Genomic DNA, 144,179 nt, shown 5'->3' with positions numbered 1-144,179 from the left:
GTTGTTTTGAGAATTCGAGTTTTCAAACTCAATTCTCATTTCATTTTCTTATGTTTGAAAACCGGGTTACGACTCGGATTTTCCTTTTTGTATATTCTTATTTTTTTGAAGTCTCAAGTTCCGACTTGAACTTTCTTTTGAATCCAATGCTCGTGTTGGACAAATCATTGTTTTGAGAATTCGAGTTTTTTCAAACTCAATTCTCACTCATTTAAAAACCGGGTTCCGACTCGGATTTTCCTTTTTTTATATTCTTATTTTTTGAAGTCTCAAGTTCCGACTTGAATTTCCTTTTGAATCCAATGCTCGTGTTGGACAAATCATTGTTTTGAGAATTCGAGTTTTTTCAAACTCAATTCTCACTCATTTAAAAACTGGGTTCCGACTCAGATTTTCCTTTTTGTATATTCTTATTTTTGAAGTCTCAAGTTCCGACTTGAACTTCCTTTTGAATCCAATGCTCGTGTTGGACAAATCGTTGTTTTGAGAATTCGAGTTTTCAAACTCAATTCTCATTTCATTTTCTTATGTTTGAAAACCGGGTTCCGACTCGGATTTTCCTTTTTGTATATTCTTATTTTTTTGAAGTCTCAAGTTTCGACTTGAACTTCCGTTTGAATTCATTGCTCGTGTTGGACAAATCATTGTTTTGAGAATTCGAGATTTTCCAAACTCAATTCTCACTCATTGAAAAAACGGGTTCCGATTCGGATTTTCCTTTTTGTATATTCTTATTTTTTGAAGTCTCAAGTTCCGACTTGAACTTCCTTTTGAGTCCAATGCTCGTGTTGGACAAATCATTGTTTTGAGAATTTGAGTTTTTCCAAACTCAATTCTCACTCATTTAAAAACCGGGTTCCGACTCGGATTTTCCTTTTTGTATATTCTTATTTTTTGAAGTCTCAAGTTCCGACTTGAACTTCCTTTTGAATCCAATGCTCGTATTGGACAAATCATTATTTTGAGAATTCAATTTTTTCCAAACTCAATTCTCACTCATTTAAAAACAGGGTTCCGACTCGGATTTTCCTTTTTGTATATTCTTATTTTTTGAAGTCTCCAGTTCCGACTTGAACTTCCTTTTGAATCCAATGCTCGTGTTGGACAAATCATTGTTTTGAGAATTCGAATTTTTTCAAACTCAATTGTCACTCATTTAAAAACCAGGTTCCGACTCGGATTTTCCTTTTTGTATATTCTTATTTTTGAAGTCTCAACTTCTGACTTGAACTTCCTTTTGAATCCAATGCTCGTGTTGGACAAATCGTTGTTTTGAGAATTCGAGTTTTCAAACTCAATTCTCATTTCATTTTCTTATGTTTGAAAACCGGGTTCCGACTCGGATTTTCCTTTTTGTATATTCTTATTTTTTTGAAGTCTCAAGTTCCGACTTGAACTTCCTTTTGAATCCAATGCTCGTGTTGGACAAATCATTGTTTTGAGAATTCGAGTTTTTCCAAACTCAATTCTCACTCATTTAAAAACCGGGTTCCGACTAGGATTTTCCTTTTTGTATATTCTTATTTTTTGAAGTCTCAAGTTCTGACTTGAACTTCCTTTTGAGTCTAATGCTTGTGTTGGACAAATCATTGTTTTGAGAATTCGAGTTTTTCCAAACTCAATTCTCACTCTTTTAAAAACCGGGTTCCGACTCGGATTTTCCTTTTTGTATATTCTTATTTTTTGAAGTCTCAAGTTCCGACTTGAACTTCCTTTTGAATCCAATGCTCGTGTTGGAAAAATCATTATTTTGAGAATTCAATTTTTTCCAAACTCAATTCTCACTCATTTAAAAACCGGGGTCCGACTCGGATTTTCCTTTTTGTATATTCTTATTTTTTGAAGTCTCAAGTTCCGACTTGAACTTCCTTTTGAATCCAATTCTCGTGTTGGACAAATCATTGTTTTGAGAATTCAAGTTTTTCCAAACTCAATTCTCACTCATTTAAATACCGGGTTCCGACTCGGATTTTCCTTTTTGTATATTCTTGTTTTTGAAGTCTCAAGTTCCGACTTGAACTTCCTTTTGAATCCAATGCTCGTGTTGGACAAATCGTTGTTTTGAGAATTCGAGTTTTCAAACTCAATTCTCATTTCATTTTCTTAAGTTTGAAAACTGGGTTCCGACTCGGATTTTCTATTTTGTATATTCTTATTTTTTTAAAGTCTCAAGTTCCGACTTGAACTTCCTTTTGAATCCAATGCTCGTGTTGGACAAATCATTGTTTTGAGAATTCGAGTTTTTCAAAACTCAATTCTCACTCATTTAAAAACCGGGTTCAGACTCGGATTTTCCTTTTTGTATATTCTTATTTTTTGAAGTCTCAAGTTCCGACTTGAACTTCCTTTTGAATCCAATGCTCGTGTTGGACAAATCATTGTTTTGAGAATTCGAGTTTTTCCAAACTCAATTCTCACTTATTTAAAAACCGGGTTCCGACTCGGATTTTCCTTTTTGTATATTCTTATTTTTTGAAGTCTCAAGTTCCGACTTGAACTTCCTTTTGAATCCAATGCTCGTGTTGGACAAATCATTGTTTTGAGAATTCGAGTTTTTCCAAACTCAATTCTCACTCATTTAAAAACCGGGTTCCGACTCGGATTTTCCTTTTTGTATATTCTTATTTTTTGAAGTCTCAAGTTCCGACTTGAACTTCCTTTTGAATCCAATGCTCGTGTTGGACAAATCATTGTTTTGAGAATTCGAGTTTTTTCAAACTCAATTCTCACTCATTTAAAAACTGGGTTCCGACTCGGATTTTCCTTTTTATATATTCTTATTTTTGAAGTCTCAAGTTCCGACTTGAACTTCCTTTTGAATCCAATGCTCGTGTTGGACAAATCGTTGTTTTGAGAATTCGAGTTTTCAAACTCAATTCTCATTTCATTTTCATATGTTTGAAAACCGGGTTCCGACTCGGATTTTCCTTTTTGTATATTCTTATTTTTTTGAAGTCTCAAGTTTCGACTTGAACTTCCTTTTGAATTCATTGCTCGTGTTGGACAAATCATTGTTTTGAGAATTCGAGTTTTTCCAAACTCAATTCTCACTCATTTAAAAACCGGGTTCCGATTCGGATTTTCCTTTTTGTATATTCTTATTTTTTGAAGTCTCAAGTTCCGACTTGAACTTCCTTTTGAGTCCAATGCTCGTGTTGGACAAATCATTGTTTTGAGAATTCGAGTTTTTCCAAACTCAATTCTCACTCATTTAAAAACCAGGTTCCGACTCGGATTTTCCTTTTTGTATATTTTTATTTTTTGAAGTCTCAAGTTCCGACTTGAACTTCCTTTTGAATCCAATGCTCGTGTTGGACAAATCATTATTTTGAGAATTCGAGTTTTTCCAAACTCAATTCTCACTCATTTAAAAACCGGGTTCCGACTCGGATTTTCCTTTTTGTATATTCTTATTTTTTGAAGTCTCAAGTTCCGACTTGAACTTCCTTTTGAATCCAATGCTCGTGTTGGACAAATCGTTGTTTTGAGAATTCGAGTTTTCAAACTCAATTCTCATTTCATTTTCATATGTTTGAAAACCGGGTTCCGACTCGGATTTTCCTTTTTGTATATTCTTATTTTTTTGAAGTCTCAAGTTTCGACTTGAACTTCCTTTTGAATTCATTGCTCGTGTTGGACAAATCATTGTTTTGAGAATTCGAGTTTTTCCAAACTCAATTCTCACTCATTTAAAAACCGGGTTCCGATTCGGATTTTCCTTTTTGTATATTCTTATTTTTTGAAGTCTCAAGTTCCGACTTGAACTTCCTTTTGAGTCCAATGCTCGTGTTGGACAAATCATTGTTTTGAGAATTCGAGTTTTTCCAAACTCAATTCTCACTCATTTAAAAACCAGGTTCCGACTCGGATTTTCCTTTTTGTATATTTTTATTTTTTGAAGTCTCAAGTTCCGACTTGAACTTCCTTTTGAATCCAATGCTCGTGTTGGACAAATCATTATTTTGAGAATTCGAGTTTTTCCAAACTCAATTCTCACTCATTTAAAAACCGGGTTCCGACTCGGATTTTCCTTTTTGTATATTCTTATTTTTGAAGTCTCAAGTTCCGTCTTGAACTTCCTTTTGAATCCAATGCTCGTGTTGGACAAATCGTTGTTTTGAGAATTCGAGTTTTCAAACTCAATTCTCATTTCATTTTCTTATGTTTGAAAACCGGGTTACGACTCGGATTTTCCTTTTTGTATATTCTTATTTTTTTGAAGTCTCAAGTTCCGACTTGAACTTTCTTTTGAATCCAATGCTCGTGTTGGACAAATCATTGTTTTGAGAATTCGAGTTTTTTTAAACTCAATTCTCACTCATTTAAAAACCGGGTTCCGACTCGGATTTTCCTTTTTGTATATTCTTATTTTTGAAGTCTCAAGTTCTGACTTGAACTTCCTTTTGAATCTAATGCTCGTGTTGGACAAATCATTGTTTTGAGAATTCGAGTTTTTCCAAACTCAATTCTCACTCATTTAAAAACCGGCTTCCGACTCGGATTTTCCTTTTTGTATATTCTTATTTTTTTGAAGTCTCAAATTCCGACTTGAACTTCCTTTTGAATCCAATGCTCGTGTTGGACAAATCATTGTTTTGAGAATTCGAGTTTTTCCAAACTCAATTCTCACTCATTTAAAAACCGGGTTCCGACTCGGATTTTCCTTTTTGTATATTCTTATTTTTTGAAGTCTCAAGTTCCGACTTGAACTTCCTTTTGAGTCCAATGCTCGTGTTGGACAAATCATTGTTTTGAGAATTCGAGTTTTTCCAAACTCAATTCTCACTCATTTAAAAACCGGGTTCCGACTCGGATTTTCCTTTTTGTATATTCTTATTTTTTGAAGTCTCAAGTTCCGACTTGAACTTCCTTTTGAATCCAATGCTCGTATTGGACAAATCATTATTTTGAGAATTCGATTTTTTCCAAACTCAATTCTCACTCATTTAAAAATCGGGTTCCGACTCGGATTTTCCTTTTTGTATATTCTAATTTTTTGAAGTCTCCAGTTCCGACTTGAACTTCCTTTTGAATCCAATGCTCGTGTTGGACAAATCATTGTTTTGAGAATTCAAGTTTTTCCAAACTCAATTCTCACTCATTTAAAAACCGGGTTCCGACTCATATTTTCCTTTTTGTATATTCTTATTTTTGAAGTCTCAAGTTCCGACTTGAACTTCCTTTTGAATCCAATGCACGTGTTGGACAAATCGTTGTTTTGAGAATTCGAGTTTTCAAACTCAATTCTCATTTCATTTTCTTAAGTTTGAAAATTGGGTTCCGACTCGGATTTTCCTTTTTGTATATTCTTATTTTTTTGAAGTCTCAAGTTCCGACTTGAACTTCCTTTTGAATCCAATTCTCGTGTTGGACAAATCATTGTTTTGAGAATTCAAGTTTTTCCAAACTCAATTCTCACTCATTTAAATACCGGGTTCCGACTCGGATTTTCCTTTTTGTATATTCTTATTTTTGAAGTCTCAAGTTCCGACTTGAACTTCCTTTTGAATCCAATGCTCGTGTTGGACAAATCGTTGTTTTGAGAATTCGAGTTTTCAAACTCAATTCTCATTTCATTTTCTTAAGTTTGAAAACTGGGTTCCGACTCGGATTTTCTATTTTGTATATTCTTATTTTTTTAAAGTCTCAAGTTCCGACTTGAACTTCCTTTTGAATCCAATGCTCGTGTTGGACAAGTCATTGTTTTGAGAATTCGAGTTTTTCAAAACTCAATTCTCACTCATTTAAAAACCGGGTTCAGACTCGGATTTTCCTTTTTGTATATTCTTATTTTTTGAAGTCTCAAGTTCCGACTTGAACTTCCTTTTGAATCCAATGCTCGTGTTGGACAAATCATTGTTTTGAGAATTCGAGTTTTTCCAAACTCAATTCTCACTTATTTAAAAACCGGGTTCCGACTCGGATTTTCCTTTTTGTATATTCTTATTTTTTGAAGTCTCAAGTTCCGACTTGAACTTCCTTTTGAATCCAATGCTCGTGTTGGACAAATCATTGTTTTGAGAATTCGAGTTTTTCCAAACTCAATTCTCACTCATTTAAAAACCGGGTTCCGACTCGGATTTTCCTTTTTGTATATTCTTATTTTTTGAAGTCTCAAGTTCCGACTTGAACTTCCTTTTGAATCCAATGCTCGTGTTGGACAAATCATTGTTTTGAGAATTCGAGTTTTTTCAAACTCAATTCTCACTCATTTAAAAACTGGGTTCCGACTCGGATTTTCCTTTTTATATATTCTTATTTTTGAAGTCTCAAGTTCCGACTTGAACTTCCTTTTGAATCCAATGCTCGTGTTGGACAAATCGTTGTTTTGAGAATTCGAGTTTTCAAACTCAATTCTCATTTCATTTTCATATGTTTGAAAACCGGGTTCCGACTCGGATTTTCCTTTTTGTATATTCTTATTTTTTTGAAGTCTCAAGTTTCGACTTGAACTTCCTTTTGAATTCATTGCTCGTGTTGGACAAATCATTGTTTTGAGAATTCGAGTTTTTCCAAACTCAATTCTCACTCATTTAAAAACCGGGTTCCGATTCGGATTTTCCTTTTTGTATATTCTTATTTTTTGAAGTCTCAAGTTCCGACTTGAACTTCCTTTTGAGTCCAATGCTCGTGTTGGACAAATCATTGTTTTGAGAATTCGAGTTTTTCCAAACTCAATTCTCACTCATTTAAAAACCAGGTTCCGACTCGGATTTTCCTTTTTGTATATTTTTATTTTTTGAAGTCTCAAGTTCCGACTTGAACTTCCTTTTGAATCCAATGCTCGTGTTGGACAAATCATTATTTTGAGAATTCGAGTTTTTCCAAACTCAATTCTCACTCATTTAAAAACCGGGTTCCGACTCGGATTTTCCTTTTTGTATATTCTTATTTTTTGAAGTCTCAAGTTCCGACTTGAACTTCCTTTAAAATCCAATGCTCGTGTTGGACAAATCGTTGTTTTGAGAATTCGAGTTTTCAAACTCAATTCTCATTTCATTTTCTTAAGTTTGAAAACTGGGTTTCGACTCGGATTTTCCTTTTTGTATATTCTTATTTTTTTGAAGTCTCAAGTTCCGACTTGAACTTCCTTTTGAATCCAATGCTTGTGTTGGACAAATCATTGTTTTGAGAATTCGAGTTTTTCCAAACTCAATTCTCACTCATTTAAAAACCGGGTTCCGACTCGGATTTTCCTTTTTGTATATTCTTATTTCTTTGAAGTCTCAAGTTTCGACTTGAACTTCCTTTTGAATTCATTGCTCGTGTTGGACAAATCATTGTTTTGAGAATTCGAGTTTTTCCAAACTCAATTCTCACTCATTTAAAAACCAGGTTCCGACTCGGATTTTCCTTTTTGTATATTCTTATTTTTTGAAGTCTCAAGTTCCGACTTGAACTTCCTTTTGAGTCCAATGCTCGTGTTGGATAAATCATTGTTTTGAGAATTCGAGTTTTTCCAAACTCAATTCTCACTCATTTAAAAACCAAGTTCCTACTCGGATTTTCCTTTTTGTATATTCTTATTTTTTGAAGTCTCAAGTTCCGACTTGAACTTCCTTTTGAATCCAATGCTCGTGTTGGACAAATCATTATTTTGAGAATTCGAGTTTTTCCAAACTCAATTCTCACTCATTTAAAAACCGGGTTCCGACTCGGATTTTCCTTTTTGTATATTCTTATTTTTTGAAGTCTCAAGTTCCGACTTGAACTTCCTTTAGAATCCAATGCTCGTGTTGGACAAATCATAGTTTTGAGAATTCAAGTTTTCAAACTCAATTCTCATTTCATTTTCTTAAGTTTGAAAACTGGGTTCCGACTCGGATTTTCTTTTTTGTATATTCTTATTTTTTTAAAGTCTCAAGTTCCGACTTGAACTTCCTTTTGAATCCAATGCTCGTGTTGGACAAATCATTGTTTTGAGAATTCAAGTTTTTCCAAACTCAATTCTCACTCATTTAAAAACCGGGTTCCGACTCAGATTTTCCTTTTTGTATATTCTTATTTTTTGAAGTCTCAAGTTCCGACTTGAACTTCCTTTTGAATCCAATGCTCGTGTTGGACAAATCATTGTTTTGAGAATTCAAGTTTTTCCAAACTCAATTCTCACTCATTTAAAAACCGGGTTCTGACTCGGATTTTCCTTTTTGTATATTCTTATTTTTTGAAGTCTCAAGTTCCGACTTGAACTTCCTTTTGAATCCAATGCTCGTGTTGCACAAATCATTGTTTTGAGAATTCGAGTTTTTTCAAACTCGATTCTCACTCATTTAAAAACCGGGTTCCGACTCGGATTTTCCTTTTTGTATATTCTTATTTTTTGAAGTCTCAAGTTCCGACTTGAAGTTTTTTTTGAATCCAATGCTCGTGTTGGACAAATCATTGTTTTGAGAATTCGAGTTTTTCCAAACTCAATTCTCACTCATTTAAAAACCGGGTTCCGACTCGGATTTTCCTTTTTGTATATTCTTATTTTTGAAGTCTCAAGTTCCGTCTTGAACTTCCTTTTGAATCCAATGCTCGTGTTGGACAAATCGTTGTTTTGAGAATTCGAGTTTTCAAACTCAATTCTCATTTCATTTTCTTATGTTTGAAAACCGGGTTACGACTCGGATTTTCCTTTTTGTATATTCTTATTTTTTTGAAGTCTCAAGTTCCGACTTGAACTTTCTTTTGAATCCAATGCTCGTGTTGGACAAATCATTGTTTTGAGAATTCGAGTTTTTTTAAACTCAATTCTCACTCATTTAAAAACCGGGTTCCGACTCGGATTTTCCTTTTTGTATATTCTTATTTTTGAAGTCTCAAGTTCTGACTTGAACTTCCTTTTGAATCTAATGCTCGTGTTGGACAAATCATTGTTTTGAGAATTCGAGTTTTTCCAAACTCAATTCTCACTCATTTAAAAACCGGCTTCCGACTCGGATTTTCCTTTTTGTATATTCTTATTTTTTTGAAGTCTCAAATTCCGACTTGAACTTCCTTTTGAATCCAATGCTCGTGTTGGACAAATCATTGTTTTGAGAATTCGAGTTTTTCCAAACTCAATTCTCACTCATTTAAAAACCGGGTTCCGACTCGGATTTTCCTTTTTGTATATTCTTATTTTTTGAAGTCTCAAGTTCCGACTTGAACTTCCTTTTGAGTCCAATGCTCGTGTTGGACAAATCATTGTTTTGAGAATTCGAGTTTTTCCAAACTCAATTCTCACTCATTTAAAAACCGGGTTCCGACTCGGATTTTCCTTTTTGTATATTCTTATTTTTTGAAGTCTCAAGTTCCGACTTGAACTTCCTTTTGAATCCAATGCTCGTATTGGACAAATCATTATTTTGAGAATTCGATTTTTTCCAAACTCAATTCTCACTCATTTAAAAATCGGGTTCCGACTCGGATTTTCCTTTTTGTATATTCTTATTTTTTGAAGTCTCCAGTTCCGACTTGAACTTCCTTTTGAATCCAATGCTCGTGTTGGACAAATCATTGTTTTGAGAATTCAAGTTTTTCCAAACTCAATTCTCACTCATTTAAAAACCGGGTTCCGACTCATATTTTCCTTTTTGTATATTCTTATTTTTGAAGTCTCAAGTTCCGACTTGAACTTCCTTTTGAATCCAATGCACGTGTTGGACAAATCGTTGTTTTGAGAATTCGAGTTTTCAAACTCAATTCTCATTTCATTTTCTTAAGTTTGAAAATTGGGTTCCGACTCGGATTTTCCTTTTTGTATATTCTTATTTTTTTGAAGTCTCAAGTTCCGACTTGAACTTCCTTTTGAATCCAATTCTCGTGTTGGACAAATCATTGTTTTGAGAATTCAAGTTTTTCCAAACTCAATTCTCACTCATTTAAATACCGGGTTCCGACTCGGATTTTCCTTTTTGTATATTCTTATTTTTGAAGTCTCAAGTTCCGACTTGAACTTCCTTTTGAATCCAATGCTCGTGTTGGACAAATCGTTGTTTTGAGAATTCGAGTTTTCAAACTCAATTCTCATTTCATTTTCTTAAGTTTGAAAACTGGGTTCCGACTCGGATTTTCTATTTTGTATATTCTTATTTTTTTAAAGTCTCAAGTTCCGACTTGAACTTCCTTTTGAATCCAATGCTCGTGTTGGACAAGTCATTGTTTTGAGAATTCGAGTTTTTCAAAACTCAATTCTCACTCATTTAAAAACCGGGTTCAGACTCGGATTTTCCTTTTTGTATATTCTTATTTTTTGAAGTCTCAAGTTCCGACTTGAACTTCCTTTTGAATCCAATGCTCGTGTTGGACAAATCATTGTTTTGAGAATTCGAGTTTTTCCAAACTCAATTCTCACTTATTTAAAAACCGGGTTCCGACTCGGATTTTCCTTTTTGTATATTCTTATTTTTTGAAGTCTCAAGTTCCGACTTGAACTTCCTTTTGAATCCAATGCTCGTGTTGGACAAATCATTGTTTTGAGAATTCGAGTTTTTCCAAACTCAATTCTCACTCATTTAAAAACCGGGTTCCGACTCGGATTTTCCTTTTTGTATATTCTTATTTTTTGAAGTCTCAAGTTCCGACTTGAACTTCCTTTTGAATCCAATGCTCGTGTTGGACAAATCATTGTTTTGAGAATTCGAGTTTTTTCAAACTCAATTCTCACTCATTTAAAAACTGGGTTCCGACTCGGATTTTCCTTTTTATATATTCTTATTTTTGAAGTCTCAAGTTCCGACTTGAACTTCCTTTTGAATCCAATGCTCGTGTTGGACAAATCGTTGTTTTGAGAATTCGAGTTTTCAAACTCAATTCTCATTTCATTTTCATATGTTTGAAAACCGGGTTCCGACTCGGATTTTCCTTTTTGTATATTCTTATTTTTTTGAAGTCTCAAGTTTCGACTTGAACTTCCTTTTGAATTCATTGCTCGTGTTGGACAAATCATTGTTTTGAGAATTCGAGTTTTTCCAAACTCAATTCTCACTCATTTAAAAACCGGGTTCCGATTCGGATTTTCCTTTTTGTATATTCTTATTTTTTGAAGTCTCAAGTTCCGACTTGAACTTCCTTTTGAGTCCAATGCTCGTGTTGGACAAATCATTGTTTTGAGAATTCGAGTTTTTCCAAACTCAATTCTCACTCATTTAAAAACCAGGTTCCGACTCGGATTTTCCTTTTTGTATATTTTTTTTTTTTGAAGTCTCAAGTTCCGACTTGAACTTCCTTTTGAATCCAATGCTCGTGTTGGACAAATCATTATTTTGAGAATTCGAGTTTTTCCAAACTCAATTCTCACTCATTTAAAAACCGGGTTCCGACTCGGATTTTCCTTTTTGTATATTCTTATTTTTTGAAGTCTCAAGTTCCGACTTGAACTTCCTTTAGAATCCAATGCTCGTGTTGGACAAATCGTTGTTTTGAGAATTCGAGTTTTCAAACTCAATTCTCATTTCATTTTCTTAAGTTTGAAAACTGGGTTTCGACTCGGATTTTCCTTTTTGTATATTCTTATTTTTTTGAAGTCTCAAGTTCCGACTTGAACTTCCTTTTGAATCCAATGCTTGTGTTGGACAAATCATTGTTTTGAGAATTCGAGTTTTTCCAAACTCAATTCTCACTCATTTAAAAACCGGGTTCCGACTCGGATTTTCCTTTTTGTATATTCTTATTTCTTTGAAGTCTCAAGTTTCGACTTGAACTTCCTTTTGAATTCATTGCTCGTGTTGGACAAATCATTGTTTTGAGAATTCGAGTTTTTCCAAACTCAATTCTCACTCATTTAAAAACCAGGTTCCGACTCGGATTTTCCTTTTTGTATATTCTTATTTTTTGAAGTCTCAAGTTCCGACTTGAACTTCCTTTTGAGTCCAATGCTCGTGTTGGATAAATCATTGTTTTGAGAATTCGAGTTTTTCCAAACTCAATTCTCACTCATTTAAAAACCAAGTTCCTACTCGGATTTTCCTTTTTGTATATTCTTATTTTTTGAAGTCTCAAGTTCCGACTTGAACTTCCTTTTGAATCCAATGCTCGTGTTGGACAAATCATTATTTTGAGAATTCGAGTTTTTCCAAACTCAATTCTCACTCATTTAAAAACCGGGTTCCGACTCGGATTTTCCTTTTTGTATATTCTTATTTTTTGAAGTCTCAAGTTCCGACTTGAACTTCCTTTAGAATCCAATGCTCGTGTTGGACAAATCATAGTTTTGAGAATTCAAGTTTTCAAACTCAATTCTCATTTCATTTTCTTAAGTTTGAAAACTGGGTTCCGACTCGAATTTTCTTTTTTGTATATTCTTATTTTTTTAAAGTCTCAAGTTCCGACTTGAACTTCCTTTTGAATCCAATGCTCGTGTTGGACAAATCATTGTTTTGAGAATTCAAGTTTTTCCAAACTCAATTCTCACTCATTTAAAAACCGGGTTCCGACTCAGATTTTCCTTTTTGTATATTCTTATTTTTTGAAGTCTCAAGTTCCGACTTGAACTTCCTTTTGAATCCAATGCTCGTGTTGGACAAATCATTGTTTTGAGAATTCAAGTTTTTCCAAACTCAATTCTCACTCATTTAAAAACCGGGTTCTGACTCGGATTTTCCTTTTTGTATATTCTTATTTTTTGAAGTCTCAAGTTCCGACTTGAACTTCCTTTTGAATCCAATGCTCGTGTTGCACAAATCATTGTTTTGAGAATTCGAGTTTTTTCAAACTCGATTCTCACTCATTTAAAAACCGGGTTCCGACTCGGATTTTCCTTTTTGTATATTCTTATTTTTGAAGTCTCAAGTTCCGACTTGAACTTCCTTTTGAATCCAATGCTCGTGTTGGACAAATCGTTGTTTTGAGAATTCGAGTTTTCAAACTCAATTCTCATTTCATTTTCATATGTTTGAAAACCGGGTTCCGACTCGGATTTTCCTTTTTGTATATTCTTATTTTTTTGAAGTCTCAAGTTTCGACTTGAACTTCCTTTTGAATTCATTGCTCGTGTTGGACAAATCATTGTTTTGAGAATTCGAGTTTTTCCAAACTCAATTCTCACTCATTTAAAAACCGGGTTCCGATTCGGATTTTCCTTTTTGTATATTCTTATTTTTTGAAGTCTCAAGTTCCGACTTGAACTTCCTTTTGAGTCCAATGCTCGTGTTGGACAAATCATTGTTTTGAGAATTCGAGTTTTTCCAAACTCAATTCTCACTCATTTAAAAACCAAGTTCCGACTCGGATTTTCCTTTTTGTATATTCTTATTTTTTGAAGTCTCAAGTTCCGACTTGAACTTCCTTTTGAATCCAATGCTCGTGTTGGATAAATCATTATTTTGAGAATTCGAGTTTTTCCAAACTCAATTCTCACTCATTTAAAAACCGGGTTCCGACTCGGATTTTCCTTTTTGTATATTCTTATTTTTTGAAGTCTCAAGTTCCGACTTGAACTTCCTTTAGAATCCAATGCTCGTGTTGGACAAATCATTGTTTTGAGAATTCAAGTTTTTCCAAACTCAATTCTCACTCATTTAAAAACCGGGTTCCGACTCGGATTTTCCTTTTTGTTTATTCTTATTTTTGAAGTCTCAAGTTCCGAATTGAATTTCCTTTTGAATCCAATGCTCGTGTTGGACAAATCGTTGTTTTGAGAATTCGAGTTTTCAAACTCAATTCTCATTTCATTTTCTTAAGTTTGAAAACTGGGTTCCGACTCGGATTTTCCTTTTTGTATATTCTTATTTTTTTGAAGTCTCAAGTTCCGACTTGAACTTCCTTTTGAATCCAATGCTTGTGTTGGACAAATCATTGTTTTGAGAATTCGAGTTTTTCCAAACTCAATTCTCACTCATTTAAAAACCGGGTTCCGACTTAGATTTTCCTTTTTGTATATTCTTATTTTTTGAAGTCTCAAGTTCCGACTTGAACTTCCTTTTGAATCCAATGCTCGTGTTGGACAAATCATTGTTTTGAGAATTCGAGTTTTTTTAAACTCAATTCTCACTCATTTAAAACCGGGTTCCGACTCGGATTTTCCTTTTTGTATATTCTTATTTTTTGAAGTCTCAAGTTCCGGCTTGAACTTTTTTTTGAATCTAATGCTCGTGTTGGACAAATCATTGTTTTGAGAATTCGAGTTTTTCCAAACTCAATTCTCACTCATTTAAAAACCGGGTTCCGACTCGGATTTTCCTTTTTGTATATTCTTATTTTTTGAAGTCTCAAGTTCCGACTTGAACTTCCTTTAGAATCCAATGCTCGTGTTGGACAAATCATAGTTTTGAGAATTCAAGTTTTCAAACTCAATTCTCATTTCATTTTCTTAAGTTTGAAAACTGGGTTCCGACTCGGATTTTCTTTTTTGTATATTCTTATTTTTTTAAAGTCTCAAGTTCCAACTTGAACTTCCTTTTGAATCCAATGCTCGTGTTGGACAAATCATTGTTTTGAGAATTCAAGTTTTTCCAAACTCAATTCTCACTCATTTAAAAACCGGGTTCCGACTCAGATTTTCCTTTTTGTATATTCTTATTTTTTGAAGTCTCAAGTTCCGACTTGAACTTCCTTTTGAATCCAATGCTCGTGTTGGACAAATCATTGTTTTGAGAATTCAAGTTTTTCCAAACTCAATTCTCACTCATTTAAAAACCGGGTTCTGACTCGGATTTTCCTTTTTGTATATTCTTATTTTTTGAAGTCTCAAGTTCCGACTTGAACTTCCTTTTGAATCCAATGCTCGTGTTGGACAAATCATTGTTTTGAGAATTCGAGTTTTTCCAAACTCAATTCTCACTCATTTAAAAACCGGGTTCTGACTCGGATTTTCCTTTTTCTATATTCTTATTTTTTGAAGTCTCAAGTTTCGACTTGAACTTCCTTTTGAGTCCAATGCTCGTGTTGGACAAATCATTGTTTTGAGAATTCGAGTTTTTCCAAACTCAATTCTCTCTCATTTAAAAACCGGGTTCCGACTCGGATTTTCCTTTTTGTATATTCTTATTTTTTGAAGTCTCAAGTTCCGACTTGAACTTCCTTTTGAATCCAATGCTCGTATTGGACAAATCATTATTTTGAGAATTCGATTTTTTCCAAACTCAATTCTCACTCATTTAAAAACTGGGTTCCGACTCGGATTTTCCTTTTTGTATATTCTTATTTTTTGAAGTCTCCAGTTCCGACTTGAACTTCCTTTTGAATCCAATGCTCGTGTTGGACAAATCATTGTTTTGAGAATTCAAGTTTTTCCAAACTCAATTCTCACTCATTTAAAAACCGGGTTCCGACTCGGATTTTCCTTTTTGTATATTCTTATTTTTGAAGTCTCAAGTTCCGACTTGAACATCCTTTTGAATCCAATGCACGTGTTGGACAAATCGTTGTTTTGAGAATTCGAGTTTTCAAACTCAATTCTCATTTCATTTTCTTAAGTTTGAAAATTGGGTTCCGACTCGGATTTTCCTTTTTGTATATTCTTATTTTTTTGAAGTCTCAAGTTCCGACTTGAACTTCCTTTTGAATCCAATGCTCGTGTTGGTCAAATCATTGTTTTGAGAATTCGAGTGTTTCCAAACTCAATTCTCACTCATTTAAAAACCGGGTTCCGATTCGGATTTTCCTTTTTGTATATTCTTATTTTTTGAAGTCTCAAGTTCCGACTTGAACTTCCTTTTGAGTCCAATGCTCGTGTTGGACAATTCAATGTTTTGAGAATTCGAGTTTTTCCAAACTCAATTCTCACTTATTTAAAAACCGGGTTCCGACTCGGATTTTCCTTTTTGTATATTCTTATTTTTTGAAGTCTCAAGTTCCGACTTGAACCTCCTTTTGAATCCAATGCTCGTGTTGGACAAATCATTGTTTTGAGAATTCGAGTTTTTTCAAACTCAATTCTCACTCATTTAAAAACCGGGTTCCGACTCGGATTTTCCTTTTTTTATATTCTTATTTTTTGAAGTCTCAAGTTCCGACTTGAATTTCCTTTTGAATCCAATGCTCGTGTTGGACAAATCATTGTTTTGAGAATTCGAGTTTTTTCAAACTCAATTCTCACTCATTTAAAAACTGGGTTCCGACTCAGATTTTCCTTTTTGTATATTCTTATTTTTGAAGTCTCAAGTTCCGACTTGAACTTCCTTTTGAATCCAATGCTCGTGTTGGACAAATCGTTGTTTTGAGAATTCGAGTTTTCAAACTCAATTCTCATTTCATTTTCTTATGTTTGAAAACCGGGTTCCGACTCGGATTTTCCTTTTTGTATATTCTTATTTTTTTGAAGTCTCAAGTTTCGACTTGAACTTCCGTTTGAATTCATTGCTCGTGTTGGACAAATCATTGTTTTGAGAATTCGAGATTTTCCAAACTCAATTCTCACTCATTGAAAAAACGGGTTCCGATTCGGATTTTCCTTTTTGTATATTCTTATTTTTTGAAGTCTCAAGTTCCGACTTGAACTTCCTTTTGAGTCCAATGCTCGTGTTGGACAAATCATTGTTTTGAGAATTTGAGTTTTTCCAAACTCAATTCTCACTCATTTAAAAACCGGGTTCCGACTCGGATTTTCCTTTTTGTATATTCTTATTTTTTGAAGTCTCAAGTTCCGACTTGAACTTCCTTTTGAATCCAATGCTCGTATTGGACAAATCATTATTTTGAGAATTCGATTTTTTCCAAACTCAATTCTCACTCATTTAAAAACAGGGTTCCGACTCGGATTTTCCTTTTTGTATATTCTTATTTTTTGAAGTCTCCAGTTCCGACTTGAACTTCCTTTTGAATCCAATGCTCGTGTTGGACAAATCATTGTTTTGAGAATTCGAGTTTTTTCAAACTCAATTGTCACTCATTTAAAAACCAGGTTCCGACTCGGATTTTCCTTTTTGTATATTCTTATTTTTGAAGTCTCAACTTCTGACTTGAACTTCCTTTTGAATCCAATGCTCGTGTTGGACAAATCGTTGTTTTGAGAATTCGAGTTTTCAAACTCAATTCTCATTTCATTTTCTTATGTTTGAAAACCGGGTTCCGACTCGGATTTTCCTTTTTGTATATTCTTATTTTTTTGAAGTCTCAAGTTCCGACTTGAACTTCCTTTTGAATCCAATGCTCGTGTTGGACAAATCATTGTTTTGAGAATTCGAGTTTTTCCAAACTCAATTCTCACTCATTTAAAAACCGGGTTCCGACTCGGATTTTCCTTTTTGTATATTCTTATTTTTTGAAGTCTCAAGTTCTGACTTGAACTTCCTTTTGAGTCTAATGCTTGTGTTGGACAAATCATTGTTTTGAGAATTCGAGTTTTTCCAAACTCAATTCTCACTCTTTTAAAAACCGGGTTCCGACTCGGATTTTCCTTTTTGTATATTCTTATTTTTTGAAGTCTCAAGTTCCGACTTGAACTTCCTTTTGAATCCAATGCTCGTGTTGGAAAAATCATTATTTTGAGAATTCAATTTTTTCCAAACTCAATTCTCACTCATTTAAAAACCGGGGTCCGACTCGGATTTTCCTTTTTGTATATTCTTATTTTTTGAAGTCTCAAGTTCCGACTTGAACTTCCTTTTGAATCCAATTCTCGTGTTGGACAAATCATTGTTTTGAGAATTCAAGTTTTTCCAAACTCAATTCTCACTCATTTAAATACCGGGTTTCGACTCGGATTTTCCTTTTTGTATATTCTTATTTTTGAAGTCTCAAGTTCCGACTTGAACTTCCTTTGGAATCCAATGCTCGTGTTGGACAAATCGTTGTTTTGAGAATTCGAGTTTTCAAACTCAATTCTCATTTCATTTTCTTAAGTTTGAAAACTGGGTTCCGACTCGGATTTTCTATTTTGTATATTCTTATTTTTTTAAAGTCTCAAGTTCCGACTTGAACTTCCTTTTGAATCCAATGCTCGTGTTGGACAAATCATTGTTTTGAGAATTCGAGTTTTTCAAAACTCAATTCTCACTCATTTAAAAACCGGGTTCAGACTCGGATTTTCCTTTTTGTATATTCTTATTTTTTGAAGTCTCAAGTTCCGACTTGAACTTCCTTTTGAATCCAATGCTCGTGTTGGACAAATCATTGTTTTGAGAATTCGAGTTTTTCCAAACTCAATTCTCACTTATTTAAAAACCGGGTTCCGACTCGGATTTTCCTTTTTGTATATTCTTATTTTTTGAAGTCTCAACTTCCGACTTGAACTTCCTTTTGAATCCAATGCTCGTGTTGGACAAATCATTGTTTTGAGAATTCGAGTTTTTTCAAACTCAATTCTCACTCATTTAAAAACCGAGTTCCGACTCGGATTTTCCTTTTTGTATATTCTTATTTTTGAAGTCTCAAGTTCCGACTTGAACTTCCTTTTGAATCCAATGCTCGTGTTGGACAAATCGTTGTTTTGAGAATTCGAGTTTTCAAACTCAATTCTCATTTCATTTTCATATGTTTGAAAACCGGGTTCCGACTCGGATTTTCCTTTTTGTATATTCTTATTTCTTTGAAGTCTCAAGTTTCGACTTGAACTTCCTTTTGAATTCATTGCTCGTGTTGGACAAATCATTGTTTTGAGAATTCGAGTTTTTCCAAACTCAATTCTCACTCATTTAAAAACCAGGTTCCGACTCGGATTTTCCTTTTTGTATATTCTTATTTTTTGAAGTCTCAAGTTCCGACTTGAACTTCCTTTTGAGTCCAATGCTCGTGTTGGATAAATCATTGTTTTGAGAATTCGAGTTTTTCCAAACTCAATTCTCACTCATTTAAAAACCAAGTTCCTACTCGGATTTTCCTTTTTGTATATTCTTATTTTTTGAAGTCTCAAGTTCCGACTTGAACTTCCTTTTGAATCCAATGCTCGTGTTGGACAAATCATTATTTTGAGAATTCGAGTTTTTCCAAACTCAATTCTCACTCATTTAAAAACCGGGTTCCGACTCGGATTTTCCTTTTTGTATATTCTTATTTTTTGAAGTCTCAAGTTCCGACTTGAACTTCCTTTAGAATCCAATGCTCGTGTTGGACAAATCATAGTTTTGAGAATTCAAGTTTTCAAACTCAATTCTCATTTCATTTTCTTAAGTTTGAAAACTGGGTTCCGACTCGGATTTTCTTTTTTGTATATTCTTATTTTTTTAAAGTCTCAAGTTCCGACTTGAACTTCCTTTTGAATCCAATGCTCGTGTTGGACAAATCATTGTTTTGAGAATTCAAGTTTTTCCAAACTCAATTCTCACTCATTTAAAAACCGGGTTCCGACTCAGATTTTCCTTTTTGTATATTCTTATTTTTTGAAGTCTCAAGTTCCGACTTGAACTTCCTTTTGAATCCAATGCTCGTGTTGGACAAATCATTGTTTTGAGAATTCAAGTTTTTCCAAACTCAATTCTCACTCATTTAAAAACCGGGTTCTGACTCGGATTTTCCTTTTTGTATATTCTTATTTTTTGAAGTCTCAAGTTCCGACTTGAACTTCCTTTTGAATCCAATGCTCGTGTTGCACAAATCATTGTTTTGAGAATTCGAGTTTTTTCAAACTCGATTCTCACTCATTTAAAAACCGGGTTCCGACTCGGATTTTCCTTTTTGTATATTCTTATTTTTGAAGTCTCAAGTTCCGACTTGAACTTCCTTTTGAATCCAATGCTCGTGTTGGACAAATCGTTGTTTTGAGAATTCGAGTTTTCAAACTCAATTCTCATTTCATTTTCATATGTTTGAAAACCGGGTTCCGACTCGGATTTTCCTTTTTGTATATTCTTATTTTTTTGAAGTCTCAAGTTTCGACTTGAACTTCCTTTTGAATTCATTGCTCGTGTTGGACAAATCATTGTTTTGAGAATTCGAGTTTTTCCAAACTCAATTCTCACTCATTTAAAAACCGGGTTCCGATTCGGATTTTCCTTTTTGTATATTCTTATTTTTTGAAGTCTCAAGTTCCGACTTGAACTTCCTTTTGAGTCCAATGCTCGTGTTGGACAAATCATTGTTTTGAGAATTTGAGTTTTTCCAAACTCAATTCTCACTCATTTAAAAACCGGGTTCCGACTCGGATTTTCCTTTTTGTATATTCTTATTTTTTGAAGTCTCAAGTTCCGACTTGAACTTCCTTTTGAATCCAATGCTCGTATTGGACAAATCATTATTTTGAGAATTCGATTTTTTCCAAACTCAATTCTCACTCATTTAAAAACAGGGTTCCGACTCGGATTTTCCTTTTTGTATATTCTTATTTTTTGAAGTCTCCAGTTCCGACTTGAACTTCCTTTTGAATCCAATGCTCGTGTTGGACAAATCATTGTTTTGAGAATTCGAGTTTTTTCAAACTCAATTGTCACTCATTTAAAAACCAGGTTCCGACTCGGATTTTCCTTTTTGTATATTCTTATTTTTGAAGTCTCAACTTCTGACTTGAACTTCCTTTTGAATCCAATGCTCGTGTTGGACAAATCGTTGTTTTGAGAATTCGAGTTTTCAAACTCAATTCTCATTTCATTTTCTTATGTTTGAAAACCGGGTTCCGACTCGGATTTTCCTTTTTGTATATTCTTATTTTTTTGAAGTCTCAAGTTCCGACTTGAACTTCCTTTTGAATCCAATGCTCGTGTTGGACAAATCATTGTTTTTGAGAATTCGAGTTTTTCCAAACTCAATTCTCACTCATTTAAAAACCGGGTTCCGACTCGGATTTTCCTTTTTGTATATTCTTATTTTTTGAAGTCTCAAGTTCTGACTTGAACTTCCTTTTGAGTCTAATGCTTGTGTTGGACAAATCATTGTTTTGAGAATTCGAGTTTTTCCAAACTCAATTCTCACTCTTTTAAAAACCGGGTTCCGACTCGGATTTTCCTTTTTGTATATTCTTATTTTTTGAAGTCTCAAGTTCCGACTTGAACTTCCTTTTGAATCCAATGCTCGTGTTGGAAAAATCATTATTTTGAGAATTCAATTTTTTCCAAACTCAATTCTCACTCATTTAAAAACCGGGGTCCGACTCGGATTTTCCTTTTTGTATATTCTTATTTTTTGAAGTCTCAAGTTCCGACTTGAACTTCCTTTTGAATCCAATTCTCGTGTTGGACAAATCATTGTTTTGAGAATTCAAGTTTTTCCAAACTCAATTCTCACTCATTTAAATACCGGGTTTCGACTCGGATTTTCCTTTTTGTATATTCTTATTTTTGAAGTCTCAAGTTCCGACTTGAACTTCCTTTGGAATCCAATGCTCGTGTTGGACAAATCGTTGTTTTGAGAATTCGAGTTTTCAAACTCAATTCTCATTTCATTTTCTTAAGTTTGAAAACTGGGTTCCGACTCGGATTTTCTATTTTGTATATTCTTATTTTTTTAAAGTCTCAAGTTCCGACTTGAACTTCCTTTTGAATCCAATGCTCGTGTTGGACAAATCATTGTTTTGAGAATTCGAGTTTTTCAAAACTCAATTCTCACTCATTTAAAAACCGGGTTCAGACTCGGATTTTCCTTTTTGTATATTCTTATTTTTTGAAGTCTCAAGTTCCGACTTGAACTTCCTTTTGAATCCAATGCTCGTGTTGGACAAATCATTGTTTTGAGAATTCGAGTTTTTCCAAACTCAATTCTCACTTATTTAAAAACCGGGTTCCGACTCGGATTTTCCTTTTTGTATATTCTTATTTTTTGAAGTCTCAACTTCCGACTTGAACTTCCTTTTGAATCCAATGCTCGTGTTGGACAAATCATTGTTTTGAGAATTCGAGTTTTTTCAAACTCAATTCTCACTCATTTAAAAACCGAGTTCCGACTCGGATTTTCCTTTTTGTATATTCTTATTTTTGAAGTCTCAAGTTCCGACTTGAACTTCCTTTTGAATCCAATGCTCGTGTTGGACAAATCGTTGTTTTGAGAATTCGAGTTTTCAAACTCAATTCTCATTTCATTTTCATATGTTTGAAAACCGGGTTCCGACTCGGATTTTCCTTTTTGTATATTCTTATTTCTTTGAAGTCTCAAGTTTCGACTTGAACTTCCTTTTGAATTCATTGCTCGTGTTGGACAAATCATTGTTTTGAGAATTCGAGTTTTTCCAAACTCAATTCTCACTCATTTAAAAACCAGGTTCCGACTCGGATTTTCCTTTTTGTATATTCTTATTTTTTGAAGTCTCAAGTTCCGACTTGAACTTCCTTTTGAGTCCAATGCTCGTGTTGGATAAATCATTGTTTTGAGAATTCGAGTTTTTCCAAACTCAATTCTCACTCATTTAAAAACCAAGTTCCTACTCGGATTTTCCTTTTTGTATATTCTTATTTTTTGAAGTCTCAAGTTCCGACTTGAACTTCCTTTTGAATCCAATGCTCGTGTTGGACAAATCATTATTTTGAGAATTCGAGTTTTTCCAAACTCAATTCTCACTCATTTAAAAACCGGGTTCCGACTCGGATTTTCCTTTTTGTATATTCTTATTTTTTGAAGTCTCAAGTTCCGACTTGAACTTCCTTTAGAATCCAATGCTCGTGTTGGACAAATCATAGTTTTGAGAATTCAAGTTTTCAAACTCAATTCTCATTTCATTTTCTTAAGTTTGAAAACTGGGTTCCGACTCGGATTTTCTTTTTTGTATATTCTTATTTTTTTAAAGTCTCAAGTTCCGACTTGAACTTCCTTTTGAATCCAATGCTCGTGTTGGACAAATCATTGTTTTGAGAATTCAAGTTTTTCCAAACTCAATTCTCACTCATTTAAAAACCGGGTTCCGACTCAGATTTTCCTTTTTGTATATTCTTATTTTTTGAAGTCTCAAGTTCCGACTTGAACTTCCTTTTGAATCCAATGCTCGTGTTGGACAAATCATTGTTTTGAGAATTCAAGTTTTTCCAAACTCAATTCTCACTCATTTAAAAACCGGGTTCTGACTCGGATTTTCCTTTTTGTATATTCTTATTTTTTGAAGTCTCAAGTTCCGACTTGAACTTCCTTTTGAATCCAATGCTCGTGTTGCACAAATCATTGTTTTGAGAATTCGAGTTTTTTCAAACTCGATTCTCACTCATTTAAAAACCGGGTTCCGACTCGGATTTTCCTTTTTGTATATTCTTATTTTTGAAGTCTCAAGTTCCGACTTGAACTTCCTTTTGAATCCAATGCTCGTGTTGGACAAATCGTTGTTTTGAGAATTCGAGTTTTCAAACTCAATTCTCATTTCATTTTCATATGTTTGAAAACCGGGTTCCGACTCGGATTTTCCTTTTTGTATATTCTTATTTTTTTGAAGTCTCAAGTTTCGACTTGAACTTCCTTTTGAATTCATTGCTCGTGTTGGACAAATCATTGTTTTGAGAATTCGAGTTTTTCCAAACTCAATTCTCACTCATTTAAAAACCGGGTTCCGATTCGGATTTTCCTTTTTGTATATTCTTATTTTTTGAAGTCTCAAGTTCCGACTTGAACTTCCTTTTGAGTCCAATGCTCGTGTTGGACAAATCATTGTTTTGAGAATTCGAGTTTTTCCAAACTCAATTCTCACTCATTTAAAAACCAAGTTCCGACTCGGATTTTCCTTTTTGTATATTCTTATTTTTTGAAGTCTCAAGTTCCGACTTGAACTTCCTTTTGAATCCAATGCTCGTGTTGGATAAATCATTATTTTGAGAATTCGAGTTTTTCCAAACTCAATTCTCACTCATTTAAAAACCGGGTTCCGACTCGGATTTTCCTTTTTGTATATTCTTATTTTTTGAAGTCTCAAGTTCCGACTTGAACTTCCTTTAGAATCCAATGCTCGTGTTGGACAAATCATTGTTTTGAGAATTCAAGTTTTTCCAAACTCAATTCTCACTCATTTAAAAACCGGGTTCCGACTCGGATTTTCCTTTTTGTTTATTCTTATTTTTGAAGTCTCAAGTTCCGAATTGAATTTCCTTTTGAATGCAATGCTCGTGTTGGACAAATCGTTGTTTTGAGAATTCGAGTTTTCAAACTCAATTCTCATTTCATTTTCTTAAGTTTGAAAACTGGGTTCCGACTCGGATTTTCCTTTTTGTATATTCTTATTTTTTTGAAGTCTCAAGTTCCGACTTGAACTTCCTTTTGAATCCAATGCTTGTGTTGGACAAATCATTGTTTTGAGAATTCGAGTTTTTCCAAACTCAATTCTCACTCATTTAAAAACCGGGTTCCGACTTAGATTTTCCTTTTTGTATATTGTTATTTTTTGAAGTCTCAAGTTCCGACTTGAACTTCCTTTTGAATCCAATGCTCGTGTTGGACAAATCATTGTTTTGAGAATTCGAGTTTTTTTAAACTCAATTCTCACTCATTTAAAACCGGGTTCCGACTCGGATTTTCCTTTTTGTATATTCTTATTTTTTGAAGTCTCAAGTTCCGGCTTGAACTTTTTTTTGAATCTAATGCTCGTGTTGGACAAATCATTGTTTTGAGAATTCGAGTTTTTCCAAACTCAATTCTCACTCATTTAAAAACCGGGTTCCGACTCGGATTTTCCTTTTTGTATATTCTTATTTTTTGAAGTCTCAAGTTCCGACTTGAACTTCCTTTAGAATCCAATGCTCGTGTTGGACAAATCATAGTTTTGAGAATTCAAGTTTTCAAACTCAATTCTCATTTCATTTTCTTAAGTTTGAAAACTGGGTTCCGACTCGGATTTTCTTTTTTGTATATTCTTATTTTTTTAAAGTCTCAAGTTCCGACTTGAACTTCCTTTTGAATCCAATGCTCGTGTTGGACAAATCATTGTTTTGAGAATTCAAGTTTTTCCAAACTCAATTCTCACTCATTTAAAAACCGGGTTCCGACTCAGATTTTCCTTTTTGTATATTCTTATTTTTTGAAGTCTCAAGTTCCGACTTGAACTTCCTTTTGAATCCAATGCTCGTGTTGGACAAATCATTGTTTTGAGAATTCAAGTTTTTCCAAACTCAATTCTCACTCATTTAAAAACCGGGTTCTGACTCGGATTTTCCTTTTTGTATATTCTTATTTTTTGAAGTCTCAAGTTCCGACTTGAACTTCCTTTTGAATCCAATGCTCGTGTTGGACAAATCATTGTTTTGAGAATTCGAGTTTTTCCAAACTCAATTCTCACTCATTTAAAAACCGGGTTCTGACTCGGATTTTCCTTTTTCTATATTCTTATTTTTTGAAGTCTCAAGTTTCGACTTGAACTTCCTTTTGAGTCCAATGCTCGTGTTGGACAAATCATTGTTTTGAGAATTCGAGTTTTTCCAAACTCAATTCTCTCTCATTTAAAAACCGGGTTCCGACTCGGATTTTCCTTTTTGTATATTCTTATTTTTTGAAGTCTCAAGTTCCGACTTGAACTTTCTTTTGAATCCAATGCTCGTATTGGACAAATCATTATTTTGAGAATTCGATTTTTTCCAAACTCAATTCTCACTCATTTAAAAACTGGGTTCCGACTCGGATTTTCCTTTTTGTATATTCTTATTTTTTGAAGTCTCCAGTTCCGACTTGAACTTCCTTTTGAATCCAATGCTCGTGTTGGACAAATCATTGTTTTGAGAATTCAAGTTTTTCCAAACTCAATTCTCACTCATTTAAAAACCGGGTTCCGACTCGGATTTTCCTTTTTGTATATTCTTATTTTTGAAGTCTCAAGTTCCGACTTGAACATCCTTTTGAATCCAATGCACGTGTTGGACAAATCGTTGTTTTGAGAATTCGAGTTTTCAAACTCAATTCTCATTTCATTTTCTTAAGTTTGAAAATTGGGTTCCGACTCGGATTTTCCTTTTTGTATATTCTTATTTTTTTGAAGTCTCAAGTTCCGACTTGAACTTCCTTTTGAATCCAATGCTCGTGTTGGTCAAATCATTGTTTTGAGAATTCGAGTGTTTCCAAACTCAATTCTCACTCATTTAAAAACCGGGTTCCGATTCGGATTTTCCTTTTTGTATATTCTTATTTTTTGAAGTCTCAAGTTCCGACTTGAACTTCCTTTTGAGTCCAATGCTCGTGTTGGACAATTCAATGTTTTGAGAATTCGAGTTTTTCCAAACTCAATTCTCACTTATTTAAAAACCGGGTTCCGACTCGGATTTTCCTTTTTGTATATTCTTATTTTTTGAAGTCTCAAGTTCCGACTTGAACCTCCTTTTGAATCCAATGCTCGTGTTGGACAAATCATTGTTTTGAGAATTCGAGTTTTTTCAAACTCAATTCTCACTCATTTAAAAACCGGGTTCCGACTCGGATTTTCCTTTTTTTATATTCTTATTTTTTGAAGTCTCAAGTTCCGACTTGAATTTCCTTTTGAATCCAATGCTCGTGTTGGACAAATCATTGTTTTGAGAATTCGAGTTTTTTCAAACTCAATTCTCACTCATTTAAAAACTGGGTTCCGACTCAGATTTTCCTTTTTGTATATTCTTATTTTTGAAGTCTCAAGTTCCGACTTGAACTTCCTTTTGAATCCAATGCTCGTGTTGGACAAATCGTTGTTTTGAGAATTCGAGTTTTCAAACTCAATTCTCATTTCATTTTCTTATGTTTGAAAACCGGGTTCCGACTCGGATTTTCCTTTTTGTATATTCTTATTTTTTTGAAGTCTCAAGTTTCGACTTGAACTTCCGTTTGAATTCATTGCTCGTGTTGGACAAATCATTGTTTTGAGAATTCGAGATTTTCCAAATTCAATTCTCACTCATTGAAAAAACGGGTTCCGATTCGGATTTTCCTTTTTGTATATTCTTATTTTTTGAAGTCTCAAGTTCCGACTTGAACTTCCTTTTGAGTCCAATGCTCGTGTTGGACAAATCATTGTTTTGAGAATTTGAGTTTTTCCAAACTCAATTCTCACTCATTTAAAAACCGGGTTCCGACTCGGATTTTCCTTTTTGTATATTCTTATTTTTTGAAGTCTCAAGTTCCGACTTGAACTTCCTTTTGAATCCAATGCTCGTATTGGACAAATCATTATTTTGAGAATTCGATTTTTTCCAAACTCAATTCTCACTCATTTAAAAACAGGGTTCCGACTCGGATTTTCCTTTTTGTATATTCTTATTTTTTGAAGTCTCCAGTTCCGACTTGAACTTCCTTTTGAATCCAATGCTCGTGTTGGACAAATCATTGTTTTGAGAATTCGAGTTTTTTCAAACTCAATTGTCACTCATTTAAAAACCAGGTTCCGACTCGGATTTTCCTTTTTGTATATTCTTATTTTTGAAGTCTCAACTTCTGACTTGAACTTCCTTTTGAATCCAATGCTCGTGTTGGACAAATCGTTGTTTTGAGAATTCGAGTTTTCAAACTCAATTCTCATTTCATTTTCTTATGTTTGAAAACCGGGTTCCGACTCGGATTTTCCTTTTTGTATATTCTTATTTTTTTGAAGTCTCAAGTTCCGACTTGAACTTCCTTTTGAATCCAATGCTCGTGTTGGACAAATCATTGTTTTGAGAATTCGAGTTTTTCCAAACTCAATTCTCACTCATTTAAAAACCGGGTTCCGACTCGGATTTTCCTTTTTGTATATTCTTATTTTTTGAAGTCTCAAGTTCTGACTTGAACTTCCTTTTGAGTCTAATGCTTGTGTTGGACAAATCATTGTTTTGAGAATTCGAGTTTTTCCAAACTCAATTCTCACTCTTTTAAAAACCGGGTTCCGACTCGGATTTTCCTTTTTGTATATTCTTATTTTTTGAAGTCTCAAGTTCCGACTTGAACTTCCTTTTGAATCCAATGCTCGTGTTGGAAAAATCATTATTTTGAGAATTCAATTTTTTCCAAACTCAATTCTCACTCATTTAAAAACCGGGGTCCGACTCGGATTTTCCTTTTTGTATATTCTTATTTTTTGAAGTCTCAAGTTCCGACTTGAACTTCCTTTTGAATCCAATTCTCGTGTTGGACAAATCATTGTTTTGAGAATTCAAGTTTTTCCAAACTCAATTCTCACTCATTTAAATACCGGGTTTCGACTCGGATTTTCCTTTTTGTATATTCTTATTTTTGAAGTCTCAAGTTCCGACTTGAACTTCCTTTGGAATCCAATGCTCGTGTTGGACAAATCGTTGTTTTGAGAATTCGAGTTTTCAAACTCAATTCTCATTTCATTTTCTTAAGTTTGAAAACTGGGTTCCGACTCGGATTTTCTATTTTGTATATTCTTATTTTTTTAAAGTCTCAAGTTCCGACTTGAACTTCCTTTTGAATCCAATGCTCGTGTTGGACAAATCATTGTTTTGAGAATTCGAGTTTTTCAAAACTCAATTCTCACTCATTTAAAAACCGGGTTCAGACTCGGATTTTCCTTTTTGTATATTCTTATTTTTTGAAGTCTCAAGTTCCGACTTGAACTTCCTTTTGAATCCAATGCTCGTGTTGGACAAATCATTGTTTTGAGAATTCGAGTTTTTCCAAACTCAATTCTCACTTATTTAAAAACCGGGTTCCGACTCGGATTTTCCTTTTTGTATATTCTTATTTTTTGAAGTCTCAAGTTCCGACTTGAACTTCCTTTTGAATCCAATGCTCGTGTTGGACAAATCATTGTTTTGAGAATTCGAGTTTTTCCAAACTCAATTCTCACTCATTTAAAAACCGGGTTCCGACTCGGATTTTCCTTTTTGTATATTCTTATTTTTTGAAGTCTCAAGTTCCGACTTGAACTTCCTTTTGAATCCAATGCTCGTGTTGGACAAATCATTGTTTTGAGAATTCGAGTTTTTTCAAACTCAATTCTCACTCATTTAAAAACTGGGTTCCGACTCGGATTTTCCTTTTTATATATTCTTATTTTTGAAGTCTCAAGTTCCGACTTGAACTTCCTTTTGAATCCAATGCTCGTGTTGGACAAATCGTTGTTTTGAGAATTCGAGTTTTCAAACTCAATTCTCATTTCATTTTCATATGTTTGAAAACCGGGTTCCGACTCGGATTTTCCTTTTTGTATATTCTTATTTTTTTGAAGTCTCAAGTTTCGACTTGAACTTCCTTTTGAATTCATTGCTCGTGTTGGACAAATCATTGTTTTGAGAATTCGAGTTTTTCCAAACTCAATTCTCACTCATTTAAAAACCGGGTTCCGATTCGGATTTTCCTTTTTGTATATTCTTATTTTTTGAAGTCTCAAGTTCCGACTTGAACTTCCTTTTGAGTCCAATGCTCGTGTTGGACAAATCATTGTTTTGAGAATTCGAGTTTTTCCAAACTCAATTCTCACTCATTTAAAAACCAGGTTCCGACTCGGATTTTCCTTTTTGTATATTTTTATTTTTTGAAGTCTCAAGTTCCGACTTGAACTTCCTTTTGAATCCAATGCTCGTGTTGGACAAATCATTATTTTGAGAATTCGAGTTTTTCCAAACTCAATTCTCACTCATTTAAAAACCGGGTTCCGACTCGGATTTTCCTTTTTGTATATTCTTATTTTTTGAAGTCTCAAGTTCCGACTTGAACTTCCTTTAGAATCCAATGCTCGTGTTGGACAAATCGTTGTTTTGAGAATTCGAGTTTTCAAACTCAATTCTCATTTCATTTTCTTAAGTTTGAAAACTGGGTTTCGACTCGGATTTTCCTTTTTGTATATTCTTATTTTTTTGAAGTCTCAAGTTCCGACTTGAACTTCCTTTTGAATCCAATGCTTGTGTTGGACAAATCATTGTTTTGAGAATTCGAGTTTTTCCAAACTCAATTCTCACTCATTTAAAAACCGGGTTCCGACTCAGATTTTCCTTTTTGTATATTCTTATTTTTTGAAGTCTCAAGTTCCGACTTGAACTTCCTTTTGAATCCAATGCTCGTGTTGGACAAATCATTGTTTTGAGAATTTGAGTTTTTTTAAACTCAATTCTCACTCATTTAAAACCGGGTTCCGACTCGGATTTTCCTTTTTGTATATTCTTATTTTTTGAAGTCTCAAGTTCCGACTTGAAGTTTTTTTTGAATCCAATGCTCGTGTTGGACAAATCATTGTTTTGAGAATTCGAGTTTTTCCAAACTCAATTCTCACTCATTTAAAAACCGGGTTCCGACTCGGATTTTCCTTTTTGTATATTCTTATTTTTGAAGTCTCAAGTTCCGTCTTGAACTTCCTTTTGAATCCAATGCTCGTGTTGGACAAATCGTTGTTTTGAGAATTCGAGTTTTCAAACTCAATTCTCATTTCATTTTCTTATGTTTGAAAACCGGGTTACGACTCGGATTTTCCTTTTTGTATATTCTTATTTTTTTGAAGTCTCAAGTTCCGACTTGAACTTTCTTTTGAATCCAATGCTCGTGTTGGACAAATCATTGTTTTGAGAATTCGAGTTTTTTCAAACTCAATTCTCACTCATTTAAAAACCGGGTTCCGACTCGGATTTTCCTTTTTTTATATTCTTATTTTTTGAAGTCTCAAGTTCCGACTTGAATTTCCTTTTGAATCCAATGCTCGTGTTGGACAAATCATTGTTTTGAGAATTCGAGTTTTTTCAAACTCAATTCTCACTCATTTAAAAACTGGGTTCCGACTCAGATTTTCCTTTTTGTATATTCTTATTTTTGAAGTCTCAAGTTCCGACTTGAACTTCCTTTTGAATCCAATGCTCGTGTTGGACAAATCGTTGTTTTGAGAATTCGAGTTTTCAAACTCAATTCTCATTTCATTTTCTTATGTTTGAAAACCGGGTTCCGACTCGGATTTTCCTTTTTGTATATTCTTATTTTTTTGAAGTCTCAAGTTTCGACTTGAACTTCCGTTTGAATTCATTGCTCGTGTTGGACAAATCATTGTTTTGAGAATTCGAGATTTTCCAAACTCAATTCTCACTCATTGAAAAAACGGGTTCCGATTCGGATTTTCCTTTTTGTATATTCTTATTTTTTGAAGTCTCAAGTTCCGACTTGAACTTCCTTTTGAGTCCAATGCTCGTGTTGGACAAATCATTGTTTTGAGAATTTGAGTTTTTCCAAACTCAATTCTCACTCATTTAAAAACCGGGTTCCGACTCGGATTTTCCTTTTTGTATATTCTTATTTTTTGAAGTCTCAAGTTCCGACTTGAACTTCCTTTTGAATCCAATGCTCGTATTGGACAAATCATTATTTTGAGAATTCGATTTTTTCCAAACTCAATTCTCACTCATTTAAAAACAGGGTTCCGACTCGGATTTTCCTTTTTGTATATTCTTATTTTTTGAAGTCTCCAGTTCCGACTTGAACTTCCTTTTGAATCCAATGCTCGTGTTGGACAAATCATTGTTTTGAGAATTCGAGTTTTTTCAAACTCAATTGTCACTCATTTAAAAACCAGGTTCCGACTCGGATTTTCCTTTTTGTATATTCTTATTTTTGAAGTCTCAACTTCTGACTTGAACTTCCTTTTGAATCCAATGCTCGTGTTGGACAAATCGTTGTTTTGAGAATTCGAGTTTTCAAACTCAATTCTCATTTCATTTTCTTATGTTTGAAAACCGGGTTCCGACTCGGATTTTCCTTTTTGTATATTCTTATTTTTTTGAAGTCTCAAGTTCCGACTTGAACTTCCTTTTGAATCCAATGCTCGTGTTGGACAAATCATTGTTTTGAGAATTCGAGTTTTTCCAAACTCAATTCTCACTCATTTAAAAACCGGGTTCCGACTCGGATTTTCCTTTTTGTATATTCTTATTTTTTGAAGTCTCAAGTTCTGACTTGAACTTCCTTTTGAGTCTAATGCTTGTGTTGGACAAATCATTGTTTTGAGAATTCGAGTTTTTCCAAACTCAATTCTCACTCTTTTAAAAACCGGGTTCCGACTCGGATTTTCCTTTTTGTATATTCTTATTTTTTGAAGTCTCAAGTTCCGACTTGAACTTCCTTTTGAATCCAATGCTCGTGTTGGAAAAATCATTATTTTGAGAATTCAATTTTTTCCAAACTCAACTCTCACTCATTTAAAAACCGGGGTCCGACTCGGATTTTCCTTTTTGTATATTCTTATTTTTTGAAGTCTCAAGTTCCGACTTGAACTTCCTTTTGAATCCAATTCTCGTGTTGGACAAATCATTGTTTTGAGAATTCAAGTTTTTCCAAACTCAATTCTCACTCATTTAAATACCGGGTTCCGACTCGGATTTTCCTTTTTGTATATTCTTATTTTTGAAGTCTCAAGTTCCGACTTGAACTTCCTTTTGAATCCAATGCTCGTGTTGGACAAATCGTTGTTTTGAGAATTCGAGTTTTCAAACTCAATTCTCATTTCATTTTCTTAAGTTTGAAAACTGGGTTCCGACTCGGATTTTCTATTTTGTATATTCTTATTTTTTTAAAGTCTCAAGTTCCGACTTGAACTTCCTTTTGAATCCAATGCTCGTGTTGGACAAATCATTGTTTTGAGAATTCGAGTTTTTCAAAACTCAATTCTCACTCATTTAAAAACCGGGTTCAGACTCGGATTTTCCTTTTTGTATATTCTTATTTTTTGAAGTCTCAAGTTCCGACTTGAACTTCCTTTTGAATCCAATGCTCGTGTTGGACAAATCATTGTTTTGAGAATTCGAGTTTTTCCAAACTCAATTCTCACTTATTTAAAAACCGGGTTCCGACTCGGATTTTCCTTTTTGTATATTCTTATTTTTTGAAGTCTCAAGTTCCGACTTGAACTTCCTTTTGAATCCAATGCTCGTGTTGGACAAATCATTGTTTTGAGAATTCGAGTTTTTCCAAACTCAATTCTCACTCATTTAAAAACCGGGTTCCGACTCGGATTTTCCTTTTTGTATATTCTTATTTTTTGAAGTCTCAAGTTCCGACTTGAACTTCCTTTTGAATCCAATGCTCGTGTTGGACAAATCATTGTTTTGAGAATTCGAGTTTTTTCAAACTCAATTCTCACTCATTTAAAAACTGGGTTCCGACTCGGATTTTCCTTTTTATATATTCTTATTTTTGAAGTCTCAAGTTCCGACTTGAACTTCCTTTTGAATCCAATGCTCGTGTTGGACAAATCGTTGTTTTGAGAATTCGAGTTTTCAAACTCAATTCTCATTTCATTTTCATATGTTTGAAAACCGGGTTCCGACTCGGATTTTCCTTTTTGTATATTCTTATTTTTTTGAAGTCTCAAGTTTCGACTTGAACTTCCTTTTGAATTCATTGCTCGTGTTGGACAAATCATTGTTTTGAGAATTCGAGTTTTTCCAAACTCAATTCTCACTCATTTAAAAACCGGGTTCCGATTCGGATTTTCCTTTTTGTATATTCTTATTTTTTGAAGTCTCAAGTTCCGACTTGAACTTCCTTTTGAGTCCAATGCTCGTGTTGGACAAATCATTGTTTTGAGAATTCGAGTTTTTCCAAACTCAATTCTCACTCATTTAAAAACCAGGTTCCGACTCGGATTTTCCTTTTTGTATATTTTTATTTTTTGAAGTCTCAAGTTCCGACTTGAACTTCCTTTTGAATCCAATGCTCGTGTTGGACAAATCATTATTTTGAGAATTCGAGTTTTTCCAAACTCAATTCTCACTCATTTAAAAACCGGGTTCCGACTCGGATTTTCCTTTTTGTATATTCTTATTTTTTGAAGTCTCAAGTTCCGACTTGAACTTCCTTTAGAATCCAATGCTCGTGTTGGACAAATCGTTGTTTTGAGAATTCGAGTTTTCAAACTCAATTCTCATTTCATTTTCTTAAGTTTGAAAACTGGGTTTCGACTCGGATTTTCCTTTTTGTATATTCTTATTTTTTTGAAGTCTCAAGTTCCGACTTGAACTTCCTTTTGAATCCAATGCTTGTGTTGGACAAATCATTGTTTTGAGAATTCGAGTTTTTCCAAACTCAATTCTCACTCATTTAAAAACCGGGTTCCGACTCAGATTTTCCTTTTTGTATATTCTTATTTTTTGAAGTCTCAAGTTCCGACTTGAACTTCCATTTGAATCCAATGCTCGTGTTGGACAAATCATTGTTTTGAGAATTTGAGTTTTTTTAAACTCAATTCTCACTCATTTAAAACCGGGTTCCGACTCGGATTTTCCTTTTTGTATATTCTTATTTTTTGAAGTCTCAAGTTCCGACTTGAAGTTTTTTTTGAATCCAATGCTCGTGTTGGACAAATCATTGTTTTGAGAATTCGAGTTTTTCCAAACTCAATTCTCACTCATTTAAAAACCGGGTTCCGACTCGGATTTTCCTTTTTGTATATTCTTATTTTTGAAGTCTCAAGTTCCGTCTTGAACTTCCTTTTGAATCCAATGCTCGTGTTGGACAAATCGTTGTTTTGAGAATTCGAGTTTTCAAACTCAATTCTCATTTCATTTTCTTATGTTTGAAAACCGGGTTACGACTCGGATTTTCCTTTTTGTATATTCTTATTTTTTTGAAGTCTCAAGTTCCGACTTGAACTTTCTTTTGAATCCAATGCTCGTGTTGGACAAATCATTGTTTTGAGAATTCGAGTTTTTTTAAACTCAATTCTCACTCATTTAAAAACCGGGTTCCGACTCGGATTTTCCTTTTTGTATATTCTTATTTTTGAAGTCTCAAGTTCTGACTTGAACTTCCTTTTGAATCTAATGCTCGTGTTGGACAAATCATTGTTTTGAGAATTCGAGTTTTTCCAAACTCAATTCTCACTCATTTAAAAACCGGCTTCCGACTCGGATTTTCCTTTTTGTATATTCTTATTTTTTTGAAGTCTCAAATTCCGACTTGAACTTCCTTTTGAATCCAATGCTCGTGTTGGACAAATCATTGTTTTGAGAATTCGAGTTTTTCCAAACTCAATTCTCACTCATTTAAAAACCGGGTTCCGACTCGGATTTTCCTTTTTGTATATTCTTATTTTTTGAAGTCTCAAGTTCCGACTTGAACTTCCTTTTGAGTCCAATGCTCGTGTTGGACAAATCATTGTTTTGAGAATTCGAGTTTTTCCAAACTCAATTCTCACTCATTTAAAAACCGGGTTCCGACTCGGATTTTCCTTTTTGTATATTCTTATTTTTTGAAGTCTCAAGTTCCGACTTGAACTTCCTTTTGAATCCAATGCTCGTATTGGACAAATCATTATTTTGAGAATTCGATTTTTTCCAAACTCAATTCTCACTCATTTAAAAATCGGGTTCCGACTCGGATTTTCCTTTTTGTATATTCTTATTTTTTGAAGTCTCCAGTTCCGACTTGAACTTCCTTTTGAATCCAATGCTCGTGTTGGACAAATCATTGTTTTGAGAATTCAAGTTTTTCCAAACTCAATTCTCACTCATTTAAAAACCGGGTTCCGACTCATATTTTCCTTTTTGTATATTCTTATTTTTGAAGTCTCAAGTTCCGACTTGAACTTCCTTTTGAATCCAATGCACGTGTTGGACAAATCGTTGTTTTGAGAATTCGAGTTTTCAAACTCAATTCTCATTTCATTTTCTTAAGTTTGAAAATTGGGTTCCGACTCGGATTTTCCTTTTTGTATATTCTTATTTTTTTGAAGTCTCAAGTTCCGACTTGAACTTCCTTTTGAATCCAATTCTCGTGTTGGACAAATCATTGTTTTGAGAATTCAAGTTTTTCCAAACTCAATTCTCACTCATTTAAATACCGGGTTCCGACTCGGATTTTCCTTTTTGTATATTCTTATTTTTGAAGTCTCAAGTTCCGACTTGAACTTCCTTTTGAATCCAATGCTCGTGTTGGACAAATCGTTGTTTTGAGAATTCGAGTTTTCAAACTCAATTCTCATTTCATTTTCTTAAGTTTGAAAACTGGGTTCCGACTCGGATTTTCTATTTTGTATATTCTTATTTTTTTAAAGTCTCAAGTTCCGACTTGAACTTCCTTTTGAATCCAATGCTCGTGTTGGACAAGTCATTGTTTTGAGAATTCGAGTTTTTCAAAACTCAATTCTCACTCATTTAAAAACCGGGTTCAGACTCGGATTTTCCTTTTTGTATATTCTTATTTTTTGAAGTCTCAAGTTCCGACTTGAACTTCCTTTTGAATCCAATGCTCGTGTTGGACAAATCATTGTTTTGAGAATTCGAGTTTTTCCAAACTCAATTCTCACTTATTTAAAAACCGGGTTCCGACTCGGATTTTCCTTTTTGTATATTCTTATTTTTTGAAGTCTCAAGTTCCGACTTGAACTTCCTTTTGAATCCAATGCTCGTGTTGGACAAATCATTGTTTTGAGAATTCGAGTTTTTCCAAACTCAATTCTCACTCATTTAAAAACCGGGTTCCGACTCGGATTTTCCTTTTTGTATATTCTTATTTTTTGAAGTCTCAAGTTCCGACTTGAACTTCCTTTTGAATCCAATGCTCGTGTTGGACAAATCATTGTTTTGAGAATTCGAGTTTTTTCAAACTCAATTCTCACTCATTTAAAAACTGGGTTCCGACTCGGATTTTCCTTTTTATATATTCTTATTTTTGAAGTCTCAAGTTCCGACTTGAACTTCCTTTTGAATCCAATGCTCGTGTTGGACAAATCGTTGTTTTGAGAATTCGAGTTTTCAAACTCAATTCTCATTTCATTTTCATATGTTTGAAAACCGGGTTCCGACTCGGATTTTCCTTTTTGTATATTCTTATTTTTTTGAAGTCTCAAGTTTCGACTTGAACTTCCTTTTGAATTCATTGCTCGTGTTGGACAAATCATTGTTTTGAGAATTCGAGTTTTTCCAAACTCAATTCTCACTCATTTAAAAACCGGGTTCCGATTCGGATTTTCCTTTTTGTATATTCTTATTTTTTGAAGTCTCAAGTTCCGACTTGAACTTCCTTTTGAGTCCAATGCTCGTGTTGGACAAATCATTGTTTTGAGAATTCGAGTTTTTCCAAACTCAATTCTCACTCATTTAAAAACCAGGTTCCGACTCGGATTTTCCTTTTTGTATATTTTTATTTTTTGAAGTCTCAAGTTCCGACTTGAACTTCCTTTTGAATCCAATGCTCGTGTTGGACAAATCATTATTTTGAGAATTCGAGTTTTTCCAAACTCAATTCTCACTCATTTAAAAACCGGGTTCCGACTCGGATTTTCCTTTTTGTATATTCTTATTTTTTGAAGTCTCAAGTTCCGACTTGAACTTCCTTTAGAATCCAATGCTCGTGTTGGACAAATCGTTGTTTTGAGAATTCGAGTTTTCAAACTCAATTCTCATTTCATTTTCTTAAGTTTGAAAACTGGGTTTCGACTCGGATTTTCCTTTTTGTATATTCTTATTTTTTTGAAGTCTCAAGTTCCGACTTGAACTTCCTTTTGAATCCAATGCTTGTGTTGGACAAATCATTGTTTTGAGAATTCGAGTTTTTCCAAACTCAATTCTCACTCATTTAAAAACCGGGTTCCGACTCAGATTTTCCTTTTTGTATATTCTTATTTTTTGAAGTCTCAAGTTCCGACTTGAACTTCCTTTTGAATCCAATGCTCGTGTTGGACAAATCATTGTTTTGAGAATTTGAGTTTTTTTAAACTCAATTCTCACTCATTTAAAACCGGGTTCCGACTCGGATTTTCCTTTTTGTATATTCTTATTTTTTGAAGTCTCAAGTTCCGACTTGAAGTTTTTTTTGAATCCAATGCTCGTGTTGGACAAATCATTGTTTTGAGAATTCGAGTTTTTCCAAACTCAATTCTCACTCATTTAAAAACCGGGTTCCGACTCGGATTTTCCTTTTTGTATATTCTTATTTTTGAAGTCTCAAGTTCCGTCTTGAACTTCCTTTTGAATCCAATGCTCGTGTTGGACAAATCGTTGTTTTGAGAATTCGAGTTTTCAAACTCAATTCTCATTTCATTTTCTTATGTTTGAAAACCGGGTTACGACTCGGATTTTCCTTTTTGTATATTCTTATTTTTTTGAAGTCTCAAGTTCCGACTTGAACTTTCTTTTGAATCCAATGCTCGTGTTGGACAAATCATTGTTTTGAGAATTCGAGTTTTTTTAAACTCAATTCTCACTCATTTAAAAACCGGGTTGCGACTCGGATTTTCCTTTTTGTATATTCTTATTTTTGAAGTCTCAAGTTCTGACTTGAACTTCCTTTTGAATCTAATGCTCGTGTTGGACAAATCATTGTTTTGAGAATTCGAGTTTTTCCAAACTCAATTCTCACTCATTTAAAAACCGGCTTCCGACTCGGATTTTCCTTTTTGTATATTCTTATTTTTTTGAAGTCTCAAATTCCGACTTGAACTTCCTTTTGAATCCAATGCTCGTGTTGGACAAATCATTGTTTTGAGAATTCGAGTTTTTCCAAACTCAATTCTCACTCATTTAAAAACCGGGTTCCGACTCGGATTTTCCTTTTTGTATATTCTTATTTTTTGAAGTCTCAAGTTCCGACTTGAACTTCCTTTTGAGTCCAATGCTCGTGTTGGACAAATCATTGTTTTGAGAATTCGAGTTTTTCCAAACTCAATTCTCACTCATTTAAAAACCGGGTTCCGACTCGGATTTTCCTTTTTGTATATTCTTATTTTTTGAAGTCTCAAGTTCCGACTTGAACTTCCTTTTGAATCCAATGCTCGTATTGGACAAATCATTATTTTGAGAATTCGATTTTTTCCAAACTCAATTCTCACTCATTTAAAAATCGGGTTCCGACTCGGATTTTCCTTTTTGTATATTCTTATTTTTTGAAGTCTCCAGTTCCGACTTGAACTTCCTTTTGAATCCAATGCTCGTGTTGGACAAATCATTGTTTTGAGAATTCAAGTTTTTCCAAACTCAATTCTCACTCATTTAAAAACCGGGTTCCGACTCATATTTTCCTTTTTGTATATTCTTATTTTTGAAGTCTCAAGTTCCGACTTGAACTTCCTTTTGAATCCAATGCACGTGTTGGACAAATCGTTGTTTTGAGAATTCGAGTTTTCAAACTCAATTCTCATTTCATTTTCTTAAGTTTGAAAATTGGGTTCCGACTCGGATTTTCCTTTTTGTATATTCTTATTTTTTTGAAGTCTCAAGTTCCGACTTGAACTTCCTTTTGAATCCAATGCTCGTGTTGGACAAATCATTGTTTTGAGAATTCGAGTTTTTCCAAACTCAATTCTGACTCATTAAAAAACCGGGTTCCGATTCGGATTTTCCTTTTTGTATATTCTTATTTTTTGAAGTCTCAAGTTCCGACTTGAACTTCCTTTTGAGTCCAATGCTCGTGTTGGACAAATCATTGTTTTAAGAATTCGAGTTTTTCCAAACTCAATTCTCACTCATTTTAAAACCAGGTTCCGACTCGGATTTTCCTTTTTGTATATTCTTATTTTTTGAAGTCTCAAGTTCCGACTTGAACTTCCTTTTGAATCCAATGCTCGTGTTGGACAAATCATTATTTTGAGAATTCGAGTTTTTCCAAACGCAATTCTCACTCATTTAAAAACCGGGTTCCGACTCGGATTTTCCTTTTTGTATATTCTTATTTTTTGAAGTCTCAAGTTCCGACTTGAACTTCCTTTAGAATCCAATGCTCGTGTTGGACAAATCATTGTTTTGAGAATTCAAGTTTTTCCAAACTCAATTCTCACTCATTTAAAAACCGGGTTCCGACTCGGATTTTCCTTTTTATATATTCTTATTTTTGAAGTCTCAAGTTCCGACTTGAATTTCCTTTTGAATCCAATGCTCGTGTTGGACAAATCGTTGTTTTGAGAATTCGAGTTTTCAAACTCAATTCTCATTTCATTTTCTTAAGTTTGAAAACTGGGTTTCGACTCGGATTTTCCTTTTTGTATATTCTTATTTTTTTGAAGTCTCAAGTTCCGACTTGAACTTCCTTTTGAATCCAATGCTTGTGTTGGACAAATCATTGTTTTGAGAATTCGAGTTTTTCCAAACTCAATTCTGACTCATTAAAAAACCGGGTTCCGATTCGGATTTTCCTTTTTGTATATTCTTATTTTTTGAAGTCTCAAGTTTCGACTTGAACTTCCTTTTGAGTCCAATGCTCGTGTTGGACAAATCATTGTTTTGAGAATTCGAGTTTTTCCAAACTCAATTCTCACTCATTTAAAAACCGGCTTCCGACTCGGATTTTCCTTTTTCTATATTCTTATTTTTTTGAAGTCTCAAATTCCGACTTGAACTTCCTTTTGAATCTAATGCTCGTGTTGGACAAATCATTGTTTTGAGAATTCGAGTTTTTCCAAACTCAATTCTCACTCATTTAAAAACCGGCTTCCGACTCGGATTTTCCTTTTTGTATATTCTTATTTTTTTGAAGTCTCAAATTCCGACTTGAACTTCCTTTTGAATCCAATGCTCGTGTTGGACAAATCATTGTTTTGAGAATTCGAGTTTTTCCAAACTCAATTCTCACTCATTTAAAAACCGGGTTCCGACTCGGATTTTCCTTTTTGTATATTCTTATTTTTTGAAGTCTCAAGTTCCGACTTGAACTTCCTTTTGAGTCCAATGCTCGTGTTGGACAAATCATTGTTTTGAGAATTCGAGTTTTTCCAAACTCAATTCTCACTCATTTAAAAACCGGGTTCCGACTCGGATTTTCCTATTTGTATATAATTATTTTTTGAAGTCTCAAGTTCCGACTTGAACTTCCTTTTGAATCCAATGCTCGTATTGGACAAATCATTATTTTGAGAATTCGATTTTTTCCAAACTCAATTCTCACTCATTTAAAAATCGGGTTCCGACTCGGATTTTCCTTTTTGTATATTCTTATTTTTTGAAGTCTCCAGTTCCGACTTGAACTTCCTTTTGAATCCAATGCTCGTGTTGGACAAATCATTGTTTTGAGAATTCAAGTTTTTCCAAACTCAATTCTCACTCATTTAAAAACCGGGTTCCGACTCATATTTTCCTTTTTGTATATTCTTATTTTTGAAGTCTCAAGTTCCGACTTGAACTTCCTTTTGAATCCAATGCACGTGTTGGACAAATCGTTGTTTTGAGAATTCGAGTTTTCAAACTCAATTCTCATTTCATTTTCTTAAGTTTGAAAATTGGGTTCCGACTCGGATTTTCCTTTTTGTATATTCTTATTTTTTTGAAGTCTCAAGTTCCGACTTGAACTTCCTTTTGAATCCAATGCTCGTGTTGGACAAATCATTGTTTTGAGAATTCGAGTTTTTCCAAACTCAATTCTGACTCATTAAAAAACCGGGTTCCGATTCGGATTTTCCTTTTTGTATATTCTTATTTTTTGAAGTCTCAAGTTCCGACTTGAACTTCCTTTTGAGTCCAATGCTCGTGTTGGACAAATCATTGTTTTAAGAATTCGAGTTTTTCCAAACTCAATTCTCACTCATTTTAAAACCAGGTTCCGACTCGGATTTTCCTTTTTGTATATTCTTATTTTTTGAAGTCTCAAGTTCCGACTTGAACTTCCTTTTGAATCCAATGCTCGTGTTGGACAAATCATTATTTTGAGAATTCGAGTTTTTCCAAACGCAATTCTCACTCATTTAAAAACCGGGTTCCGACTCGGATTTTCCTTTTTGTATATTCTTATTTTTTGAAGTCTCAAGTTCCGACTTGAACTTCCTTTAGAATCCAATGCTCGTGTTGGACAAATCATTGTTTTGAGAATTCAAGTTTTTCCAAACTCAATTCTCACTCATTTAAAAACCGGGTTCCGACTCGGATTTTCCTTTTTATATATTCTTATTTTTGAAGTCTCAAGTTCCGACTTGAATTTCCTTTTGAATCCAATGCTCGTGTTGGACAAATCGTTGTTTTGAGAATTCGAGTTTTCAAACTCAATTCTCATTTCATTTTCTTAAGTTTGAAAACTGGGTTTCGACTCGGATTTTCCTTTTTGTATATTCTTATTTTTTTGAAGTCTCAAGTTCCGACTTGAACTTCCTTTTGAATCCAATGCTTGTGTTGGACAAATCATTGTTTTGAGAATTCGAGTTTTTCCAAACTCAATTCTGACTCATTAAAAAACCGGGTTCCGATTCGGATTTTCCTTTTTGTATATTCTTATTTTTTGAAGTCTCAAGTTTCGACTTGAACTTCCTTTTGAGTCCAATGCTCGTGTTGGACAAATCATTGTTTTGAGAATTCGAGTTTTTCCAAACTCAATTCTCACTCATTTAAAAACCGGCTTCCGACTCGGATTTTCCTTTTTGTATATTCTTATTTTTTTGAAGTCTCAAATTCCGACTTGAACTTCCTTTTGAATCCAATGCTCGTGTTGGACAAATCATTGTTTTGAGAATTCGAGTTTTTCCAAACTCAATTCTCACTCATTTAAAAACCGGGTTCCGACTCGGATTTTCCTTTTTGTATATTCTTATTTTTTGAAGTCTCAAGTTCCGACTTGAACTTCCTTTTGAGTCCAATGCTCGTGTTGGACAAATCATTGTTTTGAGAATTCGAGTTTTTCCAAACTCAATTCTCACTCATTTAAAAACCGGGTTCCGACTCGGATTTTCCTTTTTGTATATTCTTATTTTTGGAAGTCTCAAGTTCCGACTTGAACTTCCTTTTGAATCCAATGCTCGTGTTGGACAAATCATTGTTTTGAGAATTCGAGTTTTTCCAAACTCAATTCTCACTTATTTAAAAACCGGGTTCCGACTCGGATTTTCCTATTTGTATATTCTTATTTTTTTGAAGTCTCAAGTTCCGACTTGAACTTCCTTTTGAATCCAATGCTCTTGTTGGACAAATCATTGTTTTGAGAATTCGAGTTTTTCCAAACTCAATTCTGTCTCATTAAAAAACCGGGTTCCGATTCGGATTTTCCTTTTTGTATATTCTTATTTTTTGAAGTCTCAAGTTCCGACTTGAACTTCCTTTTGAGTCCAATGCTCGTGTTGGACAAATCATTGTTTTAAGAATTCGAGTTTTTCCAAACTCAATTCTCACTCATTTTAAAACCAGGTTCCGACTCGGATTTTCCTTTTTGTATATTCTTATTTTTTGAAGTCTCAAGTTCCGACTTGAACTTCCTTTTGAATCCAATGCTCGTGTTGGACAAATCATTATTTTGAGAATTCGAGTTTTTCCAAACGCAATTCTCACTCATTTAAAAACCGGGTTCCGACTCGGATTTTCCTTTTTGTATATTCTTATTTTTTGAAGTCTGAAGTTCCGACTTGAACTTCCTTTAGAATCCAATGCTCGTGTTGGACAAATCATTGTTTTGAGAATTCAAGTTTTTCCAAACTCAATTCTCACTCATTTAAAAACCGGGTTCCGACTCGGATTTTCCTTTTTATATATTCTTATTTTTGAAGTCTCAAGTTCCGACTTGAATTTCCTTTTGAATCCAATGCTCGTGTTGGACAAATCGTTGTTTTGAGAATTCGAGTTTTCAAACTCAATTCTCATTTCATTTTCTTAAGTTTGAAAACTGGGTTTCGACTCGGATTTTCCTTTTTGTATATTCTTATTTTTTTGAAGTCTCAAGTTCCGACTTGAACTTCCTTTTGAATCCAATGCTTGTGTTGGACAAATCATTGTTTTGAGAATTCGAGTTTTTCCAAACTCAATTCTCACTTATTTAAAAACCGGGTTCCGACTCAGATTTTCCTTTTTGTATATTCTTATTTTTTGAAGTGTCAAGTTCCGACTTGAACTTCCTTTTGAATCCAATGCACGTGTTGGACAAATCGTTGTTTTGAGAATTCGAGTTTTCAAACTCAATTCTCATTTCATTTTCTTAAGTTTGAAAATTGGGTTCCGACTCGGATTTTCCTTTTTGTATATTCTTATTTTTTTGAAGTCTCAAGTTCCGACTTGAACTTCCTTTTGAATCCAATGCTCGTGTTGGACAAATCATTGTTTTGAGAATTCGAGTTTTTCCAAACTCAATTCTGACTCATTAAAAAACCGGGTTCCGATTCGGATTTTCCTTTTTGTATATTCTTATTTTTTGAAGTCTCAAGTTCCGACTTGAACTTCCTTTTGAGTCCAATGCTCGTGTTGGACAAATCATTGTTTTGAGAATTCAAGTTTTTCCAAACTCAATTCTCACTCATTTAAAAACCGGCTTCCGACTCGGATTTTCCTTTTTGTATATTCTTATTTTTTTGAAGTCTCAAATTCCGACTTGAACTTCCTTTTGAATCCAATGCTCGTGTTGGACAAATCATTGTTTTGAGAATTCGAGTTTTTCCAAACTCAATTCTCACTCATTTAAAAACCGGGTTCCGACTCGGATTTTCCTTTTTGTATATTCTTATTTTTTGAAGTCTCAAGTTCCGACTTGAACTTCCTTTTGAGTCCAATGCTCGTGTTGGACAAATCATTGTTTTGAGAATTCGAGTTTTTCCAAACTCAATTCTCACTCATTTAAAAACCGGGTTCCGACTCGGATTTTCCTTTTTGTATATTCTTATTTTTTGAAGTCTCAAGTTCCGACTTGAACTTCCTTTTGAATCCAATGCTCGTATTGGACAAATCATTATTTTGAGAATTCGATTTTTTCCAAACTCAATTCTCACTCATTTAAAAATCGGGTTCCGACTCGGATTTTCCTTTTTGTATATTCTTATTTTTTGAAGTCTCCAGTTCCGACTTGAACTTCCTTTTGAATCCAATGCTCGTGTTGGACAAATCATTGTTTTGAGAATTCAAGTTTTTCCAAACTCAATTCTCACTCATTTAAAAACCGGGTTCCGACTCATATTTTCCTTTTTGTATATTCTTATTTTTGAAGTCTCAAGTTCCGACTTGAACTTCCTTTTGAATCCAATGCACGTGTTGGACAAATCGTTGTTTTGAGAATTCGAGTTTTCAAACTCAATTCTCATTTCATTTTCTTAAGTTTGAAAATTGGGTTCCGACTCGGATTTTCCTTTTTGTATATTCTTATTTTTTTGAAGTCTCAAGTTCCGACTTGAACTTCCTTTTGAATCCAATGCTCGTGTTGGACAAATCATTGTTTTGAGAATTCGAGTTTTTTTCAAACTCAATTCTCACTCATTTAAAAACTGGGTTCCGACTCGGATTTTCCTTTTTATATATTCTTATTTTTGAAGTCTCAAGTTCCGACTTGAACTTCCTTTTGAATCCAATGCTCGTGTTGGACAAATCGTTGTTTTGAGAATTCGAGTTTTCAAACTCAATTCTCATTTCATTTTCATATGTTTGAAAACCGGGTTCCGACTCGGATTTTCCTTTTTGTATATTCTTATTTTTTTGAAGTCTCAAGTTTCGACTTGAACTTCCTTTTGAATTCATTGCTCGTGTTGGACAAATCATTGTTTTGAGAATTCGAGTTTTTCCAAACTCAATTCTCACTCATTTAAAAACCGGGTTCCGATTCGGATTTTCCTTTTTGTATATTCTTATTTTTTGAAGTCTCAAGTTCCGACTTGAACTTCCTTTTGAGTCCAATGCTCGTGTTGGACAAATCATTGTTTTGAGAATTCGAGTTTTTCCAAACTCAATTCTCACTCATTTAAAAACCAGGTTCCGACTCGGATTTTCCTTTTTGTATATTTTTATTTTTTGAAGTCTCAAGTTCCGACTTGAACTTCCTTTTGAATCCAATGCTCGTGTTGGACAAATCATTATTTTGAGAATTCGAGTTTTTCCAAACTCAATTCTCACTCATTTAAAAACCGGGTTCCGACTCGGATTTTCCTTTTTGTATATTCTTATTTTTTGAAGTCTCAAGTTCCGACTTGAACTTCCTTTAGAATCCAATGCTCGTGTTGGACAAATCGTTGTTTTGAGAATTCGAGTTTTCAAACTCAATTCTCATTTCATTTTCTTAAGTTTGAAAACTGGGTTTCGACTCGGATTTTCCTTTTTGTATATTCTTATTTTTTTGAAGTCTCAAGTTCCGACTTGAACTTCCTTTTGAATCCAATGCTTGTGTTGGACAAATCATTGTTTTGAGAATTCGAGTTTTTCCAAACTCAATTCTCACTCATTTAAAAACCGGGTTCCGACTCAGATTTTCCTTTTTGTATATTCTTATTTTTTGAAGTCTCAAGTTCCGACTTGAACTTCCTTTTGAATCCAATGCTCGTGTTGGACAAATCATTGTTTTGAGAATTTGAGTTTTTTTAAACTCAATTCTCACTCATTTAAAACCGGGTTCCGACTCGGATTTTCCTTTTTGTATATTCTTATTTTTTGAAGTCTCAAGTTCCGACTTGAAGTTTTTTTTGAATCCAATGCTCGTGTTGGACAAATCATTGTTTTGAGAATTCGAGTTTTTCCAAACTCAATTCTCACTCATTTAAAAACCGGGTTCCGACTCGGATTTTCCTTTTTGTATATTCTTATTTTTGAAGTCTCAAGTTCCGTCTTGAACTTCCTTTTGAATCCAATGCTCGTGTTGGACAAATCGTTGTTTTGAGAATTCGAGTTTTCAAACTCAATTCTCATTTCATTTTCTTATGTTTGAAAACCGGGTTACGACTCGGATTTTCCTTTTTGTATATTCTTATTTTTTTGAAGTCTCAAGTTCCGACTTGAACTTTCTTTTGAATCCAATGCTCGTGTTGGACAAATCATTGTTTTGAGAATTCGAGTTTTTTTAAACTCAATTCTCACTCATTTAAAAACCGGGTTCCGACTCGGATTTTCCTTTTTGTATATTCTTATTTTTGAAGTCTCAAGTTCTGACTTGAACTTCCTTTTGAATCTAATGCTCGTGTTGGACAAATCATTGTTTTGAGAATTCGAGTTTTTCCAAACTCAATTCTCACTCATTTAAAAACCGGCTTCCGACTCGGATTTTCCTTTTTGTATATTCTTATTTTTTTGAAGTCTCAAATTCCGACTTGAACTTCCTTTTGAATCCAATGCTCGTGTTGGACAAATCATTGTTTTGAGAATTCGAGTTTTTCCAAACTCAATTCTCACTCATTTAAAAACCGGGTTACGACTCGGATTTTCCTTTTTGTATATTCTTATTTTTTGAAGTCTCAAGTTCCGACTTGAACTTCCTTTTGAGTCCAATACTCGTGTTGGACAAATCATTGTTTTGAGAATTCGAGTTTTTCCAAACTCAATTCTCACTCATTTAAAAACCGGGTTCCGACTCGGATTTTCCTTTTTGTATATTCTTATTTTTTGAAGTCTCAAGTTCCGACTTGAACTTCCTTTTGAATCCAATGCTCGTATTGGACAAATCATTATTTTGAGAATTCGATTTTTTCCAAACTCAATTCTCACTCATTTAAAAATCGGGTTCCGACTCGGATTTTCCTTTTTGTATATTCTTATTTTTTGAAGTCTCCAGTTCCGACTTGAACTTCCTTTTGAATCCAATGCTCGTGTTGGACAAATCATTGTTTTGAGAATTCAAGTTTTTCCAAACTCAATTCTCACTCATTTAAAAACCGGGTTCCGACTCATATTTTCCTTTTTGTATATTCTTATTTTTGAAGTCTCAAGTTCCGACTTGAACTTCCTTTTGAATCCAATGCACGTGTTGGACAAATCGTTGTTTTGAGAATTCAAGTTTTCAAACTCAATTCTCATTTCATTTTCTTAAGTTTGAAAATTGGGTTCCGACTCGGATTTTCCTTTTTGTATATTCTTATTTTTTTGAAGTCTCAAGTTCCGACTTGAACTTCCTTTTGAATCCAATGCTCGTGTTGGACAAATCATTGTTTTGAGAATTCGAGTTTTTCCAAACTCAATTCTGACTCATTAAAAAACCGGGTTCCGATTCGGATTTTCCTTTTTGTATATTCTTATTTTTTGAAGTCTCAAGTTCCGACTTGAACTTCCTTTTGAGTCCAATGCTCGTGTTGGACAAATCATTGTTTTAAGAATTCGAGTTTTTCCAAACTCAATTCTCACTCATTTTAAAACCAGGTTCCGACTCGGATTTTCCTTTTTGTATATTCTTATTTTTTGAAGTCTCAAGTTCCGACTTGAACTTCCTTTTGAATCCAATGCTCGTGTTGGACAAATCATTATTTTGAGAATTCGAGTTTTTCCAAACGCAATTCTCACTCATTTAAAAACCGGGTTCCGACTCGGATTTTCCTTTTTGTATATTCTTATTTTTTGAAGTCTCAAGTTCCGACTTGAACTTCCTTTAGAATCCAATGCTCGTGTTGGACAAATCATTGTTTTGAGAATTCAAGTTTTTCCAAACTCAATTCTCACTCATTTAAAAACCGGGTTCCGACTCGGATTTTCCTTTTTATATATTCTTATTTTTGAAGTCTCAAGTTCCGACTTGAATTTCCTTTTGAATCCAATGCTCGTGTTGGACAAATCGTTGTTTTGAGAATTCGAGTTTTCAAACTCAATTCTCATTTCATTTTCTTAAGTTTGAAAACTGGGTTTCGACTCGGATTTTCCTTTTTGTATATTCTTATTTTTTTGAAGTCTCAAGTTCCGACTTGAACTTCCTTTTGAATCCAATGCTTGTGTTGGACAAATCATTGTTTTGAGAATTCGAGTTTTTCCAAACTCAATTCTGACTCATTAAAAAACCGGGTTCCGATTCGGATTTTCCTTTTTGTATATTCTTATTTTTTGAAGTCTCAAGTTTCGACTTGAACTTCCTTTTGAGTCCAATGCTCGTGTTGGACAAATCATTGTTTTGAGAATTCGAGTTTTTCCAAACTCAATTCTCACTCATTTAAAAACCGGCTTCCGACTCGGATTTTCCTTTTTGTATATTCTTATTTTTTTGAAGTCTCAAATTCCGACTTGAACTTCCTTTTGAATCCAATGCTCGTGTTGGACAAATCATTGTTTTGAGAATTCGAGTTTTTCCAAACTCAATTCTCACTCATTTAAAAACCGGGTTCCGACTCGGATTTTCCTTTTTGTATATTCTTATTTTTTGAAGTCTCAAGTTCCGACTTGAACTTCCTTTTGAGTCCAATGCTCGTGTTGGACAAATCATTGTTTTGAGAATTCGAGTTTTTCCAAACTCAATTCTCACTCATTTAAAAACCGGGTTCCGACTCGGATTTTCCTTTTTGTATATTCTTATTTTTTGAAGTCTCAAGTTCCGACTTGAACTTCCTTTTGAATCCAATGCGCGTATTGGACAAATCATTATTTTGAGAATTTGATTTTTTCCAAACTCAATTCTCACTCATTTAAAAATCGGGTTCCGACTCGGATTTTCCTTTTTGTATATTCTTATTTTTTGAAGTCTCCAGTTCCGACTTGAACTTCCTTTTGAATCCAATGCTCGTGTTGGACAAATCATTGTTTTGAGAATTCAAGTTTTTCCAAACTCAATTCTCACTCATTTAAAAACCGGGTTCCGACTCATATTTTCCTTTTTGTATATTCTTATTTTTGAAGTCTCAAGTTCCGACTTGAACTTCCTTTTGAATCCAATGCACGTGTTGGACAAATCGTTGTTTTGAGAATTCGAGTTTTCAAACTCAATTCTCATTTCATTTTCTTAAGTTTGAAAATTGGGTTCCGACTCGGATTTAACTTTTTGTATATTCTTATTTTTTTGAAGTCTCAAGTTTCGACTTGAACTTCCTTTTGAATCCAATGCTCGTGTTGGACAAATCATTGTTTTGAGAATTCGAGTTTTTCCAAACTCAATTCTGACTCATTAAAAAACCGGGTTCTGATTCGGATTTTCCTTTTTGTATATTCTTATTTTTTGAAGTCTCAAGTTCCGACTTGAACTTCCTTTTGAGTCCAATGCTCGTGTTGGACAAATCATTGTTTTGATAATTCGAGTTTTTCCAAACTCAATTCTCACTCATTTAAAAACCAGGTTCCGACTCGGATTTTCCTTTTTGTATATTCTTATTTTTTGAAGTCTCAAGTTCCGACTTGAACTTCCTTTTGAATCCAATGCTCGTGTTGGACAAATCATTGTTTTGAGAATTCGAGTTTTTCCAAACTCAATTCTCACTTATTTAAAAACCGGGTTCCGACTCGGATTTTCCTTTTTGTATATTCTTATTTTTTTGAAGTCTCAAGTTCCGACTTGAACTTCCTTTTGAATCCAATGCTCTTGTTGGACAAATCATTGTTTTGAGAATTCGAGTTTTTCCAAACTCAATTCTGACTCATTAAAAAACCGGGTTCCGATTCGGATTTTCCTTTTTGTATATTCTTATTTTTTGAAGTCTCAAGTTCCGACTTGAACTTCCTTTTGAGTCCAATGCTCGTGTTGGACAAATCATTGTTTTAAGAATTCGAGTTTTTCCAAACTCAATTCTCACTCATTTTAAAACCAGGTTCCGACTCGGATTTTCCTTTTTGTATATTCTTATTTTTTGAAGTCTCAAGTTCCGACTTGAACTTCCTTTTGAATCCAATGCTCGTGTTGGACAAATCATTATTTTGAGAATTCGAGTTTTTCCAAACGCAATTCTCACTCATTTAAAAACCGGGTTCCGACTCGGATTTTCCTTTTTGTATATTCTTATTTTTTGAAGTCTGAAGTTCCGACTTGAACTTCCTTTAGAATCCAATGCTCGTGTTGGACAGATCCTTGTTTTGAGAATTCAAGTTTTTCCAAACTCAATTCTCACTCATTTAAAAACCGGGTTCCGACTCGGATTTTCCTTTTTATATATTCTTATTTTTGAAGTCTCAAGTTCCGACTTGAATTTCCTTTTGAATCCAATGCTCGTGTTGGACAAATCGTTGTTTTGAGAATTCGAGTTTTCAAACTCAATTCTCATTTCATTTTCTTAAGTTTGAAAACTGGGTTTCGACTCGGAATTTCCTTTTTGTATATTCTTATTTTTTTGAAGTCTCAAGTTCCGACTTGAACTTCCTTTTGAATCCAATGCTTGTGTTGGACAAATCATTGTTTTGAGAATTCGAGTTTTTCCAAACTCAATTCTCACTCATTTAAAAACCGGGTTCCGACTCAGATTTTCCTTTTTGTATATTCTTATTTTTTGAAGTGTCAAGTTCCGACTTGAACTTCCTTTTGAATCCAATGCACGTGTTGGACAAATCGTTGTTTTGAGAATTCGAGTTTTCAAACTCAATTCTCATTTCATTTTCTTAAGTTTGAAAATTGGGTTCCGACTCGGATTTTCCTTTTTGTATATTCTTATTTTTTTGAAGTCTCAAGTTCCGACTTGAACTTCCTTTTGAATCCAATGCTTGTGTTGGACAAATCATTGTTTTGAGAATTCGAGTTTTTCCAAACTCAATTCTGACTCATTAAAAAACCGGGTTCCGATTCGGATTTTCCTTTTTGTATATTCTTATTTTTTGAAGTCTCAAGTTTCGACTTGAACTTCCTTTTGAGTCCAATGCTCGTGTTGGACAAATCATTGTTTTGAGAATTCGAGTTTTTCCAAACTCAATTCTCACTCATTTAAAAACCGGCTTCCGACTCGGATTTTCCTTTTTCTATATTCTTATTTTTTTGAAGTCTCAAATTCCGACTTGAACTTCCTTTTGAATCTAATGCTCGTGTTGGACAAATCATTGTTTTGAGAATTCGAGTTTTTCCAAACTCAATTCTCACTCATTTAAAAACCGGCTTCCGACTCGGATTTTCCTTTTTGTATATTCTTATTTTTTTGAAGTCTCAAATTCCGACTTGAACTTCCTTTTGAATCCAATGCTCGTGTTGGACAAATCATTGTTTTGAGAATTCGAGTTTTTCCAAACTCAATTCTCACTCATTTAAAAACCGGGTTCCGACTCGGATTTTCCTTTTTGTATATTCTTATTTTTTGAAGTCTCAAGTTCCGACTTGAACTTCCTTTTGAGTCCAATGCTCGTGTTGGACAAATCATTGTTTTGAGAATTCGAGTTTTTCCAAACTCAATTCTCACTCATTTAAAAACCGGGTTCCGACTCGGATTTTCCTATTTGTATATAATTATTTTTTGAAGTCTCAAGTTCCGACTTGAACTTCCTTTTGAATCCAATGCTCGTATTGGACAAATCATTATTTTGAGAATTCGATTTTTTCCAAACTCAATTCTCACTCATTTAAAAATCGGGTTCCGACTCGGATTTTCCTTTTTGTATATTCTTATTTTTTGAAGTCTCCAGTTCCGACTTGAACTTCCTTTTGAATCCAATGCTCGTGTTGGACAAATCATTGTTTTGAGAATTCAAGTTTTTCCAAACTCAATTCTCACTCATTTAAAAACCGGGTTCCGACTCATATTTTCCTTTTTGTATATTCTTATTTTTGAAGTCTCAAGTTCCGACTTGAACTTCCTTTTGAATCCAATGCACGTGTTGGACAAATCGTTGTTTTGAGAATTCGAGTTTTCAAACTCAATTCTCATTTCATTTTCTTAAGTTTGAAAATTGGGTTCCGACTCGGATTTTCCTTTTTGTATATTCTTATTTTTTTGAAGTCTCAAGTTCCGACTTGAACTTCCTTTTGAATCCAATGCTCGTGTTGGACAAATCATTGTTTTGAGAATTCGAGTTTTTCCAAACTCAATTCTGACTCATTAAAAAACCGGGTTCCGATTCGGATTTTCCTTTTTGTATATTCTTATTTTTTGAAGTCTCAAGTTCCGACTTGAACTTCCTTTTGAGTCCAATGCTCGTGTTGGACAAATCATTGTTTTAAGAATTCGAGTTTTTCCAAACTCAATTCTCACTCATTTTAAAACCAGGTTCCGACTCGGATTTTCCTTTTTGTATATTCTTATTTTTTGAAGTCTCAAGTTCCGACTTGAACTTCCTTTTGAATCCAATGCTCGTGTTGGACAAATCATTATTTTGAGAATTCGAGTTTTTCCAAACGCAATTCTCACTCATTTAAAAACCGGGTTCCGACTCGGATTTTCCTTTTTGTATATTCTTATTTTTTGAAGTCTCAAGTTCCGACTTGAACTTCCTTTAGAATCCAATGCTCGTGTTGGACAAATCATTGTTTTGAGAATTCAAGTTTTTCCAAACTCAATTCTCACTCATTTAAAAACCGGGTTCCGACTCGGATTTTCCTTTTTATATATTCTTATTTTTGAAGTCTCAAGTTCCGACTTGAATTTCCTTTTGAATCCAATGCTCGTGTTGGACAAATCGTTGTTTTGAGAATTCGAGTTTTCAAACTCAATTCTCATTTCATTTTCTTAAGTTTGAAAACTGGGTTTCGACTCGGATTTTCCTTTTTGTATATTCTTATTTTTTTGAAGTCTCAAGTTCCGACTTGAACTTCCTTTTGAATCCAATGCTTGTGTTGGACAAATCATTGTTTTGAGAATTCGAGTTTTTCCAAACTCAATTCTGACTCATTAAAAAACCGGGTTCCGATTCGGATTTTCCTTTTTGTATATTCTTATTTTTTGAAGTCTCAAGTTTCGACTTGAACTTCCTTTTGAGTCCAATGCTCGTGTTGGACAAATCATTGTTTTGAGAATTCGAGTTTTTCCAAACTCAATTCTCACTCATTTAAAAACCGGCTTCCGACTCGGATTTTCCTTTTTGTATATTCTTATTTTTTTGAAGTCTCAAATTCCGACTTGAACTTCCTTTTGAATCCAATGCTCGTGTTGGACAAATCATTGTTTTGAGAATTCGAGTTTTTCCAAACTCAATTCTCACTCATTTAAAAACCGGGTTCCGACTCGGATTTTCCTTTTTGTATATTCTTATTTTTTGAAGTCTCAAGTTCCGACTTGAACTTCCTTTTGAGTCCAATGCTCGTGTTGGACAAATCATTGTTTTGAGAATTCGAGTTTTTCCAAACTCAATTCTCACTCATTTAAAAACCGGGTTCCGACTCGGATTTTCCTTTTTGTATATTCTTATTTTTTGAAGTCTCAAGTTCCGACTTGAACTTCCTTTTGAATCCAATGCGCGTATTGGACAAATCATTATTTTGAGAATTTGATTTTTTCCAAACTCAATTCTCACTCATTTAAAAATCGGGTTCCGACTCGGATTTTCCTTTTTGTATATTCTTATTTTTTGAAGTCTCCAGTTCCGACTTGAACTTCCTTTTGAATCCAATGCTCGTGTTGGACAAATCATTGTTTTGAGAATTCAAGTTTTTCCAAACTCAATTCTCACTCATTTAAAAACCGGGTTCCGACTCATATTTTCCTTTTTGTATATTCTTATTTTTGAAGTCTCAAGTTCCGACTTGAACTTCCTTTTGAATCCAATGCACGTGTTGGACAAATCGTTGTTTTGAGAATTCGAGTTTTCAAACTCAATTCTCATTTCATTTTCTTAAGTTTGAAAATTGGGTTCCGACTCGGATTTAACTTTTTGTATATTCTTATTTTTTTGAAGTCTCAAGTTTCGACTTGAACTTCCTTTTGAATCCAATGCTCGTGTTGGACAAATCATTGTTTTGAGAATTCGAGTTTTTCCAAACTCAATTCTGACTCATTAAAAAACCGGGTTCTGATTCGGATTTTCCTTTTTGTATATTCTTATTTTTTGAAGTCTCAAGTTCCGACTTGAACTTCCTTTTGAGTCCAATGCTCGTGTTGGACAAATCATTGTTTTGATAATTCGAGTTTTTCCAAACTCAATTCTCACTCATTTAAAAACCAGGTTCCGACTCGGATTTTCCTTTTTGTATATTCTTATTTTTTGAAGTCTCAAGTTCCGACTTGAACTTCCTTTTGAATCCAATGCTCGTGTTGGACAAATCATTGTTTTGAGAATTCGAGTTTTTCCAAACTCAATTCTCACTTATTTAAAAACCGGGTTCCGACTCGGATTTTCCTTTTTGTATATTCTTATTTTTTTGAAGTCTCAAGTTCCGACTTGAACTTCCTTTTGAATCCAATGCTCTTGTTGGACAAATCATTGTTTTGAGAATTCGAGTTTTTCCAAACTCAATTCTGACTCATTAAAAAACCGGGTTCCGATTCGGATTTTCCTTTTTGTATATTCTTATTTTTTGAAGTCTCAAGTTCCGACTTGAACTTCCTTTTGAGTCCAATGCTCGTGTTGGACAAATCATTGTTTTAAGAATTCGAGTTTTTCCAAACTCAATTCTCACTCATTTTAAAACCAGGTTCCGACTCGGATTTTCCTTTTTGTATATTCTTATTTTTTGAAGTCTCAAGTTCCGACTTGAACTTCCTTTTGAATCCAATGCTCGTGTTGGACAAATCATTATTTTGAGAATTCGAGTTTTTCCAAACGCAATTCTCACTCATTTAAAAACCGGGTTCCGACTCGGATTTTCCTTTTTGTATATTCTTATTTTTTGAAGTCTGAAGTTCCGACTTGAACTTCCTTTAGAATCCAATGCTCGTGTTGGACAGATCCTTGTTTTGAGAATTCAAGTTTTTCCAAACTCAATTCTCACTCATTTAAAAACCGGGTTCCGACTCGGATTTTCCTTTTTATATATTCTTATTTTTGAAGTCTCAAGTTCCGACTTGAATTTCCTTTTGAATCCAATGCTCGTGTTGGACAAATCGTTGTTTTGAGAATTCGAGTTTTCAAACTCAATTCTCATTTCATTTTCTTAAGTTTGAAAACTGGGTTTCGACTCGGAATTTCCTTTTTGTATATTCTTATTTTTTTGAAGTCTCAAGTTCCGACTTGAACTTCCTTTTGAATCCAATGCTTGTGTTGGACAAATCATTGTTTTGAGAATTCGAGTTTTTCCAAACTCAATTCTCACTCATTTAAAAACCGGGTTCCGACTCAGATTTTCCTTTTTGTATATTCTTATTTTTTGAAGTGTCAAGTTCCGACTTGAACTTCCTTTTGAATCCAATGCACGTGTTGGACAAATCGTTGTTTTGAGAATTCGAGTTTTCAAACTCAATTCTCATTTCATTTTCTTAAGTTTGAAAATTGGGTTCCGACTCGGATTTTCCTTTTTGTATATTCTTATTTTTTTGAAGTCTCAAGTTCCGACTTGAACTTCCTTTTGAATCCAATGCTCGTGTTGGACAAATCATTGTTTTGAGAATTCGAGTTTTTCCAAACTCAATTCTGACTCATTAAAAAACCGGGTTCCGATTCGGATTTTCCTTTTTGTATATTCTTATTTTTTGAAGTCTCAAGTTCCGACTTGAACTTCCTTTTGAGTCCAATGCTCGTGTTGGACAAATCATTGTTTTGAGAATTCAAGTTTTTCCAAACTCAATTCTCACTCATTTAAAAACCGGCTTCCGACTCGGATTTTCCTTTTTGTATATTCTTATTTTTTTGAAGTCTCAAATTCCGACTTGAACTTCCTTTTGAATCCAATGCTCGTGTTGGACAAATCATTGTTTTGAGAATTCGAGTTTTTCCAAACTCAATTCTCACTCATTTAAAAACCGGGTTCCGACTCGGATTTTCCTTTTTGTATATTCTTATTTTTTGAAGTCTCAAGTTCCGACTTGAACTTCCTTTTGAGTCCAATGCTCGTGTTGGACAAATCATTGTTTTGAGAATTCGAGTTTTTCCAAACTCAATTCTCACTCATTTAAAAACCGGGTTCCGACTCGGATTTTCCTTTTTGTATATTCTTATTTTTTGAAGTCTCAAGTTCCGACTTGAACTTCCTTTTGAATCCAATGCTCGTATTGGACAAATCATTATTTTGAGAATTCGATTTTTTCCAAACTCAATTCTCACTCATTTAAAAATCGGGTTCCGACTCGGATTTTCCTTTTTGTATATTCTTATTTTTTGAAGTCTCCAGTTCCGACTTGAACTTCCTTTTGAATCCAATGCTCGTGTTGGACAAATCATTGTTTTGAGAATTCAAGTTTTTCCAAACTCAATTCTCACTCATTTAAAAACCGGGTTCCGACTCATATTTTCCTTTTTGTATATTCTTATTTTTGAAGTCTCAAGTTCCGACTTGAACTTCCTTTTGAATCCAATGCACGTGTTGGACAAATCGTTGTTTTGAGAATTCGAGTTTTCAAACTCAATTCTCATTTCATTTTCTTAAGTTTGAAAATTGGGTTCCGATTCGGATTTTCCTTTTTGTATATTCTTATTTTTTTGAAGTCTCAAGTTCCGACTTGAACTTCCTTTTGAATCCAATGCTCGTGTTGGACAAATCATTGTTTTGAGAATTCGAGTTTTTCCAAACTCAATTCTGACTCATTAAAAAACCGGGTTCTGATTCGGATTTTCCTTTTTGTATATTCTTATTTTTTGAAGTCTCAAGTTCCGACTTGAACTTCCTTTTGAGTCCAATGCTCGTGTTGGACAAATCATTGTTTTGATAATTCGAGTTTTTCCAAACTCAATTCTCACTCATTTAAAAACCAGGTTCCGACTCGGATTTTCCTTTTTGTATATTCTTATTTTTTGAAGTCTCAAGTTCCGACTTGAACTTCCTTTTGAATCCAATGCTCGTGTTGGACAAATCATTGTTTTGAGAATTCGAGTTTTTCCAAACTCAATTCTCACTTATTTAAAAACCGGGTTCCGACTCGGATTTTCCTTTTTGTATATTCTTATTTTTTGAAGTCTCAAGTTCCGACTTGAACTTCCTTTTGAATCCAATGCTCGTGTTGGACAAATCATTGTTTTGAGAATTCGAGTTTTTCCAAACTCAATTCTCACTCATTTAAAAACCGGGTTCCGACTCGGATTTTCCTTTTTGTATATTCTTATTTTTTGAAGTCTCCAGTTCCGACTTGAACTTCCTTTTGAATCCAATGCTCGTGTTGGACAAATCATTGTTTTGAGAATTCGAGTTTTTTCAAACTCAATTCTCACTCATTTAAAAACTGGGTTCCGACTCGGATTTTCCTTTTTATATATTCTTATTTTTGAAGTCTCAAGTTCCGACTTGAACTTCCTTTTGAATCTAATGCTCGTGTTGGACAAATCATTGTTTTGAGAATTCGAGTTTTTCCAAACTCAATTCTCACTCATTTAAAAACCGGCTTCCGACTCGGATTTTCCTTTTTGTATATTCTTATTTTTTGAAGTCTCAAGTTCCGACTTGAACTTCCTTTTGAATCCAATGCTCGTGTTGGACAAATCATTATTTTGAGAATTCGAGTTTTTCCAAACGCAATTCTCACTCATTTAAAAACCGGGTTCCGACTCGGATTTTCCTTTTTGTATATTCTTATTTTTTGAAGTCTCAAGTTCCGACTTGAACTTCCTTTAGAATCCAATGCTCGTGTTGGACAAATCATTGTTTTGAGAATTCAAGTTTTTCCAAACTCAATTCTCATTTCATTTTCTTAAGTTTGAAAACTGGGTTTCGACTCAGATTTTCCTTTTTGTATATTCTTATTTTTTTGAAGTCTCAAGTTCCGACTTGAACTTCCTTTTGAATCCAATGCTTGTGTTGGACAAATCATTGTTTTGAGAATTCGAGTTTTTCCAAACTCAATTCTCACTCATTTAAAAACCGGGTTCCGACTCAGATTTTCCTTTTTGTATATTCTTATTTTTTGAAGTGTCAAGTTCCGACTTGAACTTCCTTTTGAATCCAATGCACGTGTTGGACAAATCGTTGTTTTGAGAATTCGAGTTTTCAAACTCAATTCTCATTTCATTTTCTTAAGTTTGAAAATTGGGTTCCGACTCGGATTTTCCTTTTTGTATATTCTTATTTTTTTGAAGTCTCAAGTTCCGACTTGAACTTCCTTTTGAATCCAATGCTCGTGTTGGACAAATCATTGTTTTGAGAATTCGAGTTTTTCCAAACTCAATTCTGACTCATTAAAAAACCGAGTTCCGATTCGGATTTTCCTTTTTGTATATTCTTATTTTTTGAAGTCTCAAGTTCCGACTTGAACTTCCTTTTGAGTCCAATGCTCGTGTTGGACAAATCATTGTTTTGAGAATTCGAGTTTTTCCAAACTCAATTCTCACTCATTTAAAAACCGGCTTCCGACTCGGATTTTCCTTTTTGTATATTCTTATTTTTTTGAAGTCTCAAATTCCGACTTGAACTTCCTTTTGAATCCAATGCTCGTGTTGGACAAATCATTGTTTTGAGAATTCGAGTTTTTCCAAACTCAATTCTCACTCATTTAAAAACCGGGTTCCGACTCGGATTTTCCTTTTTGTATATTCTTATTTTTTGAAGTCTCAAGTTCCGACTTGAACTTCCTTTTGAGTCCAATGCTCGTGTTGGACAAATCATTGTTTTGAGAATTCGAGTTTTTCCAAACTCAATTCTCACTCATTTAAAAACCGGGTTCCGACTCGGATTTTCCTTTTTGTATATTCTTATTTTTTGAAGTCTCAAGTTCCGACTTGAACTTCCTTTTTAATCCAATGCTCGTATTGGACAAATCATTATTTTGAGAATTCAATTTTTTCCAAACTCAATTCTCACTCATTTAAAAATCGGGTTCCGACTCGGATTTTCCTTTTTGTATATTCTTATTTTTTGAAGTCTCCAGTTCCGACTTGAACTTCCTTTTGAATCCAATGCTCGTGTTGGACAAATCATTGTTTTGAGAATTCAAGTTTTTCCAAACTCAATTCTCACTCATTTAAAAACCGGGTTCCGACTCATATTTTCCTTTTTGTATATTCTTATTTTTGAAGTCTCAAGTTCCGACTTGAACTTCCTTTTGAATCCAATGCACGTGTTGGACAAATCGTTGTTTTGAGAATTCGAGTTTTCAAACTCAATTCTCATTTCATTTTCTTAAGTTTGAAAATTGGGTTCCGACTCGGATTTTCCTTTTTGTATATTCTTATTTTTTTGAAGTCTCAAGTTCCGACTTGAACTTCCTTTTGAATCCAATGCTCGTGTTGGACAAATCATTGTTTTGAGAATTTGAGTTTTTCCAAACTCAATTCTGACTCATTAAAAAACCGGGTTCTGATTCGGATTTTCCTTTTTGTATATTCTTATTTTTTGAAGTCTCAAGTTCCGACTTGAACTTCCTTTTGAGTCCAATGCTCGTGTTGGACAAATCATTGTTTTGATAATTCGAGTTTTTCCAAACTCAATTCTCACTCATTTAAAAACCAGGTTCCGACTCGGATTTTCCTTTTTGTATATTCTTATTTTTTGAAGTCTCAAGTTCCGACTTGAACTTCCTTTTGAATCCAATGCTCGTGTTGGACAAATCATTGTTTTGAGAATTCGAGTTTTTCCAAACTCAATTCTCACTTATTTAAAAACCGGGTTCCGACTCGGATTTTCCTTTTTGTATATTCTTATTTTTTGAAGTCTCAAGTTCCGACTTGAACTTCCTTTTGAATCCAATGCTCGTGTTGGACAAATCATTGTTTTGAGAATTCGAGTTTTTCCAAACTCAATTCTCACTCATTTAAAAACCGGGTTCCGACTCGGATTTTTCTTTTTGTATATTCTTATTTTTTGAAGTCTCAAGTTCCGACTTGAACTTCCTTTTGAATCCAATGCTCGTGTTGGACAAATCATTGTTTTGAGAATTCGAGTTTTTTCAAACTCAATTCTCACTCATTTAAAAACTGGGTTCCGACTCGGATTTTCCTTTTTATATATTCTTATTTTTGAAGTCTCAAGTTCCGACTTGAACTTCCTTTTGAATCTAATGCTCGTGTTGGACAAATCATTGTTTTGAGAATTCGAGTTTTTCCAAACTCAATTCTCACTCATTTAAAAACCGGCTTCCGACTCGGATTTTCCTTTTTGTATATTCTTATTTTTTGAAGTCTCAAGTTCCGACTTGAACTTCCTTTTGAATCCAATGCTCGTGTTGGACAAATCATTATTTTGAGAATTCGAGTTTTTCCAAACGCAATTCTCACTCATTTAAAAACCGGGTTCCGACTCAGATTTTCCTTTTTGTATATTCTTATTTTTTGAAGTCTCAAGTTCCGACTTGAACTTCCTTTAGAATCCAATGCTCGTGTTGGACAAATCATTGTTTTAAGAATTCAAGTTTTTCCAAACTCAATTCTCACTCATTTAAAAACCGGGTTCCGACTCGGATTTTCCTTTTTATATATTCTTATTTTTTAAGTCTCAAGTTCCGACTTGAATTTCCTTTTGAATCCAATGCTCGTGTTGGACAAATCGTTGTTTTGAGAATTCGAGTTTTCAAACTCAATTCTCATTTCATTTTCTTAAGTTTGAAAACTGGGTTTCGACTCGGATTTTCCTTTTTGTATATTCTTATTTTTTTGAAGTCTCAAGTTCCGACTTGAACTTCCTTTTGAATCCAATGCTTGTGTTGGACAAATCATTGTTTTGAGAATTCGAGTTTTTCCAAACTCAATTCTCACTAATTTAAAAACCGGGTTCCGACTCAGATTTTCCTTTTTGTATATTCTTATTTTTTGAAGTGTCAAGTTCCGACTTGAACTTCCTTTTGAATCCAATGCACGTGTTGGACAAATCGTTGTTTTGAGAATTCGAGTTTTCAAACTCAATTCTCATTTCATTTTCTTAAGTTTGAAAATTGGGTTCCGACTCGGATTTTCCTTTTTGTATATTCTTATTTTTTTGAAGTCTCAAGTTCCGACTTGAACTTCCTTTTGAATCCAATGCTCGTGTTGGACAAATCATTGTTTTGAGAATTCGAGTTTTTCCAAACTCAATTCTGACTCATTAAAAAACCGGGTTCCGATTCGGATTTTCCTTTTTGTATATTCTTATTTTTTGAAGTCTCAAGTTCCGACTTGAACTTCCTTTTGAGTCCAATGCTCGTGTTGGACAAATCATTGTTTTGAGAATTCGAGTTTTTCCAAACTCAATTCTCACTCATTTAAAAACCGGCTTCCGACTCGGATTTTCCTTTTTGTATATTTTTATTTTTTTGAAGTCTCAAATTCCGACTTGAACTTCCTTTTGAATCCAATGCTCGTGTTGGACAAATCATTGTTTTGAGAATTCGAGTTTTTCCAAACTCAATTCTCACTCATTTAAAAACCGGGTTCCGACTCGGATTTTCCTTTTTGTATATTCTTATTTTTTGAAGTCTCAAGTTCCGACTTGAACTTCCTTTTGAGTCCAATGCTCGTGTTGGACAAATCATTGTTTTGAGAATTCGAGTTTTTCCAAACTCAATTCTCACTCATTTAAAAACCGGGTTACGACTCGGATTTTCCTTTTTGTATATTCTTATTTTTTGAAGTCTCAAGTTCCGACTTGAACTTCCTTTTGAATCCAATGCTCGTATTGGACAAATCATTATTTTGAGAATTCGATTTTTTCCAAACTCAATTCTCACTCATTTAAAAATCGGGTTCCGACTCGGATTTTCCTTTTTGTATATTCTTATTTTTTGAAGTCTCCAGTTCCGACTTGAACTTCCTTTTGAATCCAATGCTCGTGTTGGACAAATCATTGTTTTGAGAATTGAAGTTTTTCCAAACTCAATTCTCACTCATTTAAAAACCGGGTTCCGACTCATATTTTCCTTTTTGTATATAATTATTTTTGAAGTCTCAAGTTCCGACTTGAACTTCCTTTTGAATCCAATGCACGTGTTGGACAAATCGTTGTTTTGAGAATTCGAGTTTTCAAACTCAATTCTCATTTCATTTTCTTAAGTTTGAAAATTGGGTTCCGACTCGGATTTTCCTTTTTGTATATTCTTATTTTTTTGAAGTCTCAAGTTCCGACTTGAACTTCCTTTTGAATCCAATGCTCGTGTTGGACAAATCATTGTTTTGAGAATTCGAGTTTTTCCAAACTCAATTCTGACTCATTAAAAAACCGGGTTCTGATTCGGATTTTCCTTTTTGTATATTCTTATTTTTTGAAGTCTCAAGTTCCGACTTGAACTTCCTTTTGAGTCCAATGCTCGTGTTGGACAAATCATTGTTTTTATAATTCGAGTTTTTCCAAACTCAATTCTCACTCATTTAAAAATCAGGTTCCGACTCGGATTTTCCTTTTTGTATATTCTTATTTTTTGAAGTCTCAAGTTCCGACTTGAACTTCCTTTTCAATCCAATGCTCGTGTTGGACAAATCATTATTTTGAGAATTCGAGTTTTTCCAAACGCAATTCTCACTCATTTAAAAATCGGGTTCCGACTCGGATTTTCCTTTTTGTATATTCTTTTTTTTTGAAGTCTCAAGTTCCGACTTGAACTTCCTTTAGAATCCAATGCTCGTGTTGGACAAATCATTGTTTTGAGAATTCAAGTTTTTCCAAACTCAATTCTCACTCATTTAAAAACCGGGTTCCGACTCGGATTTTCCTTTTTATATATTCTTATTTTTGAAGTCTCAAGTTCCGACTTGAACTTCCATTTGAATCCAATGCTCGTGTTGGACAAATCGTTGTTTTGAGAATTCGAGTTTTCAAACTCAATTCTCATTTCATTTTCTTAAGTTTGAAAACTGGGTTTCGACTCGGATTTTCCTTTTTGTATATTCTTATTTTTTTGAAGTCTCAAGTTCCGACTTGAACTTCCTTTTGAATCCAATGCTTGTGTTGGACAAATCATTGTTTTGAGAATTCGAGTTTTTCCAAACTCAATTCTCACTCATTTAAAAACCGGGTTCCGACTCAGATTTTCCTTTTTGTATATTCTTATTTTTTTGAAGTCTCAAGTTCCGACTCGAACTTTTTTTTGAATCCAATGCTCGTGTTGGACAAATCATTGTTTTGAGAATTCGAGTTTTCAAATTCAATTCTCATTTCATTTTCTTATGTTTGAAAACCGGGTTACGACTCGGATTTTCCTTTTTGTATATTCTTGTTTTTTTGAAGTCTCAAGTTCCGACTTGAACTTTCTTTTGAATCCAATGCTCGTGTTGGACAAATCATTGTTTTGAGAATTCGAGTTTTTTTAAACTCAATTCTCACTCATTTAAAAACCGGGTTCCGACTCGGATTTTCCTTTTTGTATATTCTTATTTTTGAAGTCTCAAGTTCCGACTTGAACTTCCTTTTCAATCTAATGCTCGTGTTGGACAAATCATTGTTTTGAGAATTCGAGTTTTTCCAAACTCAATTCTCACTCATTTAAAAACCGGCTTCCGACTCGGATTTTCCTTTTTGTATATTCTTATTATTTTGAAGTCTCAAGTTCCGACTTGAACTTCCTTTTGAATCCAATGCTCGTGTTGGACAAATCATTGTTTTGAGAATTCGAGTTTTTCCAAACTCAATTCTTACTCATTTAAAAACCGGGTTCCGACTCGGATTTTCCTTTTTGTATATTCTTATTTTTTGAAGTCTCAAGTTCCGACTTGAACTTCCTTTTGAGTCCAATGCTCGTGTTGGACAAATCATTGTTTTGAGAATTCGATTTTTTCCAAACTCAATTCTCACTCATTTAAAAACCGGGTTCCGACTCGGATTTTCCTTTTTGTATATTCTTATTTTTTGAAGTCTCAAGTTCCGACTTGAACTTCCTTTTGAATCCAATGCTCGTATTGGACAAATCATTATTTTGAGAATTCGATTTTTCCAAACTCAATTCTCACTCATTTAAAAACCGGGTTCCGACTCGGATTTTCCTTTTTGTATATTCTTATTTTTTGAAGTCTCCAGTTCCGACTTGAACTTCCTTTTGAATCCAATGCTCGTGTTGGACAAATCATTGTTTTGAGAATTCAGGTTTTTCCAAACTCAATTCTCACTCATTTAAAAACCGGGTTCCGACTCATATTTTCCTTTTTGTATATTCTTATTTTTGATGTCTCAAGTTCCGACTTGAACTTCCTTTTGAATCCAATGCACGTGTTGGACAAATCGTTGTTTTGAGAATTCGAGTTTTCAAACTCAATTCTCATTTCATTTTCTTAAGTTTGAAAATTGGGTTCCGACTCAGATTTTCCTTTTTGTATATTCTTATTTTTTTGAAGTCTCAAGTTCCGACTTGAACTTCCTTTTGAATCCAATGCTCGTGTTGGACAAATCATTGTTTTGAGAATTCGAGTTTTTCCAAACTCAATTCTGACTCATTTAAAAACCGGGTTCCGATTCGGATTTTCCTTTTTGTATATTCTTATTTTTTGAAGTCTCAAGTTCCGACTTGAACTTCCTTTTGAGTCCAATGCTCGTGTTGGACAAATCAATGTTTTGAGAATTCGAGTTTTTCCAAACTCAATTCTCACTTATTTAAAAACCGGGTTCCGACTCGGATTTTCCTTTTTGTATGTTCTTTTTTTTTGAAGTCTCAAGTTCCGACTTGAACTTCCTTTTGAATCCAATGCTCGTGTTGGACAAATCATTGTTTTGAGAATTCGAGTTTTTCCAAACTCAATTCTCACTCATTTAAAAACCGGGTTCCGACTCGGATTTTCCTTTTTGTATATTCTTATTTTTTGAAGTCTCAAGTTCCGACTTGAATTTCCTTTTGAATCAAATGCTCGTGTTGGACAAATCATTGTTTTGAGAATTCGAGTTTTTCCAAACTCAATTCTCACTCATTTAAAAACCGGGTTCCGACTCGGATTTTCCTTTTTGTATATTCTTATTTTTTGAAGTCTCAAGTTCCGTCTTGAACTTCCTTTTGAATCCAATGCTCGTGTTGGACAAATCGTTGTTTTGAGAATTCGAGTTTTCAAACTCAATTCTCACTCATTTAAAAACCGGGTTCCGACTCGGATTTTCCTTTTTGTATATTCTTATTTTTTGAAGTCTCAAGTTCCGACTTAAACTTCCTTTTGAATCCAATGCTCGTGTTGGACAAATCATTGTTTTGAGAATTCGAGTTTTTCCAAACTCAATTCTCACTCATTTAAAAACCAGGTTCCGACTCGGATTTTCCTTTTTGTATATTCTTATTTTTTGAAATCTCAAGTTCCGACTTGAACTTCCTTTTGAATCCAATTCTCGTGTTGGACAAATCATTGTTTTGAGAATTCAAGTTTTTCCAAACTCAATTCTCACTCATTTAAAAACCGGGTTCCGACTCAGATTTTCCTTTTTGTATATTCTTATTTTTGAAGTCTCAAGTTCCGACTTGAACTTCCTTTTGAATCCAAAGCTCGTGTTGGACAAATCGTTGTTTTGAGAATTCGAGTTTTCAAACTCAATTCTCATTTCATTTTCTTAAGTTTGAAAACTGGGTTCCCACTCGAATTTTCCTTTTTGTATATTCTTATTTTTTTGAAGTCTCAAGTTCCAACTTGAACTTCCTTTTGAATTCAATGCTTGTGTTGGACAAATCATTGTTTTTAGAATTCGAGTTTTTCCAAACTCAATTCTCACTCATTTAAAAACCGGGTTCCGACTCGGATTTTCCTTTTTGTATATTCTTATTTTTTGAAGTCTCAAGTTCCGACTTGAACTTCCTTTTGATTCCAATGCTCGTGTTGGACAAATCATTGTTTTGAGAATTCGAGTTTTTTCAAACTCAATTTTCACTCATTTAAAACCGGGTTCCGACTTTGATTTTCCTTTTTGTATATTCTTATTTTTTGAAGTCTCAAGTTCCGATTTGAACTTCCTTTTGAATCCAATGCTCGTGTTAGACAAATCATTGTTTTGAGAATTCGAGTTTTTCCAAACTCAATTCTCACTCATTTAAAAACCGGGTTCCGACTCGGATTTTCCTTTTTGTATATTCTTATTTTTGAAGTCTCAAGTTCCGACTTGAACTTCCTTTTGAATCCAATGCACGTGTTGGACAAATCGTTGTTTTGAGAATTCGAGTTTTCAAACTTAATTCTCATTTCATTTTCTTATGTTTGAAATCCGGGTTACGACTCAGATTTTCCTTTTTGTATATTCTTATTTTTTTGAAGTCTCAAGTTCCGACTTGAACTTCCTTTTGAATCCAATGCTCGTGTTGGACAAATCATTGTTTTGAGAATTCGAGTTTTTCCAAACTCAATTCTGACTCATTTAAAAACCGGGTTCCGATTCGGATTTTCCTTTTTGTATATTCTTATTTTTTGAAGTCTCAAGTTCCGACTTGAACTTCCTTTTGAGTCCAATGCTCGTGTTGGACAAATCAATGTTTTGAGAATTCGAGTTTTTCCAAACTCAATTCTCACTTATTTAAAAACCGGGTTCCGACTCGAATTTTCCTTTTTGTATATTCTTATTTTTTGAAGTCTCAAGTTCTGACTTGAACTTTCTTTTGAATCCAATGCTCGTGTTGGACAAATCATTATTTTGAGAATTCGAGTTTTTCCAAACTCAATTCTCATTCATTTAAAAACCGGGTTCCGACTGGGATTTTCCTATTTGTATATTCTTATTTTTTGAAGTCTCAAGTTCCGACTTGAACTTTCTTTAGAATCTAATGCTCGTGTTGGACAAATCATTGTTTTGAGAATTCGAGTTTTTCCAAACTCAATTCTCACTTATTTAAAAACCGGGTTCCGACTCCGATTTTCCTTTTTGTATATTCTTATTTTTTGAAGTCTCAAGTTCCGACTTGAACTTCCTTTTGAATCCAATGCTCGTGTTGGACAAATCATTATTTTGAGAATTTGAGCTTTTCCAAACTCAATTCTCACTCATTTAAAAACCGGGTTCCGACTCAGATTTTCCTTTTTGTATATCCTTATTTTTTGAAGTCTCAAGTTTCGACTTGAACTTTCTTTTGAATTCAATGCTCGTGTTGGACAAATCATTGTTTTGAGAATTCGAATTTTTCCAAACTCAATTCTCACTTATTTTAAAACCGGGTTCCGACTCGGATTTTCCTTTTTGTATATTCTTATTTTTGAAGTCTCAAGTTCCGACTTGAACTTCCTTTTGAATCCAATGCTCGTGTTGAACAAATCATTGTTTTGAGAATTCAAGTTTTTCCAAACTCAATTCTCATTTCATTTTCTTCTGTTTGAAAACCGGGTTACGACTCGGATTTTCCTTTTTGTATATTCTTATTTTTTTGAAGTCTCAAGTTCCGACTTGAACTTTCTTTTGAATCCAATGCTCGTGTTAGACAAATAATTGTTTTGAGAATTTGAGTTTTTTTAAACTCAATTCTCACTCATTTAAAAACCGGGTTCTGACTAGGATTTTCCTTTTTGTATATTCTTATTTTTGAAGTCTCAAGTTCCGACTTGAACTTCCTTTTGAATCTAATGCTCGTGTTGGACAAATCATTGTTTTGAGAATTCGAGTTTTTCCAAACTCAATTCACACTCATTTAAAAACCGGGTTCCGACTCGGATTTTCCTTTTGTATATTCTAATTTTTTGAAGTATCAAGTTCCGACTTGAACTTTCTTTTGAATCCAATGCTCGTGTTGGACAAATCATTATTTTGAGAATTCGAGTTTTTCCAAACTCAATTCTCATTCATTTAAAAACCGGGTTCCGACTGGGATTTTCCTATTTGTATATTCTTATTTTTTGAAGTCTCAAGTTCCGACTTGAACTTCTTTTTGAATCCAATGCTCGTGTTGGACAAATCATTGTTTTGAGAATTCGAGTTTTTCCAAACTCAATTCTCACTTATTTAAAAACCGGGTTCCGACTCGGATTTTCCTTTTTGTATATTCTTATTTTTTGAAGTCTCAAGTTCCGACTTGAACTTCCTTTTGAATCCAATGCTCGTGTTGGACAAATCATTATTTTGAGAATTCGATTTTTTCCAAACTCAATTCTCACTCATTTAAAAACCGGGTTCCGACTCGGATTTTCGTTTTTGTATATTCTTATTTTTGAAGTCTCAAGTTCCGACTTGAATTTCCTTTTGAATCCAATGCTCGTGTTGGACAAATCGTTGTTTTGAGAATTCGAGTTTTCAAACTCAATTCTCATTTCATTTTCTTAAGTTTGAAAATTGGGTTCCGACTCAGATTTTCCTTTTTGTATATTCTTATTTTTTTGAAGTATCAAGTTCCGACTTGAACTTCCTTTTGAATCCAATGCTCGTGTTGGACAAATCATTGTTTTGAGAATTCGAGTTTTTCCAAACTCAATTCTGACTCATTTAAAAACCGGGTTCCGATTCGGATTTTCCTTTTTGTATATTCTTATTTTTTGAAGTCTCAAGTTCCGACTTGAACTTCCTTTTGAGTCCAATGCTCGTGTTGGACAAATCAATGTTTTGAGAATTCGAGTTTTTCCAAACTCAATTCTCACTTATTTAAAAACCGGGTTCCGACTCGGATTTTCCTTTTTGTATGTTCTTTTTTTTTGAAGTCTCAAGTTCCGACTTGAACTTCGTTTTGAATCCAATGCTCGTGTTGGACAAATCATTGTTTTGAGAATTCGAGTTTTTCCAAACTCAATTCTCACTCATTTAAAAACCGGGTTCCGACTCGGATTTTCCTTTTTGTATATTCTTATTTTTTGAAGTCTCAAGTTCCGACTTGAATTTCCTTTTGAATCAAATGCTCGTGTTGTACAAATCATTGTTTTGAGAATTCGAGTTTTTCCAAACTCAATTCTCACTCATTTAAAAACCGGGTTCCGACTCGGATTTTCCTTTTTGTATATTCTTATTTTTTGAAGTCTCAAGTTCCGTCTTGAACTTCCTTTTGAATCCAATGCTCGTGTTGGACAAATCGTTGTTTTGAGAATTCGAGTTTTCAAACTCAATTCTCATTTCATTTTCTTATGTTTGAAAACCGGGTTACGACTCGGATTTTCCTTTTTGTATATTCTTGTTTTTTTGAAGTCTCAAGTTCCGACTTGAACTTTCTTTTGAATCCAATGCTCGTGTTGGACAAATCATTGTTTTGAGAATTCGAGTTTTTTTAAACTCAATTCTCACTCATTTAAAAACCGGGTTCCGACTCGGATTTTCCTTTTTGTATATTCTTATTTTTGAAGTCTCAAGTTCCGACTTGAACTTCCTTTTGAATCTAATGCTCGTGTTGGACAAATCATTGTTTTGAGAATTCGAGTTTTTCCAAACTCAATTCTCACTCATTTAAAAACCGGGTTCCGACTCGGATTTTCCTTTTTGTATATTCTTATTTTTTGAAGTCTCAAGTTCCGACTTAAACTTCCTTTTGAATCCAATGCTCGTGTTGGACAAATCATTGTTTTGAGAATTCGAGTTTTTCCAAACTCAATTCTCACTCATTTAAAAACCGGGTTCCGACTCGAATTTTCCTTTTTGTATATTCTTATTTTTTGAAGTCTCAAGTTCCGACTTGAACTTCCTTTTGAATCCAATTCTCGTGTTGGACAAATCATTGTTTTGAGAATTCAAGTTTTTCCAAACTCAATTCTCACTCATTTAAAAACCGGGTTCCGACTCGGATTTTCCTTTTTGTATATTCTTATTTTTTGATGTCTCAAGTTCCGACTTGAACTTCCTTTTGAATCCAATGATCGTGTTGGACAAATCATTGTTTTGAGAATTCAAGTTTTTTTAAACTCAATTCTCACTCATTTAAAACCGGGTTCCGACTCAGATTTTCCTTTTTGTATATTCTTATTTTTTGAAGTCTCAAGTTCCGACTTGAACTTTTTTTTCAATCCAATGCTCGTGTTGGACAAATCATTGTTTTGAGAATTCGAGTTTTTCCAAACTCAATTCTCACTCATTTAAAAACCGGGTTCCGACTCGGATTTTCCTTTTTGTATATTCTTATTTTTGAAGTCTCAAGTTCCGTCTTGAACTTCCTTTTGAATCCAATGCTCGTGTTGGACAAATCGTTGTTTTGAGAATTCGAGTTTTCAAACTCAATTCTCATTTCATTTTCTTATGTTTGAAAACCGGGTTACGACTCGGATTTTCCTTTTTGTATATTCTTATTTTTTTGAAGTCTCAAGTTCCGACTTGAACTTTCTTTTGAATCCAATGCTCGTGTTGGACAAATCATTGTTTTGAGAATTCGAGTTTTTTTAAACTCAATTCTCACTCATTTAAAAACTGGGTTCCGACTCGGATTTTCCTTTTTGTATATTCTTATTTTTGAAGTCTCAAGTTCCGACTTGAACTTCCTTTTGAATCTAATGCTCGTGTTGGACAAATCATTGTTTTGAGAATTCCAGTTTTTCCAAACTCAATTCTCACTCATTTAAAAACCGGCTTCCGACTCGGATTTTCCTTTTTGTATATTCTTGTTTTTTTGAAGTCTCAAGTTCCGACTTGAACTTCCATTTGAATCCAATGCTCGTGTTGGACAAATCATTGTTTTGAGAATTCGAGTTTTTCCAAACTCAATTCTCACTCATTTAAAAACCGGGTTCCGACTCGGATTTTCCTTTTTGTATATTCTTATTTTTTCAAGTCTCAAGTTCCGACTTGAACTTCCTTTTGAGTCCAATGCTCGTGTTGGACAAATCATTGATTTGAGAATTCGAGTTTTTCCAAACTCAATTCTCACTCATTTAAAAACCGGCTTCCGACTCGGATTTTCCTTTTTGTATATTTTTATTTTTTGAAGTCTCAAGTTCCGACTTGAACTTCCTTTTGAATCCAATGCTCGTATTGGACAAATCATTATTTTGAGAATTCGATTTTTTCGAAACCCAATTCTGACTCATTTAAAAACCGGGTTCCGACTCGGATTTTCCTTTTTGTATATTCTTATTTTTGAAGTCTCAAGTTCCGACTTGAACTTCCTTTTGAATCCAATGCACGTGTTGGACAAATCGTTGTTTTGAGAATTCGAGTTTTCAAACTCAATTCTCATTTCATTCTCTTAAGTTTGAAAATTGGGTTCCGACTCGGATTTTCCTTTTTGTATATTCTTATTTTTTTGAAGTCTCAAGTTCCGACTTGAACTTCCTTTTGAATACAATGCTCGTGTTGGACAAATCATTGTTTTGAGAATTCGAGTTTTTCCAAACTCAATTCTCACTCATTTAAAAACCGGGTTCCGATTCGGATTTTCCTTTTTGTATATTCTTATTTTTTGAAGTCTCAAGTTCCGACTTGAACTTCCTTTTGAGTCCAATGCTCGTGTTGGACAAATCATTGTTTTGAGAATTCGAGTTTTTCCAAACTCAATTCTCACACATTTAAAAACCGGGTTCCGACTCGGATTTTCCTTTTTGTATATTCTTATTTTTTGATGTCTCAAGTTCCGACTTGAACTTCCTTTTGAATCCAATGCTCGTGTTGGACAAATCATTGTTTTGAGAATTCGAGTTTTTTTAAACTCAATTCTCACTCATTTAAAACCGGGTTCCGACTCGGATTTTCCTTTTTGTATATTCTTATTTTTTGAAGTCTCAAGTTCCGACTTGAACTTTTTTTTGAATCCAATGCTCGTGTTGGACAAATCATTGTTTTGACAATTCGAGTTTTTCCAAACTCAATTCTCACTCATTTAAAAACCGGGTTCCGACTCGGATTTTCCTTTTTGTATAATCTTATTTTTGAAGTCTCAAGTTCCGTCTTGAACTTCCTTTTGAATCCAATGCTCGTGTTTGACAAATCGTTGTTTTGAGAATTCGAGTTTTCAAACTCAATTCTCATTTCATTTTCTTATGTTTGAAAACCGGGTTACGACTCGGATTTTCCTTTTTGTATATTCTTATTTTTTTGAAGTCTCAATTTCCGACTTGAACTTTCTTTTGAATCCAATGCTCGTGTTGGACAAATCATTGTTTTGAGAATTCGAGTTTTTTTAAACTCAATTCTCACTCATTTAAAAACCGGGTTTCGACTCGGATTTTCCTTTTTGTATATTCTTATTTTTGAAGTCTCAAGTTCCGACTTGAACTTCCTTTTGAATCTAATGCTCGTGTTGGACAAATCATTGTTTTGAGAATTCGAGTTTTTCCAAACTCAATTCTCAATCATTTAAAAACCGGCTTCAAACTCGGATTTTCCTTTTTGTATATTCTTATTTTTTTGAAGTCTCAAGTTCCGACTTGAACTTCCTTTTGAATCCAATGCTCGTGTTGGACAAATCATTGTTTTGAGAATTCGAGTTTTTCCAAACTCAATTCTCACTCATTTAAAAACCGGGTTCCGACTCGGATTTTCCTTTTTGTATATTCTTATTTTTTGAAGTCTCAAGTTCCGACTGGAACTTCCTTTTGAGTCCAATGCTCGTGTTGGACAAATCATTGTTTTGAGAATTTGAGTTTTTCCAAACTCAATTCTCACTCATTTAAAAACCGGCTTCCGACTCGGATTTTCCTTTTTGTATATTCTTATTTTTTAAAGTCTCAAGTTCCGACTTGAACTTCCTTTTGAATCCAATGCTCGTATTGGACAAATCATTATTTTGAGAATTCGATTTTTTCCAAACTCAATTCTCACTCATTTAAAAACCGGGTTCCGACTCGGATTTTCCTTTTTGTATATTCTTATTTTTTGAAGTCTCCAGTTCCGACTTGAACTTCCTTTTGAATCCAATGCTCGTGTTGGACAAATCATTGTTTTGAGAATTCAAGTTTTTCCAAACTCAATTCTCACTCATTTAAAAACCGGGTTCCGACTCGGATTTTCCTTTTTGTATATTCTTATTTTTGAAGTCTCAAGTTCCGACTTGAACTTCCTTTTGAATCCAATGCACGTGTTGGACAAATCGTTGTTTTGAGAATTCGAGTTTTCAAACTCAATTCTCATTTCATTTTCTTAAGTTTGAAAATTGGGTTCCGACTCGGATTTTCCTTTTTGTATATTCTTATTTTTTTGAAGTCTGAAGTTCCGACTTGAACTTTCTTTTGAATCCAATGCTCCTGTTGGACAAATCATTGTTTTGAGAATTCGAGTTTTTCCAAACTCAATTCTCACTCATTTAAAAACCGGGTTCCGATTCGGATTTTCCTTTTTGTATATTCTTATTTTTTGAAGTCTCAAGTTCCGACTTGAACTTCCTTTTGAATCCAATGCTCGTGTTGGACAAATCATTATTTTGAGAATTCGAGCTTTTTCAAACTCAATTCTCACTCATTTAAAAACCGGGTTCCGACTCGGATTTTCCTTTTTGTATATTCTTATTTTTTGAAGTCTCAAGTTCCGACTTGAACTTCCTTTTGAATCCAATGCTCGTATTGGACAAATCATTGTTTTGAGAATTCAAGTTTTTCCAAACTCAATTCTCACTCATTTAAAAACCGGGTTCCGACTCAGATTTTCCTTTTGGTATATTCTTATTTTTGAAGTCTCAAGTTCCGACTTGAACTTCCTTTTGAATCCAATGCACGTGTTGGACAAATCGTTGTTTTGAGAATTCGAGTTTTCAAACCCAATTCTCATTTCATTTTCTTAAGTTTGAAAATTGGGTTCCGACTCGGATTTTCCTTTTTGTATATTCTTATTTTTTTGAAGTCTCAAGTTCCGACTTGAACTTCCTTTTGAATCCAATGCTCGTGTTGGACAAATCATTGTTTTGAGAATTCCAGTTTTTCCAAACTCAATTCTGACTCATTTAAAAACCGGGTTTCGATTCGGATTTTCCTTTTTGTATATTCTTATTTTTTGAAGTCTCAAGTTCCGACTTGAACTTCCTTTTGAGTCCAATGCTCGTGTTGGACAAATCAATGTTTTAGGAATTCGAGTTTTTCTAAACTCAATTCTCACTTATTTAAAAACCGGGTTCCGACTCGGATTTTCCTTTTTGTATATTCTTATTTTTTGAAGTCTCAAGTTCCGACTTGAACTTCCTTTTGAATCCAATGCTCGTGTTGGACAAATCATTGTTTTGAGAATTCGAGTTTTTCCAAACTCAATTCTCACTCATTTAAAAACCGGGTTCCGATTCGGATTTTCCTTTTTGTATATTCTTATTTTTTGAAGTCTCAAGTTCCGACTTGAACTTCCTTTTGAATCCAATGCTCGTGTTGGACAAATCATTATTTTGAGAATTCGAGCTTTTTCAAACTCAATTCTCACTCATTTAAAAACCGGGTTCCGACTCGGATTTTCCTTTTTGTATATTCTTATTTTTTGAAGTCTCAAGTTCCGACTTGAACTTTCTTTTGAATCCAATGCTCGTGTTGGACAAATCATTGCTTTGAGAATTCGAGTTTTTCCAAACTCAATTCTCACTTATTGAAAAACCGGGTTCCGACTCGGATTTTCCTTTTTGTATATTCTTATTTTTTGAAGTCTCAAGTTCCGACTTGAACTTCCTTTTGAATCCAATGCTCGTATTGGACAAATCATTGTTTTGAGAATTCAAGTTTTTCCAAACTCAATTCTCACTCATTTAAAAACCGGGTTCCGACTCAGATTTTCCTTTTGGTATATTCTTATTTTTGAAGTCTCAAGTTCTGACTTGAACTTCCTTTTGAATCCAATGCACGTGTTGGACAAATCGTTGTTTTGAGAATTCGAGTTTTCAAACTCAATTCTCATTTCATTTTCTTAAGTTTGAAAATTGGGTTCCGACTCGGATTTTCCTTTTTGTATATTCTTATTTTTTTGAAGTCTCAAGTTCCGACTTGAACTTCCTTTTGAATCCAATGCTCGTGTTGGACAAATCATTGTTTTGAGAATTCCAGTTTTTCCAAACTCAATTCTGACTCATTTAAAAACCGGGTTCCGATTCGGATTTTCCTTTTTGTATATTCTTATTTTTTGAAGTCTCAAGTTCTGACTTGAACTTCCTTTTGAGTCCAATGCTCGTGTTGGACAAATCAATGTTTTAGGAATTCGAGTTTTTCTAAACTCAATTCTCACTTATTTAAAAACCGGGTTCCGACTCGGATTTTCCTTTTTGTATATTCTTATTTTTTGAAGTCTCAAGTTCCGACTTGAACTTCCTTTTGAATCCAATGCTCGTGTTGGACAAATCATTGTTTTGAGAATTCGAGTTTTTCCAAACTCAATTCTCACTCATTTAAAAACCGGGTTCCGACTCGGATTTTCCTTTTTGTATATTCTTATTTTTTGAAATCTCAAGTTTCGACTTGAACTTCCTTTTGAATCCAATGCTCGTGTTGGACAAATCATTGTTTTGAGAATTCGAGTTTTTTCAAACTCAATTCTCACTCATTTAAAAACCGTGTTCCGACTCGGATTTTCCTTTTTGTATATTCTTATTTTTGAAGTCTCAAGTTCCGACTTGAACTTCCTTTTGAATCCAATGCTCGTGTTGGATAAATCGTTGTTTTGAGAATACGAGTTTTCAAACTCAATTCTCATTTCATTTTCTTATGTTTGAAAACCGGGTTCCGACTCGGATTTTCCTTTTTGTATATTCTTATTTTTTTGAAGTCTCAAGTTTCGACTTGAACTTCCGTTTGAATTCATTGCTCGTGTTGGACAAATCATTGTTTTGAGAATTCGAGATTTTCCAAACTCAATTCTCACTCATTTAAAAACCGGGTTCCGATTCGGATTTTCCTTTTTGTATATTCTTATTTTTTGAAGTCTCAAGTTCCGACTTGAACTTCCTTTTGAGTCCAATGCTCGTGTTGGACAAATCATTGTTTTGAGAATTCGAGTTTTTCCAAACTCAATTCTCACTCATTTAAAAACCGGGTTCCGACTCGGATTTTCCTTTTTGTATATTCTTATTTTTGAAGTCTCAAGTTCCGTCTTCAACTTCCTTTTGAATCCAATGCTCGTGTTGGACAAATCGTTGTTTTGAGAATTCGAGTTTTTTTAAACTCAGTTCTCACTCATTTAAAAACCGGGTTCCGATTCTGATTTTCCTTTTTGTATATTCTTATTTTTTGATGTCTCAAGTTCCGACTTGAACTTCCTTTTGAATCCAATGCTCGTGTTGGACAAATCATTGTTTTGAGAATTCGAGTTTTTCCAAACTCAATTCTCACTCATTTAAAAACCGGGTTCCGACTCGGATTTTCCTTTTTGTATATTCTTATTTTTTGAAGTCTCAAGTTCCGACTTGAACTTCCTTTTAAATCCAATTCTCGTGTTGGACAAATCATTGTTTTGAGAATTCGAGTTTTTCCAAACTCAATTCTCACTCATTTAAAAACCGAGTTCCGACTCGGATTTTCCTTTTTGTATATTCTTATTTTTTGATGTCTCAAGTTCCGACTTGAACTTCCTTTTGAATCCAATGCTCGTGTTGGACAAATCATTGTTTTGAGAATTCGAGTTTTTCCAAACTCAATTCTCACTCATTTAAAAACCGGGTTCCGATTCGGATTTTCCTTTTTGTATATTCTTATTTTTTAAAGTCTCAAGTTCCGACTTGAACTTCCTTTTGAGTCCAATGCTCGTGTTGGACAAATCATTGTTTTGAGAATTCGAGCTTTTCCAAACTCAATTCTTACTCATTTAAAAACCGGGTTTCGACTCGGATTTTCCTTTTTGTATATTCTTATTTTTTGATGTCTCAAGTTCCGACTTGAACTTCCTTTTGAATCCAATGATCGTGTTGGACAAATCATTGTTTTGAGAATTCGAGTTTTTCCAAACTCAATTCTCACTCATTTAAAAACCGGGTTCTGACTCGGATTTTCCTTTTTGTATATTCGTATTTTTTGAAGTCTCAAGTTCCGACTTGAATTTCCTTTTGAATCCAATTCTCGTGTTGGACAAATCATTGTTTTGAGAATTCAGGTTTTTCCAAACTCAATTCTCACTCATTTAAAAACCGGGTTCCGACTCGGATTTTCCTTTTTGTATATTCTTATTTTTGAAGTCTCAAGTTCCGACTTGAACTTCCTTTTGAATCCAAAGCTCGTGTTGGACAAATCGTTGTTTTGAGAATTCGAGTTTTCAAACTCAATTCTCATTTCATTTTCTTATGTTTGAAAACTGGGTTCCGACTCGAATTTTCCTTTTTGTATATTCTTATTTTTTTGAAGTCTCAAGTTCCGACTTGAACTTTCTTTTGAATCCAATGCTCGTGTTGGACAAATCATTGTTTTGAGAATTCGAGTTTTTCCAAACTCAATTCTCACTCAATTAAAAACCGGGTTCCGACTCGGATTTCCATTTTTGTATATTCTTATTTTTTGAAGTCTCAAGTTCCGACTTGAACTTCCTTTTGATTCCAATGCTGGTGTTGGACAAATCATTGTTTTGAGAATTCGAGTTTTTTCAAACTCAATTCTCACTCATTTAAAAACCGTGTTCCGACTCGGATTTTCCTTTTTGTATATTCTTATTTTTTTGAAGTCTCAAGTTCCGACTTGAACTTCCTTTTGAATCCAATGCTCGTGTTGGACAAATCATTGTTTTGAGAATTCGAGTTTTTCCAAACTCAATTCTCACTTATTTAAAAACCGGGTTCCGAATCGGATTTTCCTTTTTGTATATTCTTATTTTTTGAAGTCTCAAGTTCCGACTTGAACTTTCTTTTGAATCCAATGCTCGTGTTGGACAAATCATTATTTTGAGAATTCGAGTTTTTCCAAACTCAATTCTCATTCATTTAAAAACCGGGTTCCGACTGGGATTTTCCGATTTGTATATTCTTATTTTTTGAAGTCTCAAGTTCCAACTTGAACTTCCTTTTGAATCCAATGCTCGTGTTGGACAAATCATTGTTTTGAGAATTCGAGTTTTTCCAAACTCAATTCTCACTTATTTATAAACCGGGTTCCGACTCCGATTTTCCTTTTTGTATATTCTTTTTTTTTGAAGTCTCAAGTTCCGACTTGAACTTCCTTTTGAATCCAATGCTCGTGTTGGACAAATCATTGTTTTGAGAATTCGAGCTTTTCCAAACTCAATTCTCACTCATTTAAAAACCGGGTTCCGACTCGGATTTTCCTTTTTGTATATTCTTATTTTTTGAAGTCTCAAGTTCCGACTTGAACTTTCTTTTGAATCCAATGCTCGTGTTGGACAAATCATTGTTTTGAGAATTCGAGTTTTTCCAAACTCAATTCTCACTTATTTAGAAACCGGGTTCCGACTCCGATTTTCCTTTTTGTATATTCTTATTTTTTGAAGTCTCAAGTTCCGACTTGAACTTCCTTTTGAATCCAATGCTCGTGTTGGACAAATCATTATTTTGAGAATTCGAGCTTTTCCAAACTCAATTCTCACTCATTTAAAAACCGGGTTCCGACTCGGATTTTCCTTTTTGTATATTCTTATTTTTTGAAGTCTCAAGTTCCGACTTGAACTTTCTTTTGAATCCAATGCTCGTGTTGGACAAATCATTGTTTTGAGAATTCGAGTTTTTCCAAACTCAATTCTCACTTATTTAAAAACCGGGTTCCGACTCGAATTTTCCTTTTTGTATATTCTTATTTTTTGAAGTCTCAAGTTCCGACTTGAACTTCCTTTTGAATCCAATGCTCGTGTTGGACAAATCATTGTTTTGAGAATTCGAGTTTTTCCAAATTGTTTTTTCACTCATTTAAAACCGGGTTCCGACTCGGATTTTCCTTTTTGTATATTCTTATTTTTTGAAGTCTCAAGTTCCGACTTGAACTTCCTTTTGAATCCAATGCTCGTGTTGGACAAATCATTGTTTTGAGAATTCGAGTTTTTTCAAACTCAATTCTCACTCATTTAAAAACCGTGTTCCGACTCGGATTTTCCTTTTTGTATATTCTTATTTTTGAAGTCTCAAGTTCCGACTTGATCTTCCTTTTGAATCCAATGCTCGTGTTGGATAAATCGTTGTTTTGAGAATACGAGTTTTCAAACTCAATTCTCATTTCATTTTCTTATGTTTGAAAACCGGGTTCCGACTCGGATTTTCCTTTTTGTATATTCTTATTTTTTTGAAGTCTCAAGTTTCGACTTGAACTTCCGTTTGAATTCATTGCTCGTGTTGGACAAATCATTGTTTTGAGAATTCGAGATTTTCCAAACTCAATTCTCACTCATTTAAAAACCGGGTTCCGATTCGGATTTTCCTTTTTGTATATTCTTATTTTTTGAAGTCTCAAGTTCCGACTTGAACTTCCTTTTGAGTCCAATGCTCGTGTTGGACAAATCATTGTTTTGAGAATTCGAGTTTTTCCAAACTCAATTCTCACTCATTTAAAAACCGGGTTCCGACTCGGATTTTCCTTTTTGTATATTCTTATTTTTGAAGTCTCAAGTTCCGTCTTGAACTTCCTTTTGAATCCAATGCTCGTGTTGGACAAATCGTTGTTTTGAGAATTCGAATTTTTTTAAACTCAATTCTCACTCATTTAAAAACCGGGTTCCGATTCGGATTTTCCTTTTTGTATATTCTTATTTTTTGATGTCTCAAGTTCCGACTTGAACTTCCTTTTGAATCCAATGCTCGTGTTGGACAAATCATTGTTTTGAGAATTCGAGTTTTTCCAAACTCAATTCTCACTCATTTAAAAACCGGGTTCCGACTCGAATTTTCCTTTTTGTATATTCTTATTTTTTGAAGTCTCAAGTTCCGACTTGAACTTCCTTTTAAATCCAATTCTCGTGTTGGACAAATCATTGTTTTGAGAATTCGAGTTTTTCCAAACTCAATTCTCACTCATTTAAAAACCGAGTTCCGACTCGGATTTTCCTTTTTGTATATTCTTATTTTTTGATGTCTCAAGTTCCGACTTGAACTTCCTTTTGAATCCAATGCTCGTGTTGGACAAATCATTGTTTTGAGAATTCGAGTTTTTCCAAACTCAATTCTCACTCATTTAAAAACCGGGTTCCGACTCGAATTTTCCTTTTTGTATATTCTTATTTTTTGAAGTCTCAAGTTCCGACTTGAACTTCCTTTTAAATCCAATTCTCGTGTTGGACAAATCATTGTTTTGAGAATTCGAGTTTTTCCAAACTCAATTCTTACTCATTTAAAAACCGGGTTCCGACTCGAATTTTCCTTTTTGTATATTCTTATTTTTTTGAAGTCTCAAGTTCCGACTTGAACTTTCTTTTGAATCCAATGCTCGTGTTGGACAAATCATTGTTTTGAGAATTCGAGTTTTTCCAAACTCAATTCTCACTCAATTAAAAACCGGGTTCCGACTCGGATTTCCATTTTTGTATATTCTTATTTTTTGAAGTCTCAAGTTCCGACTTGAACTTCCTTTTGATTCCAATGCTGGTGTTGGACAAATCATTGTTTTGAGAATTCGAGTTTTTTCAAACTCAATTCTCACTCATTTAAAAACCGTGTTCCGACTCGGATTTTCCTTTTTGTATATTCTTATTTTTTTGAAGTCTCAAGTTCCGACTTGAACTTCCTTTTGAATCCAATGCTCGTGTTGGACAAATCATTGTTTTGAGAATTCGAGTTTTTCCAAACTCAATTCTCACTTATTTAAAAACCGGGTTCCGAATCGGATTTTCCTTTTTGTATATTCTTATTTTTTGAAGTCTCAAGTTCCGACTTGAACTTTCTTTTGAATTCAATGCTCGTGTTGGACAAATCATTATTTTGAGAATTCGAGTTTTTCCAAACTCAATTCTCATTCATTTAAAAACCGGGTTCCGACTGGGATTTTCCGATTTGTATATTCTTATTTTTTGAAGTCTCAAGTTCCGACTTGAACTTCCTTTTGAATCCAATGCTCGTGTTGGACAAATCATTGTTTTGAGAATTCGAGTTTTTCCAAACTCAATTCTCACTTATTTATAAACCGGGTTCCGACTCCGATTTTCCTTTTTGTATATTCTTATTTTTTGAAGTCTCAAGTTCCGACTTGAACTTCCTTTTGAATCCAATGCTCGTGTTGGACAAATCATTATTTTGAGAATTCGAGCTTTTCCAAACTCAATTCTCACTCATTTAAAAACCGGGTTCCGACTCGGATTTTCCTTTTTGTATATTCTTATTTTTTGAAGTCTCAAGTTCCGACTTGAACTTTCTTTTGAATCCAATGCTCGTGTTGGACAAATCATTGTTTTGAGAATTCGAGTTTTTCCAAACTCAATTCTCACTTATTTAGAAACCGGGTTCCGACTCCGATTTTCCTTTTTGTATATTCTTATTTTTTGAAGTCTCAAGTTCCGACTTGAACTTCCTTTTGAATCCAATGCTCGTGTTGGACAAATCATTATTTTGAGAATTCGAGATTTTCCAAACTCAATTCTCACTCATTTAAAAACCGGGTTCCGACTCGGATTTTCCTTTTTGTATATTCTTATTTTTTGAAGTCTCAAGTTCCGACTTGAACTTTCTTTTGAATCCAATGCTCGTGTTGGACAAATCATTGTTTTGAGAATTCGAGTTTTTCCAAACTCAATTCTCACTTATTTAAAAACCGGGTTCCGACTCGAATTTTCCTTTTTGTATATTCTTATTTTTTGAAGTCTCAAGTTCCGACTTGAACTTCCTTTTGAATCCAATGCTCGTGTTGGACAAATCATTGTTTTGAGAATTCGAGTTTTTCCAAATTGTTTTTTCACTCATTTAAAACCGGGTTCCGACTCGGATTTTCCTTTTTGTATATTCTTATTTTTTGAAGTCTCAAGTTCCGACTTGAACTTCCTTTTGAATCCAATGCTCGTGTTGGACAAATCATTGTTTTGAGAATTCGAGTTTTTTCAAACTCAATTCTCACTCATTTAAAAACCGGGTTCCGATTCGGATTTTCCTTTTTGTATATTCTTATTTTTTGAAGTCTCAAGTTCCGACTTGAACTTCCTTTTGAATCCAATGCTCGTGTTAGACAAATCATTGTTTTGAGAATTCGAGTTTTTCCAAACTCAATTCTCACTCATTTAAAAACCGGGTTCCGATTCGGATTTTCCTTTTTGTATATTCTTATTTTTTGAAGTCTCAAGTTCCGACTTGAACTTCCTTTTGAATCCAATGCTCGTGTTGGACAAATCATTATTTTGAGAATTCGAGCTTTTTCAAACTCAATTCTCACTCATTTAAAAACCGGGTTCCGACTCGGATTTTCCTTTTTGTATATTCTTATTTTTTGAAGTCTCAAGTTCCGACTTGAACTTTCTTTTGAATCCAATGCTCGTGTTGGACAAATCATTGTTTTGAGAATTCGAGTTTTTCCAAACTCAATTCTCACTTATTTAAAAACCGGGTTCCGACTCGGATTTTCCTTTTTGTATATTCTTATTTTTTGAAGTCTCAAGTTCCGACTTGAACTTCCTTTTGAATCCAATGCTCGTATTGGACAAATCATTGTTTTGAGAATTCAAGTTTTTCCAAACTCAATTCTCATTCATTTAAAAACCGGGTTCCGACTCAGATTTTCCTTTTGGTATATTCTTATTTTTGAAGTCTCAAGTTCCGACTTGAACTTCCTTTTGAATCCAATGCACGTGTTGGACAAATCGTTGTTTTGAGAATTCGAGTTTTCAAACTCAATTCTCATTTCATTTTCTTAAGTTTGAAAATTGGGTTCCGACTCGGATTTTCCTTTTTGTATATTCTTATTTTTTTGAAGTCTCAAGTTCCGACTTGAACTTCCTTTTGAATCCAATGCTCGTGTTGGACAAATCATTGTTTTGAGAATTCCAGTTTTTCCAAACTCAATTCTGACTCATTTAAAAACCGGGTTCCGATTCGGATTTTCCTTTTTGTATATTCTTATTTTTTGAAGTCTCAAGTTCCGACTTGAACTTCCTTTTGAGTCCAATGCTCGTGTTGGACAAATCAATGTTTTAGGAATTCGAGTTTTTCTAAACTCAATTCTCACTTATTTAAAAACCGGGTTCCGACTCGGATTTTCCTTTTTGTATATTCTTATTTTTTGAAGTCTCAAGTTCCGACTTGAACTTCCTTTTGAATCCAATGCTCGTGTTGGACAAATCATTGTTTTGAGAATTCGAGTTTTTCCAAACTCAATTCTCACTCATTTAAAAACCGGGTTCCGACTCGGATTTTCCTTTTTGTATATTCTTATTTTTTGAAATCTCAAGTTTCGACTTGAACTTCCTTTTGAATCCAATGCTCGTGTTGGACAAATCATTGTTTTGAGAATTCGAGTTTTTTCAAACTCAATTCTCACTCATTTAAAAACCGTGTTCCGACTCGGATTTTCCTTTTTGTATATTCTTATTTTTGAAGTCTCAAGTTCCGACTTGAACTTCCTTTTGAATCCAATGCTCGTGTTGGATAAATCGTTGTTTTGAGAATACGAGTTTTCAAACTCAATTCTCATTTCATTTTCTTATGTTTGAAAACCGGGTTCCGACTCGGATTTTCCTTTTTGTATATTCTTATTTTTTTGAAGTCTCAAGTTTCGACTTGAACTTCCGTTTGAATTCATTGCTCGTGTTGGACAAATCATTGTTTTGAGAATTCGAGATTTTCCAAACTCAATTCTCACTCATTTAAAAACCGGGTTCCGATTCGGATTTTCCTTTTTGTATATTCTAATTTTTTGAAGTCTCAAGTTCCGACTTGAACTTCCTTTTGAGTCCAATGCTCGTGTTGGACAAATCATTGTTTTGAGAATTCGAGTTTTTCCAAACTCAATTCTCACTCATTTAAAAACCGGGTTCCGACTCGGATTTTCCTTTTTGTATATTCTTATTTTTGAAGTCTCAAGTTCCGTCTTCAACTTCCTTTTGAATCCAATGCTCGTGTTGGACAAATCGTTGTTTTGAGAATTCGAGTTTTTTTAAACTCAGTTCTCACTCATTTAAAAACCGGGTTCCGATTCTGATTTTCCTTTTTGTATATTCTTATTTTTTGATGTCTCAAGTTCCGACTTGAACTTCCTTTTGAATCCAATGCTCGTGTTGGACAAATCATTGTTTTGAGAATTCGAGTTTTTCCAAACTCAATTCTCACTCATTTAAAAACCGGGTTCCGACTCGGATTTTCCTTTTTGTATATTCTTATTTTTTGAAGTCTCAAGTTCCGACTTGAACTTCCTTTTAAATCCAATTCTCGTGTTGGACAAATCATTGTTTTGAGAATTCGAGTTTTTCCAAACTCAATTCTCACTCATTTAAAAACCGAGTTCCGACTCGGATTTTCCTTTTTGTATATTCTTATTTTTTGATGTCTCAAGTTCCGACTTGAACTTCCTTTTGAATCCAATGCTCGTGTTGGACAAATCATTGTTTTGAGAATTCGAGTTTTTCCAAACTCAATTCTCACTCATTTAAAAACCGGGTTCCGATTCGGATTTTCCTTTTTGTATATTCTTATTTTTTTGAAGTCTCAAGTTCCGACTTGAACTTCCTTTTGAATCCAATGCTCGTGTTGGACAAATCATTGTTTTGAGAATTCGAGTTTTTCCAAACTCAATTCTCACTTATTTAAAAACCGGGTTCCGAATCGGATTTTCCTTTTTGTATATTCTTATTTTTTGAAGTCTCAAGTTTCGACTTGAACTTTCTTTTGAATTCAATGCTCGTGTTGGACAAATCATTATTTTGAGAATTCGAGTTTTTCCAAACTCAATTCTCATTCATTTAAAAACCGGGTTCCGACTGGGATTTTCCGATTTGTATATTCTTATTTTTTGAAGTCTCAAGTTCCGACTTGAACTTCCTTTTGAATCCAATGCTCGTGTTGGACAAATCATTGTTTTGAGAATTCGAGTTTTTCCAAACTCAATTCTCACTTATTTATAAACCGGGTTCCGACTCCGATTTTCCTTTTTGTATATTCTTATTTTTTGAAGTCTCAAGTTCCGACTTGAACTTCCTTTTGAATCCAATGCTCGTGTTGGACAAATCATTATTTTGAGAATTCGAGCTTTTCCAAACTCAATTCTCACTCATTTAAAAACCGGGTTCCGACTCGGATTTTCCTTTTTGTATATTCTTATTTTTTGAAGTCTCAAGTTCCGACTTGAACTTTCTTTTGAATCCAATGCTCGTGTTGGACAAATCATTGTTTTGAGAATTCGAGTTTTTCCAAACTCAATTCTCACTTATTTAGAAACCGGGTTCCGACTCCGATTTTCCTTTTTGTATATTCTTATTTTTTGAAGTCTCAAGTTCCGACTTGAACTTCCTTTTGAATCCAATGCTCGTGTTGGACAAATCATTATTTTGAGAATTCGAGATTTTCCAAACTCAATTCTCACTCATTTAAAAACCGGGTTCCGACTCGGATTTTCCTTTTTGTATATTCTTATTTTTTGAAGTCTCAAGTTCCGACTTGAACTTTCTTTTGAATCCAATGCTCGTGTTGGACAAATCATTGTTTTGAGAATTCGAGTTTTTCCAAACTCAATTCTCACTTATTTAAAAACCGGGTTCCGACTCGAATTTTCCTTTTTGTATATTCTTATTTTTTGAAGTCTCAAGTTCCGACTTGAACTTCCTTTTGAATCCAATGCTCGTGTTGGACAAATCATTGTTTTGAGAATTCGAGTTTTTCCAAATTGTTTTTTCACTCATTTAAAACCGGGTTCCGACTCGGATTTTCCTTTTTGTATATTCTTATTTTTTGAAGTCTCAAGTTCCGACTTGAACTTCCTTTTGAATCCAATGCTCGTGTTGGACAAATCATTGTGTTGAGAATTCGAGTTTTTTCAAACTCAATTCTCACTCATTTAAAAAGCGGGTTCCGATTCGGATTTTCCTTTTTGTATATTCTTATTTTTTGAAGTCTCAAGTTCCGACTTGAACTTCCTTTTGAATCCAATGCTCGTGTTGGACAAATCATTGTTTTGAGAATTCGAGTTTTTCCAAACTCAATTCTCACTCATTTAAAAACCGGGTTCCGATTCGGATTTTCCTTTTTGTATATTCTTATTTTTTGAAGTCTCAAGTTCCGACTTGAACTTCCTTTTGAATCCAATGCTCGTGTTGGACAAATCATTATTTTGAGAATTCGAGCTTTTTCAAACTCAATTCTCACTCATTTAAAAACCGGGTTCCGACTCGGATTTTCCTTTTTGTATATTCTTATTTTTTGAAGTCTCAAGTTCCGACTTGAACTTTCTTTTGAATCCAATGCTCGTGTTGGACAAATCATTGTTTTGAGAATTCGAGTTTTTCCAAACTCAATTCTCACTTATTTAAAAACCGGGTTCCGACTCGGATTTTCCTTTTTGTATATTCTTATTTTTTGAAGTCTCAAGTTCCGACTTGAACTTCCTTTTGAATCCAATGCTCGTATTGGACAAATCATTGTTTTGAGAATTCAAGTTTTTCCAAACTCAATTCTCACTCATTTAAAAACCGGGTTCCGACTCAGATTTTCCTTTTGGTATATTCTTATTTTTGAAGTCTCAAGTTCCGACTTGAACTTCCTTTTGAATCCAATGCACGTGTTGGACAAATCGTTGTTTTGAGAATTCGAGTTTTCAAACTCAATTCTCATTTCATTTTCTTAAGTTTGAAAATTGGGTTCCGACTCGGATTTTCCTTTTTGTATATTCTTATTTTTTTGAAGTCTCAAGTTCCGACTTGAACTTCCTTTTGAATCCAATGCTCGTGTTGGACAAATCATTGTTTTGAGAATTCCAGTTTTTCCAAACTCAATTCTGACTCATTTAAAAACCGGGTTCCGATTCGGATTTTCCTTTTTGTATATTCTTATTTTTTGAAGTCTCAAGTTCCGACTTGAACTTCCTTTTGAGTCCAATGCTCGTGTTGGACAAATCAATGTTTTAGGAATTCGAGTTTTTCTAAACTCAATTCTCACTTATTTAAAAACCGGGTTCCGACTCGGATTTTCCTTTTTGTATATTCTTATTTTTTGAAGTCTCAAGTTCCGACTTGAACTTCCTTTTGAATCCAATGCTCGTGTTGGACAAATCATTGTTTTGAGAATTCGAGTTTTTCCAAACTCAATTCTCGCTCATTTAAAAACCGGGTTCCGACTCGGATTTTCCTTTTTGTATATTCTTATTTTTTGAAATCTCAAGTTTCGACTTGAACTTCCTTTTGAATCCAATGCTCGTGTTGGACAAATCATTGTTTTGAGAATTCGAGTTTTTTCAAACTCAATTCTCACTCATTTAAAAACCGTGTTCCGACTCGGATTTTCCTTTTTGTATATTCTTATTTTTGAAGTCTCAAGTTCCGACTTGAACTTCCTTTTGAATCCAATGCTCGTGTTGGATAAATCGTTGTTTTGAGAATACGAGTTTTCAAACTCAATTCTCATTTCATTTTCTTATGTTTGAAAACCGGGTTCCGACTCGGATTTTCCTTTTTGTATATTCTTATTTTTTTGAAGTCTCAAGTTTCGACTTGAACTTCCGTTTGAATTCATTGCTCGTGTTGGACAAATCATTGTTTTGAGAATTCGAGATTTTCCAAACTCAATTCTCACTCATTTAAAAACCGGGTTCCGATTCGGATTTTCCTTTTTGTATATTCTTTTTTTTTGAAGTCTCAAGTTCCGACCTGAACTTCCTTTTGAGTCCAATGCTCGTGTTGGACAAATCATTGTTTTGAGAATTCGAGCTTTTCCAAACTCAATTCTTACTCATTTAAAAACCGGGTTTCGACTCGGATTTTCCTTTTTGTATATTCTTATTTTTTGATGTCTCAAGTTCCGACTTGAACTTCCTTTTGAATCCAATGATCGTGTTGGACAAATCATTGTTTTGAGAATTCGAGTTTTTCCAAACCCAATTCTCACTCATTTAAAAACCGGGTTCTGACTCGGATTTTCCTTTTTGTATATTCGTATTTTTTGAAGTCTCAAGTTCCGACTTGAACTTCCTTTTGAATCCAATTCTCGTGTTGGACAAATCATTGTTTTGAGAATTCAGGTTTTTCCAAACTCAATTCTCACTCATTTAAAAACCGGGTTTCGACTCGGATTTTCCTTTTTGTATATTCTTATTTTTGAAGTCTCAAGTTCCGACTTGAACTTCCTTTTGAATCCAAAGCTCGTGTTGGACAAATCGTTGTTTTGAGAATTCGAGTTTTCAAACTCAATTCTCATTTCATTTTCTTATGTTTGAAAACTGGGTTCCGACTCGAATTTTCCTTTTTGTATATTCTTATTTTTTTGAAGTCTCAAGTTCCGACTTGAACTTTCTTTTGAATCCAATGCTCGTGTTGGACAAATCATTGTTTTGAGAATTCGAGTTTTTCCAAACTCAATTCTCACTCAATTAAAAACCGGGTTCCGACTCGGATTTCCATTTTTGTATATTCTTATTTTTTGAAGTCTCAAATTCCGACTTGAACTTCCTTTTGATTCCAATGCTGGTGTTGGACAAATCATTGTTTTGAGAATTCGAGTTTTTTCAAACTCAATTCTCACTCATTTAAAAACCGTGTTCCGACTCGGATTTTCCTTTTTGTATATTCTTATTTTTTTGAAGTCTCAAGTTCCGACTTGAACTTCCTTTTGAATCCAATGCTCGTGTTGGACAAATCATTGTTTTGAGAATTCGAGTTTTTCCAAACTCAATTCTCACTTATTTAAAAACCGGGTTCCGAATCGGATTTTCCTTTTTGTATATTCTTATTTTTTGAAGTCTCAAGTTCCGACTTGAACTTTCTTTTGAATCCAATGCTCGTGTTGGACAAATCATTATTTTGAGAATTCGAGTTTTTCCAAACTCAATTCTCATTCATTTAAAAACCGGGTTCCGACTGGGATTTTCCGATTTGTATATTCTTATTTTTTGAAGTCTCAAGTTCCGACTTGAACTTCCTTTTGAATCCAATGCTCGTGTTGGACAAATCATTGTTTTGAGAATTCGAGTTTTTCCAAACTCAATTCTCACTTATTTATAAACCGGGTTCCGACTCCGATTTTCCTTTTTGTATATTCTTATTTTTTGAAGTCTCAAGTTCCGACTTGAACTTCCTTTTGAATCCAATGCTCGTGTTGGACAAATCATTATTTTTAGAATTCGAGCTTTTCCAAACTCAATTCTCACTCATTTAAAAACCGGGTTCCGACTCGAATTTTCCTTTTTGTATATTCTTATTTTTTGAAGTCTCAAGTTCCGACTTGAACTTCCTTTTGAATCCAATGCTCGTGTTGGACAAATCATTGTTTTGAGAATTCGAGTTTTTTCAAACTCAATTCTCACTCATTTAAAAACCGTGTTCCGACTCGGATTTTCCTTTTTGTATATTCTTATTTTTGAAGTCTCAAGTTCCGACTTGATCTTCCTTTTGAATCCAATGCTCGTGTTGGATAAATCGTTGTTTTGAGAATACGAGTTTTCAAACTCAATTCTCATTTCATTTTCTTATGTTTGAAAACCGGGTTCCGACTTTGATTTTCCTTTTTGTATATTCTTATTTTTTTGAAGTCTCAAGTTTCGACTTGAACTTCCGTTTGAATTCATTGCTCGTGTTGGACAAATCATTGTTTTGAGAATTCGAGATTTTCCAAACTCAATTCTCACTCATTTAAAAACCGGGTTCCGATTCGGATTTTCCTTTTTGTATATTCTTATTTTTTGAAGTCTCAAGTTCCGACTTGAACTTCCTTTTGAGTCCAATGCTCGTGTTGGACAAATCATTGTTTTGAGAATTCGAGTTTTTCCAAACTCAATTCTCACTCATTTAAAAACCGGGTTCCGACTCGGATTTTCCTTTTTGTATATTCTTATTTTTGAAGTCTCAAGTTCCGTCTTGAACTTCCTTTTGAATCCAATGCTCGTGTTGGACAAATCGTTGTTTTGAGAATTCGAATTTTTTTAAACTCAATTCTCACTCATTTAAAAACCGGGTTCCGATTCGGATTTTCCTTTTTGTATATTCTTATTTTTTGATGTCTCAAGTTCCGACTTGAACTTCCTTTTGAATCCAATGCTCGTGTTGGACAAATCATTGTTTTGAGAATTCGAGTTTTTCCAAACTCAATTCTCACTCATTTAAAAACCGGGTTCCGACTCGAATTTTCCTTTTTGTATATTCTTATTTTTTGAAGTCTCAAGTTCCGACTTGAACTTCCTTTTAAATCCAATTCTCGTGTTGGACAAATCATTGTTTTGAGAATTCGAGTTTTTCCAAACTCAATTCTCACTCATTTAAAAACCGAGTTCCGACTCGGATTTTCCTTTTTGTATATTCTTATTTTTTGATGTCTCAAGTTCCGACTTGAACTTCCTTTTGAATCCAATGCTCGTGTTGGACAAATCATTGTTTTGAGAATTCGAGTTTTTCCAAACTCAATTCTCACTCATTTAAAAACCGGGTTCCGACTCGAATTTTCCTTTTTGTATATTCTTATTTTTTGATGTCTCAAGTTCCGACTTGAACTTCCTTTTGAATCCAATGATCGTGTTGGACAAATCATTGTTTTGAGAATTCGAGTTTTTCCAAACCCAATTCTCACTCATTTAAAAACCGGGTTCTGACTCGGATTTTCCTTTTTGTATATTCGTATTTTTTGAAGTCTCAAGTTCCGACTTGAACTTCCTTTTGAATCCAATTCTCGTGTTGGACAAATCATTGTTTTGAGAATTCAGGTTTTTCCAAACTCAATTCTCACTCATTTAAAAACCGGGTTTCGACTCGGATTTTCCTTTTTGTATATTCTTATTTTTGAAGTCTCAAGTTCCGACTTGAACTTCCTTTTGAATCCAAAGCTCGTGTTGGACAAATCGTTGTTTTGAGAATTCGAGTTTTCAAACTCAATTCTCATTTCATTTTCTTATGTTTGAAAACTGGGTTCCGACTCGAATTTTCCTTTTTGTATATTCTTATTTTTTTGAAGTCTCAAGTTCCGACTTGAACTTTCTTTTGAATCCAATGCTCGTGTTGGACAAATCATTGTTTTGAGAATTCGAGTTTTTCCAAACTCAATTCTCACTCAATTAAAAACCGGGTTCCGACTCGGATTTCCATTTTTGTATATTCTTATTTTTTGAAGTCTCAAATTCCGACTTGAACTTCCTTTTGATTCCAATGCTGGTGTTGGACAAATCATTGTTTTGAGAATTCGAGTTTTTTCAAACTCAATTCTCACTCATTTAAAAACCGTGTTCCGACTCGGATTTTCCTTTTTGTATATTCTTATTTTTTTGAAGTCTCAAGTTCCGACTTGAACTTCCTTTTGAATCCAATGCTCGTGTTGGACAAATCATTGTTTTGAGAATTCGAGTTTTTCCAAACTCAATTCTCACTTATTTAAAAACCGGGTTCCGAATCGGATTTTCCTTTTTGTATATTCTTATTTTTTGAAGTCTCAAGTTCCGACTTGAACTTTCTTTTGAATCCAATGCTCGTGTTGGACAAATCATTATTTTGAGAATTCGAGCTTTTCCAAACTCAATTCTCACTCATTTAAAAACCGGGTTCCGACTCGGATTTTCCTTTTTGTATATTCTTATTTTTTGAAGTCTCAAGTTCCGACTTGAACTTTCTTTTGAATCCAATGCTCGTGTTGGACAAATCATTGTTTTGAGAATTCGAGTTTTTCCAAACTCAATTCTCACTTATTTAGAAACCGGGTTCCGACTCCGATTTTCCTTTTTGTATATTCTTATTTTTTGAAGTCTCAAGTTCCGACTTGAACTTCCTTTTGAATCCAATGCTCGTGTTGGACAAATCATTATTTTGAGAATTCGAGATTTTCCAAACTCAATTCTCACTCATTTAAAAACCGGGTTCCGACTCGGATTTTCCTTTTTGTATATTCTTATTTTTTGAAGTCTCAAGTTCCGACTTGAACTTTCTTTTGAATCCAATGCTCGTGTTGGACAAATCATTGTTTTGAGAATTCGAGTTTTTCCAAACTCAATTCTCACTTATTTAAAAACCGGGTTCCGACTCGAATTTTCCTTTTTGTATATTCTTATTTTTTGAAGTCTCAAGTTCCGACTTGAACTTCCTTTTGAATCCAATGCTCGTGTTGGACAAATCATTGTTTTGAGAATTCGAGTTTTTCCAAATTGTTTTTTCACTCATTTAAAACCGGGTTCCGACTCGGATTTTCCTTTTTGTATATTCTTATTTTTTGAAGTCTCAAGTTCCGACTTGAACTTCCTTTTGAATCCAATGCTCGTGTTGGACAAATCATTGTTTTGAGAATTCGAGTTTTTTCAAACTCAATTCTCACTCATTTAAAAACCGTGTTCCGACTCGGATTTTCCTTTTTGTATATTCTTATTTTTGAAGTCTCAAGTTCCGACTTGAACTTCCTTTTGAATCCAATGCTCGTGTTGGATAAATCGTTGTTTTGAGAATACGAGTTTTCAAACTCAATTCTCATTTCATTTTCTTATGTTTGAAAACCGGGTTCCGACTCGGATTTTCCTTTTTGTATATTCTTATTTTTTTGAAGTCTCAAGTTTCGACTTGAACTTCCGTTTGAATTCATTGCTCGTGTTGGACAAATCATTGTTTTGAGAATTCGAGATTTTCCAAACTCAATTCTCACTCATTTAAAAACCGGGTTCCGATTCGGATTTTTCTTTTTGTATATTCTTATTTTTTGAAGTCTCAAGTTCCGACTTGAACTTCCTTTTGAGTCCAATGCTCGTGTTGGACAAATCATTGTTTTGAGAATTCGAGTTTTTCCAAACTCAATTCTCACTCATTTAAAAACCGGGTTCCGACTCGGATTTTCCTTTTTGTATATTCTTATTTTTGAAGTCTCAAGTTCCGTCTTGAACTTCCTTTTGAATCCAATGCTCGTGTTGGACAAATCGTTGTTTTGAGAATTCGATTTTTTTTAAACTCAATTCTCACTCATTTAAAAACCGGGTTCCGATTCGGATTTTCCTTTTTGTATATTCTTATTTTTTGATGTCTCAAGTTCCGACTTGAACTTCCTTTTGAATCCAATGCTCGTGTTGGACAAATCATTGTTTTGAGAATTCGAGTTTTTCCAAACTCAATTCTCACTCATTTAAAAACCGGGTTCCGACTCGAATTTTCCTTTTTGTATATTCTTATTTTTTGAAGTCTCAAATTCCGACTTGAACTTCCTTTTAAATCCAATTCTCGTGTTGGACAAATCATTGTTTTGAGAATTCGAGTTTTTCCAAACTCAATTCTCACTCATTTAAAAACCGAGTTCCGACTCGGATTTTCCTTTTTGTATATTCTTATTTTTTGATGTCTCAAGTTCCGACTTGAACTTCCTTTTGAATCCAATGTTAGTGTTGGACAAATAATTGTTTTGAGAATTCGAGTTTTTCCAAACTCAATTCTCACTCATTTAAAAACCGGGTTCCGATTCGGATTTTCCTTTTTGTATATTCTTATTTTTTAAAGTCTCAAGTTCCGACTTGAACTTCCTTTTGAGTCCAATGCTCGTGTTGGACAAATCATTGTTTTGAGAATTCGAGTTTTTCCAAACTCAATTCTTACTCATTTAAAAACCGGGTTCCGATTCGGATTTTCCTTTTTGTATATTCTTATTTTTTGATGTCTCAAGTTCCGACTTGAACTTCCTTTTGAATCCAATGATCGTGTTGGACAAATCATTGTTTTGAGAATTCGAGTTTTTCCAAACTCAATTCTCACTCATTTAAAAACCGGGTTCTGACTCGGATTTTCCTTTTTGTATATTCGTATTTTTTGAAGTCTCAAGTTCCGACTTGAACTTCCTTTTGAATCCAATTCTCGTGTTGGACAAATCAATGTTTTGAGAATTCAAGTTTTTCCAAACTCAATTCTCACTCATTTAAAAACCGGGTTCCGACTCGGATTTTCCTTTTTGTATATTCTTATTTTTTTGAAGTCTCAAGTTCCGACTTGAACTTCCTTTTGAATCCAATGCTCGTGTTGGACAAATCATTGTTTGAGAATTCGAGTTTTTCCAAACTCAATTCTCACTTATTTAAAAACCGGGTTCCGAATCGGATTTTCCTTTTTGTATATTCTTATTTTTTGAAGTCTCAAGTTCCGACTTGAACTTTCTTTTGAATCCAATGCTCGTGTTGGACAAATCATTATTTTGAGAATTCGAGTTTTTCCAAACTCAATTCTCATTCATTTAAAAACCGGGTTCCGACTGGGATTTTCCGATTTGTATATTCTTATTTTTTGAAGTCTCAAGTTCCGACTTGAACTTCCTTTTGAATCCAATGCTCGTGTTGGACAAATCATTGTTTTGAGAATTCGAGTTTTTCCAAACTCAATTCTCACTTATTTATAAACCGGGTTCCGACTCCGATTTTCCTTTTTGTATATTCTTATTTTTTGAAGTCTCAAGTTCCGACTTGAACTTCCTTTTGAATCCAATGCTCGTGTTGGACAAATCATTATTTTGAGAATTCGAGCTTTTCCAAACTCAATTCTCACTCATTTAAAAACCGGGTTCCGACTCGGATTTTCCTTTTTGTATATTCTTATTTTTTGAAGTCTCAAGTTCCGACTTGAACTTTCTTTTGAATCCAATGCTCGTGTTGGACAAATCATTGTTTTGAGAATTCGAGTTTTTCCAAACTCAATTCTCACTTATTTAGAAACCGGGTTCCGACTCCGATTTTCCTTTTTGTATATTCTTATTTTTTGAAGTCTCAAGTTCCGACTTGAACTTCCTTTTGAATCCAATGCTCGTGTTGGACAAATCATTATTTTGATAATTCGAGCTTTTCCAAACTCAATTCTCACTCATTTAAAAACCGGGTTCCGACTCGGATTTTCCTTTTTGTATATTCTTATTTTTTGAAGTCTCAAGCTCCGACTTGAACTTTCTTTTGAATCCAATGCTCGTGTTGGACAAATCATTGTTTTGAGAATTCGAGTTTTTCCAAACTCAATTCTCACTTATTTAAAAACCGGGTTCCGACTCGAATTTTCCTTTTTGTATATTCTTATTTTTTGAAGTCTCAAGTTCCGACTTGAACTTCCTTTTGAATCCAATGCTCGTGTTGGACAAATCATTGTTTTGAGAATTCGAGTTTTTCCAAATTGTTTTTTCACTCATTTAAAACCGGGTTCCGACTCGGATTTTCCTTTTTGTATATTCTTATTTTTTGAAGTCTCAAGTTCCGACTTGAACTTCCTTTTGAATCCAATGCTCGTGTTGGACAAATCATTGTTTTGAGAATTCGAGTTTTTTCAAACTCAATTCTCACTTATTTAAAAACCGTGTTCCGACTCGGATTTTCCTTTTTGTATATTCTTATTTTTGAAGTCTCAAGTTCCGACTTGAACTTCCTTTTGAATCCAATGCTCGTGTTGGATAAATCGTTGTTTTGAGAATACGAGTTTTCAAACTCAATTCTCATTTCATTTTCTTATGTTTGAAAACCGGGTTCCGACTCGGATTTTCCTTTTTGTATATTCTTATTTTTTTGAAGTCTCAAGTTTCGACTTGAACTTCCGTTTGAATTCATTGCTCGTGTTGGACAAATCATTGTTTTGAGAATTCGAGATTTTCCAAACTCAATTCTCACTCATTTAAAAACCGGGTTCCGACTCGGATTTTCCTTTTTGTATATTCTTATTTTTTGAAGTCTCAAGTTCCGACTTGAACTTCCTTTTGAATCCAATGCTCGTGTTGGACAAATCATTGTTTTGAGAATTCGAGTTTTTTCAAACTCAATTCTCACTTATTTAAAAACCGTGTTCCGACTCGGATTTTCCTTTTTGTATATTCTTATTTTTGAAGTCTCAAGTTCCGACTTGAACTTCCTTTTGAATCCAATGCTCGTGTTGGATAAATCGTTGTTTTGAGAATACGAGTTTTCAAACTCAATTCTCATTTCATTTTCTTATGTTTGAAAACCGGGTTCCGACTCGGATTTTCCTTTTTGTATATTCTTATTTTTTTGAAGTCTCAAGTTTCGACTTGAACTTCCGTTTGAATTCATTGCTCGTGTTGGACAAATCATTGTTTTGAGAATTCGAGATTTTCCAAACTCAATTCTCACTCATTTAAAAACCGGGTTCCGATTCGGATTTTCCTTTTTGTATATTCTTATTTTTTGAAGTCTCAAGTTCCGACTTGAACTTCCTTTTGAGTCCAATGCTCGTGTTGGACAAATCATTGTTTTGAGAATTCGAGTTTTTCCAAATTGTTTTTTCACTCATTTAAAACCGGGTTCCGACTCGGATTTTCCTTTTTGTATATTCTTATTTTTTGAAGTCTCAAGTTCCGACTTGAACTTCCTTTTGAATCCAATGCTCGTGTTGGACAAATCATTGTTTTGAGAATTCGAGTTTTTTCAAACTCAATTCTCACTTATTTAAAAACCGTGTTCCGACTCGGATTTTCCTTTTTGTATATTCTTATTTTTGAAGTCTCAAGTTCCGACTTGAACTTCCTTTTGAATCCAATGCTCGTGTTGGATAAATCGTTGTTTTGAGAATACGAGTTTTCAAACTCAATTCTCATTTCATTTTCTTATGTTTGAAAACCGGGTTCCGACTCGTATTTTCCTTTTTGTATATTCTTATTTTTTTGAAGTCTCAAGTTTCGACTTGAACTTCCGTTTGAATTCATTGCTCGTGTTGGACAAATCATTGTTTTGAGAATTCGAGATTTTCCAAACTCAATTCTCACTCATTTAAAAACCGGGTTCCGATTCGGATTTTCCTTTTTGTATATTCTTATTTTTTGAAGTCTCAAGTTCCGACTTGAACTTCCTTTTGAGTCCAATGCTCGTGTTGGACAAATCATTATTTTGAGAATTCGAGTTTTTTCAAACTCAATTCTCACTCATTTAAAAACCGGGTTCCGATTCGGATTTTCCTTTTTGTATATTCTTTTTTTTTGATGTCTCAAGTTCCGACTTGAACTTCCTTTTGAATCCAATGATCGTGTTGGACAAATCATTGTTTTGAGAATTCGAGTTTTTCCAAACTCAATTCTCACTCATTTAAAAACCGGGTTCTGACTCGGATTTTCCTTTTTGTATATTCGTATTTTTTGAAGTCTCAAGTTCCGACTTGAACTTCGTTTTGAATCCAATTCTCGTGTTGGACAAATCAATGTTTTGAGAATTCAAGTTTTTCCAAACTCAATTCTCACTCATTTAAAAATCGGGTTCCGACTCGGATTTTCCTTTTTGTATATTCTTATTTTTGAAGTCTCAAGTTCCGACTTGAACTTCCTTTTGAATCCAAAGCTCGTGTTGGACAAATCGTTGTTTTGAGAATTCGAGTTTTCAAACTCAATTCTCATTTCATTTTCTTAAGTTTGAAAACTGGGTTCCTACTCGAATTTTCCTTTTTGTATATTCTTATTTTTTTGAAGTCTCAAGTTCCAACTTGAACTTCCTTTTGAATTCAATGCTTGTGTTGGACAAATCATTGTTTTTAGAATTCGAGTTTTTCCAAACTCAATTCTCACTCAATTAAAAACCGGGTTCCGACTCGGATTTTCCTTTTTGTATATTCTTATTTTTTGAAGTCTCAAGTTCCGACTTGAACTTCCTTTTGATTCCAATGCTGGTGTTGGACAAATCATTGTTTTGAGAATTCGAGTTTTTCCAAACTCATATTTCACTCATTTAAAACCGGGTTCCGACTCGGATTTTCCTTTTTGTATATTCTTATTTTTTGAAGTCTCAAGTTCCGACTTGAACTTCCTTTTGAATCCAATGCTCGTGTTAGACAAATCATTGTTTTGAGAATTCGATTTTTTCCAAACTCAATTCTCACTCATTTAAAAACCGGGTTCCGACTAGGATTTTCCTTTTTGTATATTCTTATTTTTGAAGTCTCAAGTTCCGACTTGAACTTCCTTTTGAATCCAATGCTCGTGTTGGACAAATCGTTGTTTTGAGAATTCGAGTTTTCAAACTCAATTCTCATTTCATTTTCTTATGTTTGAAAACCGGGTTACGACTCGGATTTTCCTTTTTGTATATTCTTATTTTTTTGAAGTCTCAAGTTCCGACTTGAACTTTCTTTTGAATCCAATGCTCATGTTGGACAAATCATTGTTTTGAGAATTCGAGTTTTTTTAAACTCAATTCTCACTCATTTAAAAACCGGGTTCCGACTCGGATTTTCCTTTTTGTATATTCTTATTTTTGAAGTCTCAAGTTCCAACTTGAACTTCCTTTTGAATCTAATGCTCGTGTTGGACAAATCATTGTTTTGAGAATTCGAGTTCTTCCAAACTCAATTCTCACTCATTTAAAAACCGGCTTCCGACTCGGATTTTCCTTTTTGTATATTCTTATTTTTTTGAAGTCTCAAGTTCCGACTTGAACTTCCTTTTGAATCCAATGCTCGTGTTGGACAAATCATTGTTTTGAGAATTCGAGTTTTTCCATACTCAATTCTCACTTATTTAAAAACCGAGTTCCGACTCGGATTTTCCTTTTTGTATATTCTTATTTTTTGAAGTCTCAAGTTCCGACTTGAACTTTCTTTTGAATCCAATGCTCGTGTTGGACAAATCATTATTTTGAGAATTCGAGTTTTTCCAAACTCAATTCTCATTCATTTAAAAACCGGGTTCCGACTGGGATTTTCCTATTTGTATATTCTTATTTTTTGAAGTCTCAAGTTCCGACTTGAACTTCCTTTTGAATCCAATGCTCGTGTTGGACAAATCATTGTTTTGAGAATTCGAGTTTTTCCAAACTCAATTCTCACTTATTTAGAAACCGGGTTCCGACTCCGATTTTCCTTTTTGTATATTCTTATTTTTTGAAGTCTCAAGTTCCGACTTGAACTTCCTTTTGAATCCAATGCTTGTGTTGGACAAATCATTATTTTGAGAATTCGAGCTTTTCCAAACTCAATTCTCACTCATTTAAAAACCGGGTTCCGACTCGGATTTTCCTTTTTGTATATTCTTATTTTTTGAAGTCTCAAGTTCCGACTTGAACTTTCTTTTGAATCTAATGCTCGTGTTGGACAAATCATTGTTTTGAGAATTCGAGTTTTTCCAAACTCAATTCTCACTTATTTAAAAACCGGGTTCCGACTCGAATTTTCCTTTTTGTATATTCTTATTTTTTGAAGTCTCAAGTTCCGACTTGAACTTCCTTTTGAATCCAATGCTCATGTTGGACAAATCATTGTTTTGAGAATTCGAGTTTTTCCAAATTGTTTTTTCACTCATTTAAAACCGGGTTCCGACTCGGATTTTCCTTTTTGTATATTCTTATTTTTTTGAAGTCTAAAGTTTCGACTTGAACTTCCTTTTGAATTCATTGCTCGTGTTGGACAAATCATTGTTTTGAGAATTCGAGATTTTCCAAACTAAATTCTCACTCATTTAAAAACCGGGTTCCGATTCGGATTTTCCTTTTTGTATATTCTTATTTTTGAAGTCTCAAGTTCCGACTTGAACTTCCTTTTTGAATCCAATGCTCATTTTGGACAAATTGTAGTTTTGAGAATTCGAGTTTTCAAACTCAATTCTCATTTCATTTTCTTCTGTTTGAAAACCGGGTTACGACTCGGATTTTCCTTTTTGTATATTCTTATTTTTTTGAAGTCTCAAGTTCCGACTTGAACTTTCTTTTGAATCCAATGCTCATGTTGGACAAATAATTGTTTTGAGAATTCGAGTTTTTTTAAACTCAATTCTCACTCATTTAAAAACCGGGTTCCGACTCGGATTTTCCTTTTTGTATATTCTTATTTTTGAAGTCTCAAGTTCCGACTTGAACTTCCTTTTGAATCTAATGCTCGTGTTGGACAAATCATTGTTTTGAGAATTCGAGTTTTTCCAAACTCAATTCTCACTCATTTAAAAACCGGCTTCCGACTCGGATTTTCCTTTTTGTATATTCTTATTTTTTTGAAGTGTCAAGTTCCGACTTGAACTTCCATTTGAATCCAATGCTCGTGTTGGACAAATCATTGTTTTGAGAATTCGAGTTTTTCCAAACTCAATTCTCACTCATTTAAAAACCGGGTTCCGACTCGGATTTTCCTTTTTGTATATTCTTATTTTTTGAAGTCTCAAGTTCCGACTTGAACTTCCTTTTGAGTCCAATGCTCGTGTTGGACAAATCATTGTTTTGAGAATTCGAGTTTTTCCAAACTCAATTCTCACTCATTTAAAAACCGGCTTCCGACTCGGATTTTCCTTTTTGTATATTCTTATTTTTTGAAGTCTCAAGTTCCGACTTGAACTTCCTTTTGAATCCAATGCTCGTATTGGACAAATCATTATTTTGAGAATTCGATTTTTTCCAAACCCAATTCTCACTCATTTAAAAACCGGGTTCCGACTCGGATTTTCCTTTTTGTATATTCTTATTTTTGAAGTCTCAAGTTCCGACTTGAACTTCCTTTTGAATCCAATGCACGTGTTGGACAAATCGTTGTTTTGAGAATTCGAGTTTTCAAACTCAATTCTCATTCCATTCTCTTAAGTTTGAAAATTGGGTTCCGACTCGGATTTTCCTTTTTGTATATTCTTATTTTTTTGAAGTCTCAAGTTCCGACTTGAACTTCCTTTTGAATCCAATGCTCGTGTTGGACAAATCATTGTTTTGAGAATTCAAGTTTTTCCAAACTCAATTCTCACTCATTTAAAAACCGGGTTCCGATTCGGATTTTCCTTTTTGTATATTCTTATTTTTTGAAGTCTCAAGTTCCGACTTGAACTTCCTTTTGAGTCCAATGCTCGTGTTGGACAAATCATTGTTTTGAGAATTCGAGTTTTTCCAAACTCAATTCTCACTCATTTAAAAACCGGGTTCCGACTCGGATTTTCCTTTTTGTATATTCTTATTTCTTGATGTCTCAAGTTCCGACTTGAACTTCCTTTTGAATCCAATGCTCGTGTTGGACAAATCATTGTTTTGAGAATTCGAGTTTTTTTAAACTCAATTCTCACTCATTTAAAACCGGGTTCCGACTCGGATTTTCCTTTTTGTATATTCTTATTTTTTGAAGTCTCAAGTTCCGACTTGAACTTTTTTTTGAATCCAATGCTCGTGTTGGACAAATCATTGTTTTGAGAATTCGAGTTTTTCCAAACTCAATTCTCATTCATTTAAAAACCGGGTTCCGACTGGGATTTTCCTATTTGTATATTCTTATTTTTTGAAGTCTCAAGTTCCGACTTGAACTTTCTTTAGAATCTAATGCTCGTGTTGGACAAATCATTGTTTTGAGAATTCGAGTTTTTCCAAACTCAATTCTCACTTATTTAAAAACCGGGTTCCGACTCGAATTTTCCTTTTTGTATATTCTTATTTTTTGAAGTCTCAAGTTCCGACTTGAACTTCCTTTTGAATCCAATGCTCATGTTGGACAAATCATTGTTTTAAGAATTTGAGTTTTTCCAAATTGTTTTTTCACTCATTTAAAACCGGGTTCCGACTCGGATTTTCCTTTTTGTATATTCTTATTTTTTTGAAGTCTAAAGTTTCGACTTGAACTTCCTTTTGAATTCATTGCTCGTGTTGGACAAATCATTGTTTTGAGAATTCGAGATTTTCCAAACTAAATTCTCACTCATTTAAAAACCGGGTTCCGATTCGGATTTTCCTTTTTGTATATTCTTATTTTTGAAGTCTCAAGTTCCGACTTGAACTTCCTTTTTGAATCCAATGCTCATTTTGGACAAATTGTAGTTTTGAGAATTCGAGTTTTCAAACTCAATTCTCATTTCATTTTCTTCTGTTTGAAAACCGGGTTACGACTCGGATTTTCCTTTTTGTATATTCTTATTTTTTGAAGTCTCAAGTTCCGACTTGAACTTTCTTTTGAATCCAATGCTCGTGTTGGACAAATCATTGTTTTGAGAATTCGAGTTTTTTTAAACTCAATTCTCACTCATTTAAAAACCGGGTTCCGACTCGGATTTTCCTTTTTGTATATTCTTATTTTTGAAGTCTCAAGTTCCGACTTGAACTTCCTTTTGAATCTAATGCTCGTGTTGGACAAATCATTGTTTTGAGAATTCGAGTTTTTCCAAACTCAATTCTCACTCATTTAAAAACCGGCTTCCGACTCGGATTTTCCTTTTTGTATATTCTTATTTTTTTGAAGTCTCAAGTTCCGACTTGAACTTCCATTTGAATCCAATGCTCGTGTTGGACAAATCATTGTTTTGAGAATTCGAGTTTTTCCAAACTCAATTCTCACTCATTTAAAAACCGGGTTCCGACTCGGATTTTCCTTTTTGTATATTCTTATTTTTTGAAGTCTCAAGTTCCGACTTGAACTTCCTTTTGAGTCCAATGCTCGTGTTGGACAAATCATTGTTTTGAGAATTCGAGTTTTTCCAAACTCAATTCTCACTCATTTAAAAACCGGCTTCCGACTCGGATTTTCCTTTTTGTATATTCTTATTTTTTGAAGTCTCAAGTTCCGACTTGAACTTCCTTTTGAATCCAATGCTCGTATTGGACAAATCATTATTTTGAGAATTCGATTTTTTCCAAACCCAATTCTCACTCATTTAAAAACCGGGTTCCGACTCGGATTTTCCTTTTTGTATATTCTTATTTTTGAAGTCTCAAGTTCCGACTTGAACTTCCTTTTGAATCCAATGCACGTGTTGGACAAATCGTTGTTTTGAGAATTCGAGTTTTCAAACTCAATTCTCATTTCATTCTCTTAAGTTTGAAAATTGGGTTCCGACTCGGATTTTCCTTTTTGTATATTCTTATTTTTTTGAAGTCTCAAGTTCCGACTTGAACTTCCTTTTGAATCCAATGCTCATGTTGGACAAATCATTGTTTTGAGAATTCGAGTTTTTCCAAACTCAATTCTCACTCATTTAAAAACCGGGTTCCGATTCGGATTTTCCTTTTTGTATATTCTTATTTTTTGAAGTCTCAAGTTCCGACTTGAACTTCCTTTTGAGTCCAATGCTCGTGTTGGACAAATCATTGTTTTGAGAATTCAAGTTTTTCCAAACTCAATTCTCACTCATTTAAAAACCGGGTTCCGACTCGGATTTTCCTTTTTGTATATTCTTATTTTTTGATGTCTCAAGTTGCGACTTGAACTTCCTTTTGAATCCAATGCTCGTGTTGGACAAATCATTGTTTTGAGAATTCGAGTTTTTTTAAACTCAATTCTCACTCATTTAAAACCGGGTTCCGACTCGGATTTTCCTTTTTGTATATTCTTATTTTTTGAAGTCTCAAGTTCCGACTTGAACTTTTTTTTGAATCCAATGCTCGTGTTGGACAAATCATTGTTTTGAGAATTCGAGTTTTTCCAAACTCAATTCTCACTCATTTAAAAACCGGGTTCCGACTCGGATTTTCCTTTTTGTATAATCTTATTTTTGAAGTCTCAAGTTCCGTCTTGAACTTCCTTTTGAATCCAATGCTCGTGTTGGACAAATCGTTGTTTTGAGAATTCGAGTTTTCAAACTCAATTCTCATTTCATTTTCTTATGTTTGAAAACCGGGTTACGACTCGGATTTTCCTTTTTGTATATTCTTATTTTTTTGAAGTCTCAAGTTCCGACTTGAACTTTCTTTTGAATCCAATGCTCGTGTTGGACAAATCATTGTTTTGAGAATTCGAGTTTTTTTAAACTCAATTCTCACTCATTTAAAAACCGGGTTCCGACTCGGATTTTCCTTTTTGTATATTCTTATTTTTGAAGTCTCAAGTTCCGACTTGAACTTCCTTTTGAATCTAATGCTTGTGTTGGACAAATCATTGTTTTGAGAATTCGAGTTTTTCCAAACTCAATTCTCAATCATTTAAAAACCGGCTTCCGACTCGGATTTTCCTTTTTGTATATTCTTATTTTTTTGAAGTCTCAAGTTCCGACTTGAACTTCCTTTTGAATCCAATGCTCGTGTTGGACAAATCATTGTTTTGAGAATTCGAGTTTTTCCAAACTCAATTCTCACTCATTTAAAAACCGGGTTCCGACTCGGATTTTCCTTTTTGTATATTATTATTTTTTGAAGTCTCAAGTTCCGACTTGAACTTCCTTTTGAATCCAATGCTCGTATTGGACAAATCATTATTTTGAGAATTCGATTTTTTCCAAACTCAATTCTCACTCATTTAAAAACCGGGTTCCGACTCGGATTTTCCTTTTTGTATATTCTTATTTTTTGAAGTCTCCAGTTCCGACTTGAACTTCCTTTTGAATCCAATGCTCGTGTTGGACAAATCATTGTTTTGAGAATTCAAGTTTTTCCAAACTCAATTCTCACTGATTTAAAAACCGGGTTCCGACTCGGATTTTCCTTTTTGTATATTCTTATTTTTGAAGTCTCAAGTTCCGACTTGAACTTCCTTTTGAATCCAATGCACGTGTTGGACAATTCGTTTTTTTGAGTATTCGAGTTTTCAAACTCAATTCTCATTTCATTTTCTTAAGTTTGAAAATTGGGTTCCGACTCGGATTTTCCTTTTTGTATATTCTTATTTTTTTGAAGTCTGAAGTTCCGACTTGAACTTCCTTTTGAATCCAATGCTCGTGTTGGACAAATCATTGTTTTGAGAATTCGAGTTTTTCCAAACTCAATTCTCACTCATTTAAAAACCGGGTTCCGATTCGGATTTTCCTTTTTGTATATTCTTATTTTTTGAAGTCTCAAGTTTCGACTTGAACTTTCTTTTGAGTCCAATGCTCGTGTTGGACAAATCAATGTTTTGAGAATTCGAGTTTTTCTAAACTCAATTCTCACTTATTTAAAAACCGGGTTCCGACTCGGATTTTCCTTTTTGTATATTCTTATTTTTTGAAGTCTCAAGTTCCGACTTGAACTTCCTTTTGAATCCAATGCTCGTGTTGGACAAATCATTGTTTTGAGAATTCGAGTTTTTCCAAACTCAATTCTCACTCATTTAAAAACCGGGTTCCGACTCGGATTTTCCTTTTTGTATATTCTTATTTTTTGAAGTCTCAAGTTCCGACTTGAACTTCCTTTTGAATCCAATGCTCGTGTTAGACAAATCATTGTTTTGAGAATTCGAGTTTTTTCAAACTCAATTCTCACTCATTTAAAAACCGTGTTCCGACTCGGATTTTCCTTTTTGTATATTCTTATTTATGAAGTCTCAAGTTCCGACTTGAACTTCCTTTTGAATCCAATGCTCGTGTTGGATAAATCGTTGTTTTGAGAATTCGAGTTTTCAAACTCAATTCTCATTTCATTTTCTTATGTTTGAAAACCGGGTTCCGACTCGGATTTTCCTTTTTGTATATTCTTATTTTTTTGAAGTCTCAAGTTTCGACTTGAACTTCCGTTTGAATTCATTGCTCGTGTTGGACAAATCATTGTTTTGAGAATTCGAGATTTTCCAAACTCAATTCTCACTCATTTAAAAACCGGGTTCCGATTCGGATTTTCCTTTTTGTATATTCTTATTTTTTGAAGTCTCAAGTTCCGACTTGAACTTCCTTTTGAGTCCAATGCTCGTGTTGGACAAATCATTGTTTTGAGAATTCGAGTTTTTCCAAACTCAATTCTCACTCATTTTAAAAACCGGGTTCCGACTCGGATTTTCCTTTTTGTATATTCTTATTTTTGAAGTCTCAAGTTCCGTCTTGAACTTCCTTTTGAATCCAATGCTCGTGTTGGACAAATCGTTGTTTTGAGAATTCGAGTTTTCAAACTCAATTCTCATTTCATTTACTTATGTTTGAAAACTGGGTTACGACTCGGATTTTCCTTTTTGTATATTCTTATTTTTTTGAAGTCTCAAGTTCCGACTTGAACTTTCTTTTGAATCCAATGCTCGTGTTGGACAAATCATTGTTTTGAGAATTCGAGTTTTTTTAAACTCAATTCTCACTCATTTAAAAACCGGGTTCCGATTCGGATTTTCCTTTTTGTATATTCTTATTTTTTGATGTCTCAAGTTCCGACTTGAACTTCCTTTTGAATCCAATGCTCGTGTTGGACAAATCATTGTTTTGAGAATTCGAGTTTTTCCAAATTCAATTCTCACTCATTTAAAAACCGGGTTCCGACTCGGATTTTCCTTTTTGTATATTCTTATTTTTTGAAGTCTCAAGTTCCGACTTGAACTTCCTTTTAAATCCAATTCTCATGTTTGACAAATCTTTGTTTTGAGAATTCGAGTTTTTCCAAACTCAATTCTCACTCATTTAAAAACTGGGTTCCGACTCGGATTTTCCTTTTTGTATATTCTTATTTTTTGATGTCTCAAGTTCCGACTTGAACTTCCTTTTGAATCCAATGCTCGTGTTGGACAAATCATTGTTTTGAGAATTCGAGTTTTTCCAAACTCAATTCTCACTCATTTAAAAACCGGGTTCCGATTCGGATTTTCCTTTTTCTATATTCTTATTTTTTAAAGTCTCAAGTTCCGACTTGAACTTCCTTTTGAGTCGAATGCTCTTGTTGGACAAATCATTGTTTTGAGAATTCGGGTTTTTCCAAACTCAATTCTTACTCATTTAAAAACCGGGTTCCGACTCGGATTTTCCTTTTTGTATATTCTTATTTTTTGATGTCTCAAGTTCCAACTTAAACTTCCTTTTGAATCCAATGATCGTGTTGGACAAATCATTGTTTTGAGAATTCGAGTTTTTCCAAACTCAATTCTCACTAATTTAAAAACCGGGTTCCGACTCGGATTTTCCTTTTTGTATATTCTTATTTTTTGAAGTCTCAAGTTCCGACTTGAACTTCCTTTTGAATCAAATGCTCGTGTTGGACAAATCATTGTTTTGAGAATTCGAGTTTTTCCAAACTCAATTCTCCCTCATTTAAAAACCGGGTTCCGACTCGGATTTTCCTTTTTGTATATTCTTATTTTTTTGAAGTCTCAAGTTCCGACTTGAACTTCCTTTTGAATCCAATGCTCGTGTTGGACAAATCATTGTTTTGAGAATTTGAGTTTTTCCAAACTCAATTCTCACTCATTTAAAAACCGGGTTTCGATTCGGATTTTCCTTTTTGTATATTCTTATTTTTTGAAGTCTCAAGTTCCGACTTGAACTTCCTTTTGAGTCCAATGCTCGTGTTGGACAAATCATTGTTTTGAGAATTCGAGTTTTTCCAAACTCAATTCTCACTCATTTAAAAACCGGGTTCCGACTCGGACTTTCCTTTTTGTATATTCTTATTTTTTGAAGTCTCAAGTTCCGACTTGAACTTCCTTTTGAATCCAATTCTCGTGTTGGACAAATCATTGTTTTGAGAATTCAAGTTTTTCCAAACTCAATTCTCACTCATTTAAAAACCGGGTTCCGACTCGGATTTTCCTTTTTGTATATTCTTATTTTTTGAAGTCTCAAGTTCCGACTTGAACTTCCTTTTGAATCCAATGCTCGTGTTGGATAAATCATTGTTTTGAGAATTCAAGTTTTTCCAAACTCAATTCTCACTCATTTAAAAACGGGGTTCCGACTCGGATTTTCCTTTTTGTATATTCTTATTTTTGAAGTCTCAAGTTCTGACTTGAACTTTTTTTTGAATCCAATGCTCGTGTTGGACAAATCGTGTTTTGAGAATTTGAGTTTTCAAACTCAATTCTCATTTCATTTTCTTTAGTTTGAAAACTGGGTTCTGACTCGGATTTTCCTTTTTGTATATTCTTATTTTTTTGAAGTCTCAAGTTCCGACTTGAACTTCCTTTTGAATCCAATGCTCGTGTTGGACAAATCATTGTTTTGAGAATTCGAGTTTTTCCAAACTCAATTCTCACTCATTTAAAAACCGAGTTCCGACTCGGATTTTCCTTTTTGTATATTCTTATTTTTTTGAAGTCTCAAGTTCCGACTTGAACTTCCTTTTGAATCCAATGCTCGTGTTGGACAAATCGTTGTTTTGAGAATTCGAGTTTTCAAACTCAATTCTCATTTCATTTTCTTATGTTTGAAAACCGGGTTACGACTCGGATTTTCCTTTTTGTATATTCTTATTTTTTTGAAGTCTCAAGTTCCGACTTGAACTTTCTTTTGAATCCAATGCTCGTGTTGGACAAATCATTGTTTTGAGAATTCGAGTTGTTTTAAACTCAATTCTCACTCATTTAAAAACCGGGTTCCGACTCGGATTTTCTTTTTTGTATATTCTTATTTTTGAAGTCTCAAGTTTCGACTTGAACTTCCTTTTGAATCTAATGCTCGTGTTGGACAAATCATTGTTTTGAGAATTCGAGTTTTTCCAAACTCAATTCTCACTCATTTAAAAACCGGCTTCCGACTCGGATTTTCCTTTTTGTATATTCTTATTTTTTTGAAATCTCAAGTTCCGACTTGAACTTCCTTTTGAGTCCAATGCTCGTTTGGACAAATCATTGTTTTGAGAATTCGAGTTTTTCCAAACTCAATTCTCACTCATTTAAAAACCGGGTTCCGACTCGGATTTTCCTTTTTGTATATTCTTATTTTTTGATGTCTCAAGTTCCGACTAGAACTTCCTTTTGAATCCAATGCTCGTGTTAGACAAATCATTGTTTTGAGAATTCTAGTTTTTTTAAACTCAATTCTCACTCATTTAAAACCGGGTTCCGACTCGGATTTTCCTTTTTGTATATTCTTATTTTTTGAAGTCTCAAGTTCCGACTTGAACTTTTTTTTGAATCCAATGCTCGTGTTGGACAAATCATTGTTTTGAGAATTCGAGTTTTTCCAAACTCAATTCTCACTCATTTAAAAACCGGGTTCCGACTCGGATTTTCCTTTTTGTATATTCTTATTTTTGAAGTCTCAAGTTCCGTCTTGAACTTTCTTTTGAATCCAATTTTCGTGTTGGACAAATCGTTGTTTTGAGAATTCGAGTTTTCAAACTCAATTCTCATTTCATTTTCTTATGTTTGAAAACCGGGTTACGACTCGGATTTTCCTTTTTGTATATTCTTATTTTTTTGAAGTCTCAAGTTCCGACTTGAACTTTCTTTTGAATCCAATGCTCGTGTTGGACAAATCATTGTTTTGAGAATTCGAGTTTTTTTAAACTCAATTCTCACTCATTTAAAAACCGGGTTCCGACTCGGATTTTCCTTTTTATATATTCTTATTTTTGAAGTCTCAAGTTCCTACTTGAACTTCCTTTTGAATCTAATGCTCGTGTTGGACAAATCATTGTTTTGAGAATTCGAGTTTTTCCAAACTCAATTCTCACTCATTTAAAAACCGGCTTCCGACTCGGATTTTCCTTTTTGTATATTCTTATTTTTTGAAGTCTCAAGTTCCGACTTGAACTTCCTTTTGAATCCAATGCTCGTATTGGACAAATCATTATTTTGAGAATTCGATTTTTTCCAAACTCAATTCTCACTCATTTAAAAACCGGGTTCCGACTCGGATTTTCCTTTTTGTATATTCTTATTTTTTGAAGTCTCTAGTTCCGACTTGAACTTCCTTTTGAATCCAATGCTCGTGTTGGACAAATCATTGTTTTGAGAATTCAAGTTTTTCCAAACTCAATTCTCACTCATTTAAAAACCGGGTTCCGACTCGGATTTTCCTTTTTATATATTCTTATTTTTGAAGTCTCAAGTTCCGACTTGAACTTCCTTTTGAATCCAATGCACGTGTTGGACAAATCGTTGTTTTGAGAATTCGAGTTTTCAAACTCAATTCTCATTTCATTTTCTTAAGTTTGAAAATTGGGTTCCGACTCGGATTTTCCTTTTTGTATATTCTTATTTTTTTGAAGTCTCAAGTTCAGACTTGAACTTCCTTTTGAATCCAATGCTCGTGTTGGACAAATCATTGTTTTGAGAATTCGAGTTTTTCCAAACTCAATTCTCACTCATTTAAAAACCGGGTTCCGATTCGGATTTTCCTTTTTGTATATTCTTATTTTTTTGAAGTCTCAAGTTCCGACTTGAACTTCCTTTTGAGTCCAATGCTCGTGTTGGACAAATCATTGTTTTGAGAATTCGAGTTTTTCCAAACTCAATTCTCACTCATTTAAAAACCGGGTTCCGACTCGGATTTTCCTTTTTGTATATTCTTATTTTTTGATGTCTCAAGTTCCGACTTGAACTTTCTTTTGAATCCAATGCTCGTGTTGGACAAATCATTATTTTGAGAATTCGAGTTTTTCCAAACTCAATTTTCACTCATTTAAAACCGGGTTCCGACTCAGATTTTCCTTTTTGTATATTCTTATTTTTTGAAGTCTCAAGTTCCGACTTGAACTTCCTTTTGAATCCAATGCTCGTGTTGGACAAATCATTGTTTTGAGAATTCGAGTTTTTCCAAACTCAATTCTCACTCATTTAAAAACCGGGTTCCGACTCGGATTTTCCTTTTTGTATATTCTTATTTTTTTGAAGTCTCAAGTTCCGACTTGAACTTCCTTTTGAATCCAATGCTCGTGTTGGACAAATCATTGTTTTGAGAATTCGAGTTTTCAAACTCAATTCTCATTTCATTTTCTTATGTTTGAAAACCGGGTTACGACTCGAATTTTCCTTTTTGTATATTCTTATTTTTTTGAAGTCTCAAGTTCCGACTTGAACTTTCTTTTGAATCCAATGCTCGTGTTGGACAAATCATTGTTTTGAGAATTCGATTTTTTTTAAACTCAATTCTCACTCATTTAAAAACCGGGTTCCGACTCGGATTTTCCTTTTTGTATATTCTTATTTTTGAAGTCTCAAGTTCCGACTTGAACTTCCTTTTGAATCAAATGCTCGTGTTGGACAAATCATTGTTTTGAGAATTCGAGTTTTTCCAAACTCAATTCTCACTCATTTAAAAACCGGGTTCCGACTCGGATTTTTCTTTTTGTATATTCTTATTTTTTGATGTCTCAAGTTCCGACTTGAACTTCCTTTTGAATCCAATGCTCGTGTTGGACAAATCATTATTTTGAGAATTCGAGTTTTTCCAAACTCAATTCTTACTCATTTAAAAACCGGGTTCCGACTCGGACTTTCCTTTTTGTATATTCTTATTTTTTGAAGTCTCAAGTTCCGACTTGAACTTCCTTTTGAATCAAATGCTCGTGTTGGACAAATCATTGTTTTGAGAATTCGAGTTTTTCCAAACTCAATTCTCACTCATTTAAAAACTAGGTTCCGACTCGGATTTTCCTTTTTGTATATTCTTATTTTTTGATGTCTCAAGTTCCGACTTGAACTTCCTTTTGAATCCAATGTTCGTTTTGGACAAATCATTATTTTGAGAATTCGAGTTTTTCCAAACTCAATTCTCACTCATTTAAAAACCGGGTTCCGACTCGGACTTTCCTTTTTGTATATTCTTATTTTTTGAAGTCTCAAGTTCCGACTTGAACTTCCTTTTGAATCCAATTCTCGTGTTGGACAAATTATTGTTTTGAGAATTCAAGTTTTTCCAAACTCAATTCTCACTCATTTAAAAACTGGGTTCCGACTCGGATTTTCCTTTTTGTATATTCTTATTTTTTGAAGTCTCAAGTTCCGACTTGAACTTCCTTTTGAATCCAATTCTCGTGTTGGACAAATCATTGTTTTGAGAATTCAAGTTTTTCCAAACTCAATTCTCACTCATTTAAAAACCGGGTTCCGACTCGGATTTTCCTTTTTGTATATTCTTATTTTTGAAGTCTCAAGTTCCGACTTGAACTTCCTTTTGAATCCAAAGTTCGTGTTGGACAAATCGTTGTTTTGAGAATTCGAGTTTTCAAAATCAATTCTCATTTCATTTTCTTAAGTTTGAAAACTGGGTTCCGACTCGAATTTTCCTTTTTGTATATTCTTATTTTTTTGAAGTCTCAAGTTCCAACTTGAACTTCCTTTTGAATCCAATGCTTGTGTTGGACAAATCATTGTTTTCAGAATTCGAGTTTTTCTAAACTCAATTCTCACTCATTTAAAAACCGGGTTCCGACTCGGACTTTCCTTTTTGTATATTCTTATTTTTTGAAGTCTCAAGTTCCGACTTGAACTTCCTTTTGAATCAAATGCTCGTGTTGGACAAATCATTGTTTTGAGAATTCGAGTTTTTCCAAACTCAATTCTCACTCATTTAAAAACTGGGTTCCGACTCGGATTTTCCTTTTTGTATATTCTTATTTTTTGATGTCTCAAGTTCCGACTTGAACTTCCTTTTGAATCCAATGTTCGTTTTGGACAAATCATTATTTTGAGAATTCGAGTTTTTCCAAACTCAATTCTCACTCATTTAAAAACCGGGTTCCGACTCGGACTTTCCTTTTTGTATATTCTTATTTTTTGAAGTCTCAAGTTCCGACTTGAACTTCCTTTTGAATCCAATTCTCGTGTTGGACAAATTATTGTTTTGAGAATTCAAGTTTTTCCAAACTCAATTCTCACTCATTTAAAAACTGGGTTCCGACTCAGATTTTCCTTTTTGTATATTCTTATTTTTTGAAGTCTCAAGTTCCAACTTGAACTTCCTTTTGAATCCAATTCTCGTGTTGGACAAATCATTGTTTTGAGAATTCAAGTTTTTCCAAACTCAATTCTCACTCATTTAAAAACCGGGTTCCGACTCGGATTTTCCTTTTTGTATATTCTTATTTTTGAAGTCTCAAGTTCCGACTTGAACTTCCTTTTGAATCCAAAGTTCGTGTTGGACAAATCGTTGTTTTGAGAATTCGAGTTTTCAAACTCAATTCTCATTTCATTTTCTTAAGTTTGAAAACTGGGTTCCGACTCGAATTTTCCTTTTTGTATATTCTTATTTTTTTGAAGTCTCAAGTTCCAACTTGAACTTCCTTTTGAATCCAATGCTTGTGTTGGACAAATCATTGTTTTCAGAATTCGAGTTTTTCTAAACTCAATTCTCACTCATTTAAAAACCGGGTTCCGACTCAGATTTTCCTTTTTGTATATTCTTATTTTTTGAAGTCTCAAGTTCCAACTTGAACTTCCTTTTGATTCCAATGCTCGTGTTGGACAAATCATTGTTTTGAGAATTCGAGTTTTTCCAAACTCAATTTTCACTCATTTAAAATCGGGTTCCGACTCGGATTTTCCTTTTTGTATATTCTTATTTTTTGAAGTCTCAAGTTCCGACTTGAACTTCCTTTTGAATCCAATGCTCGTGTTGGACAAATCATTGTTTTGAGAATTCGAGTTTTTCCAAACTCAATTCTCACTCATTTAAAAATCGGGTTCCGACTCGGATTTTCCTTTTTGTATATTCTTATTTTTGAAGTCTCAAGTTCCGACTTGAACTTCCTTTTGAATCCAATGCTCGTGTTGGACAAATCGTTGTTTTGAGAATTCGAGTTTTCAAACTCAATTCTCATTTCACTTTCTTATGTTTGAAAACCGGGTTACGACTCGAATTTTCCTTTTTGTATATTCTTATTTTTTTGAAGTCTCAAGTTCCGACTTGAACTTTCTTTTGATTCCAATGCTCGTGTTGGACAAATCATTGTTTTGAGAATTCGAGTTTTTTTAAACTCAATTCTCACACATTTAAAAACCGGGTTCCGACTCGGATTTTCCTTTTTGTATATTCTTATTTTTGAAGTCTCAAGTTCCGACTTGAACTTCCTTTTGAATCAAATGCTCGTGTTCGACAAATCATTGTTTTGAGAATTCGAGTTTTTCCAAACTCAATTCTCACTCATTTAAAAACCGGGTTCCGACTCGGATTTTCCTTTTTGTATATTCTTATTTTTGAAGTCTCAAGTTCCGACTTGAACTTCCTTTTTGAATCCAATGCTCGTGTTCCACAAATCGTTGTTTTGAGAATTCGAGTTTTCAAACTCAATTCTCATTTCATTTTCTTCTGTTTGAAAACCGGGTTACGACTCGGATTTTCCTTTTTGTATATTCTTATTTTTTTGAAGTCTCAAGTTCCGACTTGAACTTTCTTTTGAATCCAATGCTCATGTTGGACAAATAATTGTTTTGAGAATTCGAGTTTTTTTAAACTCAATTCTCACTCATTTAAAAACCGGGTTCCGACTCGGATTTTCCTTTTTGTATATTCTTATTTTTGAAGTCTCAAGTTCCGACTTGAACTTCCTTTTGAATCCAATGCTCGTGTTGGACAAATCGTTGTTTTGAGAATTCGAGTTTTCAAACTCAATTCTCATTTCATTTTCTTATGTTTGAAAACCGGGTTCCGACTCGGATTTTCCTTTTAGTATATTCTTATTTTTTTGAAGTCTCAAGTTTCGACTTGAACTTCCTTTTGAATTCATTGCTCGTGTTGGACAAATCATTGTTTTGAGAATTCAAGATTTTCCAAATTCAATTCTCACTCATTTAAAAACCGGGTTCCGATTCGGATTTTCCTTTTTGTATATTCTTATTTTTGAAGTCTCAAGTTCCGACTTGAACTTCCTTTTGAATCCAATGCTCGTGTTGGACAAATCATTATTTTGAGAATTCGAGTTGTTTTAAACTCAATTCTCACTCATTTAAAAACCGGGTTCCGACTCGGATTTTCCTTTTTGTATATTCTTATTTTTGAAGTCTCAAGTTCCGACTTGAACTTCCTTTTGAATCCAATGCTCGTGTTGGACAAATCGTTGTTTTGAGAATTCGAGTTTTCAAACTCAATTCTCATTTCATTTTCTTATGTTTGAAAACCGGGTTCCGACTCGGATTTTCCTTTTTGTATATTCTTATTTTTTTGAAGTCTCAAGTTTCGACTTGAACTTCCTTTTGAATTCATTGCTCGTGTTGGACAAATCATTGTTTTGAGAATTCAAGATTTTCCAAATTCAATTCTCACTCATTTAAAAACCGGGTTCCGATTCGGATTTTCCTTTTTGTATATTCTTATTTTTGAAGTCTCATGTTCCGACTTGAACTTCCTTTTGAATCCAATGCTCGTGTTGGACAAATCATTATTTTGAGAATTCGAGTTTTTCCAAACTCAATTCTCACTCATTTAAAAACCGGGTTCCGACTCGGATTTTCCTTTTGGTATATTCTTATTTTTGAAGTCTCAAGTTCCGACTTGAACTTCCTTTTGAATCCAATGCTCGTGTTGGACAAATTGTTGTTTTGAGAATTTGAGTTTTCAAACTCAATTCTCATTTCATTTTCTTAAGTTTGAAAACTGGGTTTTGACTCGGATTTTCCTTTTTATATATTCTTATTTTTGAAGTCTCAAGTTCCGACTTGAACTTCCTTTTGAATCTAATGCTCGTGTTGGACAAATCATTGTTTTGAGAATTCGAGTTTTTCCAAACTCAATTCTCACTCATTTAAAAACCGGCTTCCGACTCGGATTTTCCTTTTTGTATATTCTTATTTTTTGAAGTCTCAAGTTCCGACTTGAACTTCCTTTTGAATCCAATGCTCGTATTGGACAAATCATTATTTTGAGAATTCGATTTTTTCCAAACTCAATTCTCACTCATTTAAAAACCGGGTTCCGACTCGGATTTTCCTTTTTGTATATTCTTATTTTTTGAAGTCTCTAGTTCCGACTTGAACTTCCTTTTGAATCCAATGCTCGTGTTGGACAAATCATTGTTTTGAGAATTCAAGTTTTTCCAAACTCAATTCTCACTCATTTAAAAACCGGGTTCCGACTCGGATTTTCCTTTTTGTATATTCTTATTTTTGAAGTCTCAAGTTCCGACTTGAACTTCCTTTTGAATCCAATGCACATGTTGGACAAATCGTTGTTTTGAGAATTCGAGTTTTCAAACTCAATTCTCATTTCATTTTCTTAAGTTTGAAAATTGGGTTCCGACTCGGATTTTCCTTTTTGTATATTCTTATTTTTTTGAAGTCTCAAGTTCAGACTTGAACTTCCTTTTGAATCCAATGCTCGTGTTGGACAAATCATTGTTTTGAAAATTCGAGTTTTTCCAAACTCAATTCTCACTCATTTAAAAACCGGGTTCCGATTCGGATTTTCCTTTTTGTATATTCTTATTTTTTTGAAGTCTCAAGTTCCGACTTGAACTTCCTTTTGAGTCCAATGCTCGTGTTGGACAAATCATTGTTTTGAGAATTCGAGTTTTTCCAAACTCAATTCTCACTCATTTAAAAACCGGGTTCCGACTCGGATTTTCCTTTTTGTATATTCTTATTTTTTGATGTCTCAAGTTCCGACTTGAACTTTCTTTTGAATCCAATGCTCGTGTTGGACAAATCATTATTTTGAGAATTCGAGTTTTTCCAAACTCAATTTTCACTCATTTAAAACCGGGTTCCGACTCAGATTTTCCTTTTTGTATATTCTTATTTTTTGAAGTCTCAAGTTCCGACTTGAACTTCCTTTTGAATCCAATGCTCGTGTTGGACAAATCATTGTTTTGAGAATTCGAGTTTTTCCAAACTCAATTCTCACTCATTTAAAAACCGGGTTCCGACTCGGATTTTCCTTTTTGTATATTCTTATTTTTTTGAAGTCTCAAGTTCCGACTTGAACTTCCTTTTGAATCCAATGCTCGTGTTGGACAAATCATTGTTTTGAGAATTCGAGTTTTCAAACTCAATTCTCATTTCATTTTCTTATGTTTGAAAACCGGGTTACGACTCGAATTTTCCTTTTTGTATATTCTTATTTTTTTGAAGTCTCAAGTTCCGACTTGAACTTTCTTTTGAATCCAATGCTCGTGTTGGACAAATCATTGTTTTGAGAATTCGATTTTTTTTAAACTCAATTCTCACTCATTTAAAAACCGGGTTCCGACTCGGATTTTCCTTTTTGTATATTCTTATTTTTGAAGTCTCAAGTTCCGACTTGAACTTCCTTTTGAATCAAATGCTCGTGTTGGACAAATCATTGTTTTGAGAATTCGAGTTTTTCCAAACTCAATTCTCACTCATTTAAAAACCGGGTTCCGATTCGGATTTTCCTTTTTGTATATTCTTATTTTTTTGAAGTCTCAAGTTCCGACTTGAACTTCCTTTTGAGTCCAATGCTCGTGTTGGACAAATCATTGTTTTGAGAATTCGAGTTTTTCCAAACTCAATTCTCACTCATTTAAAAACCGGGTTCCGACTCGGATTTTCCTTTTTGTATATTCTTATTTTTTGATGTCTCAAGTTCCGACTTGAACTTTCTTTTGAATCCAATGCTCGTGTTGGACAAATCATTATTTTGAGAATTCGAGTTTTTCCAAACTCAATTTTCACTCATTTAAAACCGGGTTCCGTCTCAGATTTTCCTTTTTGTATATTCTTATTTTTTGAAGTCTCAAGTTCCGACTTGAACTTCCTTTTGAATCCAATGCTCGTGTTGGACAAATCATTGTTTTGAGAATTCGAGTTTTTCCAAACTCAATTCTCACTCATTTAAAAACCGGGTTCCGACTCGGATTTTCCTTTTTGTATATTCTTATTTTTTTGAAGTCTCAAGTTCCGACTTGAACTTCCTTTTGAATCCAATGCTCGTGTTGGACAAATCATTGTTTTGAGAATTCGAGTTTTCAAAGTCAATTCTCATTTCATTTTCTTATGTTTGAAAACCGGGTTACGACTCGAATTTTCCTTTTTGTATATTCTTATTTTTTTGAAGTCTCAAGTTCCGACTTGAACTTTCTTTTGAATCGAATGCTCGTGTTGGACAAATCATTGTTTTGAGAATTCGATTTTTTTTAAACTCAATTCTCACTCATTTAAAAACCGGGTTCCGACTCGGATTTTCCTTTTTGTATATTCTTATTTTTGAAGTCTCAAGTTCCGACTTGAACTTCCTTTTGAATCAAATGCTCGTGTTGGACAAATCATTGTTTTGAGAATTCGAGTTTTTCCAAACTCAATTCTCACTCATTTAAAAACCGGGTTCCGACTCGGATTTTTCTTTTTGTATATTCTTATTTTTTGATGTCTCAAGTTCCGACTTGAACTTCCTTTTGAATCCAATGCTCGTGTTGGACAAATCATTATTTTGAGAATTCGAGTTTTTCCAAACTCAATTCTCACTCATTTAAAAACCGGGTTCCGACTCGGACTTTCCTTTTTGTATATTCTTATTTTTTGAAGTCTCAAGTTCCGACTTGAACTTCCTTTTGAATCAAATGCTCGTGTTGGACAAATCATTGTTTTGAGAATTCGAGTTTTTCCAAACTCAATTCTCACTCATTTAAAAACTGGGTTCCGACTCGGATTTTCCTTTTTGTATATTCTTATTTTTTGATGTCTCAAGTTCCGACTTGAACTTCCTTTTGAATCCAATGTTCGTTTTGGACAAATCATTATTTTGAGAATTCGAGTTTTTCCAAACTCAATTCTCACTCATTTAAAAACCGGGTTCCGACTCGGACTTTCCTTTTTGTATATTCTTATTTTTTGAAGTCTCAAGTTCCGACTTGAACTTCCTTTTGAATCCAATTCTCGTGTTGGACAAATTATTGTTTTGAGAATTCAAGTTTTTCCAAACTCAATTCTCACTCATTTAAAAACTGGGTTCCGACTCGGATTTTCCTTTTTGTATATTCTTATTTTTTGAAGTCTCAAGTTCCGACTTGAACTTCCTTTTGAATCCAATTCTCGTGTTGGACAAATCATTGTTTTGAGAATTCAAGTTTTTCCAAACTCAATTCTCACTCATTTAAAAACCGGGTTCCGACTCGGATTTTCCTTTTTGTATATTCTTATTTTTGAAGTCTCAAGTTCCGACTTGAACTTCCTTTTGAATCCAAAGTTCGTGTTGGACAAATCGTTGTTTTGAGAATTCGAGTTTTCAAAATCAATTCTCATTTCATTTTCTTAAGTTTGAAAACTGGGTTCCGACTCGAATTTTCCTTTTTGTATATTCTTATTTTTTTGAAGTCTCAAGTTCCAACTTGAACTTCCTTTTGAATCCAATGCTTGTGTTGGACAAATCATTGTTTTCAGAATTCGAGTTTTTCTAAACTCAATTCTCACTCATTTAAAAACCGGGTTCCGACTCGGACTTTCCTTTTTGTATATTCTTATTTTTTGAAGTCTCAAGTTCCGACTTGAACTTCCTTTTGAATCAAATGCTCGTGTTGGACAAATCATTGTTTTGAGAATTCGAGTTTTTCCAAACTCAATTCTCACTCATTTAATAACTGGGTTCCTACTCGGATTTTCCTTTTTGTATATTCTTATTTTTTGATGTCTCAAGTTCCGACTTGAACTTCCTTTTGAATCCAATGTTCGTTTTGGACAAATCATTATTTTGAGAATTCGAGTTTTTCCAAACTCAATTCTCACTCATTTAAAAACCGGGTTCCGACTCGGACTTTCCTTTTTGTATATTCTTATTTTTTGAAGTCTCAAGTTCCGACTTGAACTTCCTTTAGAATCCAATTCTCGTGTTGGACAAATTATTGTTTTGAGAATTCAAGTTTTTCCAAACTCAATTCTCACTCATTTAAAAACTGGGTTCCGACTCAGATTTTCCTTTTTGTATATTCTTATTTTTTGAAGTCTCAAGTTCCAACTTGAACTTCCTTTTGAATCCAATTCTCGTGTTGGACAAATCATTGTTTTGAGAATTCAAGTTTTTCCAAACTCAATTCTCACTCATTTAAAAACCGGGTTCCGACTCGGATTTTCCTTTTTGTATATTCTTATTTTTGAAGTCTCAAGTTCCGACTTGAACTTCCTTTTGAATCCAAAGTTCGTGTTGGACAAATCGTTGTTTTGAGAATTCGAGTTTTCAAACTCAATTCTCATTTCATTTTCTTAAGTTTGAAAACTGGGTTCCGACTCGAATTTTCCTTTTTGTATATTCTTATTTTTTTGAAGTCTCAAGTTCCAACTTGAACTTCCTTTTGAATCCAATGCTTGTGTTGGACAAATCATTGTTTTCAGAATTCGAGTTTTTCTAAACTCAATTCTCACTCATTTAAAAACCGGGTTCCGACTCAGATTTTCCTTTTTGTATATTCTTATTTTTTGAAGTCTCAAGTTCCAACTTGAACTTCCTTTTGATTCCAATGCTCGTGTTGGACAAATCATTGTTTTGAGAATTCGAGTTTTTCCAAACTCAATTTTCACTCATTTAAAATCGGGTTCCGACTCGGATTTTCCTTTTTGTATATTCTTATTTTTTGAAGTCTCAAGTTCCGACTTGAACTTCCTTTTGAATCCAATGCTCGTGTTGGACAAATCATTGTTTTGAGAATTCGAGTTTTTCCAAACTCAATTCTCACTCATTTAAAAATCGGGTTCCGACTCGGATTTTCCTTTTTGTATATTCTTATTTTTGAAGTCTCAAGTTCCGACTTGAACTTCCTTTTGAATCCAATGCTCGTGTTGGACAAATCGTTGTTTTGAGAATTCGAGTTTTCAAACTCAATTCTCATTTCACTTTCTTATGTTTGAAAACCGGGTTACGACTCGAATTTTCCTTTTTGTATATTCTTATTTTTTTGAAGTCTCAAGTTCCGACTTGAACTTTCTTTTGATTCCAATGCTCGTGTTGGACAAATCATTGTTTTGAGAATTCGAGTTTTTTTAAACTCAATTCTCACACATTTAAAAACCGGGTTCCGACTCGGATTTTCCTTTTTGTATATTCTTATTTTTGAAGTCTCAAGTTCCGACTTGAACTTCCTTTTGAATCAAATGCTCGTGTTCGACAAATCATTGTTTTGAGAATTCGAGTTTTTCCAAACTCAATTCTCACTCATTTAAAAACCGGGTTCCGACTCGGATTTTCCTTTTTGTATATTCTTATTTTTGAAGTCTCAAGTTCCGACTTGAACTTCCTTTTTGAATCCAATGCTCGTGTTCCACAAATCGTTGTTTTGAGAATTCGAGTTTTCAAACTCAATTCTCATTTCATTTTCTTCTGTTTGAAAACCGGGTTACGACTCGGATTTTCCTTTTTGTATATTCTTATTTTTTTGAAGTCTCAAGTTCCGACTTGAACTTTCTTTTGAATCCAATGCTCATGTTGGACAAATAATTGTTTTGAGAATTCGAGTTTTTTTAAACTCAATTCTCACTCATTTAAAAACCGGGTTCCGACTCGGATTTTCCTTTTTGTATATTCTTATTTTTGAAGTCTCAAGTTCCGACTTGAACTTCCTTTTGAATCCAATGCTCGTGTTGGACAAATCGTTGTTTTGAGAATTCGAGTTTTCAAACTCAATTCTCATTTCATTTTCTTATGTTTGAAAACCGGGTTCCGACTCGGATTTTCCTTTTAGTATATTCTTATTTTTTTGAAGTCTCAAGTTTCGACTTGAACTTCCTTTTGAATTCATTGCTCGTGTTGGACAAATCATTGTTTTGAGAATTCAAGATTTTCCAAATTCAATTCTCACTCATTTAAAAACCGGGTTCCGATTCGGATTTTCCTTTTTGTATATTCTTATTTTTGAAGTCTCAAGTTCCGACTTGAACTTCCTTTTGAATCCAATGCTCGTGTTGGACAAATCATTATTTTGAGAATTCGAGTTGTTTTAAACTCAATTCTCACTCATTTAAAAACCGGGTTCCGACTCGGATTTTCCTTTTTGTATATTCTTATTTTTGAAGTCTCAAGTTCCGACTTGAACTTCCTTTTGAATCCAATGCTCGTGTTGGACAAATCGTTGTTTTGAGAATTCGAGTTTTCAAACTCAATTCTCATTTCATTTTCTTATGTTTGAAAACCGGGTTCCGACTCGGATTTTCCTTTTTGTATATTCTTATTTTTTTGAAGTCTCAAGTTTCGACTTGAACTTCCTTTTGAATTCATTGCTCGTGTTGGACAAATCATTGTTTTGAGAATTCAAGATTTTCCAAATTCAATTCTCACTCATTTAAAAACCGGGTTCCGATTCGGATTTTCCTTTTTGTATATTCTTATTTTTGAAGTCTCATGTTCCGACTTGAACTTCCTTTTGAATCCAATGCTCGTGTTGGACAAATCATTATTTTGAGAATTCGAGTTTTTCCAAACTCAATTCTCACTCATTTAAAAACCGGGTTCCGACTCGGATTTTCCTTTTGGTATATTCTTATTTTTGAAGTCTCAAGTTCCGACTTGAACTTCCTTTTGAATCCAATGCTCGTGTTGGACAAATTGTTGTTTTGAGAATTTGAGTTTTCAAACTCAATTCTCATTTCATTTTCTTAAGTTTGAAAACTGGGTTTTGACTCGGATTTTCCTTTTTATATATTCTTATTTTTGAAGTCTCAAGTTCCGACTTGAACTTCCTTTTGAATCTAATGCTCGTGTTGGACAAATCATTGTTTTGAGAATTCGAGTTTTTCCAAACTCAATTCTCACTCATTTAAAAACCGGCTTCCGACTCGGATTTTCCTTTTTGTATATTCTTATTTTTTGAAGTCTCAAGTTCCGACTTGAACTTCCTTTTGAATCCAATGCTCGTATTGGACAAATCATTATTTTGAGAATTCGATTTTTTCCAAACTCAATTCTCACTCATTTAAAAACCGGGTTCCGACTCGGATTTTCCTTTTTGTATATTCTTATTTTTTGAAGTCTCTAGTTCCGACTTGAACTTCCTTTTGAATCCAATGCTCGTGTTGGACAAATCATTGTTTTGAGAATTCAAGTTTTTCCAAACTCAATTCTCACTCATTTAAAAACCGGGTTCCGACTCGGATTTTCCTTTTTGTATATTCTTATTTTTGAAGTCTCAAGTTCCGACTTGAACTTCCTTTTGAATCCAATGCACATGTTGGACAAATCGTTGTTTTGAGAATTCGAGTTTTCAAACTCAATTCTCATTTCATTTTCTTAAGTTTGAAAATTGGGTTCCGACTCGGATTTTCCTTTTTGTATATTCTTATTTTTTTGAAGTCTCAAGTTCAGACTTGAACTTCCTTTTGAATCCAATGCTCGTGTTGGACAAATCATTGTTTTGAAAATTCGAGTTTTTCCAAACTCAATTCTCACTCATTTAAAAACCGGGTTCCGATTCGGATTTTCCTTTTTGTATATTCTTATTTTTTTGAAGTCTCAAGTTCCGACTTGAACTTCCTTTTGAGTCCAATGCTCGTGTTGGACAAATCATTGTTTTGAGAATTCGAGTTTTTCCAAACTCAATTCTCACTCATTTAAAAACCGGGTTCCGACTCGGATTTTCCTTTTTGTATATTCTTATTTTTTGATGTCTCAAGTTCCGACTTGAACTTTCTTTTGAATCCAATGCTCGTGTTGGACAAATCATTATTTTGAGAATTCGAGTTTTTCCAAACTCAATTTTCACTCATTTAAAACCGGGTTCCGACTCAGATTTTCCTTTTTGTATATTCTTATTTTTTGAAGTCTCAAGTTCCGACTTGAACTTCCTTTTGAATCCAATGCTCGTGTTGGACAAATCATTGTTTTGAGAATTCGAGTTTTTCCAAACTCAATTCTCACTCATTTAAAAACCGGGTTCCGACTCGGATTTTCCTTTTTGTATATTCTTATTTTTTTGAAGTCTCAAGTTCCGACTTGAACTTCCTTTTGAATCCAATGCTCGTGTTGGACAAATCATTGTTTTGAGAATTCGAGTTTTCAAACTCAATTCTCATTTCATTTTCTTATGTTTGAAAACCGGGTTACGACTCGAATTTTCCTTTTTGTATATTCTTATTTTTTTGAAGTCTCAAGTTCCGACTTGAACTTTCTTTTGAATCCAATGCTCGTGTTGGACAAATCATTGTTTTGAGAATTCGATTTTTTTTAAACTCAATTCTCACTCATTTAAAAACCGGGTTCCGACTCGGATTTTCCTTTTTGTATATTCTTATTTTTGAAGTCTCAAGTTCCGACTTGAACTTCCTTTTGAATCAAATGCTCGTGTTGGACAAATCATTGTTTTGAGAATTCGAGTTTTTCCAAACTCAATTCTCACTCATTTAAAAACCGGGTTCCGATTCGGATTTTCCTTTTTGTATATTCTTATTTTTTTGAAGTCTCAAGTTCCGACTTGAACTTCCTTTTGAGTCCAATGCTCGTGTTGGACAAATCATTGTTTTGAGAATTCGAGTTTTTCCAAACTCAATTCTCACTCATTTAAAAACCGGGTTCCGACTCGGATTTTCCTTTTTGTATATTCTTATTTTTTGATGTCTCAAGTTCCGACTTGAACTTTCTTTTGAATCCAATGCTCGTGTTGGACAAATCATTATTTTGAGAATTCGAGTTTTTCCAAACTCAATTTTCACTCATTTAAAACCGGGTTCCGACTCAGATTTTCCTTTTTGTATATTCTTATTTTTTGAAGTCTCAAGTTCCGACTTGAACTTCCTTTTGAATCCAATGCTCGTGTTGGACAAATCATTGTTTTGAGAATTCGAGTTTTTCCAAACTCAATTCTCACTCATTTAAAAACCGGGTTCCGACTCGGATTTTCCTTTTTGTATATTCTTATTTTTTTGAAGTCTCAAGTTCCGACTTGAACTTCCTTTTGAATCCAATGCTCGTGTTGGACAAATCATTGTTTTGAGAATTCGAGTTTTCAAAGTCAATTCTCATTTCATTTTCTTATGTTTGAAAACCGGGTTACGACTCGAATTTTCCTTTTTGTATATTCTTATTTTTTTGAAGTCTCAAGTTCCGACTTGAACTTTCTTTTGAATCGAATGCTCGTGTTGGACAAATCATTGTTTTGAGAATTCGATTTTTTTTAAACTCAATTCTCACTCATTTAAAAACCGGGTTCCGACTCGGATTTTCCTTTTTGTATATTCTTATTTTTGAAGTCTCAAGTTCCGACTTGAACTTCCTTTTGAATCAAATGCTCGTGTTGGACAAATCATTGTTTTGAGAATTCGAGTTTTTCCAAACTCAATTCTCACTCATTTAAAAACCGGGTTCCGACTCGGATTTTTCTTTTTGTATATTCTTATTTTTTGATGTCTCAAGTTCCGACTTGAACTTCCTTTTGAATCCAATGCTCGTGTTGGACAAATCATTATTTTGAGAATTCGAGTTTTTCCAAACTCAATTCTCACTCATTTAAAAACCGGGTTCCGACTCGGACTTTCCTTTTTGTATATTCTTATTTTTTGAAGTCTCAAGTTCCGACTTGAACTTCCTTTTGAATCAAATGCTCGTGTTGGACAAATCATTGTTTTGAGAATTCGAGTTTTTCCAAACTCAATTCTCACTCATTTAAAAACTGGGTTCCGACTCGGATTTTCCTTTTTGTATATTCTTATTTTTTGATGTCTCAAGTTCCGACTTGAACTTCCTTTTGAATCCAATGTTCGTTTTGGACAAATCATTATTTTGAGAATTCGAGTTTTTCCAAACTCAATTCTCACTCATTTAAAAACCGGGTTCCGACTCGGACTTTCCTTTTTGTATATTCTTATTTTTTGAAGTCTCAAGTTCCGACTTGAACTTCCTTTTGAATCCAATTCTCGTGTTGGACAAATTATTGTTTTGAGAATTCAAGTTTTTCCAAACTCAATTCTCACTCATTTAAAAACTGGGTTCCGACTCGGATTTTCCTTTTTGTATATTCTTATTTTTTGAAGTCTCAAGTTCCGACTTGAACTTCCTTTTGAATCCAATTCTCGTGTTGGACAAATCATTGTTTTGAGAATTCAAGTTTTTCCAAACTCAATTCTCACTCATTTAAAAACCGGGTTCCGACTCGGATTTTCCTTTTTGTATATTCTTATTTTTGAAGTCTCAAGTTCCGACTTGAACTTCCTTTTGAATCCAAAGTTCGTGTTGGACAAATCGTTGTTTTGAGAATTCGAGTTTTCAAAATCAATTCTCATTTCATTTTCTTAAGTTTGAAAACTGGGTTCCGACTCGAATTTTCCTTTTTGTATATTCTTATTTTTTTGAAGTCTCAAGTTCCAACTTGAACTTCCTTTTGAATCCAATGCTTGTGTTGGACAAATCATTGTTTTCAGAATTCGAGTTTTTCTAAACTCAATTCTCACTCATTTAAAAACCGGGTTCCGACTCGGACTTTCCTTTTTGTATATTCTTATTTTTTGAAGTCTCAAGTTCCGACTTGAACTTCCTTTTGAATCAAATGCTCGTGTTGGACAAATCATTGTTTTGAGAATTCGAGTTTTTCCAAACTCAATTCTCACTCATTTAATAACTGGGTTCCTACTCGGATTTTCCTTTTTGTATATTCTTATTTTTTGATGTCTCAAGTTCCGACTTGAACTTCCTTTTGAATCCAATGTTCGTTTTGGACAAATCATTATTTTGAGAATTCGAGTTTTTCCAAACTCAATTCTCACTCATTTAAAAACCGGGTTCCGACTCGGACTTTCCTTTTTGTATATTCTTATTTTTTGAAGTCTCAAGTTCCGACTTGAACTTCCTTTAGAATCCAATTCTCGTGTTGGACAAATTATTGTTTTGAGAATTCAAGTTTTTCCAAACTCAATTCTCACTCATTTAAAAACTGGGTTCCGACTCAGATTTTCCTTTTTGTATATTCTTATTTTTTGAAGTCTCAAGTTCCAACTTGAACTTCCTTTTGAATCCAATTCTCGTGTTGGACAAATCATTGTTTTGAGAATTCAAGTTTTTCCAAACTCAATTCTCACTCATTTAAAAACCGGGTTCCGACTCGGATTTTCCTTTTTGTATATTCTTATTTTTGAAGTCTCAAGTTCCGACTTGAACTTCCTTTTGAATCCAAAGTTCGTGTTGGACAAATCGTTGTTTTGAGAATTCGAGTTTTCAAACTCAATTCTCATTTCATTTTCTTAAGTTTGAAAACTGGGTTCCGACTCGAATTTTCCTTTTTGTATATTCTTATTTTTTTGAAGTCTCAAGTTCCAACTTGAACTTCCTTTTGAATCCAATGCTTGTGTTGGACAAATCATTGTTTTCAGAATTCGAGTTTTTCTAAACTCAATTCTCACTCATTTAAAAACCGGGTTCCGACTCAGATTTTCCTTTTTGTATATTCTTATTTTTTGAAGTCTCAAGTTCCAACTTGAACTTCCTTTTGATTCCAATGCTCGTGTTGGACAAATCATTGTTTTGAGAATTCGAGTTTTTCCAAACTCAATTTTCACTCATTTAAAATCGGGTTCCGACTCGGATTTTCCTTTTTGTATATTCTTATTTTTTGAAGTCTCAAGTTCCGACTTGAACTTCCTTTTGAATCCAATGCTCGTGTTGGACAAATCATTGTTTTGAGAATTCGAGTTTTTCCAAACTCAATTCTCACTCATTTAAAAATCGGGTTCCGACTCGGATTTTCCTTTTTGTATATTCTTATTTTTGAAGTCTCAAGTTCCGACTTGAACTTCCTTTTGAATCCAATGCTCGTGTTGGACAAATCGTTGTTTTGAGAATTCGAGTTTTCAAACTCAATTCTCATTTCACTTTCTTATGTTTGAAAACCGGGTTACGACTCGAATTTTCCTTTTTGTATATTCTTATTTTTTTGAAGTCTCAAGTTCCGACTTGAACTTTCTTTTGATTCCAATGCTCGTGTTGGACAAATCATTGTTTTGAGAATTCGAGTTTTTTTAAACTCAATTCTCACACATTTAAAAACCGGGTTCCGACTCGGATTTTCCTTTTTGTATATTCTTATTTTTGAAGTCTCAAGTTCCGACTTGAACTTCCTTTTGAATCAAATGCTCGTGTTCGACAAATCATTGTTTTGAGAATTCGAGTTTTTCCAAACTCAATTCTCACTCATTTAAAAACCGGGTTCCGACTCGGATTTTCCTTTTTGTATATTCTTATTTTTGAAGTCTCAAGTTCCGACTTGAACTTCCTTTTTGAATCCAATGCTCGTGTTCCACAAATCGTTGTTTTGAGAATTCGAGTTTTCAAACTCAATTCTCATTTCATTTTCTTCTGTTTGAAAACCGGGTTACGACTCGGATTTTCCTTTTTGTATATTCTTATTTTTTTGAAGTCTCAAGTTCCGACTTGAACTTTCTTTTGAATCCAATGCTGATGTTGGACAAATAATTGTTTTGAGAATTCGAGTTTTTTTAAACTCAATTCTCACTCATTTAAAAACCGGGTTCCGACTCGGATTTTCCTTTTTGTATATTCTTATTTTTGAAGTCTCAAGTTCCGACTTGAACTTCCTTTTGAATCCAAAGCTCGTGTTGGACAAATCGTTGTTTTGAGAATTCGAGTTTTCAAACTCAATTCTCATTTCATTTTCTTATGTTTGAAAACCGGGTTCCGACTCGGATTTTCCTTTTAGTATATTCTTATTTTTTTGAAGTCTCAAGTTTCGACTTGAACTTCCTTTTGAATTCATTGCTCGTGTTGGACAAATCATTGTTTTGAGAATTCAAGATTTTCCAAATTCAATTCTCACTCATTTAAAAACCGGGTTCCGATTCGGATTTTCCTTTTTGTATATTCTTATTTTTGAAGTCTCAAGTTCCGACTTGAACTTCCTTTTGAATCCAATGCTCGTGTTGGACAAATCATTATTTTGAGAATTCGAGTTGTTTTAAACTCAATTCTCACTCATTTAAAAACCGGGTTCCGACTCGGATTTTCCTTTTTGTATATTCTTATTTTTGAAGTCTCAAGTTCCGACTTGAACTTCCTTTTGAATCCAATGCTCGTGTTGGACAAATCGTTGTTTTGAGAATTCGAGTTTTCAAACTCAATTCTCATTTCATTTTCTTATGTTTGAAAACCGGGTTCCGACTCGGATTTTCCTTTTTGTATATTCTTATTTTTTTGAAGTCTCAAGTTTCGACTTGAACTTCCTTTTGAATTCATTGCTCGTGTTGGACAAATCATTGTTTTGAGAATTCAAGATTTTCCAAATTCAATTCTCACTCATTTAAAAACCGGGTTCCGATTCGGATTTTCCTTTTTGTATATTCTTATTTTTGAAGTCTCATGTTCCGACTTGAACTTCCTTTTGAATCCAATGCTCGTGTTGGACAAATCATTATTTTGAGAATTCGAGTTTTTCCAAACTCAATTCTCACTCATTTAAAAACCGGGTTCCGACTCGGATTTTCCTTTTGGTATATTCTTATTTTTGAAGTCTCAAGTTCCGACTTGAACTTCCTTTTGAATCCAATGCTCGTGTTGGACAAATTGTTGTTTTGAGAATTTGAGTTTTCAAACTCAATTCTCATTTCATTTTCTTAAGTTTGAAAACTGGGTTCTGACTCGGATTTTCCTTTTTATATATTCTTATTTTTGAAGTCTCAAGTTCCGACTTGAACTTCCTTTTGAATCTAATGCTCGTGTTGGACAAATCATTGTTTTGAGAATTCGAGTTTTTCCAAACTCAATTCTCACTCATTTAAAAACCGGCTTCCGACTCGGATTTTCCTTTTTGTATATTCTTATTTTTTGAAGTCTCAAGTTCCGACTTGAACTTCCTTTTGAATCCAATGCTCGTATTGGACAAATCATTATTTTGAGAATTCGATTTTTTCCAAACTCAATTCTCACTCATTTAAAAACCGGGTTCCGACTCGGATTTTCCTTTTTGTATATTCTTATTTTTTGAAGTCTCTAGTACCGACTTGAACTTCCTTTTGAATCCAATGCTCGTGTTGGACAAATCATTGTTTTGAGAATTCAAGTTTTTCCAAACTCAATTCTCACTCATTTAAAAACCGGGTTCCGACTCGGATTTTCCTTTTTGTATATTCTTATTTTTGAAGTCTCAAGTTCCGACTTGAACTTCCTTTTGAATCCAATGCACGTGTTGGACAAATCGTTGTTTTGAGAATTCGAGTTTTCAAACTCAATTCTCATTTCATTTTCTTAAGTTTGAAAATTGGGTTCCGACTCGGATTTTCCTTTTTGTATATTCTTATTTTTTTGAAGTCTCAAGTTCAGACTTGAACTTCCTTTTGAATCCAATGCTCGTGTTGGACAAATCATTGTTTTGAAAATTCGAGTTTTTCCAAACTCAATTCTCACTCATTTAAAAACCGGGTTCCGATTCGGATTTTCCTTTTTGTATATTCTTATTTTTTTGAAGTCTCAAGTTCCGACTTGAACTTCCTTTTGAGTCCAATGTTCGTGTTGGACAAATCATTATTTTGAGAATTCGATTTTTTCCAAACTCAATTCTCACTCATTTAAAAACCGGATTCCGACTCGGATTTTCCTTTTTGTATATTCTTATTTTTTGAAGTCTCAAGTTCCGACTTGAACTTCCATTTGAATCCAATGCTCGTGTTGGACAAATCATTGTTTTGAGAATTCGAGTTTTTCCAAACTCAATTCTCACTCATTTAAAAACCGGGTTCCGACTCGGATTTTCCTTTTTGTATATTCTTATTTTTTGATGTCTCAAGTTCCGACTTGAACTTTCTTTTGAATCCAATGCTCGTGTTGGACAAATCATTATTTTGAGAATTCGAGTTTTTCCAAACTCAATTTTCACTCATTTAAAACCGGGTTCCGACTCAGATTTTCCTTTTTGTATATTCTTATTTTTTGAAGTCTCAAGTTCCGACTTGAACTTCCTTTTGAATCCAATGCTCGTGTTGGACAAATCATTGTTTTGAGAATTCGAGTTTTTCCAAACTCAATTCTCACTCATTTAAAAACCGGGTTCCGACTCGGATTTTCCTTTTTGTATATTCTTATTTTTTTGAAGTCTCAAGTTCCGACTTGAACTTCCTTTTGAATCCAATGCTCGTGTTGGACAAATCATTGTTTTGAGAATTCGAGTTTTCAAACTCAATTCTCATTTCATTTTCTTATGTTTGAAAACCGGGTTACGACTCGAATTTTCCTTTTTGTATATTCTTATTTTTTTGAAGTCTCAAGTTCCGACTTGAACTTTCTTTTGAATCCAATGCTCGTGTTGGACAAATCATTGTTTTGAGAATTCGAGTTTTTTTAAACTCAATTCTCACTCATTTAAAAACCGGGTTCCGACTCGGATTTTCCTTTTTGTATATTCTTATTTTTGAAGTCTCAAGTTCCGACTTGAACTTCCTTTTGAATCAAATGCTCGTGTTGGACAAATCATTGTTTTGAGAATTCGAGTTTTTCCAAACTCAATTCTCACTCATTTAAAAACCGGGTTCCGACTCGGATTTTTCTTTTTGTATATTCTTATTTTTTGATGTCTCAAGTTCCGACTTGAACTTCCTTTTGAATCCAATGCTCGTGTTGGACAAATCATTATTTTGAGAATTCGAGTTTTTCCAAACTCAATTCTCACTCATTTAAAAACCGGGTTCCGACTCGGACTTTCCTTTTTGTATATTCTTATTTTTTGAAGTCTCAAGTTCCGACTTGAACTTCCTTTTGAATCAAATGCTCGTGTTGGACAAATCATTGTTTTGAGAATTCGAGTTTTTCCAAACTCAATTCTCACTCATTTAAAAACTGGGTTCCGACTCGGATTTTCCTTTTTGTATATTCTTATTTTTTGATGTCTCAAGTTCCGACTTGAACTTCCTTTTGAATCCAATGTTCGTTTTGGACAAATCATTATTTTGAGAATTCGAGTTTTTCCAAACTCAATTCTCACTCATTTAAAAACCGGGTTCCGACTCGGACTTTCCTTTTTGTATATTCTTATTTTTTGAAGTCTCAAGTTCCGACTTGAACTTCCTTTTGAATCCAATTCTCGTGTTGGACAAATTATTGTTTTGAGAATTCAAGTTTTTCCAAACTCAATTCTCACTCATTTAAAAACTGGGTTCCGACTCGGATTTTCCTTTTTTTATATTCTTATTTTTTGAAGTCTCAAGTTCCGACTTGAACTTCCTTTTGAATCCAATTCTCGTGTTGGACAAATCATTGTTTTGAGAATTCAAGTTTTTCCAAACTCAATTCTCACTCATTTAAAAACCGGGTTCCGACTCGGATTTTCCTTTTTGTATATTCTTATTTTTGAAGTCTCAAGTTCCGACTTGAACTTCCTTTTCAATCCAAAGTTCGTGTTGGACAAATCGTTGTTTTGAGAATTCGAGTTTTCAAACTCAATTCTCATTTCATTTTCTTAAGTTTGAAAACTGGGTTCCGACTCGAATTTTCCTTTTTGTATATTCTTATTTTTTTGAAGTCTCAAGTTCCAACTTGAACTTCCTTTTGAATCCAATGCTTGTGTTGGACAAATCATTGTTTTCAGAATTCGAGTTTTTCTAAACTCAATTCTCACTCATTTAAAAACCGGGTTCCGACTCGGACTTTCCTTTTTGTATATTCTTATTTTTTGAAGTCTCAAGTTCCGACTTGAACTTCCTTTTGAATCAAATGCTCGTGTTGGACAAATCATTGTTTTGAGAATTCGAGTTTTTCCAAACTCAATTCTCACTCATTTAAAAACTGGGTTCCGACTCGGATTTTCCTTTTTGTATATTCTTATTTTTTGATGTCTCAAGTTCCGACTTGAACTTCCTTTTGAATCCAATGTTCGTTTTGGACAAATCATTATTTTGAGAATTCGAGTTTTTCCAAACTCAATTCTCACTCATTTAAAAACCGGGTTCCGACTCGGACTTTCCTTTTTGTATATTCTTATTTTTTGAAGTCTCAAGTTCCGACTTGAACTTCCTTTTGAATCCAATTCTCGTGTTGGACAAATTATTGTTTTGAGAATTCAAGTTTTTCCAAACTCAATTCTCACTCATTTAAAAACTGGGTTCCGACTCAGATTTTCCTTTTTGTATATTCTTATTTTTTGAAGTCTCAAGTTCCGACTTGAACTTCCTTTTGAATCCAATTCTCGTGTTGGACAAATCATTGTTTTGAGAATTCAAGTTTTTCCAAACTCAATTCTCACTCATTTAAAAACCGGGTTCCGACTCGGATTTTCCTTTTTGTATATTCTTATTTTTGAAGTCTCAAGTTCCGACTTGAACTTCCTTTTGAATCCAAAGTTCGTGTTGGACAAATCGTTGTTTTGAGAATTCGAGTTTTCAAACTCAATTCTCATTTCATTTTCTTAAGTTTGAAAACTGGGTTCCGACTCGAATTTTCCTTTTTGTATATTCTTATTTTTTTGAAGTCTCAAGTTCCAACTTGAACTTCCTTTTGAATCCAATGCTTGTGTTGGACAAATCATTGTTTTCAGAATTCGAGTTTTTCTAAACTCAATTCTCACTCATTTAAAAACCGGGTTCCGACTCAGATTTTCCTTTTTGTATATTCTTATTTTTTGAAGTCTCAAGTTCCAACTTGAACTTCCTTTTGATTCCAATGCTCGTGTTGGACAAATCATTGTTTTGAGAATTCGAGTTTTTCCAAACTCAATTTTCACTCATTTAAAATCGGGTTCCGACTCGGATTTTCCTTTTTGTATATTCTTATTTTTTGAAGTCTCAAGTTCCGACTTGAACTTCCTTTTGAATCCAATGCTCGTGTTGGACAAATCATTGTTTTGAGAATTCGAGTTTTTCCAAACTCAATTCTCACTCATTTAAAAATCGGGTTCCGACTCGGATTTTCCTTTTTGTATATTCTTATTTTTGAAGTCTCAAGTTCCGACTTGAACTTCCTTTTGAATCCAATGCTCGTGTTGGACAAATCGTTGTTTTGAGAATTCAAGTTTTCAAACTCAATTCTCATTTCACTTTCTTATGTTTGAAAACCGGGTTACGACTCGAATTTTCCTTTTTGTATATTCTTATTTTTTTGAAGTCTCAAGTTCCGACTTGAACTTTCTTTTGAATCCAATGCTCGTGTTGGACAAATCATTGTATTGAGAATTCGAGTTTTTTTAAACTCAATTCTCACACATTTAAAAACCGGGTTCCGACTCGGATTTTCCTTTTTGTATATTCTTATTTTTGAAGTCTCAAGTTCCGACTTGAACTTCCTTTTGAATCAAATGCTCGTGTTCGACAAATCATTGTTTTGAGAATTCGAGTTTTTCCAAACTCAATTCTCACTCATTTAAAAACCGGGTTCCGACTCGGATTTTCCTTTTTGTATATTCTTATTTTTGAAGTCTCAAGTTCCGACTTGAACTTCCTTTTTGAATCCAATGCTCGTGTTGGACAAATCGTTGTTTTGAGAATTCGAGTTTTCAAACTCAATTCTCATTTCATTTTCTTCTGTTTGAAAACCGAGTTACGACTCGGATTTTCCTTTTTGTATATTCTTATTTTTTTGAAGTCTCAAGTTCCGACTTGAACTTTCTTTTGAATCCAATGCTCATGTTGGACAAATAATTGTTTTGAGAATTCGAGTTTTTTTAAACTCAATTCTCACTCATTTAAAAACCGGGTTCCGACTCGGATTTTCCTTTTTATATATTCTTATTTTTGAAGTCTCAAGTTCCGACTTGAACTTCCTTTTGAATCCATTGCTCGTGTTGGACAAATCGTTGTTTTGAGAATTCGAGTTTTCAAACTCAATTCTCATTTCATTTTCTTATGTTTGAAAACCGGGTTCCGACTCGGATTTTCCTTTTAGTATATTCTTATTTTTTTGAAGTCTCAAGTTTCGACTTGAACTTCCTTTTGAATTCATTGCTCGTGTTGGACAAATCATTGTTTTGAGAATTCAAGATTTTCCAAATTCAATTCTCACTCATTTAAAAACCGGGTTCCGATTCGGATTTTCCTTTTTGTATATTCTTATTTTTGAAGTCTCAAGTTCCGACTTGAACTTCCTTTTGAATCCAATGCTCGTGTTGGACAAATCATTATTTTGAGAATTCGAGTTGTTTTAAACTCAATTCTCACTCATTTAAAAACCGGGTTCCGACTCGGATTTTCTTTTTTGTATATTCTTATTTTTGAAGTCTCAAGTTCCGACTTGAACTTCCTTTTGAATCCAATGCTCGTGTTGGACAAATCGTTGTTTTGAGAATTCGAGTTTTCAAACTCAATTCTCATTTTATTTTCTTATGTTTGAAAACCGGGTTCCGACTCGGATTTTCCTTTTTGTATATTCTTATTTTTTTGAAGTCTCAAGTTTCGACTTGAACTTCCTTTTGAATTCATTGCTCGTGTTGGACAAATCATTGTTTTGAGAATTCAAGATTTTCCAAATTCAATTCTCACTCATTTAAAAACCGGGTTCCGATTCGGATTTTCCTTTTTGTATATTCTTATTTTTGAAGTCTCATGTTCCGACTTGAACTTCCTTTTGAATCCAATGCTCGTGTTGGACAAATCATTATTTTGAGAATTCGAGTTTTTCCAAACTCAATTCTCACTCATTTAAAAACCGGGTTCCGACTCGGATTTTCCTTTTGTATATTCTAATTTTTTGAAGTCTCAAGTTCCGACTTGAACTTTCTTTTGAATCCAATGCTCGTGTTGGACAAATCATTATTTTGAGAATTCGAGTTTTTCCAAACTCAATTCTCATTCATTTAAAAACCGGGTTCCGACTGGGATTTTCCTATTTGTATATTCTTATTTTTTGAAGTCTCAAGTTCCGACTTGAACTTCCTTTTGAATCCAATGCTCGTGTTGGACAAATCATTGTTTTGAGAATTCGAGTTTTTCCAAACTCAATTCTCACTTATTTAAAAACCGGGTTCCGACTAGGATTTTCCTTTTTGTATATTCTTATTTTTTGAAGTCTCAAGTTCCGACTTGAACTTCCTTTTGAATCCAATGTTCGTGTTGGACAAATCATTATTTTGAGAATTCGATTTTTTCCAAACTCAATTCTCACTCATTTAAAAACCGGATTCCGACTCGGATTTTCCTTTTTGTATATTCTTATTTTTTGAAGTCTCAAGTTCCGACTTGAACTTCCATTTGAATCCAATGCTCGTGTTGGACAAATCATTGTTTTGAGAATTCAAGTTTTTCCAAACTCAATTCTCACTCATTTAAAAACCGGGTTCCGACTCGGATTTTCCTTTTGGTATATTCTTATTTTTGAAGTCTCAAGTTCCGACTTGAACTTCCTTTTGAATCCAATGCTCGTGTTGGACAAATTGTTGTTTTGAGAATTTGAGTTTTCAAACTCAATTCTCATTTCATTTTCTTAAGTTTGAAAACTGGGTTCTGACTCGGATTTTCCTTTTTGTATATTCTTATTTTTTTGAAGTCTCAAGTTCCGACTTGAACTTCTTTTTTAATCCAATGCTCGTGTTGGACAAATCATTGTTTTGAGAATTCGAGTTTTTCCAAACTCAATTTTCACTCATTTAAAACCGGGTTCCGACTCAGATTTTCCTTTTTGTATATTCTTATTTTTTGAAGTCTCAAGTTCCGACTTGAACTTCCTTTTGAATCCAATGCTCGTGTTGGACAAATCATTGTTTTGAGAATTCGAGTTTTTCCAAACTCAATTCTCACTCATTTAAAAACCGGGTTCCGACTCGGATTTTCCTTTTTGTATATTCTTATTTTTTTGAAGTCTCAAGTTCCGACTTGAACTTCCTTTTGAATCCAATGCTCGTGTTGGACAAATCATTGTTTTGAGAATTCGAGTTTTCAAACTCAATTCTCATTTCATTTTCTTATGTTTGAAAACCGGGTTACGACTCGAATTTTCCTTTTTGTATATTCTTATTTTTTTGAAGTCTCAAGTTCCGACTTGAACTTTCTTTTGAATCCAATGCTCGTGTTGGACAAATCATTGTTTTGAGAATTCGAGTTTTTTTAAACTCAATTCTCACTCATTTAAAAACCGGGTTCCGACTCGGATTTTCCTTTTTGTATATTCTTATTTTTGAAGTCTCAAGTTCCGACTTGAACTTCCTTTTGAATCAAATGCTCGTGTTGGACAAATCATTGTTTTGAGAATTCGAGTTTTTCCAAACTCAATTCTCACTCATTTAAAAACCGGGTTCCGACTCGGATTTTTCTTTTTGTATATTCTTATTTTTTGATGTCTCAAGTTCCGACTTGAACTTCCTTTTGAATCCAATGCTCGTGTTGGACAAATCATTATTTTGAGAATTCGAGTTTTTCCAAACTCAATTCTCACTCATTTAAAAACCGGGTTCCGACTCGGACTTTCCTTTTTGTATATTCTTATTTTTTGAAGTCTCAAGTTCCGACTTGAACTTCCTTTTGAATCAAATGCTCGTGTTGGACAAATCATTGTTTTGAGAATTCGAGTTTTTCCAAACTCAATTCTCACTCATTTAAAAACTGGGTTCCGACTCGGATTTTCCTTTTTGTATATTCTTATTTTTTGATGTCTCAAGTTCCGACTTGAACTTCCTTTTGAATCCAATGTTCCTTTTGGACAAATCATTATTTTGAGAATTCGAGTTTTTCCAAACTCAATTCTCACTCATTTAAAAACCGGGTTCCGACTCGGACTTTCCTTTTTGTATATTCTTATTTTTTGAAGTCTCAAGTTCCGACTTGAACTTCCTTTTGAATCCAATTCTCGTGTTGGACAAATTATTGTTTTGAGAATTCAAGTTTTTCCAAACTCAATTCTCACTCATTTAAAAACTGGGTTCCGACTCGGATTTTCCTTTTTTTATATTCTTATTTTTTGAAGTCTCAAGTTCCGACTTGAACTTCCTTTTGAATCCAATTCTCGTGTTGGACAAATCATTGTTTTGAGAATTCAAGTTTTTCCAAACTCAATTCTCACTCATTTAAAAACCGGGTTCCGACTCGGATTTTCCTTTTTGTATATTCTTATTTTTGAAGTCTCAAGTTCCGACTTGAACTTCCTTTTCAATCCAAAGTTCGTGTTGGACAAATCGTTGTTTTGAGAATTCGAGTTTTCAAACTCAATTCTCATTTCATTTTCTTAAGTTTGAAAACTGGGTTCCGACTCGAATTTTCCTTTTTGTATATTCTTATTTTTTTGAAGTCTCAAGTTCCAACTTGAACTTCCTTTTGAATCCAATGCTTGTGTTGGACAAATCATTGTTTTCAGAATTCGAGTTTTTCTAAACTCAATTCTCACTCATTTAAAAACCGGGTTCCGACTCGGACTTTCCTTTTTGTATATTCTTATTTTTTGAAGTCTCAAGTTCCGACTTGAACTTCCTTTTGAATCAAATGCTCGTGTTGGACAAATCATTGTTTTGAGAATTCGAGTTTTTCCAAACTCAATTCTCACTCATTTAAAAACTGGGTTCCGACTCGGATTTTCCTTTTTGTATATTCTTATTTTTTGATGTCTCAAGTTCCGACTTGAACTTTCTTTTGAATCCAATGTTCGTTTTGGACAAATCATTATTTTGAGAATTCGAGTTTTTCCAAACTCAATTCTCACTCATTTAAAAACCGGGTTCCGACTCGGACTTTCCTTTTTGTATATTCTTATTTTTTGAAGTCTCAAGTTCCGACTTGAACTTCCTTTTGAATCCAATTCTCGTGTTGGACAAATTATTGTTTTGAGAATTCAAGTTTTTCCAAACTCAATTCTCACTCATTTAAAAACTGGGTTCCGACTCAGATTTTCCTTTTTGTATATTCTTATTTTTTGAAGTCTCAAGTTCCGACTTGAACTTCCTTTTGAATCCAATTCTCGTGTTGGACAAATCATTGTTTTGAGAATTCAAGTTTTTCCAAACTCAATTCTCACTCATTTAAAAACCGGGTTCCGACTCGGATTTTCCTTTTTGTATATTCTTATTTTTGAAGTCTCAAGTTCCGACTTGAACTTCCTTTTGAATCCAAAGTTCGTGTTGGACAAATCGTTGTTTTGAGAATTCGAGTTTTCAAACTCAATTCTCATTTCATTTTCTTAAGTTTGAAAACTGGGTTCCGACTCGAATTTTCCTTTTTGTATATTCTTATTTTTTTGAAGTCTCAAGTTCCAACTTGAACTTCCTTTTGAATCCAATGCTTGTGTTGGACAAATCATTGTTTTCAGAATTCGAGTTTTTCTAAACTCAATTCTCACTCATTTAAAAACCGGGTTCCGACTCAGATTTTCCTTTTTGTATATTCTTATTTTTTGAAGTCTCAAGTTCCAACTTGAACTTCCTTTTGATTCCAATGCTCGTGTTGGACAAATCATTGTTTTGAGAATTCGAGTTTTTCCAAACTCAATTTTCACTCATTTAAAATCGGGTTCCGACTCGGATTTTCCTTTTTGTATATTCTTATTTTTTGAAGTCTCAAGTTCCGACTTGAACTTCCTTTTGAATCCAATGCTCGTGTTGGACAAATCATTGTTTTGAGAATTCGAGTTTTTCCAAACTCAATTCTCACTCATTTAAAAATCGGGTTCCGACTCGGATTTTCCTTTTTGTATATTCTTATTTTTGAAGTCTCAAGTTCCGACTTGAACTTCCTTTTGAATCCAATGCTCGTGTTGGACAAATCGTTGTTTTGAGAATTCGAGTTTTCAAACTCAATTCTCATTTCACTTTCTTATGTTTGAAAACCGGGTTACGACTCGAATTTTCCTTTTTGTATATTCTTATTTTTTTGAAGTCTCAAGTTCCGACTTGAACTTTCTTTTGAATCCAATGCTCGTGTTGGACAAATCATTGTTTTGAGAATTCGAGTTTTTTTAAACTCAATTCTCACACATTTAAAAACCGGGTTCCGACTCGGATTTTCCTTTTTGTATATTCTTATTTTTGAAGTCTCAAGTTCCGACTTGAACTTCCTTTTGAATCAAATGCTCGTGTTCGACAAATCATTGTTTTGAGAATTCGAGTTTTTCCAAACTCAATTCTCACTCATTTAAAAACCGGGTTCCGACTCGGATTTTCCTTTTTGTATATTCTTATTTTTGAAGTCTCAAGTTCCGACTTGAACTTCCTTTTTGAATCCAATGCTCGTGTTGGACAAATCGTTGTTTTGAGAATTCGAGTTTTCAAACTCAATTCTCATTTCATTTTCTTCTGTTTGAAAACCGAGTTACGACTCGGATTTTCCTTTTTGTATATTCTTATTTTTTTGAAGTCTCAAGTTCCGACTTGAACTTTCTTTTGAATCCAATGCTCATGTTGGACAAATAATTGTTTTGAGAATTCGAGTTTTTTTAAACTCAATTCTCACTCATTTAAAAACCGGGTTCCGACTCGGATTTTCCTTTTTGTATATTCTTATTTTTGAAGTCTCAAGTTCCGACTTGAACTTCCTTTTGAATCCATTGCTCGTGTTGGACAAATCGTTGTTTTGAGAATTCGAGTTTTCAAACTCAATTCTCATTTCATTTTCTTATGTTTGAAAACCGGGTTCCGACTCGGATTTTCCTTTTAGTATATTCTTATTTTTTTGAAGTCTCAAGTTTCGACTTGAACTTCCTTTTGAATTCATTGCTCGTGTTGGACAAATCATTGTTTTGAGAATTCAAGATTTTCCAAATTCAATTCTCACTCATTTAAAAACCGGGTTCCGATTCGGATTTTCCTTTTTGTATATTCTTATTTTTGAAGTCTCAAGTTCCGACTTGAACTTCCTTTTGAATCCAATGCTCGTGTTGGACAAATCATTGTTTTGAGAATTCGAGTTTTCAAACTCAATTCTCATTTCATTTTCTTATGTTTGAAAACCGGGTTACGACTCGAATTTTCCTTTTTGTATATTCTTATTTTTTTGAAGTCTCAAGTTCCGACTTGAACTTTCTTTTGAATCCAATGCTCGTGTTGGACAAATCATTGTTTTGAGAATTCGAGTTTTTTTAAACTCAATTCTCACTCATTTAAAAACCGGGTTCCGACTCGGATTTTCCTTTTTGTATATTCTTATTTTTGAAGTCTCAAGTTCCGACTTGAACTTCCTTTTGAATCAAATGCTCGTGTTGGACAAATCATTGTTTTGAGAATTCGAGTTTTTCCAAACTCAATTCTCACTCATTTAAAAACCGGGTTCCGACTCGGATTTTTCTTTTTGTATATTCTTATTTTTTGATGTCTCAAGTTCCGACTTGAACTTCCTTTTGAATCCAATGCTCGTGTTGGACAAATCATTATTTTGAGAATTCGAGTTTTTCCAAACTCAATTCTCACTCATTTAAAAACCGGGTTCCGACTCGGACTTTCCTTTTTGTATATTCTTATTTTTTGAAGTCTCAAGTTCCGACTTGAACTTCCTTTTGAATCAAATGCTCGTGTTGGACAAATCATTGTTTTGAGAATTCGAGTTTTTCCAAACTCAATTCTCACTCATTTAAAAACTGGGTTCCGACTCGGATTTTCCTTTTTGTATATTCTTATTTTTTGATGTCTCAAGTTCCGACTTGAACTTCCTTTTGAATCCAATGTTCCTTTTGGACAAATCATTATTTTGAGAATTCGAGTTTTTCCAAACTCAATTCTCACTCATTTAAAAACCGGGTTCCGACTCGGACTTTCCTTTTTGTATATTCTTATTTTTTGAAGTCTCAAGTTCCGACTTGAACTTCCTTTTGAATCCAATTCTCGTGTTGGACAAATTATTGTTTTGAGAATTCAAGTTTTTCCAAACTCAATTCTCACTCATTTAAAAACTGGGTTCCGACTCGGATTTTCCTTTTTTTATATTCTTATTTTTTGAAGTCTCAAGTTCCGACTTGAACTTCCTTTTGAATCCAATTCTCGTGTTGGACAAATCATTGTTTTGAGAATTCAAGTTTTTCCAAACTCAATTCTCACTCATTTAAAAACCGGGTTCCGACTCGGATTTTCCTTTTTGTATATTCTTATTTTTGAAGTCTCAAGTTCCGACTTGAACTTCCTTTTCAATCCAAAGTTCGTGTTGGACAAATCGTTGTTTTGAGAATTCGAGTTTTCAAACTCAATTCTCATTTCATTTTCTTAAGTTTGAAAACTGGGTTCCGACTCGAATTTTCCTTTTTGTATATTCTTATTTTTTTGAAGTCTCAAGTTCCAACTTGAACTTCCTTTTGAATCCAATGCTTGTGTTGGACAAATCATTGTTTTCAGAATTCGAGTTTTTCTAAACTCAATTCTCACTCATTTAAAAACCGGGTTCCGACTCGGACTTTCCTTTTTGTATATTCTTATTTTTTGAAGTCTCAAGTTCCGACTTGAACTTCCTTTTGAATCAAATGCTCGTGTTGGACAAATCATTGTTTTGAGAATTCGAGTTTTTCCAAACTCAATTCTCACTCATTTAAAAACTGGGTTCCGACTCGGATTTTCCTTTTTGTATATTCTTATTTTTTGATGTCTCAAGTTCCGACTTGAACTTTCTTTTGAATCCAATGTTCGTTTTGGACAAATCATTATTTTGAGAATTCGAGTTTTTCCAAACTCAATTCTCACTCATTTAAAAACCGGGTTCCGACTCGGACTTTCCTTTTTGTATATTCTTATTTTTTGAAGTCTCAAGTTCCGACTTGAACTTCCTTTTGAATCCAATTCTCGTGTTGGACAAATTATTGTTTTGAGAATTCAAGTTTTTCCAAACTCAATTCTCACTCATTTAAAAACTGGGTTCCGACTCAGATTTTCCTTTTTGTATATTCTTATTTTTTGAAGTCTCAAGTTCCGACTTGAACTTCCTTTTGAATCCAATTCTCGTGTTGGACAAATCATTGTTTTGAGAATTCAAGTTTTTCCAAACTCAATTCTCACTCATTTAAAAACCGGGTTCCGACTCGGATTTTCCTTTTTGTATATTCTTATTTTTGAAGTCTCAAGTTCCGACTTGAACTTCCTTTTGAATCCAAAGTTCGTGTTGGACAAATCGTTGTTTTGAGAATTCGAGTTTTCAAACTCAATTCTCATTTCATTTTCTTAAGTTTGAAAACTGGGTTCCGACTCGAATTTTCCTTTTTGTATATTCTTATTTTTTTGAAGTCTCAAGTTCCAACTTGAACTTCCTTTTGAATCCAATGCTTGTGTTGGACAAATCATTGTTTTCAGAATTCGAGTTTTTCTAAACTCAATTCTCACTCATTTAAAAACCGGGTTCCGACTCAGATTTTCCTTTTTGTATATTCTTATTTTTTGAAGTCTCAAGTTCCAACTTGAACTTCCTTTTGATTCCAATGCTCGTGTTGGACAAATCATTGTTTTGAGAATTCGAGTTTTTCCAAACTCAATTTTCACTCATTTAAAATCGGGTTCCGACTCGGATTTTCCTTTTTGTATATTCTTATTTTTTGAAGTCTCAAGTTCCGACTTGAACTTCCTTTTGAATCCAATGCTCGTGTTGGACAAATCATTGTTTTGAGAATTCGAGTTTTTCCAAACTCAATTCTCACTCATTTAAAAATCGGGTTCCGACTCGGATTTTCCTTTTTGTATATTCTTATTTTTGAAGTCTCAAGTTCCGACTTGAACTTCCTTTTGAATCCAATGCTCGTGTTGGACAAATCGTTGTTTTGAGAATTCGAGTTTTCAAACTCAATTCTCATTTCACTTTCTTATGTTTGAAAACCGGGTTACGACTCGAATTTTCCTTTTTGTATATTCTTATTTTTTTGAAGTCTCAAGTTCCGACTTGAACTTTCTTTTGAATCCAATGCTCGTGTTGGACAAATCATTGTTTTGAGAATTCGAGTTTTTTTAAACTCAATTCTCACACATTTAAAAACCGGGTTCCGACTCGGATTTTCCTTTTTGTATATTCTTATTTTTGAAGTCTCAAGTTCCGACTTGAACTTCCTTTTGAATCAAATGCTCGTGTTCGACAAATCATTGTTTTGAGAATTCGAGTTTTTCCAAACTCAATTCTCACTCATTTAAAAACCGGGTTCCGACTCGGATTTTCCTTTTTGTATATTCTTATTTTTGAAGTCTCAAGTTCCGACTTGAACTTCCTTTTTGAATCCAATGCTCGTGTTGGACAAATCGTTGTTTTGAGAATTCGAGTTTTCAAACTCAATTCTCATTTCATTTTCTTCTGTTTGAAAACCGAGTTACGACTCGGATTTTCCTTTTTGTATATTCTTATTTTTTTGAAGTCTCAAGTTCCGACTTGAACTTTCTTTTGAATCCAATGCTCATGTTGGACAAATAATTGTTTTGAGAATTCGAGTTTTTTTAAACTCAATTCTCACTCATTTAAAAACCGGGTTCCGACTCGGATTTTCCTTTTTGTATATTCTTATTTTTGAAGTCTCAAGTTCCGACTTGAACTTCCTTTTGAATCCATTGCTCGTGTTGGACAAATCGTTGTTTTGAGAATTCGAGTTTTCAAACTCAATTCTCATTTCATTTTCTTATGTTTGAAAACCGGGTTCCGACTCGGATTTTCCTTTTAGTATATTCTTATTTTTTTGAAGTCTCAAGTTTCGACTTGAACTTCCTTTTGAATTCATTGCTCGTGTTGGACAAATCATTGTTTTGAGAATTCAAGATTTTCCAAATTCAATTCTCACTCATTTAAAAACCGGGTTCCGATTCGGATTTTCCTTTTTGTATATTCTTATTTTTGAAGTCTCAAGTTCCGACTTGAACTTCCTTTTGAATTCAATGCTCGTGTTGGACAAATCATTATTTTGAGAATTCGAGTTGTTTTAAACTCAATTCTCACTCATTTAAAAACCGGGTTCCGACTCGGATTTTCCTTTTTGTATATTCTTATTTTTGAAGTCTCAAGTTCCGACTTGAACTTCCTTTTGAATCCAATGCTCGTGTTGGACAAATCATTGTTTTGAGAATTCGAGTTTTCAAACTCAATTCTCATTTTATTTTCTTATGTTTGAAAACCGGGTTCCGACTCGGATTTTCCTTTTTGTATATTCTTATTTTTTTGAAGTCTCAAGTTTCGACTTGAACTTCCTTTTGAATTCATTGCTCGTGTTGGACAAATCATTGTTTTGAGAATTCAAGATTTTCCAAATTCAATTCTCACTC

Source organism: Nuphar pumila, chromosome 8 (assembly GCF_984573655.1).
Source record: "Nuphar pumila chromosome 8, dmNupPumi1.hap1.1, whole genome shotgun sequence".
NCBI classification, from domain to species: Eukaryota; Viridiplantae; Streptophyta; class Magnoliopsida; order Nymphaeales; family Nymphaeaceae; genus Nuphar; species Nuphar pumila.
The sequence above is the reverse complement of the archived record's forward strand: the minus strand, read 5'-3'. Positions refer to the sequence as shown.